This window comes from Hippoglossus stenolepis, chromosome 10 (genome assembly GCF_022539355.2).
Source record: "Hippoglossus stenolepis isolate QCI-W04-F060 chromosome 10, HSTE1.2, whole genome shotgun sequence".
NCBI classification, from domain to species: Eukaryota; Metazoa; Chordata; class Actinopteri; order Pleuronectiformes; family Pleuronectidae; genus Hippoglossus; species Hippoglossus stenolepis.
Window position 1 is genome coordinate 11334821 of NC_061492.1, and position 144179 is coordinate 11478999.

Sequence of the window (144179 nt, forward strand, 5' to 3'; positions counted from 1 at the left end):
GTTCAGGCAACTCACACAAACTGAAGCAAAGCAATGGTAAAGTGAAGTTAAGGTATATAAGCCATGGTGAGCCACGTTATTTGTTGAAATAAATACAGCAATAAATGATATACAGGCCTATGGAAATTATTCTCTTCAAATGTTTGTAATATCTTTCCGTTCCCTGTCTAAAGATCTGATAGACTTTGCAGTTCAGTCAGTGTATTTATCAGACCCCTCCACCGTCAATCACTCAACGGTTTTCCCAGCCAATTATCTGTGGAGCCCCAGCTGCTTTGGACTTTATCTGTGAACTGTTTATCCCACACATTCTGTGCTGCCTGCGGAGGAACATGAAATGTTTCTGTGTGTCCACCACTGTTCAAGGCTCCTGCAAGTCTGTGCACGCTGAGAATACGTTTCTCCTTCTGTCTGGGAGGTTCCTCTACAGGTAGGATGTCCACATTTTCTAATTCAGTTCAGTTTAGTCCTTTTTATTCTGTTTAGTTACTTCTTCTGCCAATATTATCAAAATGAAGCTGAACAGGTCTTTGGTCGGGGTAAATATGACTGGATGTGGCTTTCATGTCGCTCGTGAACAGATGTTTATATCAAGCATGAATTCATCTAGTATGACAAGTATGATTTGATGTATCTTCCTTATAACAAAAAGTCTGTAGCTCCAAACGTGTGGTAGATGTTTATGTATTTTTTGGGGGTAATTATGAAATTAATGCTGAATGTAATGGACAACAGGTTTATTTAATAATATTATGGGATTAATTACAGTTTTGTGACTCAAACAAGTGATTCCACTATATCAGTCCTAAATTCTGCATTTACTGGGTGATATTTAAAGTCAAACTTCCGCTATTTTATGAATAAGTCTTAACCTTAATTCTAATCCGTATTTTCTTAATTTCTTCAATTTCTCCAGTCTAGCCTGTTGACCAGTCCATGTAGAAGAATGAGAGGAGAGAAGCGGTTTCTACATATGATACTAATGTCTGTCATGATGAGTTTCTTACCGATACAGACGACTCACGGACAGCAGCACTATACGGAGGATCCTTGCACTGTTCAGATCCTCGTCCCTGGACTCAAAGGTTCTTCAAATAAACACAATACAACGTGAACACAAACAAAGTATGTCTTCATATTTTTCTGATTGTTTTTTTCTGTATTTTCATACAAAAGGAGAACCAGGAGAGAAAGGACTAAAAGGAGCACCGGGCAGACCGGGGAGAGTCGGACCTCTTGGAGAAATCGGTATATTCTCTGCTCTTTCAAAAAGGGGAAGATGACGACAGAATCTTTTGTTTCTCAGGGCAGAGGAAAACATTTACCATGAATCCAAGCTTATACATCTCCTCGTTTCTTCAACACAACAAAAAAAAAAAAACTAGAGTAAAGTTCACATTGCTCAGGCCTGATAATGTGCTGATACGCTAACAGGCCACCCGGAGATGGTCGAGTGTTTACGTTTGGGTGAGAGGTTGGTGGGGAAAGGATTTGCAGAATCCAAGTGTTTACTGAAGACCTTAATGAGGAGGGGAGGGTGCGCTCACACTTTTAAAAGAGATTCCACAGACTCATCCTTTTCATTTACGTAACTAAGTGGAAGTAAATAGTGGGTTGAGAATTTCGGTTATTTATTTTCATTAACTTTAATGGATTTTTCCATCTTTCTTTCAGGCAGACCTGGGCTTAATGGACAGAAAGGAGTTATGGGACGTTACGGAAAAGTGGGCCCCAGTGGAATGAAAGGTCATTACAAAATGTGTTAATGCACAGCAGATGTCGCTGTTGGAATTAAATGTACAAGTATTATAGTATTGTACTGTTGTTTTGAGATGAGATCAACTTTATTGATCCCCCGCCAAGAAAATTCACTTGTTACAGCAGCAGCTACTCAAAACAAGGTCGACAAGAGAGCAAGTGAAAGTACACAATAGAATAAAAATAGGAATATATATGAATATATGTATACCTTATCTATACACATTGTAGTCAGCAAATATAAGGAATAATATAATTGGCATGTCTATACAGTGTATAAAGTCTATTTCATGTTTTATAAATAATGATATTTTTCAGGGGTGAAAGGAGACCTGGGGGATCCAGGTCCAATGGGCCCTAATGGAGATCCAGGTGAGATATTATCTTATTCAGTTTGTCAAACAGACTGTAGCTGGATTAAACAGACACGTGTGTTGAAATTTGAGAGCGAGTTACGTAGTAAATCCCTACATCTCTTTCTTGTCAGGTGTTCCATGTGAGTGCACACCAATGAGGAACATGATTGGAGAAATGGACATTCTTGTGGCCCAGCTATCGTCTGAACTGAAATTCATTAAAAATGGTAAGATCTTAGCACAAGTGATTGTTTGCTTAGATAAGATTTGTGACTCTTCTTATCTGACTTCCTTCCTTTGCTTTACTTGTTATCTTTAAAGAAAACTGCAAATGCTGGGCATGTCAATGTGAAATTTATAGAAATACAAGTGCTCATTTTTCAGCACTGCCCTCCCCTGCAGCTGTTGCTGGCATAAAAGAGACAGACAGTAAAGTCTATCTGTTGGTGAAGGAGGAGAAACGCTACTCCGACGCCGAGGTCTACTGTCAGACGAGGGGAGGGCACCTGGTCATGCCCAAGGATGAGGGAGCCAACGCGGCCGTCGCGGGGTACATTTCTGAGGCGGGCCTGAGCAGGGTCTACATTGGTATTCATGACCGGGACCAAGAGGGCGTTTTCACCTACGTGGATCGCTCTCCCATGACCACTTTCACCAAATGGAGGAAAGGAGAGCCCAACAACGCCTACGACGATGAAGACTGTGCTGAGATGGTGGCCTCTGGAGAGTGGACTGACGTGGCGTGCCAGCCCACCATGTATTTTGTCTGTGAATTTGACAAGGACAGTGTCTGACGGATGATAAATATAATGCAACAAAAGTTAAGAATATATATATCTGTATGATGTATCTATGTGTAAATATGACAAAATGACGTGCAAGTCGTGCAAACTTGTATTTTTCCATTTTTATTTCCCATAGTCTAATTAGCTATTTATTTTTATTAACTCACATAACATGAGTTTTTGTTCTCTTTTACTTTTTAGCACAGCCATAAACTCATACACTGTGAACCCCCACTGTTCCCAGCAGCATGCAGGGTAATAACCTCAGTGTAATAGTGTTATGCAAACTATACACTAAACAATATTTGCTACAGTCATAAACAAACCAGGCAAATGAGAAAATGCAGAGGGCTGTGGAATTTGCAGGAAATTGGAAACCATTGCTTTTAATCAGAGAAATTGAAAACAAATGTAATGTTCACTTTTATATAACAAGTGAGACGGTGGTTGTTGCGCAATAAACATTCACTACTAATTTTAAAAAGAGAGTGTCTGTACATTATTTTCTGCCCCTGAGATAATAACTGTGTTGTACTGAAACTCTCTGAGAAAGGGATGTGTGCTTTGTGGAATTGGCTGCTTCTCACATCAGACATTTCTGACTTGACAGAGTGGCACAACTGTTACTAATAACACTAAACACTGTTCTGTTGAAAAGAAAGCGGCTAAATGAAATCCTTTTGAGTCTTTATGACAACTGAAGGCTACCACAGGTTCTCTTACATGTTTGGAAGGGGAGGGTTATTCAGCTGCAAACATGCAACTTCACCACTAGATGTCACTAAATTCTACACACTGAACCTTTAAGTAGCCTAGCACAAAAAACTAATTTATTATCTGGGCAGCAGTGTGACTACATCCAAGTGACCTCACATCCTAAAACATCCAGATTCCAGTTTCTAGCTTTAACCTGATCACAAGTGTTGACTAGATGACCCTGGAGCAGCAGTGATTACAGACTTTAAAATGGGTGACACTGACCTTTAGGAGTATTAACCACCGTTACTCCCTGGTCCTCCATGTGACAAGACCCAGAAATCATCTCTTTGGGTGACCACACCCCGCACTTCAGATGCACTGGAGAAAGATGAATAATGCACTCACTCTAAAACTATGAGATTTAACTGATAGTGTTTTTAACTACATTTAATTGTCGGACATTTTTTGGATATTAATGTTGCTTCTAAGGAATTGTTAAATTGATCTAAGGCAGAGACATCCCAGAAACAGAGAAACAGACACTGAGATGCGTGGATTTTTATAGGAAGTTAAATTAGTACAGACATGACTGTTATTAAAAAAATAATGTCTCATCTTAACACAAGAGGGTTGACAATAATAATGAATTAATTACACTCGGTAATTGTTCGACGGTGCAATGTTTGCTGAATGAGAAAAACAAGACATTACACACCGCAGGTTGGTAGGACATTATCTTCTTTGAAAATCCTCCATGGTTCATTTGTGTGATTAATAGAAGTTGTCTTACAACCCTGGCTGCTATTGTTTTTGGGGATGGGAATCCCCAGCAGAGATAATATTGCGTCCCTCTAAGACGAGGAATTTGAATATTCACGATGCAGTTCTCCTCATAAAACCCTGAACTGGTCCCTAAAGAAATGAATAATTAATGCAGAGATGAATTATGCATTTAATTGACCAGGAGTTGTCTGGCCTAAACCAATTAGGTGCCATTGTTGGTGCAATCTCTGGTTACCTTTGTGGTAAACAATTTGGACAGCGCTGTCTAACAGTGGACCGGCAGATAATCTGTGGTGAGAGGAGCGGCCTGGGAGTGGGAGATATGGAGACAGAGCAGGAAAATAAGAAAAGAAAAAAATCACAACCTGGATTTGACGTCTGGACCCCTAGACTCCTATATCCACCGTGGAATTATCAAAATTGTGCTGCAGCAGTGGTGTTTAAGCCTGTGCTCGTATAAAATTGCTTGCATTAAACTATAAAGTAAAATGAAAGTAATAATTTGTAAAGTCTAGTTTTTGATGAATGGAAAAAGTTATAACGGTGCAGGTACTTAAAATATATGCAAGAAATTTGATAGAAACACAAATATTACAACATATTTTAAGATATTTGGGATATAAAAAAAATGCTTATTTGTCTCTCTCTGCAGTATTTCACATCATATCCCATATATTTTGATAGAACTGGTAGAAGGCAGTTGGGTAATGTTTGTGCTGAGGATAAAGTAGGCTTACTTCAACCCTGCTCGGATACAAGCAAATTGAATTTGCGTGTGTGTATCAACGGCTTGAAACATCTTTATTGACAGCCTCCACATATACAGCACAAAGTTGCTTGCACACAATTTAAATAAATAGTGAAGAGAGTTAAATTCCAATAAGATTAAACCAGGTTGGTAGAGTTGTTTATGCCATATGTTGTAGGATATATACCCGATCTGGTGGCTGCATATTTACACTCAAATCTTTCTGTTCCCAAAATTACAAAATTAAACAATTTCAGCTTTAAAACAATAATGAGGTTGTGTTAAAATATAAAAACTCACCTCCAGCCCATGGTGCAAAAGTCAGTCTTAGACATACACATCATCTCTGAATGATGAATCTGGTTCATTGAATGGAAGTCCCGGAGTTAAAAAGATATGGGCCACTGACCAAGTCCCCAAATAACCAGCATGTAGCAAAGAAAGAGAGGAAATTAGACATTTCATTTAAAAAGCAGCATCACATCACCCTGATCCTTGCTTGTCATTGGCTCCCTGTCCAGTTTAGAATTGATTTTAAGATTTGACTTATCACATTTGAAGCACGCTGGGGTCTGGCCCCAAGCTACATCACAGAATGGTTGACCCCCTTATCTGCCTGCACGCAGCCTTAGATCCTCAGGTGGAGGCTGCTGGCTGTTCCAAAGTCCAGGTTGAAAACTAAAGGTGACCGTGCTTCTGCCATCAGGGCCCCTGGGCTTTGGAACGACCTACCTGAGGAGATAAGGTTCGCAGAGTCAGTGACTTCTATTAAATCACTTCTTAAAACCCATTTTTATAGACTTGCTTTCGTGTGATGTCCTGTTTGTTATCATTTTCTTTTCACCAGTAATTTTACTTATTTATTGGTATCGTCATATCACTGCTTTTATGTTTTCCTGTGACATAGCTCTGTATTTGTTAATTGACCACCTAAACGTAGTTGTCCGGCCTCCTTGTCACATCCTGCTGATTGTTATTTCTCTCATATTTACTTGTCTTGCTTTGCTGTAAAGGCACTTTGTTAACAAATTTGTTTAAGATGCTATGAGTTAAAGTTCATTATGATCATTTCAACACAACTAAATACGTAATCAAATACACAACTTTACCCTTTTTATACTTTAATCAAATGAACACAAGCTACGATGTGATGTGGGCCTACGTGTCGAATCTGCTGCAGTTAAAGTCACTGATAAGTAAATTCATTATTTCCTGCTGGCTCGTTGCCTTGGAAACGCTTACGTTATGGAACCAAGCCCCAAATTAAAGTTAGCATCAAACAAAGAGAAGGTGCTAACTAGCTCACAGTTAGGTTGGGTTTCTTAATGCTGCTCCTGTCGTGTGGAGGAACTGGTTTCCATGTCACCTGCTATCTCCTGTTACGTCTCCGGACACAAACCTGACATATATACAGTTGACAGCGGGCATCGCCATCATTGTTTGTTGTTGTTTAGACATCTCCTGTTAGCCAGGTCCCAGTATGTCGGGCACACCGGGCAGAAGCGGTGGCGCACCTCCAACCAGAACAGTACGAGTCTACCGGAACGGGGACGCCTTCTTTCCCGGAAGGAAAATAGCGGTGAACCCGCGGCAGGTGTCGACCTTTGACGGCTTCCTGACCTCCGTGACCCGCGGGGTGGAGGCTCCGTTCGGCGCCGTCCGGAGGCTCTACACGCCGGCGCTGGGCCACAACGTTCGGCGCCTGGACGAGCTGAAGCACGGGAGTGTGTACGTCGCCGCCGGGAACGAGCAGTTTAAAATGCTGGAGTAGGTACCAGGCTGATGTGAGGTGTGTGTTTGTGTGTGTGTGTGGGTCTTTTAACAGGTCTTTACCGAGGATGAGCTCCAATCTGGGCCCTGAACTCGTGCCTTCGTTTAGCAAGTGAGCTCCAGTCTTGAGACTTCACTGTCCCTAACATATGTCTCCCTTCATTCTCTTTACTTCCAGCTACAGCGAGATCACAACCAAGAAGCCGGAGAATAAGAAAAGACAACAGGTAAAACCCCCTTTTTAAATGTTTTGGTTTATCTTTCTACTGAAATTAACTAAACTAACTTCGAACTTTACTTTTTTTTGATAAATGTATGATAAGGAGTTTTTCCTCAGTGGGGTGTAACTGGGACCAAACACTCAAACACCACAGTGCTGATGTTACATAGAAGATCAGTTGGAGTTGAACATTTAAAGTGACTCAAGCAATTCCCTATGCATATATGAATCAGGTCGGGGGATTAGAACAATATCAGTAATTCTAGATATTCATCAGTAGCAATGTAACAAATGTTCAATCTATATCGATATATTTCTTATGCGTTGTGGAAGAACAGTGAGGAGCTATAACACAATTGATCAACATCAGATTTGTCAAATGTTTTGCTCTTTATCAAGTGTTTGCCATTTTGTGCCAAAAAAGTTTCAAGTTTATTTATGTCATTCCAGCCGAATCTGTAAAACAAACAGTGGAGCCAAATTGCATTTTCCGGGACCTGTGTGCACACACAAACAGTTAAAAGACATAAAATACAAAATAAAGTTTAAAGTTAAAATGATTTGAAGTAATACAAAACATATTGCTAGGCATAATAAGTACGTGTTTTAAAATAAAAGAGAAGCGAAGTTTTGTGAAAGCAGATTTATTCGGCTGATGTATGTCAATGAGGTTTTGGAATAAAGGAAGAGTTTTTAGTTGAACTGTTGATGGAATGCTGCAACTTAACATGAGTGCTGGGTACTTCTGTGTACCTGACACGAAAAAAAAGAAACTATAGACATACAGTATATACATATTTTGAAAAAAGTATGCTGGAGCCACTCTCCCAGTTTGGGGGTAACAGCCCTTAATGGTCCTACTGTCATGGGGATCACTGTCCCAGTAAAAGGTGATATACGAGTATATTCCCTCATTTTATTTATGTATTTTTTTTAGATCCAACCTGTTGTTCACAGCAGAATAGTAGTTTCTGCTCGCTGGAAGAGAACTGCGGATGAGTCTTGCACAATAAAGTGAGTATGGATTTTCAGCTGGATCTAAAGTTGTTAAGTTATTAAAGATGTTCTGTGTTGTGGAATGTAATTTATATATATTGAATTCACTCTGTGTCTCATACATTGCTGTGCTTCTTAGTGTCTTTACAAACGGGGACGTCTTGGGGCCTCCAGCTCGGATACGGATCCCGAAGTACACTCTCAGAAGCTGGGAGAATGTTTTAGCCATGGTGACGGAGAAAGTGCATCTTCGCACCGGTGCTGTGTACAGGTGATGTCTACCGCACTATATTGTTTTAAGGTAGTCATTTAACAGGGACTCTAAAGAATACATATTTTTAAGTATTTTAAAACATTTTTCCATGACAAAAATGATGCTCTTCATTATGCTTTTCAAATAACGGCAGTTTATTGAAAATCATGCACAGTCATATATCGTGGCTCTAGAGACTCAGCTTCTCTAATACGGATGAAGGAATGATTAGTGGAGGCTTTCCTGTCAGTTTAAATGCATTAGCAGAGTGGAAAGATTTCTCTAATTAATAAGTGATCGGGAGGGTTGTGATGTGCTCACTGTAATTCATCTAAAGCTGCTTGATAGGTGAACACTGCTTTAATGGGTATTTTAAAATATGCCTGCATTAAATGCAACCAGTAAGACACTGATATTTATAAAGCATAGTTGAAACAATTAGAAGATGTTGTGCAATTTCTTTATTTGCGTTCACAGGCTTTGCACATTAGATGGACAGCCTGTCTGCGCTTCCACTCAACTGGAGAACCAGCAGCACTACGTTGCAGTTGGTGCAGAAAGGTTTAAAGCTCTCCCATATGACCGGTGCGTCCCCAGGGCTTATATCAGGGAAAACAACTCAATTGAAAGGTATGAGACCGATGAGGAGAATGAGTTTCCACTTCAGCAAATCAAATAAGCATTAGATTCCTGTATTGATGTAGAAAGGAAAGAGAAAATGTATTTTTTCACATTTGGTTTCCCCTCTCTCTTCTCTGCAGTCAAGACGTCCTGCCTCCTATTAGAAAGACAACACATGCAAAGGATGTGGTGAGGAGAGTCTTTCTTGCGTCATGCTAACTTGTCATATTTTCTCCTCAGTTTATTGTTGTAACACTTGGTTGTATCACAGTGGAAAAATGTATCCTTGCGCACACAGCATTTCAATTAACATTTCCCACGTGCGAGACTTGTCGTGGGGGTGTAATTCGTTATGAAACAGTGCTATCATCAATCACTGTCTGCGGGAGGCATTGAGTTACCGTTGCTTTTCACTTTGATGGGTAATCCCCACAGAGACGGGCTGGCCCACTTGATCAAGTGCAGTGAGCCTCATAGACAGATCATATGCACCAGGGGGACTTTACTGACTGAAAAAAACACACACACAAAAAAAAATCTCTTATTCAAACCAGAACCGGGACAATTTGTATTGTGATTAAGTAGACGGTGAAATGCTTTGAATCCAAGTGAGGATTGCGCTGCTGCGGGTCTGAGATGAACACCAAATCACACGCTGAAGATGAGAACATGCCCACTCAGCAGGTTGCGGTAGAGATGGCGGGGGCCTGTGAGAGATGGGTCTGACATCTGATTTTCCTAACCATGAAAGATGACAATGCTTTGGCAGATGCCATTTTTTTTTTTTTCAGACACAGAAAAATACCCCTAACATTGTCTCCAGCTGTGTATGTGGTTGACTTTCATTATATTCAGAAGTATTATAAATATCTTTAATAATATTATGGAATCATTTCTTCTGCATATTCAAATGTATCCAGGCATAAAACAGTAAATAAAACCACATTGTTATCAAACTTTGCTTTGCTGAGGTTCAGTCCTAACACTAAAGATGAGAAAATCTGAATCAATACTCGTAAGACCAGAGCTTGTGCCATTTCACCCAGTACCATGAGGTGGAGACAGAGACAGGGCTATGGCTGTGTTTTGCATCCAGCAGCTCATTGTATTATTAGTCATTCACTAGACATGATGCTGCTGCATTTCACTCCCCATGCCTCTTCGCCTGATCCCTCATGAATTTGTAAACATGATTTGACCAGTTAATAAGGAGCTTTCAGAGGGGGAAAGATACGTGTGACAAATACAGCCCACAGTGTCCTGATCCGTCAGTTGTTGAGCTTACTGATTATACATACATTTATGGGGTCATGCCTGTCATTAATTTCAGTTTGACCTCACAAAACAACAGCAGTCTGGTCTGAAACGCCCCGTAAAAATATCTTTTTAAACATGCACAGCCAGGCAGTGTAAAATGTAACCTTGCGCTCGCGACCTCGTCGTGCGGGAACGGCGTCTGCTCCGTCCTGTCTGCACCAGCAGCGGAGCATTTCGACTCCGCTGAATGGGACATCTGGTCTGGAGCAGCCACTGATGTCTAAAGTGACGGCTCTGCAGAGTGCAGCATTGAAACCCTCCAGTATAACGTGTTCCCGTTGGAAGCAAGCACATATGCTGAGCTAGGTGTTCCCACACATGATGAGGTGGAAAGTTCCGAGGTAGACGCAGCATAAAGAGAAGATTAATAGGGGAGAGGGGAATGCAAAGAGACAGAGATAAAAAAGAATAATGGTGTGCATCAAAGCAATGCTTTCATATTACAGTAATCGTAATGAGCGGTGCAATTGTGCCGCAAATGTACTTCACACTAAGCATCCTGTGAAAACAGCACAGAGAGTCTGATTAGAGCCTTTAATAGCCGCGCTTCTCTGACATCAGCAGTGACTTGCCACTGCTCCTCATTGCTCTGCTTCCCTGTGGATGATGTCATTGGTTTGGGGAAGCAGCGATGCCCCGTGGAAAACTACACCACCCCACCCCACTGCTGCCAGCATGTCTGCTCGCTGAGGACCCGGGCCATGGGAGTGGCTCCTACTGATACCGCAGCCAGTGTGGCTGGGAGCTGGCCGGTCCAGTTGGTTGGGACCCCCTGTTTTCCCCTGGCTATCATATCACAGTGTCCTCTTGCTGACTCCTGTTCTCTGCCACTTGAGAGGGGCTCCAGATTACTTGCTGCTCGGTCCCCCTGAGCCCCCTTCACACTAACTCACTTGCTTCTCTCTCGGTCCCCCTCTCCCTCTCTCTCTCTCTCGGGCCTCCTGATACACACAGTTGTCGGCTCCCGCAGGACGTGGTACTGTAGATATGTAATGCAGAATGAGAGGGGGGAGATGACCTCAGCTTTTCCACTGCCGTGTTTCCACTTGTATTGCTGCTTGTACTGTACTCTCCTGGCTCTGCAGCACCCGTCGTCCTCTGCTTTCTCCTCCCAGAGTGAGACGCTCTTGATTTAACTGTGTTGATTTAAATAAAATCTATTTACATCTCACCACCAGGCTGTAAACATTGGAAAACAAGCTGCTCAATTTTTGGGCTGCTCGGATACATTTTGATCGTGACCTTTTACCGTGAAGTTGCCTCGCATCACTCGCAGGCGAATCAAGGTTACGAAACTGAATCAACAGCTCACCACTGCGACGGTGCCACTGCTCCTCCTGTCTTTGATCTAGCGTAGTTGTGGACACTACCGCGCTGGAGTGTGAACTCTATTTCAACCCATCCTTCGCTGAACATACCAGACAAACTTCACTCTGCTTTTGTTGTTTTATTTCTCTCCCTCGGCCCACCAACGGCTGTGGAAATTCAAACGAATATCAGCAGACTTTGCCTCTGCATTAAAGAAAGCAAACAAGTGAAGAAACAATGCGGTTATTCCCCAGACTCCATGTTAGTGAGCTTGCAAACACCATTGCCAGAAGTGTATTCTGGTGGAAGCCTGAGATCACTACACTATCCCCCGAGCCAGCCCAGGGATCCAGCCAGGCAGCTGCAGTAAAGAGCACTGTAGCTGAAAAGAAACATTAAGTCTGCTCTCTCCCACTCTGTGTATCTGTGTGTCTCTCATTCTCTGTGAGGGAGACATACCTCACCTTGCTACCTACAGAGGGGATGAGGAGCCTGTGAGAAGAAAATTGCCTTTTGTGGAAGCATTAATTCAGATGTGTACCTTGCTGTCTGAACATCACTCTGAACTCTCTCTCTCTCTCTTCCCTTCTCTCTTTTCCTCTCTTGCTCCTTCACTCTCCCACAATGCTACTAAGTCCCCAGCCCGTTTTTTCCCCTCCCCTCTCCATCAATAACCTTCTACCGTCTACTGCCGAAGAATAAGTTATTCCCTACGACTCCCTCCCTTTCCCTTTAAGCTTGTTTTGATTTTCATTGTTTGATCTGGCTTGATAAATAAGACAAATGCAGTTAGAAATTCATGGCTGCCCCATTTCATCAATAAATGATTAGTTTGCCACGCTCCCTAGTGATTGATAGGTTGTGCACGGGATGTATTGGAACCAGATGAATTCAATACAGTAGGAATCACGGGGGAGCTACAAAGCATATCAGCTCAAGAAAAAATTGAGGTCAATGGAAAATGTAAAAAAGGGGTTGAAAAGAAGAGAAACAAGTTTCGCCTCATCGTGTTTTGTCTGTTTTTTTTCTTCTTCCTCTTTAGAGAACAACAGCAAAAAAAGTCAATAATGAATCACAAAGAAACCTAAGGAAATACGCCTTAATCTGTGGCCCTGTTTTCTCCTTCTACTTTGTCTGTCCATGTAGTTTCCTCACACAGGCTTTAGTGCGGACCCTGAGCACACAGCCAGGGGCCAGATGAAGAAACACACGGCCAAGCCAGACGGAACCAAACAACAGAGGCGGGCGTCCAGAAACACAGTTCCCTTCTCAACAGGGGGTAAGCAGAGCAATTCTATAGAAATATCTCTCCTGCCCTCTCCTCTGTATCATAGACACATGTATAACGATGGATGACACGTCTCCACTTCGCCCCCACTATCCAGAAATCTAGCCAAAATATACCATATAGGAATGCTGCCATCTTGTGATAAAAACACAATTGGGCGCTAGAGTCTGCGCAGTAGCAATGTGGAGATGGAGCGAGGTCCCGCTGATACACACGCTTGACCAATCACGAGTCAGTCTGAGCTGTCAATCATTACCCTTCACTCTGTTTTTAAAAAGCATCAAATAACAATTTAAAACTGAACTTACTTGAAAAACGAAGACTGCCTAATATTTAGACTTTTTTAGTTTGGGCCATCTGCTAACATGGAGGAGGCAGGGTTCATGACCTGTACAGCAGCCAGCCACCAGGGGGCGATGGAGACAGTTTGGCTTCACTTTTTGGGAGCTGTCATTTAATCCAGCTTCAAATACAGTTAATGGCGTGTGTACATGTGTAGGGGGGGGTGGGGGGGAGTGTGCACGTGTGGGAGTGTGCAAGATGAAAGTGTGGTGTGTGTTGGGAGCAAAGAGAAAGTCTACTGTTCTGTTTGTCCTGGAGCTTCCTTTGAATGATCAACCTGTTCCTTTTAAAGTCCAAACAGAGCACAGCTCCCAGTAAGAAACACGACTCTTTTCTGTGAATATTAAACAGAACAAGACTTCAAACACCGTCAAGGGGGCTTAAATCATAGATGAATTCAATCAGGCCATTTTGTTGAGTATGAATCCAGAAAGCCCCGCTAACTATGTGGGGGGAAACAAATCGCTCCAATTTTCTCCTGATGTGGGAATCAAAATGGTAATAAGTTATTAATCACAAATATCGCTGACAGAAGATCATAAAAGTGACAAAACACTGCTTTGGATTGATGGTTTGGAACATTTCAGCAGTTGGCTGTTTAAAAGCGATACTCTGTTAATAATAAAGAGACGCCGTGTCTTTACTTCTCCTGTTTAGTTATTCAGTAGGTGTTGTTTCATGGCTGTTTGTTTTACCATCTGTTCTCAGTAATACACTGACTCGACTTGAAAGACTCATCCTGTGCCGCAAACAACGTTATGCGGTGGAATAGATTGGATAATTGCCACAGTTTGAAACCTGCCATGTTTTTCATACTGAAAGAGAATTTTTTTTTTTCTTTCTCGTGTTGAGCTCGTGTCAGGATAATGTTGTCGTTTGTAGCCAGACCAGAGTGGAGTTTCTTGGCCTCACTTTTTTGCACCTGACCATGCTTGTATAGTGTGGTTTCCTCTCACAGAAGTCTTTACCAAAGGCCGGTCTGTTAGATAAAAGTCATGACTCTTCTCCAGAATGAAATCCCCTCTTAGAACACTTAATAAAGGCAGGTTGCGTTCACAAGCGTCATCAGGTACCGGATCAAAGCTTTTGGCATCAGATTTTTTTTTCCATCATTTTATCCTTTTTCTAAACACAGCGAGTCTAGTAGGAGATCCAAAAATAATACCTGACTGAAATATATAATCACGTCTACATGGTTTTGCAGTTGTGTAATTTCCTCTTTGAGCTACGAACCAAATTTATTTTCCTGCACATTTTTCCCTCCGCCTTATCACTGATTAATCTGCATGCTCGGTTATTTACTATTTAAATGAAAATACTTAAGGCCATCGAGGTAGATTCAAGCTCAATCGTGTGTTTCATTACTCACATTCCTCCCTGTATCAGATCCAGCAGCGGCAGAAAAAAAGGGAGTTTGTTTTTCATGGAGAGAAAACCGCTGTGACATTGCCATATAAGCTATTCCCCACATGCATCAGGAGCAACCTGTCACTGTCAAGAGCTAACCCCCGGTCCGAAAGTTCACTCTGACTGACCATATTTGTGGCGTGGCAGCTGTGGCTCTCTGTGGCGCTTTTGTCTGTAAGACCGTTTCCAAACAAATAAATGGATGGACAGCGACATTGATCTCATGTGAAGTTGAACAGGGGAAAAAAGGGGAGAGGACAGGAGGGCAGTGAGGGATGGAGGGAGAGGAAGGGGGAGAGTGGATGAGAGTGCAGAAGAATGAGAAGGCGACTGCCAGCAGATGAGGTAATTGTGATTAATCACTTTTCACAGAGGGCAGTGTGTTCAATGCGCAAAACAAAAGAAGTGAGACGGCGGGAGCGGCAGAGGTGCAGGAGGACCGCCAGTTGAAGGTGGACCTGCCGATTGATCAGGTAAAACACCAACCGCACGCAGAACCGCAGCCTGTTGATGTGTTAAACATTTAATCTTTGAACAGCTCGGGCCTTTTTTTTTTTATCTTACGGGAGTCATCCCCAAAGATAAACACTGATTCCAACTTTTACAACATGCCTCGAAGACAAGCAGAAGCAGAGTGTAAATGTCGATTACGCAACACAACAAGCTATTTAAAGCTGCTTTGATGTGAGATGAATGGATTGGATGGAAACGTGTCGGCTGCTACATCAGGGTTGTAGTCAAACAAAGAAAATCTAGGTCGACTGAAATCTTACCGACTCTCAACCAATCAATTGGTCGCAGGAGAGAAAACATCTGCACATGATAGATGAACTAAATCAGCCGCAGTGCATCGAGTGCAATCTACTTGATAGCCCAATTAGCCTTAAATAAATAAAGTTAGGATTGGTAAGTTGTTTCTGAAACTCTTTATAACTTACTTATTGAAATCCTCTTCATGTCCCGATAGCCATAAATGAATAGTTGTCTGAAAATAAAAAAGCTGGTGTTTGTGGACCTGGCAGGACTGTAATAAACAAAACCCATTGGAATGGACTGAATGAAATGATTGGCTGGCGCACGCGTCTGTCGCTCACCAATGTGCCTGCCTGTGTCCACCCTGCCGATGCTCTCACTGCGCACACAGTCTGTAGCCTGAAGCAGAGACGATGGCCAGAAGTGAGCGAGAAAGAAAAAAGTTGTCTTCCAGCAGTTTTCAGGCACTTGCACCTTCATGTGTTTTTGGGCGTAGCAAATTACAGTAAGCTATGCCGTTTCTGATACGTTCACCCCGAAGGCCTCGACTTTTTGGTTTCAACAAAATGCAGTCTTTGACATGGTGTCATTTAGTTTAGAGCCGACAACAGTAAATGCTAAACCGAGCCGTCTCTATTTAGTTGTGCAAGTTTGAATTTGTGAAAACAGGATTTCAGGATTTATGCATAGTTTTTGGTGTTCGTCTATGAAAATGAAAAGGGGAGGGGGGTTAATAACACACCTTTGTTTTAAAAGGTAGTAGTTCTTTATTGGCTGATGTTGTCCTTAAGGCGATTAATGTAGAGTTTTTTTCTTCTTATGAAAGTAACACCGCCGATTGATCGACCAATGAGAATTTGTTGAGCCACCAGTCTATCAAGAGGCCACTGCCCTTTTTACTACAGTAGCATCATCTCCTCCTGCCGATGTTGACCTTTCTGTGTTTTTCAACTTCAAACAGAATTAAAAAATACACTTCTATCATTTTCTTTTTACTCTTTCAGTTGTTAACTTGTGATTCCTTACAGAAGTTATTTCTCAGTTATTTCTGCCATCGCACAAGCTCAGTAAGTTTAAAACCCCAAAAAAAGGATTCTTTTCTGAGCGGAATAAGGATTCTAAATGCTCATGCGAACAAGTTGCATTAATATATAAATATTTTGTAAAAATCAATACAGCAGTACAGTACAGTGTAAGCCAAGGGGGATCTTTGTTTCCCTTCCTGCAGGTTGAGGCCAAGATAGTTGAAGAGGAGTACGGAGATGGGAGCTGTTCTGCGAGTCCTTCCAAGGCCCCCCTGCATGATTCAGACGGCTTGTGTCTGCAGAGGTCTCCGTCTGCAGGTTCCCGGAATGATGTAAGTACCCTTATTATAAGCTTTATACAGTGAGTATTTCACTTTTAGTTCATTTTTACTTTATTATTACGTCCAATTTTTTCATTTGCTTTTTGATTAGGTCACATAAAAATGGTCTAACCAGCAATTATGGTAATCACTGTGCCCGTAATTGCATGAGCAACACACAGACCTGCTCCCGGCAACTATACTTTCACCTAATGTGTGTGTAACCTGTTTTTCTGTAGCCATGGTTTTCTCTGTATATTATGTACTGTGTATTTTACCAGTGCAGCCTTTCTTCAGGGCACGGAGAGTCAGTAAAGAGCATCAGGCCACAGCGCTGCTACTGGAGACTCAGGATTAAAGACGCCTGAGCCTCAGGTTCAACTTTTCATGTAGCATGAGTTTTTATTTTTTTAAAGCTTATAGCTGCAGCCAAAGGTACTGTATGTATCACAGAGAAGAAATACATAAAGTGTCGAGCTCCACAAAAGCATGCGGCTGTATTTGATGTCTGTCCTTACTCTGGTTATTGTGTAATGTTCTCGGTGATGGAGTAGGGCTGAGCTGTGCATGCAGATGTTTTTGCATGGATCTGTGGTTCCTAGAAATTACACTCATTTAAATACACTTATTTTGCTCTAATAATCCTCGAGGGACGACAATATGAAGCAGTGTAACTGTGATGAATGCACACAATAGTTGGGTGATATTACTATTCCAAGCAATTTCATTCGGCATTGAAATGAGAAGATATTGAGTCTTATTTAAGCAATCAATAACCTTGAACATTTTGTTTTAATGAAAACTATAATTTCAGGCAGTGGCAATTACACCATAGGGGAATGTTTTGGTGTGGTGATGATTTTGCTGCCGTATGCACTTTTGCAATAAAGATATTCTTATCAGGATAATTATTGACTTCTGGGGGCCAGTTATGACCTGGGCTAAAGACCTCATCAATAGCTTAATTCATTACTTATTGCTTTTAGTCATACATGAATGTTGCTGATTCAGATTGGCTATGGATTTGACCATCAGATAGTGGAAAGTAATATTAACGATAAAAACGATCCCTGCAAGGACTCAGCTACTTTTTGCAATAATTATGTTGTAAAGCAGTTTTTGATTTGTCAGCCAGTGAACACTGACATAAGGAGAAGGAAGTGTTTTTAGTTGCAAGCTCTCCATTTGAAAACATCATGCCAGAACACATCCTCATCAGGACTAAGCACAGTTTACACTACAGTTGTCAAAGCTGTGTCAGGTCTAAGGACATTAACTGAGCCTGACATGTAGAAAATTAAAGTAGACATCAGAAAAGGGGAAGCAACGTTTTGAGCCTCACCAAAATCGTTCCCTGCAGCGTTTCTGTTTTATCTTTTATCCATGTTTTAACAAGACCCGCATCATATTTTTAAACGTTGTTGTCAGACTGGAAATAATGATGCTGCAGGTGAGACCTCCTTACTTAAAGTCGAACCATCATTCACGCGTGCTCTCCTCTTTTCCCTTTGAGGCCAAACAGACTGTCGCTGTCTCGTTGTCGGCAACCTCATCATTTAGAGGGCTGTGAATAATAATGAGGGATAACTGCGCCGCTATGACTCATACTTTGAGCTGAGTTCGGACAGATTTCCTCCCACTCCGGCGCTCATACGTGCTTGTGAAATGCCCCGCGTCCCCCGTATAGGTGCATGTATATAGTAGATATTGATGACCAAATTCAATTACATGATTACATTTTCAGCCGAAGCTTTAAATGATTTATTGGCGTGGAATTTAAATAGTGAATACATTTGCAGACAGTACACCGGCGAGGCAGCTGTGCACGTGTGATATTGACCTGTGTGGTCCGGGCCAAATAAAGAATAACGAGATTCAGCATCTCTGCCAAGTGGAGATGTCCGCTGGGAGTGAAGTCAGGCTATCTGGGTGGAAGAGAGCGAAGGATGGCGAGCGCGAGTCTGATGCACATTTATCAAAGCTTTTCTTATAATCACTTGACTGACTTTTGTTGGGCTTTTCCGAAGGTTGGCTTTTCCTTTAGAGTGCACTTTGTTAAAAAGCTGATTGATTTCATGCCGGGGGAAGAATCTGTCTATGTTGTGGATGTTATACACTTTGAGGTAATGTGGACAAGGGTAGATTTGCGCTCAGCGGTGTCGTATCATGTTTACAACTATCATTTGTTTTGATTTAACAATATTGGCTGATTTATCAACCAGTCAGCTAAGCATTTTTTCTTAATTAATATTGTTAGAAATGCCAATACGACGAGGGATGTTTGATCAATCGTCTTCCTCTTCGTAGGAATTTTGTGATAAAAAATCGAATCGTTATCGAGCGCCCCATTGATCCATTCTTTCCTTTCCCAATACAAGTCCATTTCAATTGTCTTTCAGCTGGTTTTCCGTGATCCTATTCCCTGAAGTTTAGGTTAGCCATTTCAAAGGCCTTATTCACCCCACGCAAGGTCAACTATAATCAACTCTAGACAATGTCACCGCCTTGCTTCTCCAGCGAGCCAGGCGGAGGAAGACAATTCCTCTGGGCTTTTAAGGACTTGCTGCATTATACCATTCAATTACTGTTCATTAGACAGTGTACAGCCATTAATCAGACTGAGATGTTCTGCTAGTTCTCAGCAGGGACGATGAACTGGGGGGAAATTTATTCCGGCTTCCTGTCTGGGCCACTGTTTAGTAGTAAGGGGAGAGATGACACTTTGGAATGCACCGAAGCTCTCAGTACAGAGACATCCTAAACTGAACTGCTACTCCACTCTGCTTTCTAGTCAAGTTCTCCACTTCATGCAGCCCTGTCTTGGAATTTTTAAAAAACACAGGCTTTGTCAGAGATTTACTGCATATGTGGGAGAGTATTACGAATCTGATATATCACCAAAAGGGGGGCAAGCTGACAGATTTACTGATTAGAGCTTCATATGCATTGAATATGACTAGATGATGATATGAGAAACTGATTTATGTTTTCCAGGAGGCTAAAGAGAGGGAGGTGTCTTCCAGGCTCAGCAGAATACGGTCACGGATGTCCCGCTTTTTCAAGGGTAGGTTCATCAAAGCATAAAGCCTGGTAGCAGCGGCGGCGGCGGCGGCCCCCGCATTCCCCTCCGCAGCACCTAATGCACCCATAAAGAGACCACTAATACACTCCGCATTACCAGTTCCTCCCTCACATCGCATGTCACCAGATCCGCAACCACCTCTCAACATCTGGGAGAGCTTTACGCCATGCTTTATGGAGACCATCTGGTTGAGTGGGTTTTTTTTGCCTCTCCTATCTCAGATGACTTATTCCAGTATTAAAGGCACCTGCACATCAAGGTGTGCCATGCTGAGAGCCTGGGAGTATTCACCACTTTTTTTATATCCCGTGTCCTTTGTAATTTGGAACCACTCAGACAGAATGAGAGGGATATGCACCTTGTTACTATGAAAATCCTTGTTTTTCTCCACAACTTCTTATTCTATGTAGAATTACATGGTCTGGCTTTTATTTGATCAATCTAGAGAAGAACACATCTGCAACAAAAACAACAAAATAGGTGCTGTACACATTTGATTATTGGGCGCAGAGAAGATAACATAGGGTTTTAAAACACAAACCAAAGCAGTGATGTAAACTTGACATTCTCCTTTGTTGGGGGGGGGGAATATGCCTTTCAGTTTGCTCAGGCAATTTCATTCTAATTGCCTACAAAACACAGGCTTTAGTAGCGAGGCCCATTCAGTGGTTTCCCAGCATCTTCTATTGTCCCTTGTGAAAATTCCAAAGGTGACTAATGGAACAGGATGTGAATCCCTGCAGGTGGTTATCACTGTTTGCCCTTCAATCTGAGGTTCACTCTGTCAGTGTGACACCAGGAAAATCACTGCATCCTGTGCTAACAGCAGGCTCCCTGCCTCACGCACATGTCAGCCGTGCTATAATAAAGGTACACAAATACACATCCACGTGCATTCACAAAGGCACATTATTGAGGAGGAACAGCAGTCCGCATCGAACGTTTCTGCCATAGACGTGTGCATGATTTTTACGTACAAATATGTATTTGCTCTTGATTATCCTCATATTGAGAGTACTAGAGGTCGAGATGCAGCCTCATGCTCTCTAGCACTGCCTATGATTTCCCTGCAGAATGCCAATGGGCACTGTAGGGGGCATTCGAAATATATCACAGCACATCATTGCTTGCCTACTACAGACTGACGTACTCATTTTTCTGTCCCTATCGCGTTATATATTGTTGTTGCTGTTTATGAATGGTTTTGGCATCGTTCATGCCTCATAGTCCCTCGCTGTCACTGTGGATCTGCAGATGACACAAATGCAAAGCATAACTGGAGACTCCAGCCACAGAGGCGAGAAGCGGGGAGTGAAAGGAAATTGGAGTGATCTGTAACAAAATCAAACTTGCCTGCCACTTGTCTCGCCTCAGAATGTCTATAGCTGGGGAACAGTTTTTATCCTTGAAAGGAATTTTTCGGCTGAGTGAAAATAGTTGACCTTTTTCTTAAAAGCAAATCTACCATTAAAGCACTTACTGCACCCGGTCTCCTTCATACACTGTACTTTACAAGGAGTATGCCATCTTGACTCCCATGTATAAAAACAGGGGATACTACTTTGTTCAGTTTGGCTGAGATTCTCCTTCAAAAGTTATTGGCACCATGTACAATGGCCTTGTAATTTATGGGAACTGTTAGGGCCTCTGACAGAAGTTGTAAAGCATCTTGACTGATTGGTTAGATGGGAGATGTGTGCACTCATGGCATATTGTCGCCTGTATGTGCGCACGACATGCAGGGAGTTGCATGGCTTGCTCTGTCACAGATAAATTACTCCACACAGTCAAATTAAGTTGTTGTAAATCACCCCGCGGACCCGAGACTAGTCCTGAGTGACGACCTTTACGCCTATTTGACTTTAACTCTTATTTATGTTAATCACATCTGTATTATATCGACAGTAAAACTGTGTCATATTCTAAAAGGTCATTGTTTTGCAGCACAGCATCTGACAGGAGCAGAAAAACACACTTGTTTTGTTGATTATGAAGTGTAAGAAGTGTGGACATGCTGGTACAAATACATTTTCCAATTTTTTTTCTGAAAAAAAATGAAACATCAACATTCCCTATTGTTATATGCATGACTGTCATTCAAATGTGTGTAACATACAAATAATTAGGGACTGATTTAACTTAACATACCCCCTGATTTCAAATCCATAGAATGTAGTAGAGCTACAGAGCAAAGCAGTGCTCATCAACCATATGGGGATACAGCATGTCCCATGTTATTGTATCGCATTATAAGAACATGCGGGCATTACAGATGCTTGGTGTGGATATTACAAACTTATGAAATCCCATTACAAAGAGCTCCGGATTCATTATATTTACGGCGCTTAAGTAAAGCCCGTGTTCTGTGGATGTTAGTCTGCTACACTGCATCTTATCCTATTTTGCCTCTGCTTCATTCATCCCATGTAAAGTTTTTATTCAGGCAAAGAGCAGCCGTATCCTTGGGGATGGCTTCGCCGAGGGAGTATTAGAGCCGTTGTTAACTATACTGTAAAGTTGGAATAAAATGTATGCTTTTTTCTTCTCATTCATCATATAGATGTCATGAAATGCCTTCAAGAGACGGCAGCTCCCAATAGCGTCTTTCTTTTTATTACATGTACATGGTGAAAAATAATAAGTTCTAAAGGCCGTGTTTTGAAAATCAGCCATTGTGATGTGAGGGACGCTTCTGCGTGTGATCTTAGCTGCACTCGAGACGACAGGCTCTGTGAAGTGCACCACTGCCCAGTTACACATTAGCTTTGATTGCCAGTTTGTTCTGTGCGCAGCCTGTAGCTTTGAACTGCGTCTCGAGATGAAAGCCAACCTTGTCCACTGTGTGTCCACTGTAGGCCGCTGCTGTTGCTTATGCCGGGATGAGCATTATGTATAATTTATTATACAATCCATCCTGAGACGGCACCCCATCTCTGCTCCATTTTAATCTAATGCCTCTTCTTTCTTTCTGCATCCTGTGATGACTGTGGTCAATACATGATACCACTAAGGTATGCCTTTGTTGTGTCCAACAGAGAGACTTTGATATCTGCAGTTCCCGTGGCGAGGGGATCGTCATTCAGTTCTCATTCTCTCTCTTTCTCTCGTTCTCGCTTTCTCTTCCTTTAACTACCAGAGTCAGAGAAGAGTGTCAAACTGCTGAGGACCAGACGTCCGCGTTCACTTCTGTCTCCAGAAGCCAGCTGCTCGTGTATGAGATGAAACAGTGTTATAAAGCAAATAAAAATGTCTTGCCTCTTGACAGCCCCACCGTGAATATATAGCCTCTTATTTCAGTGAATATATTGCATAATTATGTATGGTTATGAATATTACATGGAGCCTCACACTGAGCGCATGGTAAGATGCCTAATTGCAGAGTTTAATTATTAAGAAGCAAAGGTCCTGAGCGGATTTTGTGAGAAGCACTTTTGATAAATTATTTTTTGCAGTTTTCTGATGAATTATTTTGGGGGCTTGTGTCTAATCAGCCGGCATAGTGGACGGCGAAACTGCTCTTGAGAGAGACTTATCTTCCCATGGAGAGGAATTACTATGCTGATTAAATCCACTGAAATCAACTAATAACTTAATGATATTGGAGTGGATCAAAAAACAGAATCATTGCCTCTCACAGTTGTGGCTACGGCGAACGCAAGGGCACAGCGACGGTATGAGGGCTGTTGCCGTCGACCTCGGGGCACAGCTTTAATATTTCTGTGTAGAATGATGGAGAGAAACGGGCCGAGTGTGTGATGGTATGTGCTAAAGCAAACCTCATTAAGCACTGTGTAGTACTGTAGTACTTTTATACTTCGTATGAAGCACTTCAAGGAAAAAGTCCAGAGAGGCTGACTAAACAAGGAATAATAAACTAGATCTCCCTCAAGAACTGCCAAAGCCACTAAACACAGCTGCTTGCATAACTGCAGTACTATTGCTACTGCCACTTCTTCCCTCAGCATGTACTTTAACCGAGGCGCCCACACAAAAATATTCCTCTGTAGTTATGTATTCAGTTCAAGTGCACTTAGTATGCAGAAAAGTTTAAGGCTTGACCTCGGCTTTTGTATCGAAAGCTATTTGAAAATGAATAAAACAGGCTGCTCTGCATGTTACTTCAAATATAGAACTAGTACAACTGATGTATTCTTCCATAAAAGCTAATGGCTGTAATGCAGACAATAAGAGTCATTGACCCACTTAAACGCAGTTGTGTGTCGCGCTGTGACAGTGCGAAAAGTTGTTCCACCGCAGCCATCGGATCAAACGCAGGGTAATAGCTGGATCCCCTCCAATCCCCTCCTAAAAGATGCATGGCGGTCTAGCACTTGTGAGAAGCAGTCAAGCAGGTTTTTGCGAGCCAGCACAAATATGTGAATAATTGATTGATATTGATGTGAGGATCACCTCGGTGTATCCAGGAGTTGTTTGGTTTGGAAGTCTCCTGTGGAGGGCAGGTGCGTGGGCCATCTGTCAATAACATGTCAGCGGTCTCACATGGCGAGGCACTCTGACCGGCTCAGACGCTTCAGTGAGCAGCTGAGCAAATGTTCTCAATGTGACAGGATGGAAATAATGGGCACATGCTAAATCTGTGTGGTGATGTGATGTGATGTAATTGCAGTGATTATAAATGATTGATCGGACAAAATAATAGTCGATGCATTTAGTGTAAACCAGTTACTGCTTTTAATGTTGTGGCTGATGGGTTTAGATAGGACAGAGTTTTCTTGTTAACCTTTAGAAAACTTGCCTTTATCAGTCATTGTAAGTTAAGGAATACATGTAAAGTATTTAGAAACATTAGTCCACTTAACTTGAAAGGGCAACTAGAATGACACTAGACTGGATTCCTCTGCCTATAGGTCCAAGAGTCCCTGTATGAAACCCCATTTGAATTCACTGGATCCAGATTTGTATTTAGATCTGCATCAAATAGATTTTTTTTCAACCAGATCCATGATATATTCTTTTTATTTATGTTGAAAAACAATGTCAATGAAAGTGAAAGAAATAAAGTAATTCTGGATCTGCCCACTGGTCTGAATCTGCACTGCATCCTTCCACCAATGTCGTGGAAATTCGTTGTTTTATTTTTGGGGTAATCCTGCTAACTAACTAACAAACATACAAACACACCCAACAAAAGCAGACGGAAACATAACCTCGTTGGCGAAGGTAATTACCTCCTTAGTGGGGGTTGTTAGTATGACTATAATTGAGGTTATCTTAATTTGAAATCATGAGTTGAGATACTGTTGAAGTGAATATGTTTGACAAGATAAAGCAAGAAAAAAACAATTATTTAAACAGCAAAAAATCAATAGTTAAACAACTGAACTTTCTGAGTTTATACAAAGCTAATCTTCATGTTGAGTTCACTCATGTTTTTAGGCAGCAGTTGAACTTTAGTTCCTAAGTTTACCCAACTTGAAGTTTATTACAGTGCAGGTAAATTAACTATAACACTTGTTTACTGTGAACAATACAATGATGTAGATGTAGAATGTGGGAGAAGTGCCACCATTACAATAATCCTGCATCACAAATTTAAACCGTTTCATGTTCAAGTCCTTGCTCAATGGAACATTGTCATCGCTATGGCAATTTTATAGCAGGCTCAATCGGACAAAAGTCTCTATGAACTTTTTGTGTCCTGTGTGATTGAAATGAAAATTGTCGAAGGTCATTTCATACAGAGGCTCCACATGCCTAGAGCCCCGCACTGAGCCTGCCCGCACACAGGATGGTCATGTGGTGTTATAAAAAGACCTGTGCCGCCACTTATATCATCCAGAGCCACCAGGAGGCCACTTTCCCTCCCTCTCTCTCTCTCTCCTTCTCTGTGTGTTCCAGCCTGGTAGCCACCGACTGTCTGAAGCTAATGGCTGGAAGCATGGCTAAAAGCTCTCAGTGTGATAAGGTAATGTAGAGAGAGAGAGAGAGGGCGAAAGAGTGCTATATCAGTGAGGCCATATATACTGATTATACAGCGATGAGGAAATGGTCTAAAAATAAAAACAAATGGAGAATGCTACATGATATCACTGCACCCAGATTGCTGACTGCGGTGTTCGGACTCGCATCCAGATGGTTACGAAGCAGCGATGATGCTGGGAGCGGAGACTCAGTGCTGTCCTCTCCACTGACCTTCCTGATGTCACGCTTAATAAAATAAAAGAGAGCAACATTCTGTTTCGCAGATGCATGAATGGATTATGAACATTACTCTCAAAACATTGCATTATTCAGCAGTGTTATTCTCGCAGGGCTCCTCGAGTGCCTCTGTGGTATAGTTGCATCAGGCTGTTATCTGTTGTAGTTGGTCAAATTAAGCTTTTAAAAGAAAAGTGGGCCCATACGTTTAGTAACAAGACTTTATCCGACTACCTATTATCATTCCGTACCGCAGATGTTACCAACGTCAAGCTTTTAAAAGTCTGTAAGTGATCACAGCAATATGAGAAAAAAAAAAAAAACGACACTCTGTGCTTGTGTAATTTCAGCGTCTGCAGATGATGCCCCCGCAGTATAGATTTCTGTTATACCAGCCTCTCTCTTGCTTCTTCTCTCACCTTGTCTTCACTCATTTGCTCCTCTGCAGCTTCACCACACACATGCAAGCGTGGGTTCACATTAGCTTTTTACATTTCCATTTTGGGGATTTTTGTTTCTTCCTTTCTGCCTCCTTTTTCTGTTCCTCTCAGGCTTCCTCTCTCCCTTGCTTTCTCTCTCTCTGTCTTTTCCCCTGTTGTTTTCCTTTATCTGTTCCCAGACTGCTTGTCCTTAGTAAGATGGATGTGTGCATTCCTAGGGCAGATGGCCCTGTTGTTACTCCGTTGTACCCTGCTCACACTTTAACACCCGGCCTGCTTGTCTGGTCTGATGGGCCGTTGCCTGGGGAAAGGACTCGAGTTCTACACTGTGCAGCAAACGTGGGGCTGTGCAGCTGACCGCATGGGTGCTCACATCCTCTTTTTATGGGAGTAGACTCGAGCAGACTGTGTGCCAAATACACCGATGGGCTTTTTTTCTGTAAGGATCAGAGGTTTTGTTATAGGAAAGCTTCAGTAGTGCATAGTGAGCTATTTATTTTGGTGTCATTTACTCAAATGTAAATCAGAATATTTTAAAATTGCCTAAAGGTAACACAGATAGTTATTCATGCTGAGAAAAGATGGGGCACCTACTGTAAAAATGGAAAATGGAATCTAGTAATTACGATAGATGGTTTTGCTTATTGCAGCCTTTTTGTTTGATTTCTTGCTGTAAGGGGACTTTTCAAAACGGATAAATCTCGGCCCAGTCAGTATTTTAATGCTGGGTTCAGGTTCAGAGACTTGATCCTCTAAAGTCTTTTTAAATAACTTTTTGACTGAATAAATTGTAATACTCCAACCACTTTGGTCACATTTCAAAGATTCCTCAAAGTTCTGGATACAAAAAATGCACTTCTTTTTCCTTAGTTTTAAGGACACAAAAAGTGAGCATTCTTTTGTCGGTAACCTTAAGTAAATATGCAGTTTTCTGTCATTTGTTTAACTCAAGTATTCAACATATTCCTTTCTATTCCTAAAGACATAAGATATTACACTGAAATTGAAGTTAAATGGAAAGATTCACCAAGTCCCTACAGTATTTATATAACTGTTCCTCCTCGTGTTGTATGTATAGTTTTACGTTTCAGTCAGGTATGTCAGCAGCAGCTGGTCTCTGATGTTTGGTGTTGAGCTGACCGGACAGCTGTGTGTGGACATTTTTGATGTCAGTACATGTACGTTAAAAAGAAACATCTGCACATCTGCTTCTTTGACTATTGCTACTGTCTGAATCTTGCAGTTTTACCTACCATTATACTGCAACTGAAATATTCAGTTATATAGAGAATTCTGATTGATTTTAAACGGGAAAAAAACAACAACAAATGTTTCCGCATGCATATTCTGCACATGTCCAATCATTGTGACCCCCTCCTACCTAATAACTACCTCTGATTGGGCACCATTTTGCATGACGGTAACCTGGGCCTTTTTGATTGATTCATTCCATTTCATTGCCATGATAAACTTTTATAACAGCTATCATTTACTGGCAGCATGTGTAGAACCTCTTTGGGAGATCTGTGCTTGATTTCTACATGGTGATCTGAGGATGATAAATCACTGGCTGCACATAAATTACATCAGTGGAATCACATGCGGTATTGGCTTTTTGTGGGTACATATGTAAATCCAGCCCGGGATTTTCAGCTCTGTGAAATTGCAGCCTTTGTCTCCCCTCTAACCATACACTTTCTTTCATTTCAATCTCAGCATGCGATTGGAATATTGTCCCTTAGCTGCTCCTATCATATGTAATGAATGTGCTGCCCCAAAGGTGAGAGCGGTAATTGATTAAAAACCATAATGTTTTCCATGCCTCAGTGTAGTCTGATAAGGATATCTGTGGTGTGTGTGTGTGTGTGTGTGTGTGTGTGTGTGTGTGTGTGTGTGTGTGTGTGTGTGTGTGTGTGTGTGTGTGTGTGTGTGTGTGTGTGTGTGTGTGTGTGTGTGTGTGTGTGTTCTGTTTGCTGGCCTGCGTGGAGTGGACATCAAAGTTGCATGCGCCGTGGCTCTTGTTTAATCCTGGCTAATGAAGAAGCTGCGCGTGTGCTTGTGGGTCACTGTGGGAACGTGCACAGCGAGGTCACTTCAAAGGCGGGATAATGACGGATTAAGCCTAAATCATGGCCGCGCTTTCGCCGCTGTCTCACATCTAGCCTGTCGCTTTGCATTTTATGAACAAATCATCGCAACATGATGTGGTAAAATGTGCCCGCCCTAATTTCCCTTGTCCATTTTTCCCAACGCAAATCCTCGACATCCAGATTAATGGCTGCTGGTGGGCAGAGTGGTGGGCCTTTTCATAAACCCTTGATGGTGATGAAATATTCTTTCATTAGTGTCCATATATATCCCCATGTCCGCATGTTTTAATGCTCTGCTGTCTCTGCAGTTCCTTATTGCTTTGTGTTGTGTGCGTGACAGTGATACAGCTTTTCATTTATGGTAGCCCTATCTCTTGCAACCGAGATATTCTATCCTTGGCTAGTTCTGCTCCGCGTTCAGAATTAACTAACACACCCACAGGCCTTAGCGCTCACTCGCCGAATAGATACAACAGAGGAATTTCTGGTTCGTAAAGCAATATCATTGCTCTAACCCTTAGAAAGGTATGTGAACAGGAGATGGTTTGGAAGAAGGCGACACTCTGGGATTACTGTGCTCTTAGCACTTATGTGTAAGAGGATGGCACATGAATATACTGTTTTACTGCCATTCATCTTGTTTCGGTGTTAACCCTCACAATCTTTGACCTCGGGCCTGCTGTGCTTGTGGAGTTACAGGTATGTAGGAAGTACTCAGGGAAGTGTAATTGCTGCTGGAGTGATTGATCCCCCTGTAGCCCCTCCAAGAGCACTCAAACACTCAGATACGCTGGTCAACAACGCACCCCAGCAGTTATAATCAAGGGGCCTCGCCGTGGTTTCAGTCACCAACGGGCTTGTTTGTGATAACGAGGTCAGGTCAGGAAAAATTTAATAAATTTCGTCAGTCATTTGAGTGAAGCAGCTTTGGTGTTGTTCAAGGTTCAAGGTTCAAGTCACCCTCCTCCTGGATATTACTGCCGAAAATTCGAGGATTAATTAAATGATAAACATTTTTGGATTTCAAATAAAATGTTGCTTTTTTAAAGGACCCCAAAAAAGTTGGTTTCAAATCATGGAACTATATACCGTATTCTAAAAGGTGGAAGAAATATGTCCGAAGCCTCTGCTGGTAGGTTATGTTTTCATTTGAATGACCCACACGGAAGAACAGATTACATTTTGGAGCAGATCTGGATGAATGGGTGGATCCAATATTTTTTCACTTTCTTTGACATGGCAAAATAGGGTAGTAGCTTTGGTGGAGGTGGCCTTTCTAGTTTAATAATATTTGAAAATAAATAAACTTAATAATCAGGACTATGTGGGTTTAGTTTAATTAGACTGACTGCCTATTGGAGACAAATTATAAGGATCTACTTTTTGAGTCAGGTACTGTATTAGTTGATACTGATTGGTGCATTGAAGTAAAGGACATACATTTATCCCAACAGATTCCTTCTCACTTAAAGAGGACACACAAAAACACAAGTACAGTCATTTATTAAAAATAAGTGCTTGTGTTTTTTTCAACTTGGAAATATGAGAATTTCTTAGTTCTTATAAAAATATATATTATTGTTTTATATTATTGAAATCATATTGAATATAGTTGCGTTTTTTGACAAAGAGACATCACTTGTATTGGTCACTGTGTACTGTTTACTGTTATACAGCAACATATTTTATAGACTAAGTGAGATATCTTTACTGAAACAATCGACAAACACACACAGATAATTGAAATGCTCCCGTGTTGCAGCGTTAATGCAGTCTACTACTGTTTATGTTAATGTACACATTTCTGCTCAAATTAATTCACCCAATACAGGCACTTAATCTGGTACTGTACATACATTAACAAGATACATATAGATCGTAAAGTGAATACATAGTAGAGGGTTACTGGAGCTGGCTCTGCGTTGTCCAGCTTCAGTCCGGAGAGGGAATCGGCCGAGCTGCGGCGCCTCATCTGTTGGAGGCTCTGTGGCAGCTCCCGTTTCACCTGGGTTCTACCATGTTTAATTGGCCTCATTATGTGATTAACTTAGCAAATTTACCTCTTACCCTCAAGGCACAGCTTTGAACACTCGCAGACCACAAACCCTCCCAAAGTCACTCCATCACTGAAACCACAATGTCAGCGTTTAGGCTGGCCATCACATTCCACTGGGAAGTTTTCATTTTCCTGCAGAGATGCCTGTTTGCCTATATTAACCTCTACACCTTTGACTCGACGCACCGCTTTTTAAAAATGCAATAATTCATTCTGGGATGATTAGCAATATATCATTGTTTCCTTAGAAATGCTCAGTATGCATATTATGTTGCTTATCATGCTTTATATGCTCAGCATGATTTCTGCAAGGTCTGTAAATTGTTGTATTATGCATGACCTGTGTTGTATCGTGTGGGTAGTGTTCAGATATCAGGCCCACACTTAAAAAATGTGAGAAGTTTAATGCATTGTATATAAATCAGTTTTATTTCAGGGTACAACCAGCACATATTGTAATGCAGCCGTCTGTCAATCCTCAGGGAATTACAACGATTTAGGTTTTGCCTTCGGCTTTCAAATCAAGCCCGGCCATGGAGCGAGTGGAAAGAAAAACGGTGAATTGTCCAATCCAAATTCAAAAATCTAATATTTGGAAAGCTCTAGTTGTTTGTTTGTGGGTTCATAGATATTGGTTTCAGTCCGTTGATGTCCTTGGAGCATAGTATGGAAAATGAAAGGAAGATGAAAAAACAAAAGTCCATGATGTTAATGCATCCTGTCACCACAGGAAATCTCATAGGTCCTCCGCGGGGCCTCTGACAGTCAGATGAAACAACCAGTAAAGTGCCAATTTTACCACACCACTTGCTTTTTGCCAACAAAGTCATGGATTTGCTACCTTGTTTAGTAACCAACGGCGGAGAAGGTGATGAAGTGTGTGTGTGTGTGTGTGTGTGTGCGCGTGTGTCTGTGAGCTGGTGTAGAGGAAGAGAAACGAAGAGAAGTTTCCAAATGGGATCCATCATTTTTCATGCACTGGGGTGACATCCCTCCGTCAGCCAATTTCGCTCCGATAGCCCAGTCCCTTGGTTCATTGATATCTGCATTAGGGACCTTTTGTTAGAGGTCTCATCTAAATGCATTGAAAAACGCCTTGCTCCCTCTGTGTACCTCCCTACTGTTAAAAGTGTGTGCACGCATGCATGTTGCTTGTGCGAAGACTTGCCGACTTAGCTTTGTCTACATTAAGGTTGGTCTTTGTGGCAGAGCAATGTGGTGTCACTGGACCTGGAAGGGGGGAAAAAAAACAGCCGGTGAGAAAACCATCAACAATGCCACAACAAAAGCCAACAGCTCAGAGTGCTCTCAGCCCAGGAGCTGAGTGTTTTCTCTCTCTGTTGCTACTGAGCAAGTCTTTAGTGCCTGTTCATGTTCGTACTGTAATGAATTTAATAAATCTATCCAAATTAAAAGGGGGAAAAAAATGGAGCATGGCCTTGAAACTTGTTTTCGAGAACAGGGCAGAAGGCATTGTGAAGGAGCTCATTTCAAATTTGTATAAAGATGACAGTGGCTTCTGTACGACGTTGGCTTGAGTACGACCATTAACCAAAACACTTCACAGCCACTTGATTTTATCCCACTAAAAGCAGCGCCCTTGATATCCTGCACTCATACAGTCCCGCAGTTCAAACCAACCTGACTGTACATCCCTTGCTACTATTAAGACAATTTAATTTGCTATTCCTGTCCATCTATTTTACAGAACCATACTGCGATACGGCAGAGGTGCCGGGGGGGGGGGGGCTAATGTCGCTGTCAATCCACCATCCCCTCAGCTACCATCTCGTGGCTTAATTTCCACACCGATCCAAGTACCCTCGAGCTTCAAGAGATCTCATTCACACTCTTGAATCAAAATTGCCCCAAACTCAACACTTTGGTTATAAGCAATGTTGCTCTTTGAACAGTTTTAGCAGGTGTGCCACCATTTTGGTTCACGGACTTTCGAGTAAATGGCGAACTACACACCCACCCAACCTCATATTTCATTAATATGTTTAATATAAATGTATGTCGAGCATTTCATTTGCAGCTTTTAGGTAGTTAGGCTATATCTCCTGGCACTCTCATAAGATATATTAAGAATAGTAATTAATAAACTTGATCATCTTAAATTGACTAATAATTTGGTGCTTGAGGACATCCCCACCGTGTGGTCCCATAGGGATCCCATTAAAAGTCCTACTAACTATAATCTATAGTTGCACAGATGTGCTATATGAGTCAACTATGTTGCCCTTGCAACATTATTGAAATCCACTTTGAAATGACTTTGGAGTTAATAATTTACATTAAGTTTATAGACCTTGTGGTACATCACAATAAGTGGTCTTACATGAATGATAGTGCATCTCTGAATGTTTACAAAGAGAATTGCACTGGGAGCATCTGTCACCGCCTGTCGCTGGGTTGAAGAGGAAATGTGAGTGTTTGACACATGCTATTACTGTTTTGTTGTTGTCCCATTTCCAGATATGGTCCAGGAAAGGACAGGTTCGTGTTAACGTTCTTCAGTCAGAGTCCTTAAATTCATCGGACTTATACTTAAATATAGTGAATCAAATCAAATAGGGAATCAAAGGGAGCGCTCTCCATTCTTGAAGCTCATGCTGATCTGCTCTCTTTTAAATAAACTTATTGCTGCCGCACTCTTTTATCATGTGAGGCAGAAATGTCAGCACCAATCCAAACAGGCCCAGGCAAACCGCCCCAACATGGCGAGATTGGATGTGAAATCAGTGCAAGGGTCACTGACAAAAGAAATTGGGTATTATGCAGCACGTGCCTCGATACACAACACTTCCAAACCAAAGGTAAAAGCAAAGCCCTTACCGGCTATTTTCGACCCATCATTATTTCTCATAAATCCCAAACTAGCCAAGACCAGTGCCTTTGACAGCATGACTGATGAGTTTGCCGTCGTGAATGTCAAGAGAAATGGTCTCCCGCACCTTATCTCCCCTATTTCTCTTTGTGAGTGAGACTTGGGCTTTTTATGGAGAAAAGCCACGGCCGTTGTGATGAGCATTACCCGGTGATAATGAAGGGCACGCTGCTGTACTGTCAGCCTCTACAGACGGACAGGCAGGCAAGCGAAGCAGGCAGGGACCTGCTGGCTGCTGAGAGACGTTTTCCATTCAAGCCTTCATGTGCCCTTATGTCTTTATCTGGAGACCAGGATAGATGAACATATTTATATATTTACACTATGTCAGTGCTGTGATTGCCTTATCTACCGCTGCCTTCATTCATGGAGGGAAATGTCAAGAGGTAATCAAGTCAGATGTGCCTTTTGTCCGCGCTATTCATGGATCTCAAATTGTATACTGAAAACATTTGGGTTGATGGGTCTGAAAAGTCCTCCTCTCTGACGTATTTGCTTTAACCGGAGATGTTTCCGTACTGTTTGATTATTCATATCATCCACCTTTAAGCCACATATAGATCCATACATAATGGAAAAAAATAGAAACCATACATACTTAATGTTTGGGTTTCCACTCAGAAAGTCTTACTCCTCATTGAACAATTACCGCCTCAGAGCATTTGAAATTTAACCAACCTTCACCACTTCAGTTTTTTTTTTTTTTCCAGCACTGCTGACTGTATATTATTAAAAAGGTGGAAAAAAGAATCTTAATTTGATGAGCCTGGTTTCTAGTTCCCGGAAGTAAGCCACATATCCCACTGAGCCCAACATTAAATGGTATTTCTTTTTTTCTGTGATCCCGCCTGTAGCTTGGCATGCAAACCTGCCAGTACAGACGAAGGATAATGTGGTCGGACTTTGGTCTGAGCAGTGACTGTAAGGCAGGAAGCTGCATATTTATGACAGCTTTAAGATGCATTTATTGCCTTGTTTCCATCAGAACATTGTCTGCTCAGACCTGACAGCTTTCTTTACAGATTACCTCCTGTTAGGTGGCAGTCTGCCCTCCCTGCTGATCTGCTCTCGTCCTCCTTTTCGTTCTTTTTATTTTTCTTCTTCTTCTCCTCCTCCTCACGACTTTTCTCTCTCGTCGCTTGCTTCCCCCGATCTATCCCAGTATTGTCTCTTCCCTCTCTCCGTCTCTTTCTCAGAAGCTTTCAACACGTTGTGTCACTTTGTGTCCTCTGGTGACACTGATACAAATCAGGGTTAAAACACTTGTTTACTTTCAAGAAGGAAACGGCAGAGAGAAGCAGCGCTGTGCTAAATGTCAAGGATGATGAGGTGGGTCAGGCCGGCAGTGCAGGCGCGATTATGGCTGTCTTTGCACGGCATCATCACAAACTCTGACAGCTGTGAATCGACTGCACAATTTATGCGAGGGCCAAGTCTCCCAGTTCCGCCGTTTCCCCAAGAAATTAAATTCACATGGTATCTTTGAACACATCATTCCCCTTTTCCATCCCATACCAGTGTCAGGAGTAAAGTGTCGTCTCAAACTGAGCAGTTCAAACTGAAGAATAATGGATTCTGGCAATCTGTCTTCCTGGCCAAACCACATCCACAAACCTACTCTTATCTGCCTGCTGCTGATGTCTGCTTGCTTCAATAGTTAACCAGATGTATAGGTGCTAACAGCCATTCAAAAATACATAATAAAAGTTTGATATCATTTTTTAATAACTTTAAACCACAGAATACCGAGCAGGTTGTCAACTGTTTTGCCTGCAACATGACGAGTTTGAATGTGCTCACGCCTCCACGCCTGTATGTTTGCTGAGTGCCTTGTGTATGAGCTGTATGATTCTTTCATGAGCTGTGTGGTGGCTGGCCTTTCATAGGCGTGTTCTCATTGAGCACTTAATCAATACCTGTCATCTTGAACTCATCCTCTGAAGCGGGCTGCTGTTCTTTGTCTGCCCCATAATCCATCTCCATACAGCTATTTGAATTTGTATTACACACTAAGAGGCCCCTTTTCATTCTCAAAAGACTTAACAGATTGTTTAAGGACAATCAGTACGCATTTTCATAAGCACAAGACCCGGTTTATAAAAATCTATACACGTGGCTGAGGACCTGAGGCATTGTGGCAAGCAGGGTAAGTCAGGAACGTGCGGAGAATTTCAGATTCAGAGGTTGGCAATTTCAAATGTCTTGGTTTTTCACATTATTTAGTTTGAGCTGGTTTTCATTGAGTTCCCTCCTGATTTCACCTTCAGATTTTGTATTGCTCTTCCTCAAACCCCTTCGCCTCGCTCTCAGATAGCACCTGCTTGCATGGAAAGTTTCTATTGAAACAATAACCACCCATAAGGGACGCCGTAAAGCTGCGCCTCTGCTCGCCGCTCCTGTCCTTGTGTATGAATTTACGCTTTAGCAGAAGCAATGTCAATTCCGTCATCCTTTCGGCTGGTCGCACACCTACCAACTTTCTTACTCACATTGAATCGAGCACTACATGGACTGAGCTTGAGGCGAGAGTCTGCGAACAGGTCCGTCTCTAAGGACATTTTTATGATTAATAAGGAAGCATAGAGTTTCCCAGATGGCTCCTGGAAGGGGATTGCAGAGACTGTTGGTAAAGATGAGGCATTCTGCAGGAAACTATGGAAAGTATACTGCTAGAGGAAATAGGCCAGTACCAAAACTGTTCTGTTTGTGTTTCATTTTCTTTGTCTTGGTCTTTTTATAGCCGGGTAATAGTATGTTTCTCAGTGGCGACACCTTGTGTGTTGAGTTTATATGTTGGGATGCAATGGACATTTCGTCAAGCAAAACCTCGGCTTACGAAGTAAAGTAAACGTGCCGGCAATGAGGCGTGACTATGGCGTTCATTTTGGTGTTAACGTTTTGAGAGCACACAGACAGAAGCAGCCTGGGAGCAAAGGGAGGAGTCAAACTGAAGCACAGGACATTTGTGCAACAGTTTATGTCTGAGTGGAACAGTTTTGGACAGGAGCAGAGCAGATTTCCATGCAAGCAGGTTCTGTACGAGAGAGAAAGAGAGAGGACAGGGTTTCTGAGGGGAAAGCATTTCAAAATCTGAACGTGAAATGAAGAAATAATGCTCTCAAAATGAAAGACCATGCTCTTGAATGAAGATAGGAGAGAAACTCCATAGGTTTTATTGCTGTTGCTGGGCTCCTCTGTCTGTCTGTTTGCTTTGGGTTTAAGGAGTCACCAAAGGTAATTTATAGACCCCCAGGAGAGTATTAGATAAGGCACCTCTAAAGCTGCTAGACTACTGGCTCGAAAAAAGGGAAGACTTTGGATTCCACATGAGTACGGTTTATAAAACACTGGCAGCCTCTTGTGATTGTTCTTATGTGGGTCTATCTGTGGTAAAGACTTATGGTACTCTGGGTGCAAGGCTGGAGTGATTGTAGTTTGCAAGTTTATCTGAAGTAAACATTGATAGTATTGGAAGAACAAAGACACTACTTCTGTGTTCCAGTCTCCCAAGCTGAGCCTCCACAAATGTGCACTGATCCATGCTCTTAACACTGTTAAGAAAATAGTTTTTGAAAATTGGCCCTTGAAGAATTCAGAGCTGGTTAAGTAATTGGAGGTCAATAGAAAGCAATGCTCCACGACAGAGCTGAACCCGCAGAGAGCGCGAGTGAGAAATAGAGAGACAGAGGGAGGAAGGAGAGAGAAGAAAGAGAACAAGAGGGAGAGAGAGAGAGAGAGAGAGAGAGAGAGAGAGAGAGAGAGAGAGAGAGAGAGAGAGAGAGAGAGAGAGAGAGAGAGAGAGGAGCCAGCAGAGTGTCAATCAGCCAGCGTTTTGCCCGCATTGCCCCTTAATTTAATCACTGTTTAATTACTGCTGTCCCCTGAGGGGTGCTCTGCTAGGTTCAGTTACTGAGCTGTTCCTCTCCCTCTGCCTCCGTCTCTGGGTGCATATTTAGCCCTTGGACACTCTCTCTAAAGCAGGCCACTCTCTCAGAAGCCTCAGCAGTATTTCAACCTTACCTCTGGGCCCCTAGCACAAATCTGCTGATGATAATGTCAAGGGCAAGCACATATGCATATGTGTGATGAAAGCTGCCTGCAGGAGGAGAGACACCACAAACACATAACTTTACCCAGCAGAGCAAGGGCAGGAGGAGCAACTACCCACCCACTGTTCACTCCTCCCGGACCGCCCCCTTCCCCATGTAAGTGTCTGCACCCAGGGTTGGATGCAATGTGAGATCCAAGAGCTGTGCAACTCATCATTAAAAATCACTGCTGGAAGCGGTGGTCAGGTTTACAAAATAAGCTCCCTGGCACTGCATAATGTGCACCGCCATATCTGTGGCCAAACACCGAGCACATGTTGTGGTTTCTCTGGATTACCAGGAGCCCACTACCACAGATCCTACACAGCAACCGCGTTGGGGGAATAACTCACATTTAGCTCTTAAGCTGCAGCAATCAATATAAATTTAGCATGGTAATGATCAGGTGCAGGGGATATAGGTCTCCTGTGCCTCTCTCTCTATCTCTCTCTCTCTTTTCCCGGTACTCGCGATGGCGCCCGAGCTCCCAGAGGCCTTGAGGTAACACAGCTAAGGCTCTGCAGTGCACGTCAAACCTTAGCTGAGGATTACAGCAGGGGAAACAAACAAACAAGGCTGTCTCAGGGTCTTAGCGACAGGCATAAGCAATAGCCTATGCTAGTAATGAATCCACTGACGGCACGCAATTCGGCACACACACACACACACACACACACACACACACACTTACACACACTTGTACCCACCTCATCAGCCCTCAACCCTCCACACTTCCTTTCCTGCAGCAGCAGAGGTATTTTAGACTGTGTTAAGGATATAATGGGACAAATAGAGATGATGTGATGAGGGGTGGGTTTGTGTGTGTATGTGTGTGTGTGTGTGTGTCTAGCTGACTGATAGATGAGATGCTGTCTCTCAGGAGAGTGTCCGTGATGATGACTATCGCCATGGGAGGAGAGTTGGGACAGTTGTGGCTCCTGGGTATTCAGATTGGAGTGTTGACAGGTTTATTATTGAAGTTTGTTTTCCCCCCCCCCATTCTGTCTTTCACTGGACGAGTCGTGTCAGGGTGTGATAGTCACTGTCTTCTTCTGTAGTTTCGACTCTTCATACACAACGAGTCTGCCGTTTCTACACCAGCTGGTCTCTTGCCACTCTGGCAGCCATTTCAACATATCAGGAGGGAGGCTTACCGAGACACCAATAACGTAGATTAATTAAACGGCATAACACTTAATGTTTTGCAGTCTATTTTTACACCAGAAGTTGTAAAGAATTTAACGCTTTCAGAGGCAGTATCGATGCCAAAGAGCAAATCGAAATTGGCTAGAGGATCGTGCCTAATTTAATCCCTTTTACCGGGCTCCTTGGCCTTGTTTGTGTCAAGCAGGATGCCTCACCAGACTACCAAGGCCTGTAATGCAATTGGCGACCTGCTGCCTGTGACATTAATAAAGACGGAACATGTACAGGAAATTAAACTCTCACTTTCCTACTGTAATGAGATCTTATCCATCATGATACTGTTTACCTCACAATCAGATAAAATCATCAAATTGAAGCTCAGTCAGGGCCTCATGCAATGCCATCACTGCAACCTACTGGCATTACTCTTGTAAATGGATGGACAAGTGAATGGGATTTAAATAAAGACTCTATATGTTAATGGGAAGGGTTTAGATCCCCTGGTGATCCACTTCCTACAGAGACACTGGAGAAGAGGTGCGGGAGCACAGAGTCTGCACTGAAGATGAATGTCAGTGGAGTGTTGTTGTGTTATACACTTTTCTAATCTGCCTCTCCTTGCAAGAAGGAGGAAAGTGAACACGTTGACCTCAGCATGTGTCTCAGGGATCTCCGTGTCCTGGTTGTCCACAAGAGGGAAGTAGCTAGCTGCCGAGACGAAAGACGGGCCACAGGCTCGTAATCACCCTGGAGAGATGTGAGATGTATTAGCTAAAAGCTATTGTCATTTGCTTTACTTTTATACATCACTGAATTTTTTTTTCTTCCTCCTCTTCATTACATGAGCTTATGATCTTTGATATAGAAGAGGGAGAAAGTGCTGCGGACTAGGAGGTGAGGCAATGCAAATTTGATGGCATTGGCTTTTATAGGTAATATGGGGGCACTGATCAAAGGTTCACAATACTCCAAAGCAGCTAGGTTGCACTCAGGAGGGTGAACAAGTGCTCTCCAGCCAGGCTGAGCAAATTGCCAGATCAGCTAATCAGAATTCAACTGGAAGATGTAAGTTAGTGGAGACTAATTGAAGACAGATTTAAGGGGCATCCATCTGGATATGGCGAGGCTCTCTCCTGCTCTCCTTAGTAATTTCTCGGTGAATATTAATAATGTTTTTTATATAATAGTGTATGTGAGGAGGGGGTTGAGGGTTCTCTAAATGAAGCCCCTAAAAACCCCCCCTCAAACGTACAGGGTGAAATTACTCTGAGGATATCTCAAGCAGACCATCCATTTACTTGCCCTCTTTGCCTCTCTTGTGCACAGGGAGGGCGACGGCACACTTGTGAAAAAGCCGTGCATGTGGGATGTTATCAGCACCTGCTCAACATGGCTATATGAGCCAATTAAACAAGTATGGGTGTATGTTGTCCTCCCCTGCATGATTAGAATCACAATCCCTGGCTGTGTGGTCCTGCTTGACCTGGCTCATGTTAAGATCGAGTATTCCCTGAAAAATAGGTTCAGTTAATGAAGAGTGTTGAGCCACAGCCTGATCAAGAAGTAGGCCAGAAAGGATGCAACTACAGATTAATGAAGTCGTGGAGATGAGAGCAGGTTGAATTTGCATAAGACACTCAATAAGAATTAATGATATTACATATGTAGTATGGGTAGTGTAAATTAAGTCCTACCTGACTGTCATATATGTATGTATGTATATATATGTAAATACATACAGAAAGTAATCAAAAAAATGCACTTCAAGTTGGTTACATCAAGAGTAAGTAAAAAGAAGCCTTTTTTTTCATTGAATTCTTATTGTTCAAGCCCGAGAAAGCTGTTTTTCTTCACATTGTCTTGGTGTGATCCATGTTTTCAGTTTCCATGGATTCACGTCTGTGACCCTACGACATCATTTCTTCCCTGTGCTTTACGGCGGATCCCGATCTGTCAGTGAAAACACCGGGGCAAAGAACATCGTCAATATGGCATTCACAACTGCTGTTATTTCCCCCAGGACCTGGAATCACACATTCGAAACAATCCTCTGGGGACGTATTTAGACAACAGACCAATCCACACTGCTGGTAACTCAAACCTCACTGTCACAGCGCTGCTTTTAACAGGCTTTAAAAGGGAAAATGATAAAGAGAGGGGTATAGTAAGATGGTTATACAGTCCCTATCACTTGCCACTATCCGCGACTTTAAAAAGAAAAAAAATAATGAGATATAATATACAGCAGGCCCCAAGCCTGTTATTGAGAGATGCATATTCCTTTTGTACTATTCCACTGAAATGATCCTCTGGTCCGTATGGCACACTGACAGAATAATATAGAAGTATTTAGCGAAAGAGAAAAATCCCCAAAAGCTGTCACCATGGTGATTCCATTGAAGGTATGATTACTGTCCCAGATGTCAGTGATGATGGAGGCAACAAGAAGTGTTATATTAGTCCCCAATGCCTGACAACAATAATACCTTTCTTCTATTCAATCTAACTTTCTCTTACGCCACTGCTTTCATATGCCTGGCTGCTTGGTAGCTGTTGTAGAAATGAAAAAAAAATTCCAGTCGCGCCGACAGGTGTCTGATTTATATTCCCACGGCGCAGATAGATGCAGATTGCCTGTGGAGATCACCATTTGTGCAAAATAATAGTGTATCTAAAAAATACTGGACCAGGGTCAGAATATGGGCATTCAGATGAGATGTGTGTTTGAGAAGAAATGAAACAACAGTGAGGAAGTGATTGCTATAATGATAGACCCCTAACCAGACATCTTTCATAAATGGAAAACTTGGATTTAGGCCTAAAAGGGACAGAGAATTGGGAGAGCAACTTGCAAGACAATTTAGAGAAAAACGTATTTGGGGTAAATTGCTGCTTCATCCATGCTTAAGATGGGTTCAGGTAATAGAGTTCACGTCAGTCAATCCATTAAAGTTTGAAAAGAGTTTTGCGAATAGTCGAGAAAAAGGTTCAGCAAGTTTTTCTGGATTGTCTTTAATAACTTTTGACTGATGGTTTTACATTTGACATACTTCACTTGATGAATAAAACAAGAGTTTTTACATACTAAACACGTATAGCAAGGCTTTTCTTTCAGTGCCATTTTCGTCTATGTAAAATGGAAGGTCTAACCTGAGGGTATATGTACAATATGATTAGAATGGGAAGTCATTCCCCCTCCTTCCTCACGGCCACTGTGATAAAAATATTACAGAGTGATTAGGGGGGGCAGAAAAAGCTTTGGTTCATTTATATTTTATACCATATGAAAAAGTAATCTGACCTATAGACACTGTGGCTCATGCTGGATATGGAAGTAAGGAAGCCTACGTCTTCATTTCAATGGAATTATTGTATTATTTACGTCATTAAGAACCAAGGCCACTGCATAACCCAGATTCAGGGGACCAATGCACTAATACAAGGTTGGAGATGAAAATAAGGTGACAGCACGAGTACTTCCATCTTAAATCAGTCTGATCAGTCTTGCATAATGCGATGGTTATTACATTTAGGCTGTATATACGGATATCTGTGAGGGAAGGTGGCATGCTGTTAGTGTGGGATCACATTAAATATAGCCTGAGAGTTTGACATCAGGAAGACGTTGGTTGAACTCCATACATTATTAGTGTTGGGATGTGTCAGTTTCAGTTTTCACTAAGCTGCCCGTGTGGTTGATGGATGTTATGCAAACGCGTAATACAGTCAATTATCAGTCAATATCTAGACTCAACAAATATCATGTCAGTAAAGATTTCACAATTATATTTTTAATTATTAATCCTGCGGTAACTGATCATTTTCTGGAAATGTGGGAGCAATAATATTATCATCACTTACTCCATTCACGTGTTATGAATTTCATCCAGGATAGATGTTTAGCTCTGCATTTAAAATAATTTCTGTACATTTTAACACCCCTGAAAACACATATCACCTGACGATTCACGTGAAACTGGGAACGCACATGCTGGTGTAAACAGGAAGCAGATTGTGTAGCTGCTTGGTTGAAGTATATATTACGAACGAGAAATAACATTGGTGAAAATTAAGAGCAGGGATTTCTTGTCTTGGACCGATGATAAGGTGTAACTGCTACTGACACTTTGTATTTTCAGGTGATAGTTGACTAATGAATGATAATGATCAGGAAGTGAATGCATGTGACTGCGTCATGTTACCCAAAGTAATATGACGCCAAAAGTGAAATTGGCTCAACAGCGTCACTACAGCTGCTTCCAGACATGCACTGAACTCCATAGTTCTTCCGTATTTTCTCAACGGGAGGTGTATGTGTGAATACAAATGTCCTAGTGAGACGCTCAGCAATTTCTGCAGACTTCCTCTGCCTGACCTTCCAGCATAATGTCCTTAGAAATCCAGGAGAAGTGGATATGTGAACACAGCAGGGAAACCCCCCGCTGGATTCACAGCGATCAAATGAGGGGTAGATGATGGTGCTAATGCACGACAGGCACGAAAATGAAAGAAACCAGATATCTCCTGGTGAAAAAGCGGTGACACACACATAGAAGACACTGACGAATCCTTCTGGAGAGTTTGTGATGATTAGAGATGACCCGGTGTCTGTGTGTCGTAAAGAAGATCACGTAATCTACGTAGCAGAATCACTTCCTGCCTCTGTCTGCTGCACTGGATTTGTTGCTTGTGTGAAGGTGTCTGTGTCGTGCATGTGTTAAAGGCAACCTGCAGGTAAACTCTGTAGCCAATTCTCCGGATTCTACCATGTCTGAAAACACCTTATGTTAGGGATTTGAAACCCAGTTTTAGTCCAAGTGTTGTTGTGGATGTAGCCACTGTTAAGGTTTGACATGGTGAGCAGTTGCCCATGTGCACGCCCAGCAGATACGAAGCATTAGCATTCATATGGAGTCATGTTTTTGGCAATCTGGTGAATCTAAATCCAATATTCTCTCCCCCTTTTATCTACATTTTTGGTCTCCACCATCTCTTCGGGGAAATATCTGTCTCTTTAGCTGCTGAGCTTCCACGTTAACCAGCAAGGGGCTCACTTTCCTATGAGGAGCTGGGTAGGTTCTCTACAGTGGGTTTTTCATTTGAAACATCTGCCTGCTCTGCCGGAATAATAACTTGCTATCAACCACACAATAAAATTGCCAGCAAGAAAGCAGCAAAATTACCTATAAAATTATATAATAATAATAAAATCTAAGAATAACAGACGCATCTCAGCTGCTTTAACTTTTTATTGTTTTATAGTCACCCTCCTCTATCAGGTGGTACGACCACTACAAACACCCTTGATAAAAATTAAGTCTCATAATATCACATTGAAAGACATTATGTGAATTAATATGAAAATATTAACTATAGCAGCTTTCAGGCATTTATGTGATATTTTTCATCCCATAGCATTTACGAATGTGCAAATGTATCACTTGTTACTGCAAATTAATTCAGCTGTAACACACAGTATGGTGCTGCTTTTATACAACACACTCTCCCAGTGTTCAGTGTTGTGTTTTAGCGTTGCTACCCCCATACACGTTCTGCTTTGCATCACCCAGCCAAGGTGAAGCAGGATACTGAAATGCATTAACTTTGACCCTGCCCAAACATTTACATACACAAAACACAAACTGCGTCGGTTGATGCCCCCATAAACATGACACAATTGTGATGTGCCTGTCACACACGGGCCGTGTCACTGTGACTGTGTGCCATTGTGACAGGACTTGTGTGCCTCTGTGCAGTTTGTGTACATGTGTGACACGGGAGCGTGGGGGGGGTTTGCATTTTTGGGTTCTTTGATGAGTGTGATTGCGTGGCCGCATTTATGCCGCCTCACTTTGACAGCGCTTGTCCGGCTCCATCCTGTAGGTCGGCCGGGGTTTAATTGCCAGCCTTAAATATTCATGGGCACATTGAGTAGATAAATGAAGGTATAAGCAGACTGTAAAATTTTCAATAGGTCAGGTGTCACTGACTTCACCGGATACAATTTACTGTATGAGCCGACATGCGCTGTAATGCCAATTAATATGTTAAGAGCATGAAAAGAAACCCTAATGGCATTTTCCATTTATGCATTATGAAGTAATCTACAATGAGATGGATACGCTTAAGACTAAAGGTGCACTGGAATAAAATGGTGTGCTTTATGAGGGGGTTTTATATAGGTATGAATCTATATAATTCTAACATAGACGCTCACCTTTGATGCTTGCAGTCATTACTTTTTACCTGGGCACATGTTCCCTCTTGATAACCTGAACACAGTGGTCAAATTATCCTGCAATTTATCATTATACAAAAAAAAGCCACTGTACTGCAGGCGGCCAGGAGTCGGTTGTATACTCTTTATAAGTTCAGGTTTAAGTGTTTATTCGGTGTAGATTTACACATTATTAGACCAAAAGCAGTTGAAGCACACAAATCATTTCATATGAGATTAGTTCTCACTTAATAGTTTTACCCAATAACTGCCATTTTTATAAGGTTGCCATATTTTCAAACCTCTGGAACAAGCAACATTAAAGCTAGGGTTGGTAATCGTGGAAAAGCTAGCAAGAGCATGCTATGGCCCTCGTCAAACCGCAAACCGCCTCACAGCTACAAGAAGCCGACTATTCTATCACTCGCATTTCTTCAGTTTCAATGGAGCAACCCAGTTTAGTAAACAACTGACCTGGAATTAACTTAAGGACTTTACACATACACTTAGAAGAATTGTTGGTCCAACTCGATGCTTTTACTTTGAGCTGTTTAATACCCAGCCTCACTTACAAACTGGAACAACCACTGCACCCTGGTTGTAGCATCTACAATGTAAATGTGATGTTTACACAAACATGACCAACTTTGTTAGCAGAGTCAGTATCCTAGCAACACGACCAAAGCCAACCTAACCTAACTCTGCCACCCAGCTGTCCCTCTATTGCCAAGGTTAGCACCCCTCATCTTCTGCGCTTCAATCCTTCTCCTTAATGGCTTATTTGACGATAATTAACCCTGAATCCTACAGAGACAGGCCAGTGAGAGATTGATGGCCTCGTCGGCCTGCAACACCTGTTCTGCTACAAGGCTCACAGTTACCAAACCATGGCCAAATATGACTGCCCCGGAGCCCCGCATGTTAATGTCAAAGACAAACACGGGTCCTCCCCAGTGGCCTGGGTCTTCTGTATAGGGCAACATTGTGACCACAACCTCTGATTACACTCATTATTCCATTCAAGCCTGGCTGCTCCGAGGGGCCATCCTGTGGTCCCTTTTGTCCCAATTAGCTACACTGTACCTCAAAATGTCTGTTCATCTGCTGCTACACATCTTCGTGCACACAGAAGCTCTGGCTTACCAGAAAGCATATTTCATGCGGCCAGTCCTTTCGTTAGTGAATCCATTTAGGGAGGGAAACAAGTGCACACTTGGGAATTTTGCAGCACATGGGGACTGTATAATTGACAGCTGCAGTGAAGAGGTGGCGAAAGTTCTTTTACTTTTACATTGGTTGCTGTTCTGCAGACCTCTTCTATATTAAATTATTTTCCTTTTGCCTGCAGCTTAGCGAAACGCACATGTAGCTTGATCAATTGATTTTGTTGTCACTGTTTATCAAACTGTTTTTGCTGTGGTAGTTTGATGCTGGGAAAGCACATCATCGTGGCACTTCCAGGCTTCGCTCAAGTGCTCATTATTGCCATGAACAGATGTGGATTTCTTCTCTTTTTTTCACTTTACTTGACATGCTCCTCACTACCGTAGGTGGGAATCCTGGTTGTCTTCTTAGCATGTCGGGGTGAAGCACGGGCTTCTGTCTTGTTTGCTGCAGAGGGGCTTCGGGAGTAGGGGAATAATCGACTGCAGAAAAAGTGTTTAATTTTTCATAAACAGAGGAACCACCAAATGCACACAACTAACAATGTACCCCAAAGCAGATGTAGAGCGTTTTTAATTTATGGAGAACTGAGCGAAATGGGCAGATGGAGCAAGAGGAGGTGGAGGCATGCTGAGGGACTCCACTTTTCTCTCTTCTCACCTCACAAACAAGAGAAGCCTGTGAGCGTGTGCCACAACACACGCAAACACACTCCCACACACCGCTCAAAGACACAAGCACATGCACAAATGCAGACATGTTCCACCCCCACCATTTACACGCATACACCCATCGCTGCCATCACTTCCACCGCAGACGCACCCCCCCCACACACACACACACACACATTTCCAACACAACAAAACACACATGGATGCATCCCCCTCCCACACACGTGCAATAGAACCAAAAACTATCCCGACGCCATCAGTGCCTCTCTCTCCCTCTGTCTCTCACACACACACACACACACACACACACACACACACACACACACACACACACACACACACACACACACACACACACACACACACACACCGGCAAATCCTTAGGGTTCGACTGGACCCAATTGAGAACACCCAGTAATGAATTGCCTCATGCGCTCTGCAGCAAGCAGACAGGCTTCATTCTGACGGGCCATATGTAGGTATGAATATGCATGGGAATCTGTCATACAGGCAACAAGCACTACATATATATGATGCCAAAGGTCACCAGTGTGAGGAGTGAAATTAGCTCTCTGTTGGGCATTTGGAGACATGTAAGACTGTGTTTGGAAGGCGTGGGTGGACTGCGAATCATGCTAATGTGTGAATGCAGTCCTTGGCTCACTTTTAGAGGACAACATTGATTGAGAAGTTTGGCCACTTACTATTATCTGTTTTCATTAGAGGTAGAGGAAAAATGGTGAAGTCACTGGGTGCATGCTGCTCATACGCCAAGGCCGCGCTAGAGAGGCAATAGCCCATTAATGTGTATATATATATTGACTCCCTGCTACGATCGTAAGTGAAGTTGCTTTTTAAAGCCAAGGTGATACTGTATGTAGAGCAAGTATTCTATCCTGCAGTTGCTCATCTAACAAAGAAATGAAATGTGTATGTTACATTAGTATCAGCATATACATATAAGTAGGCTACATAATAAGAAATTACAGTAGACAAATGTCATTATGGTAATATCTCTTAAATAATCTCTTCTAATTTAGCAACGGTGTCCCTAACATAGGTACAGTGAGAGTAGGGGCAGGTTTATTTTTCAACATTAAAACAAGCCACCATAAGCAGCACTGGCATGCGAGCAGATTATGTTTATGTAAAACTAAAATTAAAGAAAAAGGGCGCCTGCTACCTCATAGCAGCGCGGGCACTCTGCATTTGGAGGCTTGAGTCCCGACCCGGCCCCTTTGATTCTTCCCCATTCTCTCAAGAACTCTTAATAATTTTCATCTCAGTGATATCCGAGGACTCTGCATCTGCTCTGTTGGCATGAAAACAAAGATTTAGCTTAAGCAACCACGAGCATCATCCGAGAACCTGCTGCTTACTGTTCTTCCGACATTAAACGGTTAAATGTGCTGCCCCTAAATTTGAGGCATGTACATCAGAAGTATGCTTTTATTTTGTGTTAAATAGCTAAAATGAATCCATGTATAATTATCTGGTATTGCTGAACTATCGGTTACAGACTCAAAGTATCCAGTATTGGTCAGGCTGTATTGTAAAGTGGTGTTATTCTTTATGAAGGGTACATGGCCCTGATCTCACTCCCCTGACATACCTGGTTTTCATCCCTTTTCTTTTTAAAGGAATATGCATTGCACTGCAGTAACGTGTGTTCATGAGCCTGAGTAGTTTTGCTTGATCAGCATAGTCTTTGGGTTTCTATTTTGGTATTTTTCATTGCACAACTTGACATAGTTTTGTACGAGTAAGTTTCTGCTTTGCTGTACATATGTTTCATGTTTCCCAACTGACTTGTCACTTCATCTCTAAACCCAAATTCTTCTAGTAAAAATATAACGGGAGAAGATGTTTTTGTGAGCCAGGCTGCACTTCCAACGAGCACAACTATCTGAGGCTTGTTAACTATTTATTTGCAGTGACATTAGACCAGCATTATGCTTCACCAAAACACATGTGTCCCGAGGCATGGCCCAGACGGCCTCACTGTCCCGCAGTCTTTCTGCTGTAAATTCCCCACTTAAAATTTCATGATCTCCGCTCGGCAGGATACCACTTCCATCATGAAAGAGTTCTCAAACCTAATAACCGTTACTACTCTGGCGGAGCCATCAAAAACCTATTTGTTTCAACAAAAGCCCTCTCCCCCATGCAATGCTGCTGGGTAATAATGCCAGATAGGTTTTAAGGGCAATGAATTGTGGAATTACCATTTTCTCCTCTCTCTGTCTCTGTCTCTCTCTTACTTCCTCTTCTCTCTCTCTCTCTCTCTCTCTCCCTCTCTCTCTCTCTTCCTCTCTCAAGATCATTATATTAAACACTTAATTATTCATTGGTAATGCCTGTCATGGTGAAATATTGTCCTCCGCCAATCTGAATGCATCATACTGCCTAGGCCTGCCTCTCTTCCCGAGGTTAATGGCACAGCCGTCACTTGCATTAGCTTGGCTAAATGCAGTGCACCTCATAAGTCAAAGTTCCCTAAGTGAGTGGAGAAGTCATCACCTCGAGTGCTCTCTTTCTCTTTCTCCTTCAGCATGTGGGTCAGTGAGATCATCTTCACACGGGAACTGACTCTGGACACACACACACACACACACACATAGGTGTTCACGTTGGGTCTTTATTGTTTTATCTGAAGGGTGGTTTGGTCTTGACAGAGCAGGCGCGTCAGGATGGAGCTCGCCATCAGGGCTTTTTAAAGGTGAAGGGTGAATGGATCACTATTCATGCTGTGCACTCATGGACTGAACATCCATAGATGGCCCCTATAGGGTACAGAGTGTTATGACTAAATTATGAGACTGACATTAGTCATTCCATACCACATGTTCAATTTGGACGGACATAAACAGTATTAAACAGATTACAGGAGATAGTGGTGACAAGGATCTCTCAGGTCTGAGGCTAAGATTCATGGCATCCTCCTTGTGTTAATACTCCCTGGCATGCAATATTTCTTCGGCAAATATGCAGTGCTAACAAAAAGGATAGTTTTGTGCACTTAAGCAAATTGCACGTTGATTACATCTTCCTGATAACGCTGAAATGAAATTCATTTTATCATTGGTTAACAGGGTATTACACGTAATAAGAAATCCTTCCGGAATAGAAAGAAAATGCAAACATTCACTCGTGTGCCAATAACAGGAAATGCTGACATACGAGTAAACACTTTACCGCCACTGCAGCTTTTCTCTGTGGCAAATAATACCAAAAACAATTAATTTTATTTGAAGGGAGGTCAATCTGTTTTAACCCTTGCTGAATGAAGTGCCAGAAAAATGGGGTAAAAGGATGTCGGAGATTAATACTTTGTCTTAAAAGCCAATATGGATCATTATTTTAGAGCCTTCTACTTACCTGGTTAAACATGTATGACTTTATGTCAGCACATTATTAAAAGGTGCCAGTGGAAATGCTCCTTTGCTGCCCTGATGCTTACATCAGTGCTCAGGCATCTGGAGAAAAACTGCACATTGAAGAAAAAAAAAAAGTTACTGGAAAAGCTTGCAGTCCCTCTCTGCAGATTAAGAATAATGAGTGTGCTTACACACATTATATGCCATTTGATCTGATTCTTAAAAGCACATAAATTACTCGTGCTGTGTTAATTTCCAGTTACCATTTAACTTCAGAGGAATTGTTTAATACATACGTTACGAAAAGCATGTGAAATCAGACTGGACAGGTCCTCTGAAATCAATTAAATTCATGAGGTGGAACTTTTTCTTCTACTTTCATACTTCAGATGCTCATTAAAACAGAAAGGGGAGAGAAGGTCTCAGGGGACCAACAACCAAAAAACCATAGCCGGTTCCCTTTAAATCATTTGTTTGTTATTAGTTAATGACTCCTGAAGTCCAACAGCACATTTGAGCGATGAAATTTCTGACCTTCACTTCACAGTTGACTCTCCTCACTGTAGAGCTCATTAGTGGATCATCTAATCTCATTAGACGACACTGGGCTAAGATGGCACCGCGACAAAGTAACCGGTCTCCCTCTCTCTGTCTTTGGTTTGGACCAGGAGCAGGAACAGGTGTGGACGCGGGCGTGCGAGTCTGGGACAGGCGGAGTCCTCGCTAACCCTTCTCCTCTAATTGCTGCGGATGCCAGTATGCTCGCTATACGCTGCCTTTCATAACAGTTGGTGTTTGGCAAGGGGCTTTTATGTTGATTTTAGCTGATGCTTTGCTACTTATTGTGTCTCTGTCAAAAGAATATTTTTGCATCCTTAGTCGAGCTGAAAATGCGCTCGTCCCTTGTGGACGCCAACTGCTCCGAGACACATTACTGCGAAACAGCCACTCTGCAAACTTCCAGCAACAATCTGATGTTGATTTAGTGTTTTTTGCTGTTGCTATTTACAAGAAACTTCTGCACATGGAGAAGGAGATGGAGGCACTGAGGATGGAGGGCAGCTGTGGGGATTAACGCTGTATGAGCAGCCTTGCTGGTTTCAACAGCTCCTTAGCCCGTAGGCATATACGGCTAGTTATTTCCATGTTGACAACAAAGATAATCAAACTTTTGCCTGCTGTAACACGTTAAGATCTACAATCAGCCCTATCACTCACTTCCTGTCATATTATACTTGAGCTTTGTTCTGCAGCCCAGTCTCTGTACAACAATGAGCTGCTTCACATCACTGACATTTGTTACTCTCGACCCTGATAACCTCGGCTCCGAACTTAGAATTTCACTCCTCTCCGTTACGTTTCCTCTGTGAGGCTCATGTTCCAGATCATGTGGAGCCATATTTATTGTCGCAGCTTATTTAAATAATCACCGGCGTGTCAACACACATTATGGCCCTCTGTCAAGGTAATAACACATTGCCATTGCTGTTGGGAAGCAAATATTAAACCATAGATCAACATTTAACAATGCATAATGGACTGGATCTACATGTTCCCCCGTTTCCATTTCAGTTGCCCTTCGGCTATATTAGAATAATTTAATGCTCGGAATAATATGAAAAAAAGCCGCTGTTATTATTGCCTTTTTTGATAAATAGTTAAGGGAATCGGTGTTACACGTATTATGGAATATGAGGTAGTTTGCATGTGACAGTCGTTTGACTATGATGTTATTGAGCCAGTTCCTTTGCCTTTTTTAGAAATAGTAGAGCAGCAAACCGTGTAAACCAAAAACACACGTATCAAGTACATATAAATCATTCTCTTTGATTTATATGTCTATGGTTGTGGTTTGTGGTAATGTGACATTCAGGGCATTCTGGCACATGCTTCACCAAATGTTGTTATTTCATATGAAACATTTGCACACGTACTGTATGAAAGATTTAAAGCTGCAGTAACAGTTTTTTTTCCGTCATTGGGGGCAGAGGAAATGAGCTGAAAACACCATACTGACATGTTATCACCCTTTAAGTTGATATGGCAGAGCTGTTAGCGAGCAGGTGCCTATGTGCACATCCTGTAGTTATTTAGCAGAGTTATCATTCATTCGGAGCTGAGCTCGAGCTTCTGAGCACCTGGCAAATGTGAGCCTGTTAAGTGTGCATGTCCGTGCCCACGGTTCGTTCAGTTCTGCTAAATGCTCCATTATGTTCACTAAGTTTGTATTATCACCTGTTTGATGGTGGGCAGGTAGCATACAGATCCTGTATCAGATCTTCTCTGCTGTGAGAGTGGCAAGAGTTAAGAAAATGCTTTAATTTCTGAGAGCTAAAAGAAGCTAATTATGTCCCATAATCTTCTTGGGTCACTTGGTCCCCTGTGTGTTTGGGCTTTACTGTAAAAGCTTCAGCGACATTAGCAGAAGGCAGGGCCACAGATATAGCCACAGATAAAGTTCATATTACACAATTTAAAGGCGACCAAAATAAAACGTCCCGTTGGGTTTGAACATCGCTTGAGCCATTTGGGTATTGTAGGTACATGTCAACAAAATAAATAACTTCTCGTCTAGTCATTTTTTAGACATTTTAATAAAATATTGTTGCATATTATATCTTTAAATTTGCTTGCAGTCACTTGGAGAACCCTGAAAATTTAAGAAGTCTAAAAAGTCTGAAATAAAATGTTCTGAACTTCAGGCCTTAAAACGTTTTAAATATGCTAAAATATTAGTGGTAGGTCATTTAGGTCGGTCTCAGTTATGCTGATGTCCATTTAACACTCCTTTCCTCTTGCTTTTGTCAAAAGAAATGTTTAGGATGCTTGGTTTGGAATGTCTCTGTGTGATGTTGTTCTTTCTTAACTATACAAATTTTAACACACTGAAATAAAACTACAAACAAAATCAAAGTGGAACTGATCAACCGCCTTATTCAGAATTTATCTAAGTACACTTGGCTTGGCTGTGGGAAAAGTCCATGATACCTACTGTCTGTACTTTGTGAGATACAGCGTTTCAAGGGTTATTCTCTACTTGACTACTTCAACTTATCTTGAATTAAGGGGAAGTGTAGGTAATTCTAGGACTCTGATATTCCTTCATATCTGTCGTGCTTGACATAGGTCTTAAATTTAATTTATTATCGTCTTTAAAAGGTCTTATAAAGTCTTAAATTTAACTTGTTGAAACCTTCAGAAATCCTCGTATTAAAACCTGAGATTTCTTTGCTCTTTACCGTTCAGTCTTTACAAAAGCGATTCATTACCTAAGTTTATATTTATCGTAACATAAAGCGCTGTGTCTTTAAAATGCTAAAAGTACAAAAAGTACACCGTTTTTCCAGGTGCATGTGTACACACACACACACACACTCACTCCTTCCTCATCATGGATATGTGGTGACTCCGCTGAAGGTTTAATGAACCATCAGTTGGAAAATCTCCCCGACTCATCCTGTGTCGGTGTGTGTTGGGTGCCAGGCCCACAGAGTTGGCCCCGGGGACTCCTTGCTCGGATCAGCTGTTGCGAGCTGAGCCAGCATCTGACAGAGCGCTGGGGAGCTCCAGGTGGGTCTGATTAGCTCTCCACGGAAGAGACGGGTCAAGGGAAGGCGTCTCGGGTTACCTTCGCACAGGAGGAAAGGAGGAAAGGAGGAGAGAAAGGGGAGGGGAAAGAGGGAGGCGGTGTGTGGCGGACAGGCAAATGAGTAGTTGCAGGGCAGCGAGTGGGAAATTAGACACATGTCGGCCGAGGTCTCAATTTTCCCGCTATCAGCACGACACCTGGCCTCGTCTTAATTGGTCAGGATACCTCACCTAATCCATCGCCTGTCCTCCTCAGTGTCTGGAGCCCTCTAAGCTCCGTTGGGCGCTGTGGCGAATGGACAAAAGCTCTGGAAGAAAGAGGGGCCTCTCTTTGAGGCCTAATCCAATTAGGTAACTGTTAGAAAACCGTGAGTAGAGTTTCACGTCCCTTTAAAAGTAGACACGAACTCCGGCAACCTCTGCGACCTCAGAGAATGCCATCTTGTTAAGAGTCGCAGCGGGGACCCCGATCCCCCTCTCCTCATCCCTCTGACCAGAGGGTGGGTGTGTGAGCGTGCGTGTGTGTGTGTTTAAGCAAGAAACAGAGAGAGGGGAATAAATGGTCCCAGCTCATATAGCAGCTAGTCTACATCCCATCCAAGTCTAAAATAGATCGGTATCTGAGGGCTCTCTCCTGATAGTTGTGTAATGGAGCTTGTGTTTGCTTTCAGTTTAAACTTAATTAACTCTTTAATACTCTTATGTAAACACAACAGCACAAAATAAAACAAAACAACTCAAGAGCCACTGTAGCATACAAAAGTACAGAAACTGCACTACGGGGAGCGATCTGATTTATTCATATTTACAGAATCCTGATTGCCTTAGGTGATATCTGTGCCCGTAAATACATGAATATGTATCACTGCTTTTTGAGACATGCTACGACTTACATATTTCTCACACACCTCCCAATTTAATTTGTGCTAAAAAGCGTTTCAGGCGCCGCGTTAAAAAGCCACTGTTTTCCATTTGTGAAACGCATCTAAGTATCGTAAACCTGTGATGTGCCCTGTCCAGGTGGCACGGCCTCAGAGACTGCCCCTAAATGTTTGCTAAAGGGGGGGGGGATGCAGGCCGGCCCGCCCAATACCCCATAATGCCCCTGCATAGTGATCAAACAATGAAATTTAATCAGTGGCCTCCGGTCTGCTTCCCATAAAAATGTGTTCTCTAATATAAAGTTCATTTCTATGAATATTAGAGCAGCATATCATCTGTTGAATATTTCATTTGATCTGCACCTTTAATAATGCAGAATAAGGAATTGAACATTTGCCCCTTTTCCTATAGATGATGACTTTGTCCACTATTGTATATATATATCACATATTGCATTACACCGCGCTGTGCGTAGTTAAGTGGCATCTTCTGCCATGGAAATTATGACACAGCTTAGGGGCTCATTTGGAGTCATTGATATGTAGTGAGTCCGAATGATGAAGATTTACGCAAATGAAGGTCAGCGACGCGTTGCTTGGTAACTGCTCGCCCTGAATGTTTATTTGAGTTAACTTTAAGATTCACTTGTTGGCCTGAGACATGAAGTGAAAGACCAGCAGCAGGAGATATAAGAGGTGGTGTCAGAGATGAAAATACTTCAATGTTTGTGTAAGGGCTGCGCAATCTCTTCACAGCGTTGCTTATCGGCTGTAATTGTTTGAGATTATAAGGATGCAAATGAAGTGTGTAGACATGGCAACCCTGTTGGAAAAAGCCTTGAGGCGGTCTCCTCTTTGTTTCCTTCCCCTCTCAGCCATGTTCTAATTGTATTATCCCCATCATTTTAGTTATTTGCTTCTCGCTCGTTTTCTGTCTCCCTCCCCTGAATGTCTTTGTAAGGCACAGTCATCAAGGTGATAATTGCATTGCCAGTCCCCAGTAAGAGACATTCTTAATTATTTCAGCATTAGGCGGTAGTTATACAGGCAATTAATGCTTGACTTCACGATTATATACTTTGTTTGATTGCCTTTTATCAGCAGGACACAATGGGCTTATTTGCAGCTGACAGGAGGAACGCCGCAGTTTCCTACAAAAGATAAGTGATGTGACATTCGCTGTATGGCTTCCATTCACATGCAAACATCACATGTTGCGCTGAAGTGCTTTTAATCTCGAAAAAAAATACAGCGCACATGAGAATACTTGCATGGAAAAGTGTGGAGGCTGAATGAGCTGTCAAGACATGAAAAAGCCATTTAGGTCAGTCTGCGCTTTTGAAGACTTGGTGCCTGCTGCACAAATCTCCTCCCCTTAAATATCTCCCGGTCATTAACCAGTGGCGCTTGGTCCGAATTGTTTTCACCTTTCTTGGAACACGTGTTTCTCGCTCGTACATGCCCCGGCTTTTTATCTCCAGACGAGCAGTTTCACCCTTTGTACTCTGTGGCTAGTTGTTGAGGGTTTTTTTTTTTTCCCTCTGTATCATTCCTCGAGTGTCTCCGATCTTAGTAAAAGTAACACACTTAGAATATGTTGCTAATAAGTGGAATTATATTTTACATGCTGCTTTATAATTCGATTCAGTCCTAATTACACTGTGGTGTACACCTGGCACTAGCCCCCACTACCACATTCCTCTGTCTTTAAAGTCTTGGCCTGGGCATCAAAGCCGTCTGGTTTTGATGATATTTTGGCACTCATCTGTGTTGGCTGCAACTTAAATAGGATTAGAGTGTTGCATGTTAAAAAGGCCTCTGCTCTTCATCTCGGCATAACAGGATATTATAAGTATTTTTCAATGTCAAAACTTATAGGGGGAAAAAACGGGAACATAGTAAAGGAAATTGCCAACAGGAAAGACCTCTAAATATGCAGTATATTATCGTGTAGAAGTCTTTTCGAAATCCCTTCATTCTGAGCTATTGCACTCCCTTGATATTGTAGACAGATGCAGTGGACTGGATTCAGCACACAACCCTTCAACAGACCAGTACACCGACGGTCCGGTCAAGTGCACCTCTGGGCAGAAACTTAACCGAACGCTGTTTGCCTGCCAACATTATTACAAGCTAAATTGGGTTCAGATATTGCTAGGCAGCACACCAGATGTCGGATTTAATAAGAACTCTTTTCGTGGCACACGATGGTATATTCAGAAGAGACGAGTAATGGGTAAAAGCTAATATTCAAATGAAAGGAAATTCAGGACACAGTGTTTGCAGATGTGCATTCACATTGTTTGCTAACTCCCAGTTCATTGCTTATTCTGGTGTTAATTATGGTCTGTAACTGCCATGTCTGGCTAATTTCTGCGGTAATATTGATGAAGGTAGAAGTGCGCCATTGATGTAGCATGGATCACTCGATCTTAGTGAGGAAAATTGAAATTAATATTATTCAATGTTGATTGTAGTATATAATAGCTGATATATAATTATCTATAAGGCTCACCTTTACTGTGCAACACTTGGCCTGAATTTTCCCAACAGGATAAAGGCTTGATTTACGACATAAAGGAAGTGTATCTGTTAGCCAAAACAGAAGGAAGATAACATTTTAGTTTTACTCAAGAGTTCTGGACCATTCCCTCTGTGAAGTGATGCTGCTCTCCTCAAATCACAGGCTCACAGAGAGGGCCGGTAAAGAGACTGACAGGGAAGGTAAAAACTTTATGGATTATATTTTGATGCGGATGATTTGTGGCTATAATCTGAATATGGAGAGAGCTCTGGGACTTTAAGTTGGTCGTGTTTCCACTAGATCTGTAAACAATAAAACTTGCCTGCACTTAATTCAACCAAGTGTTTTACACCGGGTGTTTATTTCATTGTACTGAGATCAAGGTTCCTAGTTGAAGGTGTGATCATTACAGTTGTTTGACAGTTGCACGGCTGGAAGCAAAAACCATGTTGCTGATACTAATAGAACTTTATTTTGGTAGTGATGACTGCAGGGTGGAAAGCGGACAAACGTGACGGAACAACAACTAACTTGTTGTGCCCCTGGAGGAACAGAGGAATATTAGAATCCTAATGAACAAACATCAGTTCGTTGTTTACCCTTTTGTTCTGAAATGGTCCAGAACTCTTGAGTAAAATATCTACAACTGTAGCTGCCATTTTAGTAGATTATAATACCATTATTGGTATTGTTACTTTATTATTGCTACTGTTCTGATGTTATACTTGGCCTACAGTGAGTGACTTGAGGAACAAAACTGAAAAAAACAAAAACAAAAAGAAACTAGAGAGAAGATAACATGAATAAATGAATAAAAAGGATCTAACAGAGACTTTTAGAATAAGTGCAACTTGTGTGATTTATTATTTAACATTACACAGTGTGTGTTCTGTTGATGATATAAACGGCTAAAATGCTTGTGCTTTTTATTGACAATCATCATTTAGTCTGTTAAAAGATTTTCTTCGCCTGAGCTGCTGTGAAGGATTAACGGTGCAGATAGTCGACACTGAACCAATCAAGACTGAAATGATTTAATCCTCATTAACATGCAATACATAGTATCTGCAACAATTAAGTTGATTCATTATTGATAAACTAGTTCAAGTAGCTTCCCGCTGTTTTTGTTTTGCATTAAAGTCAGGGTGGATGAATGGCTGCAACAAACAGTTATTTCTGATAAAATGAACATAGAGAGCAAAGTGATTCTACTGATCTGTAAACATGTCGCCCAGACTGCATTAATACTTGACATGTACTTGAAAATACAGTACTTTTGTCTATGCCAAGCTGTAGTATCATGAATTCATTTTCTAGAGGTTTTTCTGGATGAACTGACCTGAACTTGTCTTGGCAAGTACAGCCCCAAAGAAATTCAATTGTCAAGAGACAAATCCGTCCAGCAGCCGAGAAGAGCAAAGGAGGAAGCGGGATGATGTTATAGTGGCTGTCGGGATGACGTGGGGGAGGATGAATGGACTTTAATCTGTCTTTAATGTGCTCTTTATTTCCTGTTTCCAACTGAACGTTAATACACTTTCCTCTAAAGCATGATCACATCATTCCCTATCTCTAACTGTTTGTGTATGAAGTAACTGTAACCACAACACTGCTCTCCCAACCTTACGTTAACCCAAACCATGATTATTCTCTAAACCTCAACATGCCTCTTCTGTGCCTAAACTTTTCTTTCCTTCGATGTGCGTTATGAAAAATGTGCATAAGAAATGGTGGATGGAAAATCTCCCTATACATGTCACTCTAGGCAACATAAACAAACTATATTGTTGTTGCTTCCTTGTCCTAAAGATAGATTATTGCACATCAAAGATAATTGTGGAGAGGAAAGAGTGGAAAAGTTTGCTCCCAGCATAAAAGCCCGAGTTAAGCCCAAAAACTGGTTGGCTAAGGAGTTATCTTAAAATCATCATATCCAACAATATGTCTGTACTTTGCACACATCTTCAAGTTCAGGTTCGTGTAGAGATTATAATTGCAGTTTTTCCTCAGTCAGTAACATATATATATAGATTTTATGTCACTGAAAGCAATAACTGCTGACAAAGAAGAAGCGGTCGTCTCCTGTGGTTTAACAACAGAAGTTCACCTATTTTTTTCCTTTTCCTGCTGCTCACCGGGTTCCTCACTAGTATTTTATAATGAGAGTGGGATTATTCTTTTCACTATTTACTCATTCTGGTCTTGAGGGGCACTTCACTCTAAAAGAGCAGTGGCTTGAGTCACAATAGCCACTATTATATCAGCACCCCCCCTGCCTGATATCTACCCACAGACAAACTCCATTCACACTGGCACACACACACACACACACACACACACACACACACACACACACACACACACACACACACACACACACACACGTAACAAACACATGCAACAAACACATGCACAGCAGTCATTGCCCATGCAGCAGGACATACATCAAGACCACCGTGTGGACATCAAAGATCAAATTACACCTCCCAGTATGAGACGCATTGATAACCTCGATGTCAGTAGGAATCCAATCAAAATCTAAATTGTGCCCCACTAAAACGGCCCCCTTGATTAGTTCTCCAATAAAATCCATTTCCTGCCCTCATGCCTATTTTAGGCAGTTTATTTCCCCTGTGGTATCAAGCAATAGGCCCTACCCAGGACTCCCATCTCACAAGGCCCGGTGTGAATGTTTGTCTGTCTGGAGTGCTTTAGCCGTACAGTTAGCTTTTCCAATATTCACCGCCGGCTCTACCTTTTGTGTCCGCCTTGTGCAGAACTAAATGGGCAGGGCTTTCTGACCATTGTGGGACTTTTTGTACCCTTTTTTCCCTTTAAATCTCACAGTGCTGAGCTGCAGAGCTATTATCTTGCAGACAGGCAGAGAGGAATAGCACAGATGTAATACAGAGCCGTGGTCTCTCTATCACAGGAATGCTGCCATGAATCACTCACGTACAGAAAGCCTTATCTGCTGATAAGTGGTCTTATATTTCAAAAAGATTCAGCACACAGTCTGTTTCTGTAATATCATTATTACACGCTGCAAGTTTTATGTAAATTCAACTGTGGCACTTGTAATATTTCTCTTTGGCGTGTTTTCATTTTTATTACACTTACCTCTTTGTCAGTCCTCTGGTGCCTGTATCCGTGCCCTGGAGTGTGTGTTTGCAGGTCTTTGCCACTGATGCTTCTCTTATTTCTGACACTATAAATTGCCTTTAAGCACAAAGTATGTACTGGAAATGACCTCAGAGCACAGGAGTGATGGTTCAATTGTCTGAAACGAAGAGTCTGGGCCTTTAAATAGAAGGAACTGATTGCTGATTGCAGTTACATGTGTAAGCACTTCTATAGTCGGGCACATATAAGCATTATACTTATTATAATTATGGACATTGGCTTGCCTTGTGGTTAAAGGGGCAATTTTACATGTGAAATTTATCTTAGGAAATATGTGCGAGTCTGTCACAGTACACTGTCCTCTGGCTGTAGAGGGAATGTCAAGCTTGGATTACAAACTGGAAGTGAGGAAAAGAAAATGTGCATTTAGGAGGCTAATGAAAGATGCTAATGAGTTGCACTATGGAAACTGAAAGATCATCTTTGGAACTTATGTTATGGGAGAGTAGAAGTTTGGACATGTTAACCACAGCTGCTTCATTTTTTACTGTTGTCGGTCACATGTTCCCCTATAAATCCATTACACAACTGGGATACATCTTTTATGTGATTCAACTTGTATGACAGTTTGTTCATGAGCGAGGTTTTAAAGTGGTAAACATCTCTCTGGGTTCTAATCGACCCCATGCTGTGCACATCAGAACTGTCACCTGCATGGAGGTGACACGTCTTAGTCTGTAAATAATCCTCGGCAACAGTGTTTGTTCATGCATAACCAATATAAATACTAACCACAAATTAAACACAAAAGGTTTGTCAGACCCATTTTAACAAGGAACAGAAATAAACATGTATAGTGTCCTATTGACCTTTAACTCTGCAGAGGCAAGGTAATAAAGGGTTAAATGACCCTAATCCTCCATCTTTTGTAGAGGAGTGATTTACCATTGGACTTGACAAAAGGTGATTTGTTTACTCATAGATCCGCCCCTTGAGATATACATCCTGCCGCCTGGTCCAGATTCAATCTCTCTGTCCGGTGCAAGTGTGTGACAACTTGACAACTTGACATGTGGACGTAATTGTGTGTCACGCATATAAAGTTGACTAAAATGGAAATTGACCATCCCGGGATGTTTTACAGCAGAATTACCTAATTTACTGTATCGACATTATTGACCCCTCTACAGGCCGCAGAAGGGATTCTGGTGACCTCAGCCAGTAAACAAATGGGGGAGGGATCAATACGACAAAGTCAGAGTTCACTCGGCTCCCCTGGCTGCGTTTATTGCAGAATGAACTCCATTAAAAGTTTCCAAGGCCCAGAAGTCAAACATCATTTGGCTCCGGTGTCAGAAAGCGTCTGCAGGACAAGTCGAAGACAAGTCGGCGGTAATGGAGTTTGCTTTGGGGGCTTTAATTGCAGGTGCACCCATGCCAATAACTCAAAGAGGCCTACATGGGACAGGGACATTTGTTAAAGGGAGCAACTGTGTCTGAGATTAAAGTACAAGGCCTGTCCACACCCCAGATTTCTGGCCCAGTGACTTGTGCGTCTCCATTGACAGCTGTCCTCTTAGATCTGTGGCCGTGTCGCTGCAGCAGGACACGGAGCTCTGAGTCAGTCACTTCTCGGCAACTCAGTGGTTCTTCTGTTTTTTTGTTTTGTTACAGCCATGGCACTTGGAGAGGATTTTTTTTTTGTAACACCTCCTCATGTGGTGACACCTGTCATAGTCATTACTCTTAATTGTCCATTTTATCTTGTGAATGAAGGGCATACAGAATGAAATTAGGCACTTTGGTTGCCACCACAGTGTTGATTCGATTCAGTAGTCAGACTTGGGAGGTCTACAGTAATTGCGTTCACGAATTGAGCAAACCCCCATCTCCTCCTGATGAAGGCAGCATTTCTGGACCTATTCCCCCTCCTCTGCCACTTTGTGTATTCTTCCCCTTTTTCTCCACCAGCCACAGCTCCGCACTCTCCTCATCAGTCACCTCACCCACTTCCTCCCCTTCCCTCTCTCCACTCTCTCCTCTGTCATCCCTTCATTCCTCCGTCTGCAGCCAAGACTCACTTTCCCCTCTATTTACAAAGATAAAGCCATAATGGCTCTCTTTGTGCTACTGACGGCCACTCAGCCGTGGCAGCCCCCGTCAACAGATAAATATTTCTTCTCTTTTTATCGCGAGCTGGCTTCAATTATCACAAGTTACAGTCGTTTAATGAATGTCCTCGGTGACCTTTGCTCCGCTCGCCTCCTTTCAGGGATTTGACTAATTTAACTTTGTGTGAACGCTGTGGATGTGTGTGTGTGGCGTGAGCTGGTGGGATTCAGAATGAAGGGGGGGGGGGGCCTCGACATGTTTTGTTTGGTGACTGATAAATGGATGTATAATGCAAGTAGATAAAGGTTTGCAAAGGGGATGGGCCCGGGGTTGGGATGGGAAGTACATCTATACCCCCTCCCCTGCATCTCCCCCAAGCTGTCCAAAGCTGTGACATGTGGGCCGACACTCTGTCCCTCGCTCCGTTTCCCTCTCTCTGTCTCCTCTCTCCCTCCCCCTCTCTCTGTAGATAGATATTTTTATTCCTTGGCACCTCACCGTAGATAGGCCATTGGGCTCCTGTCTGCTGGGGCAGCTGGCTGGGGGTTGGAAGGGATGAAGGATAAGTAGATTCAATCAGGCGTTGCAAATCAACTTTTCCACCAGCATCCTGGGAAGACCTGATAATACAGGTTTCTAATATCTGACCTGTCTGGCAGGGAAGAGAGAGAGAGCCAGCGAGAGGGAGGGACAGGCTGCGGAAATAAAGAGGAAAGCAATAGAGGCAAGAGAGAGCAATGAACACATTGATTTGATGTGGCTAATAGTTCTGCAGTTGATAAGCGCAGTGGCGCCAGTCACATAAATGAAAGGTTTGCAACAGGGTGAAATAAATTGGGTCCAGTTTTTTTTGTCTCAGTCCCATCAGAGGTTGGACATGTATCAGAGGACTTTGGCAGACGTGGCATCAGCAAGGTTTCCTGTTTGTGTCTCTCAGCTTTCATCCACTCCTCAATAAGAATACTGTTTTCAATGCTGTTTCAAAAACCACATTTTACGGCTGCTGGTGTGAGTCAAACTGCCGCTGTGGGCATTGTGGCATCACTGTGTGTGTGTGTGTGTGTGTGTGTGTGTGTGTGTGTGTGTGTGTGTGTGTGTGTGTGTGTGTGTGTGTGTGTGTGTGTGTGTGTGTGTGTGTGTATGTGTATATGAGAAACGCTCTTTAAAATTGTGCAGATTAGCAGTTTAATTGACAAACTGTGATACAGCAATGCATGAGCCCAAACAAGATGTTCGAATATAATGTCAAAGCCTTTCTGGTTGTATATCACCTCCTGTGAAAAAAAACTCATGAGAAATTCATGTTTATGTTTGCGGAGAAAACTGTAACACGTGTCTAAATAAAATGTTTAAAGAATTGAAGTTAATGATGAGGTTAAGCAAAGACACTGATAATTTGCCACACTGTTTTTGACGTGCACACTTACGGTGTTTTCTCGCCTGAAAGTCAAGATCATGGTTCATGTTTTTGTTACATTGATCACCAATGTGAATGGCAATTAGAAATTCTGGGCTCAGATTTTCTCAAAAGAAGCTCTTTCTTTGTGTATCTAAAGTCGTAGTTGCTGCCTCATTGTTTCTTTTGACATCAGTGAACTTCAATTTTTTAAAGCATGTTTCTGTAACAAACACACAATCTCAGATTTACTACCACCGGCTTTGACATTACACCCGAACTTCCACCATTACACGAGCTGAAAATCGTATTGACCCTTACTTGAGACCACACAATTGCCCTATTAAAAAAATGACAGTCTCGTTATATTGCGTTTAGAGCTGACAAGTTGTAACCAAACAGAGCTGCTCCTCTCTGAAGTGTTGGTGTAGAAAACTCAGCCTCCCTGGATCAGGCTTGCCCAGACCGACAGGGAAGAACCTGATTTGTCTGTCCAGCCTGCGCTCGGTGTGACAGTGCAGACACTGCCACTCTGACCTTTCCCGATTTACCAGCTACGACGGAGCCAATACCACCACTAACGAGACACTGACATGGCTCGACAGCCAGGGGTGGCACGCAATTATTCTACTGAGGAAAACTGCACGTTGATCTGCTTGTGTGTGTGTGTGTGTGTGTGTGAGTGTGTTTGTGTGAAGCCTGGGAGAAAGACTCAAGAGTGCATGCCTGTGTCGCCATCCCCTGCCGTCACTGCGAAGCCGACAGAGCTGTATTCTTCCTTATTGATGGTTGATGTGTCCAAATCTCAGTAGAACTTCCCTGTCAGATGCCAACGCAGGTGAGTTTCATCAACATGAACCCAGTCACCTGGAATGGCTCGCGTTTGGTGAGGGGTCCTGATCTCAGAACAGCCTGGCCTTGTCTGCTCCCCGCGACTGCCTGATGTGACCCATTTATTGACTTTGTTGTCAGCTGTGCTGTTTGAAGTCAGGGTTTTGGCTATAAGCAATTTATTTTTCTCCATCCCTGCTATTGAAAACAATCCCCAACCTTGGGAAGAATAATTTGTGGCTTCACTGAATCCATGTCGATGCTCAGATACGATAGGGTATTAATAAGAGAGCTGGTTATTGCGTCATATCGCATCTCTGCACTACAGACAAACAGAGTCATCAGAACTGCTGTTTTGTTGTGCTTTGCTTTATATCAACATTTTTGTCAGAGGATTACCTCATAAATAGATGATTAGTTTCATCTTCATCTGATTAACATTGGTTAATTAGCAGGATAAGCCACTCGAGCGCGGCGGCAGTGGTGTCGTTCGTCTGGAACATTTCAGATGAGGTGACTTTGAGAACAGTGTCAGCAAATCAATTAAGTCCTCAGTCAATGAATTAAACTGGCAGACAATAATAAGACGTACTGTATATACACTGCTGCCACCACCTACTCTTGAATTTGACTTTGACAAATTGATTGAATGATTAAATCCATACCTTTTAAACAGATTGGCTATATGCAAGGCCGTAATGTTTATTTGTATTGTTCACTTAGAAGTTGCTTCTTACTCAGTGCTGCGTATTCAAGGTCATTAATTCCTGCCATGGACAAACTGGGCTGTTTGAAACACAATGTGATTCCCGTGTAAACCTGTTATGTGACGTACACCAAACCTCAGCACCTTTTGTCCAAAAATACAACTACAAAAACAAATTCTAATCCATGTAACAAAAAGCGCTGTGTTTCCTCAAAACCCCTCCAAAGAATGGATGCTAGTCCGACACGCGCTCTCTCATCTGTCAGGTCATTGCTCCATCAAATTCCGCACCAACTGCAAGTTGCACATGGTTATTACATCAAGGCAAGTTCATAGAGTATTACAATAATCCAAGAGGGGGGTGGGCGGGCATCAAACATGGAGGAAACTGCAATAGGGAAGTGAGGTCAGGACCTTCCGCTGCCGCCTGGATAATAAAAGAAGGATTTGTGCTCGGAACAAAGGGGGAGAGGTGGAGGACTTTGGAGTGACAGTGTCTGAACAACATCCAGCAGTCAGTCAGCTGGAGATAACAAAAAATACACTGAGGAGCATTAACTGGTTTTAAGAGGACAATACAGTTCAATTTGTTAACGTCGAGTCTACATAGGAATATAATACAGAGGCATAAACACGGTGTCTGCCCATCACTGCCTGCTAAGCATCGAAAATTAGCTTTATCATTTTGAAAGAATTAAAATCAAATGCATCCTAATCTATTCACTAAAGCCCGTCTCATCACATACTTTGATCTCTAACTCTATGTGAATTAAGGATAACAATTTTGCTTAACATCAAGCACTTCAATCAGATAGTTAGACGGTCCTTGGTGGGAATATGTGCCAACTTCCAAGGGCATAAATCAAAGGAATAAGAGGGAGCTGCTATTCTTTTGTTGCAAAGGCCACTTGGCTCAGCTCATAAGTGGCTGAGCTTACAGCAATACCTTAGAGGTCTCAGTGCTCGGCGTTCTTATTGATCTGTCTGTGTAAAGTTTCTCCAGAGTGATTCTGTGTGTAAAGCATCTATGCATTTTAAAGGCAAGCTGGAGTCCAGACTGGTCACGTAACATTTATCTATACCCTAAACCCCGTTTATACCAATTCCACACTTGACAAATTGTCAGGGTTCTTTAAAGCTCAGTTTATCACTGTTTTCAGATGTCCTCTCCTAAATGCCCTTAATTAGGAGTCATGCATTTGCGATTGATGGAAATTTCAGCTTGCGGAATGGGAATGGGTTGCAGGACTGACGGGAAGCAGTCCGCGAATTGCTATTTCAGAAATAGCTCGCCATGATCTTAACATTCCCCTCCTCTCCTCTCTCTGTAAGTGCTGTATATTCTTAACAGTGATCCATTGTGGGGCCTATGACAAGAAAATAATGTATTTCTACCAGAGTCTATCAGAGAAATGACTTTGGAGGTAGAGGGAAGAGGAGCTAGATCAATATGTTTCAGGCAGCTGTGAGTGTTTTTGAAACTGAATTTCCACCTTCCTTTGAGTTGTTTTGACCTTGATCTCCAGAGAAGATATGTCTCTGCTGCTCCCCAGCTTTCACCACTCCGTGATTATCCTGTACAGCATGAAAGATAACCTGCGTGGTGAGCTCCACTTTTCCTGGCCCCCCTCGCGGCAGCCTTCGCCATTATCTTGCCAATCCGAAAAAGCAGAACAAAAGATGTCGCCATGTGGCCATCGCACACCTTCATCCTGTGCACACCCCTCATTATTATTATTATTCCCTCGCTGTCTAACTGTTCTCACTGATAATTGAATTTAAATACAGAAAAGGCAAAGGAGAATGTTCTTTTTGTGCTGCGTTAACACGCTGTCATTAAAAGCGCTGCTTGCTTTAATGGCCAGGTCTTAAACTATCAAGACTGTTGAGAACTGGAGAGAGAGAGGTAGAAAATAGCAAGGGGAGTGAGCGAGAGATTAGAAAATTTGATTATAATTAGTTTACTGCTGTAGCAGTTAAAAGCTTGTGGGGATCTTCAAACCCTCCTGTCTGTGCACGGCTCCGGCTTCCCGTATGGGCATATTAAATTTTCAGTCTACTTTACCATGACATGCAGGGCCACCACTCGGACCAAAAGGAAATGGGCATGAATGCATGATGGGATTTCTGCCAAAATAAACATCCAGCGTTAGTCCCCAGATGATTGCTCAAAGAGAGGTGCTCATCGAGGCGTCAGCAGACAGAAACACATGTTGTGACAGTTCACACAGAGCGATTCGATGCATGCAAAAATCAAATGATGTGCCACAGCCAGGGAGCCCTCCCGATGAAAACAAAATCAGGGCATTAGCATGTTTCAGCTGTGCCTCAATCAAGGTTGTCTTGTGGTCTCCGGTTTTCATGTCCCTCGGTGGGATTGAAGACGGCCAGAGCAAGAAGAAGAAAAAAGGAAAAGCAACCTGTGTGGATATTAGATGGTTTTTTAGAAGAATTCTCTCCCTGTGCGACTCGCTCCCTTCAACCTGACTGGTTAGCCAAGCAAAAGCAAACAAATGCAGTTCCATATGGTCATGCTGTGCCAAGATACAGGGAAGAGCATTAGGCTGACACAGGCGCTGATAGATGACTGCCTCATATTGACTGCTTGGGTTGACGGACATTTGGAAAGTTTTTTTTCTATCTGCGGCTCCAAAAATCAAGTCACTCGCAAAAACAAAACAATGTGCAGGAGAAATATGTCGCTATGATGGGACCACGAAGCTCACAAATAGGTTGAATTGAATTTTAAAACAGAGACACCTGGAGAGTAAGTTCATACATACCAAATATTGAAACGTCTCTTTTGTATGGGCGTCATTTCTAGGCACAAATTGGGCAAGTTATACAAGTAATATCAACTGTATCGCTTGTGTCGAGTGCGGCAGCGATGGCAGCTGGAACCCAAAATGCATTACATTTTCATTATGACCAGAGCTACGTGGCACATAGTAAGGTGCACTCTCGGTGCACCCCATTTATTCTCAATGAAGAGGTGGCTGCTGCAGTTCAATGACCTCTTATCTGATGGTGTGCCGCTGTCATTGAAGCCATCAGAGTGAAAGGATTAAGCCTGGCTCATATCGATATAAGTCCCGAATGGAGCTAAACATACACACATACAGTGGACACAAGCACACACACACACACTCTCGCACACATACACACGCATGCAATATACCATGTCCTTTTGAAGAACATTAGAAAGGCATATTAGGTCAGTGCTTCTGGGTAGGGAGATATGTTTTCATCTTGTGAGCAGATGAGGAAAAAAGGAAAGTCAATAGAGTTCTCTCAACTAGATATTAAACAAATCAGCCTCGGCTGCCGGTCCATCGCTGGATGTCAATAGTACAATGACATCACATTAAATTTGCACCGCAGAGCATTTACATCACTTGCCGGGGGGAGAGTTAAGGCAGTCCCCTGCTTTGCTGCACTGATGGAGAGGTTAGAGTACTGCTAGGGTGCATTGATCACTGCAAGGATGCAAATAACTATTATCCTTCTACGAGTGAGGACACACATGTGCATACACACCCATTAGATATTATATGTGGTGGCATGTTTGGATTCTATTGGCATTTCTTACAGTACTTGACCTATATGCCCTCGTTTGTGCTTTATTTTCAGTAAAGGTGAAAATGTGCTGATGACACACTACATATATCGGGTTTCCTACGAGCTTTGTGGGGATTTGTTGCAGCACCGAAGACTCGGTCCATATGACAATTAGATCTGATGACCTTCAGGAAGTGTGCTTCTCGAGCGAAACGTGGCCCACGTGCATCGCTCCGGCAGCATATCAAACATTTATGTGCCCTGAAATCCTGAAACCCTTTGAAAGCAGTTACTCAAATAATGAGATGAAGGGGTTTTAATATTCAGTTCCAGAACCTGCTCTAATGTTGCACCATTGTCACCTCGTGGTGCAGTAACACAAACAGTGTAATGGTTAGAAACACACAATGGAATGCCATGCGAAGGAGCCGGGAGCCCGTGCCTCCTAGTTGATCTTTCTGTTTCAGCATGCGTGGTCATAGTTGCGTGAAGACCTGCCTTTGAACCTACCTGCTTTAATGTCGGCTAATGCCGAATTTCATCAGATAGGACTAAATTACTTCTCCAACATGCATAATGTATTGTTACGTCTTTACACATCTGGCTCAAGATCAAGAGAATGTACTTATGTAAAAGAAAAAGGGTCAGCCCTTCCCGCTGGTTTCCCACTGAGTGTAACCTATTGTGTTTCCATCTGGAATTTATTTGTCATAATGAAATCACTTCCAATTTTACTACTGGGGTTAATCGTGCATTATTCTGAATTTGAACTTTTTACAACTACTGGCTTTTAGCACCATTCTGTGATTTACATACATAACGATTATACTCACAGCACTGCAGCTATAACTGCAGAGTTGGAAGGTTATTTTTCTGCGCCTGGTTCCTGAAGTTAAAGTCCCACTCATGTTTCCCATTCTGCTGCTTCTATCGACATCTTCAATCATCAGTCTAAAAGATTTATAATATCTGGTTCTTGTATACAAATTATTGTACAAAGAATTCACAAGGGAGTTAAATAAAGCTACTTTCAGACATGCACTGAAGTCGGGAGTTTTGAATGAGAAGGGCGGACCTCGGTGTCGATGTGCTCTCAACAAACGTGTGATTCCCGCAGCGGAATTTATACATCACCTGCATTTTCTACCCTTGCCTGAATGTTGCGGACATTTCCCTGTCGTCGTTACCGCGTCTGACCTGAACAATCCCCCACTGAGTTTGTAATATGTAAAAGGCAGATACAGGAAAATGTCCAAACCCAATATTTTCTGGATTTAACCTCCAATCACAGAGCTTGACATCCTGTCACATGTGCCTCTAACAGTGAGATTATGTTGGTGAGAAACCTGAATTTAATATCTTAAATGAGTTTAATTCCAAAATGACTGACACGAAGATTTCTCTGACACTAATTTGAAATAATTGGTCACAACAAACTCCCTCGGGGATTAATACGCTGTCTGTGAATGTCCTTTTATTTGTGTTTTTGAGGATATCGCTCTTAATTAGGTTATAATGTTTGCTGTCATGTCATCAATCTCAGCTTTGAAGTGGGTTAGAAATAGTCAATTAAAGCATAAAGTATGTGCACAATGCCCTAGAACACAATTTAATGTTTAGGTGCTTAAATGGAAACCTAGGGCTAAATTAATTTAATTAAACAGTAAAAGATTTTGACAGTTAAAAATATTGAATGCTTTTTTTTTTCTTCTTCTTCTTTCAGTCTGCTTAGCCCTGGGCTATGTTTGTTCTCACAGATGAGTCCCACCGAGAGAGTTATTGGGCGCCGGCCTTGTGCCAAAAGAGAAGGTGATTTTTCAAAAGAACTCTCTTGGTGCCGGGAAGCCCGAAGTCCATCTGTATGTCTAATGTAATCTAAGAAATTCGGATATGACCTTCCTCGTGGCGAAAGAAATCTCTGCAGCCGTGGTTAGCAGTTGGCACTATCATAATATTTTTTTTTTCTCCTTTGCTTCGCTTCGAAATCACTCTGTTACATCGGTTTACAAAAAAAAACAGACATTGGTTCCACTGGGTTCTCGGCGTGATCCCTGTTTTTTCTTGTAATATTCCGCTGTGGATCACGCCGCCTGTAGATGAGGTGTAAAGTTGTGTTCCTCAAATCAGGATTGCTCATCTGTTTGCCAGCTCAACACGTTCCCATTAAATGATACCAATCTCAAAGAGAGACATATTGACGAAGACAGAACCTTATGGTGTCATAACTAATAACTCAGCATCTTGATTTACCATCCATAATTCACTCCAGCAGGGCACTTACCGTCTTGGAATAAATTGGAATATTTAAACAAACAGATATATGCCTTGTGGCGTTTAAATAAGTAATACGCCTCCCTCCCAAGTGTTCTCAATTCTGAAAAAGAGTGCAATCTGGTATACAAGTTTGATGCAGCCGCTCACCAGAATGAGTGTTTTATTTTTCATGCTCTTGCCATCCATTAGCTGTGTGTTTGAACCAAGTTGACACACTTTGAAATACAGATATTCAAAATGTTGAGTCAAAATTTGCTATGCTGAGACATGCAATGATGCGTATATGTGGATGCATGCATTCACGGGCATCTGCGTTCGTCTCTGCAGAGCAAGGACGCTCATGGACAGATAGTGAGAGTGTGTGGTTGCGACAGCCTCTTGGAAAACCATATGGTAGCATCGTGAAAGTCTCAAAAGCCTCACTTATTATTGTGTTTTCTCCGAGAATGCAAATTCTTGAAAATAATTAAGGAGCACCAGTTATACCGGAAAATGCAGGCGTTTCGTCCCCCAACTGTTGCTCAATCTATAATCATAAGCAACACTTAAGATCTTTGCAAACCAAGTCCTTATGTTTTGTCCCAAATTATTGCACGTTTGAAAATAATTACAACCTCATGTTGTGTCAAAAACAGTACGTTCACACACGGACTCCGAAATGTTCCTCCGTCAATTCGATTTTCGGGGCAGGTTCGATTCCAAGGCCTCACAGAGAGTTGTGTGAGCTGTTTGGGATAAATCACAGAAATGTCTTTTCAAACATGCGTTCTCAGAGCTGCCATATCAAACTGCACCATTGACATCCTGAAATAGACTTGGAAGCGATTGCGATAATTTCGCCGCTCCTTTTAAGGAAGATGAACTTCTCCTGGTTCCTGACGGCTTCTCAGGATTGGATGGTTCCAACGTTTTCGTTTGTGTTGCCGAACCACAAAATCGTCCTCACTGGTTGACTGCAAATCTTTGTAACAAATACAATAATAAAACGCATCGGACCATTTTTGTTGGATGTTGGATTAAAAGAAATGCTTCAGACTGGGTGTGCAAAGACCTTAATTCAGATATGACTCCACAACATGTCCCATTCAACAGATCTCTGCCTGAAAGGTGCTTAAGGCATGTGGCTGAGGGGGGGGGCTTCCAACTCCTCCAAGCTCTTAAGTCACTCTCTTGCTCCAACCCATGAGTTACTCACTGAGTGAACTCCTGCCTCGCTTTTTCAAATGCTAATGACGAGTAGTGCTGAAAGCCTCAAATTGGGCCGTGCAATTCAGCCTGTGGTGTCTGGTGAGGCCCCGCTCATGTTGGGGACCGTGGTCTTTTCCCCCTACAACCCCCTCCAGTCTTTTGTGTGCTGCGGTAATAGGCACAGATGTTCCTCTTGCCTCACACAGGGCCACTTTCCCTCTAATCGCCACCTTGTATGCGGACGGCTTGCACCTGCCCCAGCAGCTCTTTCTCCTTTTTTTTCTCTCTCTCTCTCTCTCTCTCTCTCTCTCTCACTCCCTCTCAAAATTCTGTTCCTTTCAACCCCCTTTCTCACTCTCCTTTCTGTGTTATTTTCCCTCTCCATCTCTCTGCGGACCGCTGTAAGGAAGGCCCTCCCTACTACAATGCCCCCGCCCCCAAAAAAATTTCAGACGCTACTTCTCGGCCAGCTGATTGTTTAAACATTGAACTGTAGAGATGGAGAAAGGGAAGACAAGAATAGTGGGGATGGAAGGTACAAAAAGAAGCCGGGTTTTCCTTTTTATGCGATTTGGGAATGGGTTAAAAAAAATACGGGAGATGGGCGAACCTCTCCTCACTCCAGCTGGAGAGAATTTGGAACATAATACCCTTGTGGCAGCTCAGCCAAACCTCAATGCTGATGGTGCATTTAGGCTGCCTCCCTCCATTGGGCTAGTGTATTGAGGTGCGATGGGGTTTTTTGGGGGGAGGGGGGTGGAGTTGTAGCCACGCTTAAAATTAAGGATTGGACCGGAGTGCAGTTGGCTTTGTGGCCCCTGTGGTGAAGTGTGATTTACCGTCGTCTTCAAACGGTGCTTTCCAACAGAGTGTGGAAATGTGTCAAAATTTGGTCTCTGTAGGGACGTGGAGGGGAAGAAAAAAAAAACGAATCTCATTCCTCTTGCTGGTGTTTTTTTTCCAGCAAAATAAATGCGATAAGTATCTTAATCACCTTGAAATGAAACCACGGCAGGTGCCGGTGAAGTCTAATGGCACATTCGCTGCAAGCCGTGTTGGAATTCAAAGTAGGGGATCGAGACTCTTGTGGTAACATTTAATAAATAGCGACGAGAAAACACAATCACTTCAGAATATCACGTTACATCATATTTTCTTACATTTCCCCTTCACTCTCTGTGTGTCTCGTTCTCTCCAATAAGGCCTCACAGACGTTAAATGTACATTTACTTCACTTTTCACCAGCGCGTGGGCTTATTTCCATGTCCTGTATATCTAAAAAAATCCTCCGTCTCCAGAAAGGACCTGACTTTCCCCCAGTTTGGTGGATGATTGCAGAATTAATGCACAGATAAAGAAGAGCTGCAGTTGGAGAGCCTAGGATTAAATCAATGGATTCTCTTTGGTGGCTTACTTTAGTGAGTATGGGCCTCGTTGTGCGTTCCTGTGTGGGGAGAGGAGACTTCCAAGAAACACCAGTCGGAGGCAAAATAATTGATCATTACTGTTCGTGGCACTACAGCAGAACCGAGGGATTTCAAAATCAATGTAGTTTTTCTCTCCTCCAACACATATTCATTTAATGCAATATTCAGCCTGTATCAAGTTGAGCGAGTGATGATTGCTTCGAGAGGGGAGAGGGAGAGTAAGTCTTTTTTGTTGTTGTTGCGTGGTGCATCTGACACTTTGTGATGTATTTTGACAGTTTTATGGTTCAGCAGAGACCTCTTTATTGCGTGTCTTCACCGAGCGCATCATACTGTAATCATAACTTAACCACGACCTTGGCCTAGCCCGGGGGGTGGGGGGGTCGGTGGGAAAAGGCGGCTGTAACGTTGCTTATGATGCAACACAAAACAAGCTAAGAGCTCATGGATGTCATTGATTTGGTTTCTCACACAGACGCTCTGCCTCTTTGCCTTCCTCTGGTCTAAATCCCCAACACGACAAAACATGAAATGAAAAGAAACTTTACTCGCTTGCATCGTAGCATCAGTTTTTATAAACAAACTTAATCTAACCAAGGAAGAAGGCTCTGACGTTATCCCAGCTCCAAGTCATCTAACACATAACGGGAGCTTTACTGATGTTGATCCACTATTCAGTCGCTCCTGCATCCACACAAACAGCCTCACAAACACACTGGCACATGTGCTAGGCCCAGCACATTCAGCGCACAGTGTTTATTCAGCCTCTCGTCAGCTGTTTGATTGCTCCCCTCAAAGGGCAAAGCCCCGCAGTCGCTCGCACGCAGGATAATTAGTGTTGTGATTGTACTCAATAACCACGGGTACCTGTCTGCAAGAACCCACAGGCCACTCTGGTCAGTTTGACTTGATGCTCACCAAAGGAACTGGCACTCGCTGAGCCAATCAAGCGAATTATTGCAGGTTACAAGGGTTTTGATAATATATTTATGCAGCATATGTATGACAAGACTGCTGATTCGGTTACAGCAACAACAGCCGCACCTTCCATCTGCTGAATAGTCTACTTCGCGTTCTCGCCGAGGCCTCGAACTTCCAGGGTTGCAGTACAGCACGTTGTCATCTGATCACTTTGAACGGTTAATTGGATTTACATCTCTCTCGTACAGCGTTTTGAGTTTAATTGCAGCTCCTTATTCAGGATTTCATTTCATAAACCGGGTTGTTCAAGAATGAACTAAAGATGCATTTCATAAGCTTTTTCTGTGTGCATTTACTGTAAGCGTCCTTCCTCTGTCACGTGCGACTTTAAGTACTTATTGACAGCTTTGCTATACACACAAGATGTGTATCAATATTTCACCATGTTGTGGGGTTATATATTGTTTAATGGTGATATATATAGTGTTACAGTGGATGTCAGATCACGGAATATAGTGATTTTTCAGAGCACATCTTATCCTTTGCATGTTTAATATCAAAATTGTGTTTTTTAAAAAAAGATCTCGCTCAGAATCAGAACAGGAATAAGAGAAAGATCAATGATACGACCTGTAACATAATGTTGATATGAATCTTCTTCACTGCAAAGAAACATTGGTAAAAAAATACGTACAGGTTGGATTTGTGAGTGTACCCTGACCACTTTGGTTCACAGGGACAAATTTGCATTGCGTGATTAGGTGATCGACATATTTCTCTGACATCCTTGTGTCAGACAGCACATTTGCAAAGTCTTTGCAGGCCTTAATGAATATTGAGTGTTCTATCTCTTTTGCCTTCCAATTAATGAATAGATGTTGGTAATTATTTGACCAATGCCTCTCTCTCATGACATGTCCCATATCCATCACTAAGTTAAAAATAAATTAAAATCAATAACACCGGGAGACTCTTAGGACAGTGTCGGTGCTTCCTATGGAGAGACCCATGCAGGTCTGAATAACAACTATTGATCCTCCTTGAGGAATATTCTCTTTTATCACCTCCCCTCCTCAACATGCACACACACGCACACGGGCACACACAACGCACACAAGATAAGTGTTTCTTTTCCCTCTTTTCTCGCAGTTACATACAATCGGCAGCACCTGACGAAACCTCATCTTGTTTGTTCTTATCACCCTATCGCACGATAAAGAATGCAAAAAGATCGGAAAGTGGAAAACGAAAAAAAAAAAAGTGCTGCCGATAAAAGCGGGCACGCTCGTGATTTATATTTCAGATGACTCCCTTCTCTGCACCTTTCCTCCTGTCCCCTGTGTGGTAGGTAGCCATTGTGTAAACTGCTCCTTGAAAAACAAATGGCTCCCTAAATCGTTGTAAAGAGCTGTGGCAGCTCGATCCGAGCGGAGGCCCAGGGAGAGAAGGGACGGGAGATAACGTGTGTCAGCAAACATTGACTGGGCTTTATCACAATGAGGTTTCTGTGTTGGAGGAGCTAAGAGGCTGGCCAGCTAATCGTCCTCCACAGAGAGCACACATTCCTACAGGTCAGGGCTCAGGGTTATATACGTGTGTGTGTGTGTGTGTGTGTGTGTGTGTTTGTGTGTGCATATGTGTGCAGAAGGACTTTAAGTGTGTTTATGCTAAGGCTACTCAGTGGAAAAGCTGCAATTTTGTATTTTTTTCCCCGTTCTCTCTCCCTGCTCCATGCTCCCCTCCTACCGTTGGCTAACTTTCTACGCTGTGACCTGCGATAAGCCCGACGGAAAAGCAGTGTTTGCAGTTATAACTGCGATGACTATTTGTTTACCCTTATCTAAACTGCGCGATAAATCATAGACGAAAAGTAACATCTGGCGTGGTAGGAGTCGAAGAGGAGAGAGCTGTGTGTGCGTGTGTGTAAACGGAGGGGTCACTCTCAGCTGCCGGGGAGAGGGTGAGAGTTTACTGCTCAAGGACAGACCGGGGAATTAAGTTTCACACAGGCATGAAGGGGTTTACTCTCTTAACAAATGACATCTAAGGAGAAAGGCACACTAAAAGCACTCAGGGTGATTCCGCTTCAGCTGCGAGGTTAGCCTGAAGGCATCTTTTCATCTCGGCTCGTGACTCGGGAGTTCTGCCCCTTGTGTGTCTTTAAGTGTTTGCTGCTCTGTTCTTCTAGGGCACCAGTTCTGAAACCGTTTCATACCTCAGTGCTTTAAGATTGCGTCTGCCTGTCGTCTCCCCTGCCGGCTCACTGGGAGCCAATCCTCGGCTGCAGTTGCAAACTTGGGCCAACAGAGGTCAGCCTTCCCAGCTGGTTTCCTTTTTCAATATTGGTTAGGGGGGGGGGAAAGCAGCTGCTGTCAGTGCATTGAAACCCACACAGCCTCAAAACGCAGCACTGGGACTCGGTATTAGCGATGCAGAGGACACCCTGGTCCGAGATTTACTTTGATATACATCATGTATGTTAATGTGATTCTTTATTGATCCCTCAAGGGAAAGGTTGTTTTTGCTTCGTCCCCCTCTGGGGAGGCAGGAGCGCCGGGTCACAGACAGCATAACCCCCCCCACCCCCCATCACCACCACCACCTCACCCGGAGCTTGTGGGGACCCACTGTCTTGTTCAATGACACTTCGTCAGTGTGAATGTGTCCTGACACGGGGGTTTGAACCCTGGTCACGTGACTGAAAATAGCCTATGGATTATTATTCAACCTTGCCGTCACAGCTGCATAGGAAAATGAGGAAAATCTGTGATTGTTAGTGTCAGTGTTCACTCTGTTTCCTTCCAGTGGGTCAACTCTGTCCTATCCTTAAAAAAACCCCATCACTTTACTCTTTACATTGCATAATGCCAGCCGTTTAATCCTGTTTAGCCGTCAGGCCTGTGATAACTCCTGGGGAATCGCTGCCATCCTTATCGTATTTATCCAGTGATGACAGATTAGTGTGGTGCACTTCACATACAGTAGACATCGCCCCGGATTGGTACAGCGTGTTTCAGGGAGGGAGGGCTCAGAGTATTTTGGTTGTCAAAAAAAAAAAATAAAAAAGATGAATGAAAATCCACTCACTGAGTCGGCTGCATACTGGAACAAGATAATTCTTGGCAGAGATTCTCAAAGTGAACACTGTAATAATTTAGCAGCAAAGCAAACACACACACACACACAGAGAGATGCATGCAGTGCAGTCTGAGGCTGCTCCATCTGAACCGGCTGCTTAAAAAACTAATATAGTTTGCAGTATTACCTTTTTTCATACAGAAATATATAATGCATTTAACATGCACATATTTCAGCCCTTTGCACAGCAGCTGTTGGTTTTTGCTTGCCATGAGGGTTTCACTAACTTCTGCTTAGCATTCAATTATTTTTTATATAAAAAAAATGTCTGCGATGCTGAGTGTGCAGGGTGAGTGTGTTCCTTCCAGGCAAGGACGTGTCGAGTTGGAGACCTCTTCAGATCTGGCTGCTATTAACACTCTTGTGATCTGCTCATGTTTACCTACTCTCACAACACTGGGACTCGGGGCTGTGTGGAGCATGGGACGCGGGGCCCGGCCTCTTTGAAGTGAAGTTGATCCCTCAGACTACGCTCTTGGTAATTGCACCTTCTCTCTTTCTCTCTCTTTGCGTTGCAGATGAGAGCTTTTGTGTGATTGTTGGTGAAAAGGGTTAGGTTCATTTAAAACATGTATGCATTACTTTCAAATCTTCCTCTGTGTTCCTCTGCAGCTTTAGTAGAATATGTCCTGTAAGTGGATTCACCTGAGGCGGCTCTGCATTGTGCTCGCTCTCCCTCTCTTCTCTCTACTATAAAGCCTAAAATAATCATGTCTTTCCTCTATAATTCACTCGACCAGATTCAGATTATCATAATTGAAAAGTGGAAGCAAAGCAACACGAACAGACGGAGCATAAAATGTCCACGTTAAGCAGCAGATGATGAAAAATGCCATTTGTTTGTGCACTTACTGCCTGTCGATAAAGTAGCCGTAATGACACTTGATTTGAGTTAGTTTCATTTTTTTTTTTTTTCTGTTCTCTTTCTTTTCCGGTGTTGTTTACTCCATCCACTGACATGTGCTGTGTGCAGTGGCGTGCAGCGTGGAACACCTGTGTGTTGTTGTAATTACTTTGATTATACCTACTATGCGGCGTTACAGCAGTCGGGAGAGAGAGGGTCCAATTTAACCTGCAGTGAATTTCAATTGTGACTGAAAACAAGAGGAAAAAAAATTGCTTTCTGCAATATTTGATCAGCAGAGGGATGTTCATATGGTTACATGCTGTGTGTGCATGTGCGTGCGCGTGCGTGTGCGCGTAATAAGCAACAGGGATGCATATTGGACTGTGAAGTTCAAGGTCCGTACTTTCCTTTGCTTTTGATCAGTTTGCCGTGATGGGTATTGGTCTGCATCCAGACATATGACAGTCCAGGGGGCCTCATTGGTGAAGCCTGCTCTCCCAAAAGATGCCAGGTGCCTGATTCGGAACAAATGCTCACAAACAGAAACACAAACACACCAGAGGGACCCCCGCGTGTGCATGTGTCTGTGTTTTCCTTTCTTTGACTAGGAGAAGGGGATGAGGCTGGCAGGTATTGAACTGCGTTGAGGTAGAACGAGCAGCCATGGGCATCTCCCGGTTCATGACGCTAGTCAGAAAATTGACAAGCCAAAGCTGCTTTTTATTCCGCAGCTACAATGTAAATGAATCTAGCTCCCCTGTCCCTCATGCAAACACTCCAGACCCACCAACTGTACAGACTCCTTTTCTTACCGTTTCCTGCAGCCTTTATACATCTCAGTCTTTCTGTCTCTCTCTCTCTATACTGCTCCCCCTTGTCTAGTTAAAGGGCAGATATACCTTTCTTGCCAGACAGGAGAAACCTATACTTTATCACTGCCACATATGGGGAGAGGTATTTTCTCCCAAAGGGAGAACTGGCATGCAATTATAATGTACTAGCAGCCCCAAACATCCTTCACAAAATATACAGCATCCTGTTTTTGACTTACATGAGTTTATGATCTCTTACATGGCACCACAGTGTTGCACGTCTACTGTGGGTGTTTCCCTTTATGCCCCCTTATGGTTGATTTACTCACTCTAGCGAGGTACTGAGGCTATTTAGGTTGACCTGCAAGTTTTTCCCACCAGCTGTTAAAGAAAGTTGTCATTTTATGACAGAAAACAGCACCTCATAACGACAGCCAGAATAAATGCAACTCCAGCCCAGGACGGGTGGATAACATATTTCACTTCTAAACATCGTTTGCCTTCAGTTTCATGCGCGTTTTCATCCATATAAATATTCTCACAGAGATACTGCAAACACACCTGTGATTAGTTGGAGTAAATTGCAGACAAATAAATTGAATGAGTAAATGCACAAAATTGCAGATGACAGCACTCGAGAGATGTCTGGAAGCAGTTTCTGAAACCTGCACAGGGCTGCAGTGTGCCCGTCATACTAGCCGGCGCTCTACCATCAGAGTGGTAAAGTGGGACAGATGTTGAGGGTTAGAGAGGCCCCAGTGGGATATTGAGAATGATGGTTTGGCAGCGAGTGTGGAACAATAAAGGGAAGAGATGGAGAGGCCAGGGCTCTCCTTTCACCTGATCTGATCCTGCCCTGGAACCTGTTCAGCTGCATCTGAAATGAAAGAAAGGTGCCCTTCTGTCGTGCCCGCCCCGCCCCGCCCCGCCCCGCCCTGCCCCGCTTAATTTGTATTTACCTTTGTAACAAGGATTCCCGATATTCCTCGCGAGAATGAAGACGGACAAGTCTCGCAGATGCTGTGGAAACCAAGGAGGAGTGTGGGTTTTCAAACATTAAAGAGGCGCTTGTGTGGAATAACATCCCCTGGAAAGATGGGAGTGGAGAGCTTCAAAGTGAAAAGACATAAAAGTGCATTCTGAAGGGTTCAGTTATCAATTCCCGAATTCATCGAGGGATTGGATCAATACCTGTCCTCTTGAATTTCAGGACAAGTCTTTGAAGTGAGCAGTGGGGCTGCAGGAGGGGTATATTACTGTATATTTTGTTTTTCTCGGAATTGGTGCTCCACAGATTTTTATAAACAACGTATCAAACTTCACAGCTTTTCATATTCCCAACAGCCCTCCAAACATATCCAGCAAATGCATCATCAGTTAACTTCACTTCGAATGTGTCGCTTTGAGCTTGAGTTTTAAATCCCCCCCCCAAAAAAAAAATCATGATGATAGAAGTGGATGCTTTAGGTTTCACTGATGTGTCGTTTAAGTTTTTTCAATTTTTTCCCCCTCTGTCTTTGAAAGAAAAAGCGCTGTTTTGTCAGATTGGAATTCAAGCTATCGCCAGATACTGCATAATTGTAGGCTGCAGCTGCCAGAGCACGGCAGACCTTCCATTGGTTTTACATTTCATGGGAGTTTACATACGCTATGTTTCTTCAAGTGGAAAATTGTTTTCTGCATGATGCCAACAGGTGGACTCATTAGAGAGTCAGCATAATCATGGCAATCATTTCCTTCTCTGCAATTAGAAGTATTGATCATTTACATATTATCCCAAGCCACGGTTGACTTTATTGTTTTTACTCACTTGTGCTTTTAAAGACAAACATCTGTAGCAAAGAGTCGTCAGGACTGGCATTACAAACTTGGACTGTGCTTAGTCTTTGTATACGAGTGTTTGGCCTGATTTATGTGATGCCTCTTAAAAGTTTAAAGTCGAGAGGCTGAATGTATCATTTACATGTACAGTTGGGTTTGACCATATTTTCCAGTGGTTTGAGCATAACGAACTAACTTCAACTTTATCCCTCATCATGATGGAGTAGAAGCAACATCTCAGAGCCAGATATCTCAGTTGATGCTTCACTATTGAATGGGAGAATGTTGTCTTGTCATTACAAAGCTTGAGAATAGGAATCAGAATGTTAACTTGAAATACTAAATACGTTTGCCATAACCACAATCAAATTATCCGGCATATGAACGCTGCCATTTTTTCACAGATGATGCCATTTGAAGCCAGAGTATCCAAAGTAGCGATCAGGTGATAGAGTCCCGCTTGTACACATGCTTGACCAATCGTGAGTCAGTCTCAGCTGTCAATCATGACGTTTCACCCCTTTTTTTTTTTGCATCAAACAACTAATTTATATCAAACTTACCAGACAAATTAGCATTCGGACAAACGTCAGTGTGGTAAGAACTACCGAAAATTACAGAGACCATCTTTGAAATGTATTTAACGTTAAAAAAAATTGTTCGGCCCATGTCCCATCCACTAACTTGGAGGATGTGGGGTTTATGACCTTCTGTAGCCTGCCACCAGGGGTGATGGAGACACGTTGAATCTACCTCAAGTGGTCCATCTTTATATACAATCTAAAGTTGAACGCAATCGTTTTTTTAAATGTCGACATTGGACTTAAAATTGTTTTGTGGCATCTTCCAGGATTGACATTCTTATTTATTTATTTTTGCTCAAAAACACATCTAGCATGATTGGCCCTGTTTAGTATTATTGTTGTTGTCTGGTTAGCCAAGGGTCGAGTTTCTATGTCCACTTGCACCATTTCTCCCTGCCAACCCCAATGGCTTGCAGATGTCGTTCGAGGCTAAAGGTTAGCTCGGGGCATTTTAGTTCTCTGCACCTTGTCGTCTATATACCTCTCACACTGTGAACAAAACCTCTCCGGTCTGGCCTCGCGGGTCAACCACAACACTGACTGACTCCCGGCTTGTCAACGTGTCAGGGTGCATACAGGCGTGCTGGAAAGGCTGAGCCAAGGAGAGACAGACACATGAAAGGTTTGCGTGTCGTGAAGATGGTGGTTGAAGATGACCCTCTGAAACATTGTTCACATTATGCTCCGCCTTGAGAAAGAAGGCAGTCCAGTGGAAATGACCCCTCCGGACCTGCCGTCATGTGACATCTCTGTTTTGCCGAGCCCCCGTGATCCAATCCATAGGTGTAGCTCAAACACAGTCCAGAGGTATTCATCAGATTTCCACCCTTCATCTATTTTCGGTGATTGCTTGACAGCGTTGGATCAACACGTCAGTAACTACGTGAACCGTCCATTTTACTGCAACTCCAGTATAATCTCCTCATGTCTCCGGCAGACACCACTAAAAACGGTTCTCACATCAAGTCCTGTCGCCCTGCTTCACCAGAAAACATTTTCAGCGTCACATCGCATTAGATCACAGAGAATAACAGACAGCACACATTAAAAACATTCCTTTTTTTAAACACTTCTTTTCTTGTGGGCTTAAGCAGGGATTTAAAACATGTAACATTTAAAGAGGATTTTCACCACAGGGAAACAAACAGGTCTATTTTGTTTTTTTGGAGAGGTTCATTTAGAACTCGTGCTATAATAAGTTCTGGCCTCTAATTTACGCCACAGTCGCACGCAGCACAAAACAGATGTTGTCCTGGCCAGTAGGGACAGATGCACTGGTGGACATAACCACTGTGTCCCCTCTTTCCATACAGTTTAAGTCACTGTCCAAACAGGATTAGTGCCAGCTTGGAAGTGTCAAAGCAATTACAACAATGACATCAGTGTGGTTTGGGGGTTATGGCTGATGGAGTGTAAATGTCTGCGGAGATGAACGCCTACCAGCTCTCTGCCGTCACCGCCCACCTCTCTCCACTTCCATCTGCTGCTCTTTCTCATTCATCAGATTTTGTATTTTTTGGACAAAAGATGCGCCGGTCCATCAGAGTCATGGCACTTTGAGCTGCTGGGTAGATTAAAGATGGCTGTTGGTCCGCAGCGAACCCGTTTTGCATTTGTGTGTATTCACAGTTTTATCCAATGCGGGAGAAAAATGCTCATAGTAAAGAAAGTTTGATGAAATTAGATGTTAGCAGAAGTGGTGAAGGTAATAAAATGGCCAGGAATTAATTGTTTATTCTGCATCTTTAGTTGTAAAGATCAATTAACATCTTAAACATTTGGCCTAAACGTTTCCCTATCTCCACCACTTGTGCACATACATTATCTACAGTACATACTATCAGAGAGTCACAGACTATGCCTTTCTTCACTCCATGCTAATCTAACATACTTCAACATTTGTGCAGCGTACTGAAGAAGTGAGGCATTCCTTGATATATTCTGCGGGGGAAGTAAGTTCATCAGTTGATGAAAAATGAATTGATGAAAAAAATGTACCTTGAGTGTCCCGGACAAATACATCCATAAGCCACTTACGTAGATAAGCTAAGTGGCAAACCTTACTCACTCCTTTTAATATGCCTCGCTGGTGCTCAAAGAAAGAGGGAAAGCAGTACAGATATGACGTACCCTCTTGCTCCCCCTCATTAATCTTAATAAAACAATTGACCCCTGAATAGCTTATTCCTGCCCTGGACCATTAGGCTGCATGACCGAGGCTTTAAATATTAAGCAGGCTTTGTAAAATTTGATAAAATGTTTAGTAAATGGCACAAGGCACTGTACACTCCTGGGCTCTTACCCTTGTGTTGTAAATGATAGATATGTTTTTATTAGACAGAATGCTGTTTTAAGCAGCATTGCGGTATTGATATTTGCCTTCAGCTTGCATGATTTAAGATGGCAGATACATGCAAAGCCATCAGGCTTTTACCTCCCCTACCTTTCACAACTAACCACTCAGACATAATCTTGCAGTGACTGCTCATGATTTAAAAAAAGGAAAAAAAATACACACTGACCGTGTGAGCTTCACTCTTCCCCTGTGAGGATACTACGCCATTTCTCGTCCGTGTAATGCTGCGCTATTTTTTGCCCCTTTGCCCCTTCAGACTGAGCGATGGAGCACAGTATTCCACACAATATACAGTAATTTGTCTCTGATTAAAATTTCTGCTGAGCTTTGAAGCCCATGCTGGTGTTCAGTGCTGAAGTGGTCTTCCTTGTCTGGTAAAAATTGAAAGCCTTTTCATCTCAGAGGGCTTAAGGGGTCAAAGGAACACCAAATAACCCTCCCTGTTGTGTTTCTTTTTTTTCCCCTCAGAAGCTTGTAACAAACTGCACCTTTGTCGGACGCGGCCTCTGTCAGGCCGGGGCTGGGGGGACTGCCCTTGGGTTCAGGCTTTGGAGACCCTGTCAGCTTCAAAATGGGGTCTGCTTTATTTCACCCCCTGACCCTAGGCCCGAAAAGAGCCACGCAGGAAAAACAGAGAGATATATGATACATCAAGGCCCAGTGAAACTCCACTGCTGGGAAATGAGGAAGCTGCAAACTGCAGAGTGAGCAGAAAATGAAGGAGCTTATTGGAGGGGGGTTTTTAACGCTACAATTCCTATTTGGGGGCGAATCAAGGTTGCGACATCGTGAGATTGAAGCCAAGAAGTTTTTCCTTTTTGATAGTTAATCCATTGTTGCACAGTGTAAAGCAATATATCATTGCAATTTATCTACTCTGTAAATATCCTGAAAGTGAGCTCGTCTGCCACTAGCTTTGCATACAATTTGCACCTTCCTTACTTCAATCATTTACAAATAAATATATAGATGACACTGAAACAGAAATGAGGTAAAATTCATTAATCATCTGGGGGAGCTGAGAGGTGTCCAATTCCATTTGAGTGTGAATTTAAAGATAATGAAGTGCAGCATTTAATAAGAGCTACGTAAAAAAGGGAATATATTTGTTCGCACCTGAATTGAGATTGACAAAACTATTACATGGATGATTTTTTTTTTTTTTCGAGGAGAAATTGAAATCCATGGATACATTTTCAAGTTTGGCGCATCTGCATTAAATGAATGAAATTGATTGACTTGGATATGTTGCTGCATAGCCAATCAATCCAAAGAAGGACAACCCAGGGGGCGTCCATGGGGATGTGGAGAGGAAGGGCCTCCTATTGTTTTGGGGCCCGATGTCAGTCAGTCCTTGACCTTGGAGGGGGGGGGTTTGGAACCAGGCCTCTGTACTCAGGCCTGCATGGGTGAGAATACTGGGACAGGGGTTTGGATGGGACAGGGAGAGCTAGGCTTTCAAGCTCAGGGTCACGGGGTCAGCATTTATGCTCAGGAGTATTAATGAGTGACCTTCGGAAAATGGTGGAGGAGGACAGCGGGATGGAAAGAGGAGGTGGGAGAAAACACGAAGGAAGGGGTGGGCGGGGTGAGTGGCAGAGAGAGAACTGTAAAGCCCTGAGAGAATGGAGGCTGAGACCTGTTTCTCCAAGATAACAGAGATTGGCCTATGAAAATGCATCCATCACAAGGCCACTAAGCCGGAGCCTTCTTTTGTGCGTCTGTGTCGGCTGAGAGCGAGGGCTGAGGGGGGAGGCGGCGGGGAGGGACGGGATGGGATGGGGAGGAGGGAGGGTCCATCTGTGGAGATGGAAACAGGGGTTAGGGAGGGGACAACTGGGGGAGAGGGAGGTCGCTCAGGCCAGCCTGGCATGGACAAGTGAAGTGGGAACGCTCCATTGCTTATTCAACAGGGAGCAGATCTCTAAGAAGATAGAGGCCCACCAATCTTTTGAATTGGGGGGGAGTGGGGTGGGGGGTGGGGGGCAGCAGCCAATGCACGGGAGATTTCTAATTTTGCCAGCGAGGTCTTGGCCGACGGGTTTGTGACGGAGCGGTCTGGATGAGCGGAGAACGGGGCGAGCTGGAGAGCAAGAGCTGTTGCTCTAATGGTCTTGGCGGTTAAAGGCCTGGGTGCTCCTCTTTCAATAAGGTTTTCAGAGCGTGTTCTGAGATAAAAAAAAAATTAGCATCAAGAGCATGTATTAATTAACCTGCTTTTTTATTTCTCATTTAATTTTATGGGGCAACTAAACTAAAACATTGGTTTTCTTTTTCTTTTCTTTTTCCTCCAATGTATTTCCTTGCCTCGGTTTCGTCAAACTTTGAAATGCGTACCTTCCTCTGCTCTTGTCATGTTTTGTCTTTAAAGTGCACTGTTTGAGTCTTTTTAACAAATTTCCGTTACAGTGATGAGCTTGACATCCAGAGTACAGTGCATTTTCATCTCCTTTTACATCGCACATCAATGCCATCTGCAGGAGTGCGGGGACGGAATCGTCTGCTTTATACTGACTTTTGTTTTTACTCCCCATCACCTGCTGTGCTCCCCCGAATTTCCAAGAAAACATTCCCCTTTCCCTCCCATGTAACTGCATGATCAGTTCCTGATGTAAGGAGCAGGTTGACACAGATGAGCAACAGACGAGAGAGAGAATGGGGGGGTGTTCAGGGGGTGGGGTTTGCAAGCTCCGTGCTCGTGCTGATGATTTCTATCCTGCATTGGAAGTGGCACATTGATGCAGTCAAATTAATGTGACTGCCTTCAACTTTTCCCTTTTTTCCATCCCTCTCCTCCTTTACCCTCAGGCTTTTTAATTTTCGCTGGTTCTTCCCATGGCTTCCGTCCATCCTGGAGACAGATGCACCATAGGCACTTTAAAGCGCCGTAGTGTATACATTATTCATATCACTCCACAAAAGGTGCTCATTAAACTTTACATGGCCAATGGAGTCGGCAGCCATAGGTTGAAAGTGTTGCCCATATCACAAATGTCACAGTGGATTGACAGAGAAAGGAGCGAGAGCGTAGCTGGGGTTTGATTTGAAGATGGCTTTGATTTAACTCCGGGCTTATTTGCATCCAGCTTTATCCATCCTCCATTTCCAGTTCACCATCTATTCTCTCTTGGGCCCATGACTTGTATATCTGAGTTGCACACAGAAGTATACTGGAATATGAATTCAGTTTTTTATGTAAAAAATCAAATTTAAATAATTAAAAAAAGACAGTTTTTATTTAAGATTATGACATATAAATTTGAACGTTTTGCCAAGCATGATGCATACAGAACAATATGATAAAGCAGGAAGCAGCAGGTCTATAAAGTGCAGGAGGTTTGATGTGTGTATGCGCGTATGCATAAACTCCACATACAGTAATTCAAAATCAAATGCATCTTTAAATCGAAACCCCAGCAGTGTCTCTCACAACACAAACAAGCTGCCATGGAGGGCCCTTTGGGTAAGACCTACACGCTTTGCTTTTCCTTAGCCCAGGTCTCTATAGAGCGTTCATCCCTTAATAATACAACACTTAACCCTCCCTTATTGTCCATAAAAGGCTTGGCTGGCAGGTACAGTAAGCTGGTGGGACTAACAAAAGCCTGGTGCCGAGCTGAGAAAAACATCCACACAGGGAAATGAGCTGTCATTACAGTAGCAAGGCAGCACTCAGGCACTTCTCTGTATGTGCTCATCTCTTCTGCTCGCTACCCCCAAGGTCCTCTACTGCTCATAAATACATAATTACGCCCACCGCCCGCCATGATGATTTCTGTTTTCATCAGCTGTCAGAAATGACCTGAATTACCCATCACTGTTTGACCCAAATGCAGCCGTCAGATATGTTAATCACAGCTTACATAACCACTCAGCCCTCTTTCCACCGACTTAAACCGCGAGTATGTGTGCGCTCGACAAACCCCTTTAAATAGCACCTGTCACCGACGCGACAAAACACATAAAATAAAATAAAAAAAACAAATAAAAGACGTTTAAAAGTCAAGGTGAGGTATTTTGCGTCCGTGAATTAACCTTGACTTTGACGTCTCTCAGCGGGAGGCGTGCTGAGCTGTGCGTTCTTAATGTTCAACATGACGGAGAAGACAGAAAAGGCTGATGTCCCTGAAAGCTCTGACCCGAACCCATCCAATATGCAGAACGAGGAGGGAGAAAACAAGAGTAATGTTTTGTTGACTACTGTTTTCTTTTTATTTTTCTGCCTTTCTAGAAACATTTTGACAGTGGTAATTAAATATGTATTTATGTAGAAATTGTCAAGATAGTTTAAATGAAGTAAACAGTTCTGTTATAATAGCTCCAACAACGAATACTACACATATTCCACTGGAGCCGTTCGAATACTGACTTTATTCATGACTGTGGTATAAAAAAAAAAGAAATAATAAATCTGCCATGCAGTGTACTAGACAGACCCCTTCGGACATCTTTAGTCGAGCAGTCTTCTCCTGATGTTTCATGTTGTGTCTCACGCCGCACCATAACCTGACTTGAGTGTTTTAAAGTCAAGTGTGTTTGACATTTCCGAGTTTGAACCCATGTACCCACGTCCAAGAAGACGGTTATCCTCACTCAAAACATGACTGAGGTCACCGTGGGATTTGTAGGTACAATGCTGCAGACCGGTGGCATTAATATTTCGCTATAGCACGGCTATAGAACAAATCCTGAATAAGAATTTACATCAATATATTATGACAAAATTATGTTCCTTTTTCAAGTCCACATAAATTCATAGCCGGCGGTTATTTGCATTATGGGTAAGATGTTTGCATAGTGTAACTAACTGATCATTTTGTAAAAATACCAGTCGCTCAAGTACATTACATTATCTTACACTTATATCTGATGTGTGTGCTCGTGATTAAGCGGGACTTAATCGGCTCATCAGGAGTAATATACATGTACGAATGTTTGCTGTCAGGGCAAAAGCGTCACGGCAACAAGTTACAGTAAAAAAGGCTTCTTGCGGTGTTATCTCATTAGCGGTAATTATAACAGATATCATCCTGAATTATTGTGCGAGCCAACATATCCCCGAGCAAAAGTCCTTCCCCCAGCCCAACGCCTGTTTCCACATAACACTGGGTAGATTTCGCCCTGCCATCTTTTCTTTGCATAAACAGTGCCTGCAGTCAGAGTCTGCTCTGATCAAAGGGACAAATCTATCCAGGAGCAATCAGGTTGCTGCGCTAGCCCGGGCTGCTGACAACTCCAGGCTCTTTGATCAGAAATACATCATCTTCAGCAGGCTGCCTGCCTGGGTGCCTTTGTCTGGGGCCAGGAAATAGGGGAAGTGATAGCTCCCTCTTGGTGCTCCTCTTCGTTGCGCGCCTTTTGGCAGGCAAGATGAAAGCTACCCCAATTATAAGTGAAAATACCCCCAGTGAACTCAGCTGAGCTTCTAGGGTGTAGCTAGAGCCACCGCCCCCCCTTCATATCATCACTAAATCTCTATACGCCGTCTATGCATGATGGTACAAAAGATATTGTCAATTTCTCTTTTCTCTTCCCCTGTCTTTCTCGGTGAAATGAGACTTTGGTTGAGATAGTGCGCCAGTGCAATTGAGGTCACATCCAAAAGCATCGGTCTCCCTCCTCCCAATTTAGTAACTGCAGTTCTAATAACATGGGCTTGTCGGCAAGGAAAAAGAAAAGTGAATGTCTGGGCCTCTCAGCACACCACCTCGCTCCCCTCCCCTCCCCTCCCCTGCTTTCAACCCCTCCACTGTGAGCTAAAGCACATTTTTTCCCTCCAACTCATCTTCAAGAGGTGGAACAGGAGATGTTGAATGATGGACAGGTGTGCAGGCATTGTGCTGTTCTGCTCTGCACTGAAGGAGATCATTGATTTGCATTACAGTCCCACACATAAAACACAACCCCACACACACACACACAAAACCCCATCCACATCTTACTGTTTCACCCCTATGACTGCACCGCCTCCCACATGGCGGCCCACACCACTGCTCCTAATCAACGGGAGAATGTTTATCTCACTTCCTGTCTTTTATAGGGGTGGAGTGTTATCTCCGGCTTCTGGTACCACCTCACCTGGGCTGACCTGAGAGGGAAAGCTATCATGCCTCAGTGCAGACTTTACAAGCCCGGCGCAGATGATTTCAAAACCATACATTACCTCGCGGAGAATATACATCTCCATGTAGTAAATGAGGGTTATTGCGGGGGGGACTTAACCTTTTCTCGCTGTCACGCTCGGCTCATATCTCGGCTCAAACAATTCAAACCAATTTCACTTTGAATATATTACCCAAACTGTTTTTTTATTGTTTTTTCTTCTTCTTACTTGAAACACATAGGGAGGAAAAAAACAAAAACACTCAGGGGAGCCGATGCCGCTTAAAGGTGTAATCCCCCTGCGTCAACAGTCTCAGGGGCATATCAGGTGTCTTTAAGCTCATCCACCTGTCAGGGAGCTCTCCCAGCAATTACACATCTGTCAAGTGTCACCTATCACAGCTCTCACTGACAAGGGTTATGTCAAGCAGTCAGCCATTACGTCGGCCCAAATGGAGTCTGCATTGTTTAGAGCCAGCAGGAAGTGGCCATGGCATGGAAGAGCGAGCAGGGTCTCCACAGTGTGACTGGGAAGCCGGGCTAACTTTTAGTTTGGGAGATGGAGGAGAGGGGAGGGGGGTTGGTTCTGTCCAGATCTCTGTTCTTGCGTCTCCTCGTATTTCTCAGAGCTCAAATGGCAGCAAGTGTGTTTTCTTTTTTCTTTTTTTCTTTTTTGTTCGTTAACGCCGAGCCTCGAGACCCATCCGGGCTGGTTAAATCTTTTCCCAGGGCAATGGCTTTTATATGCATGAGCTTGATTTGACCTGTCTCCAGGCTGTGAGGAGGGTTATGCTAAAGAGAAAATCAGGCAGAATATTAAATATGATATCGGGTTGAGCCTTATCACATGCTTTAATATTGTCAGTCCTGTTGCCACAAGATGTGTGTGTGTGTGTGTGTGTGTGTGTGTGTGTGTGTGTGTGTGTGTGTGTGTGTGTGTGTGTGTGTGTGTGTGTGTGTGTGTGTGTGTGTGTGTGTGTGTGTGTGTGTGTGTGTGTGTGTGTGTGTTTGTGGTTTTAATTTCCCTCTACGAAGTTAATTTTGTCCTGTGGTGGATGAAACACACTTTAAACACATAAATACAACAGGCTCTCATTAGCTAGTTTTATGATGAACTTAAAGCAATAGATTGTCAATTTGTGAAATGTGTTTATTTGTTTTCTGATCAACATTTAGATGAAAGATTGACACCAGTCCAGTGAATATGAGGCTACAGCCAGCAACCAGTTAGCTTAGCTTAGCATAAGGACTGGAAGCAGAGGGACTGGAAGCATGGCTCTGTTCAGAAATGAGAGAATCCTTCACAAGCACTTTAAACTCTTATCAATTGACAAATGATGATTTCTTTGTTGTTTTATATGTACGGAACAACACCAGAACATTTTTTGCAATTTTACTTGGGTTATGTTCCAGATCTATTTCTTATTTACCAGCTGTGACTTAGAAAGCCAGTGAATTTGCGTATTTCCCAAAATGTTGACCTCTGAAAAAGCTCCAAACTGGTCATGGGAGATTGCTGTTTGCAGGATCCTGATCAAATCGATCTAAGATAAAAATAAATATATATATAATAATAATTAGAGCAATCCTTCTTTTTGCAGCAGAAAGCCACAGCTCAACACTTTGTACCTTAGTTTGACTTCATTACGTTTTGTTACATGTAGCGGAAAATGGGCATATCTCAAAAACCATAAAATGTACATAGTTAATTTAACTTATGGAGTCTGATTAAATACATTTTTCATGTTTCTATATTCAGAAAACGTATAGATCTGTATGTTGTATTTGTTTACTTCGCAAAATCTGATGAAAAACCATGTCTAATTTATTACAAACTTTAATGCTTTTATCATTTATTATGGTTTATATAAACCTTTAGCTGAGTTTGTACAGAGTTTAGTGATTTAAAGTATTTGAAGGTACTCCAAGAAATGAGATCACAGCAGGATTAAAATACCAGAGACACTGGAGGACCATCTCACTTGCAGAGTTCAAACAGTTAAATACTAACACACTTCACTCCTCCTCTGCATAATATCTGAATAGACATCTTTTTAACACTGCTGACCATGGACTTAGAATCCTATAAGGTTTTTAAGCAGTTTTTAAGGTCTTAAAAAAAAAAAGCTCCTTCTGAACACGTCTCAGCCCTCTTCAATATTTGAGTGTATTTCTAGTGTGAGATGCTCATCAGATCGTGTCTCGTATGTGTGGCCGGTTGTAATGGCCGTTAACACCCCGGCCCTTTGTTGCTCTCTCAACTGAATTTTGTATCACAGGTGCTATGCTCGGTGTTAAAAGCTTGCAAGTAGAGGAAAGAAAGATTGAATCTGGGTCACTTTAATGCTCTCGTCCGTCACACCACTACATCTCCTCAGGCCTGAGACGTAAGGCACATTGTCAAGTATTAATGAAGAAAACGTCCCTGTAGGGCTTGTGTTTGTCAAACCAAATTACATACATTCACTTGGAAAGGTGAGGATTAATCTTTCAAATCCCTTCTGGATGTGTAGGATGCACCATACAGTCCCACACTGAAAATAACCCCCCTGACGCTGACGCGAATTGGCTGAGCAGAAGCATTGTGCTGTTGTAGTATACATACTGCAGGACGTGATGCCAGTAAACTAGTGAATATGCTGACAGCAATACACGGACCTCTGTAGCTGCAGCAGCTGGTAAATATGCACACACTTAAACAACAAAATAACTGGGACAGAATGTATTCAAGCAGTACGCCACTGTTTGGCGTTTTCATTATTGGGCTTTCCAGTTTTGGGCCTTTTCATTGAATGAATAATTCTGACTGGGGATTTAAAAAAAATTGCGAGAATAAACATAACAGAGGGGAAATAGTCAATTTAAAATAATAAGACGAAAAATGAGCGAACCTGCTTGACAATAGTGTCTTGCTCAGGTGTTCATCCAGCAGCAGTTCTTTTATTTGGGCTTTTAACGCAAGGAAATGTTTCTTTTATATTTATTATGATCATATGAGCAAAGAGTGCATGAAAAACCATCAGACCCGCTCATGTAAAACAACCAAACAAACAAATTGTTGCACAGCCGACGATGTGTCAATCGCTCTGTGTTTTTCTGGCAAAAATGGACTGTTTCATAAACCACTTCATATCGATGGTTGAAGCATTTGTCACTTGTGTTTCTTTCGTTTTTTGTTTTTTGGGATTTGGGCAAAATTCGAAAATAATCCTCCGTCAATTAAATGCCATTGATAGTACAGACACAGACCTGCTGTGAGAACAGCAAAGCAATCCACATCCTCGCTCATTTATGGGGGGGATTTGGTCTACCATGGGAAAGAAGCACTGAAGGTGGATCTGCAGAATCCGCACCCCCCCCCCTTCCGCCCCTTCTCTCGCTCGTGCTAGTGTCTTGCTGAGATTTAAATAAGCCTAAAGATTACTTGAGGGCCTTTAAATGCAAATTTGGGTGAGTGTGCAAAGCCCCTCCTGTAAACCTCAGCCTTATCATTTGCCTCCCAGATTAGGGCCTGTCTGAGATGGGAAGCTGCCTCCAGGCCCCCCAATAAGCTGCAGGCCAGGGGCCACTCCTCAGAGAGAGGGATGGATGGAGAGGGAAGGAGCCTGCTATGGATATGTGTGCCAAGGTCAGTGGTGGCTGCACTCACAATAATCAGCAAGTATCAAGAGATTTACATCTGCAGGTTTTCTTATCTCACTGTGTGTGTGTGTGTGTGTGTGTGTGTGTGTGTGTGTGTGTGTGTGTGTGTGTGTGTGTGTGTGTGTGTGTTGTTACTTCCTCCAAACACAACCACAGTACATCCAGTCATAAGGGCTCTGAGCCAGGATCTCTGACAGATTAGGCAATAATCAATTAACAAATTAAGAAAAAGTCAGCATAACTACCTTGTATCCCATGTATTATAAAGCACTTTGATGTGTAGCTACAGTGACTGGCCCACTTTTTCGGGGGGGAGTAACAGATGTTGGAAATGGCTTTGAGAGGTATATTGGCTCTGAGGAAATTTCAAGAGTATTTATGGTCGGAGACATGAAAGGGTCCTGGCTTGTGGATGCATTTATATTTGAATGGCACCCACTTCATTACTTAATGATTTGAAAAGGCTGTTAGGGAGCTGAGCCCGAGCCAACGAACCCATGACCCTGCTGAGTCAATGTGCTAAACAGACACAGGCTCTGCTTCAGGCGCTTCAGCACTTCTCGCACCATGGAAATATGACATGTGCCTACAGCTCTTCATTACACCAGATTAAAAAACACTGATTCGTGCAATAACCACAGATCAAATCAATTGCCTGTGCAGTTAAAGGGACAACTTTGGTGACAGATTCCCAGGGAACTCACTGCAGTTCTCCTCAGCTGAGTTTTATAGCACCGTTTGGGTTTTCCACCCTCAACTTTCTGCTGCTCTTGTAGAGCTGTTGACATTAGCATTCAGCTCAAAGCGCTGTTGTACCAAAGAAGTGTCTTGTACTGATTTATTTGACATAACAACTTGTATATTATAGCCAGAAACCGAACCCGTGAAACTGAAAATGTTGAGTGAGTGAAAAACACCCAACAATTGTATTGGTGCTCTGAGGGTTTGAAACTGTTCCTGTCACAGCTGTCTTCACCTCACATTAAAGGAATATAAAATAACCTTTGAGGCTGTAACTTTGAAATCCTAATTTACTTACTTTATATTTCAAGAGTTTTCCTGTTTCAATACGGAGTTGTCTTGGAGCCAGCTTCTACCAGCCGTTACTGGAACTGCTCCTTAAGGCAATTCTGCACTGGCTTCTGTGGCGAGCTGTAATGGTTACTGTTGCTGCTAAGCAGTATGACTCAAGCAGTTATGTTGCTCAAGGGCACTACCCATAGTAGTTATTTGGGAGTGTGCATTTATTTCCCTGCTCTGATGTTTCTAGGTTGGATTTCCATGCCCCTAATTCTCTAACCACCAGCTTGCAAAGGTCTCGCAGAGCTATCCCTCTTCCTACTTATCAGAGTATCTCGAGCGCAGAGGTCGGCGAGTTGCACCCCTGTTTTTGCGTGTGCATGTACAGTACAGCACATTATGTCACGCTACCCTTTGATTCCTCAACCTCAGTGTTGCCACATTCTGTACATCTGGCACAGTGTGCAAGCGCAGCTGCTGTCAACAAGGACCTGCGCTGTCAAAAAGCACCAAACTCAGGTCAAGGTCATGGAGGGGAAAGTTAGTGATGGTGGGAGGAAGGGTGGTGGCAGTCTTGACTGATGTCATGGTTGACTGCTCTCTCTTTATAACCCCACCTACTGCCACCTAGCAAACACACACACACACGCGCGATCCCCCTTTCATCCCCTTTTTCTCTGCTATGTACCCTTGTCATACAGCCCCCACCCCCTCCTCCTCCCTCCCAGGTGTTCAGAAACGATGTGGATGAGGTCGAGGACATGAGGAGCCCACCGGAGAGAGAACAGATGTCACATGCCTCTTGCACCACGCGCAGGGATGGGTGTGTGTGTGTGTGTGTTCTGTGCTGTGACAGGTAGCGTGTCGTGGTTGAAAGGTAAAGCCGGGGCCCTACTCCCAGAAGGAAGTGGGGGGCCAATATGGGGGAAGGGGGATGAGAAGAAATGTACGAAAATAGGTCCTGTATGTCAACACCTTGTTTTCTGGTTTTCGGCGTGAACTTTACATCAGTCGGTAACAGGGCTGTAAAATGTCAGGTTGCGTGTGGGATGTTTTCAAACAGAGCTTTGGGGGGGAGGATTCCCCAATAATCAATAAGTAGACGATAAAATGTGTATTTGATTTAAATCAATAAGGGAGACAACCTGCCATCGGAGCAGAAAGTCCCTGTTACAGCGGACAAGGCAAGGAGATCTTGTGTCATGGCAGCATGCATGCATTCATCCATCGGCACATTAATGGCCAAATCATATGCACATACACATTGAATAGAGGGCATCTTATTTAAAAAAAAGTGAGTAGTGGAATTGAAAGCATTGTTAGTGATTCATTCCAAAAGAACTGCAAATGCTTGATGAGGATATCGTGTCCTAATGGCACGCGTGTGGCCCGCTAAATGTACACTCACCTGTGAATTAACTGATTAGAAATCACGCTGATAACAGACATGTCATGTCCACCTACCACATGGAAAGTGATCCGCTGCGTCCCCTGTGATACCTCCCTCTGTGATAATGTACATATTCATTATTCAACACGGCCTGTCAGATTAACAGAGTATTCGGCAGATTAGCTGGTTAGCTGTCTGGTGGTCTTGTCTTTTATCCGGTGACTAGAGTGCCCTGACTAAGCACATCATAATGGCAGCAATCCCAGGTGGTGTGTAGTGCAGGGGGAGACTCACTTTTGATCTGGCCTGAGGTTCTGAGAAGGTTTGGATGGATTAGGCCGTCTCTAACTGTTTGCATTGAAGGCTGACTGATCATAACTACACTCATGTATGTGTATGAATATTTACATGCCACGTTTGGCCACAAGGGAAAAGGATTTACCCTTCAATTGGAGTCAGAGGTATCTGTGAGCCAACATCTCCTATACCTTCCAGGTGCGGAAGCCTATGCACGTCCTGTAGAGCTTAAGTGTTCAAAGCCACCTTCATACTGTGGCCCCTGAGTCCTGCATGATAAGCAGGCATCTTCCTCCCGCAGCACCGTCCCTGCTGGATGATGAAGACATCAGAACCGAGAGATGACTTCTGAGCAGAGGACTGTTTCCCAGAAATGCACACTGTGTACACACTGGGGTAAATACATGCATGTGTGTTTGTGAATGTGTTTATCCAGTGTGTTTGTGTGTGCTAACCAAACTGTTTAATCTGAACCAATCATTGCGTTTCACATGGTTTTGGCAGCTTTTAGTCTTTCATTTTGAAGGTGACATCACTCTGAGGATTCCTCCACATGAGTCTGCTTTCTGTGTGTGTGTGTGTGTGTGTGTGTGTTACGTGAGCAAAGCTACAGAATGTGCATGTGCTGCACATGTGCTGACAATTATACGTCAGTTTCCACAGGGAAAACCAGTGGGCAGGATGGAAAGTGTATTTGAACCCTACGTCGACAATCAGCGGGTATGGTAGTGATTCAAACTATGGTAAACATGTTGGCAAAAACTAATCAGTGAATCTTTCATCTTCTACTGTTGCAGGCAATTTATTCATCATTCTGGCAGAGCACTGTACACTGTAATGTTAAAGTCCAGAGGGGGACTGTTGGAGTATATAACCTGTGTGTGTGTGTGTGTGTAAGTATGTAAGTGTGAGGGAGGGAGGGTGAAAGAGTTTGAAGGTGCACAAACATGTCTATCCCCATAAATAATTAACATCACCCATTTTACAGCAGCATTACAGGCTACATCACTTTTTTTTTTCAGAACAGATGAGACCAGCTCCTCATCAAACCGCTTATTCCAAGAAACACTAAGGTTAAAATCATTAATTGTTGGTGCGGATTTCATTGGACAGCCCGGTATTAATGTTTTACAAGCGGATTGCCTCATTCTCAAATTACCATCTGGCCTGGACGTATCGCTGATTTAGCCTTTGGTCTGGGACCAGTGCAACACTCCTCTCAGTTCCATTCGTCGGGCCCCCTGAGTGTTTACAATTGCCTTCCGTTGTAAAAAATCGGACTAGTCTGACTCTCCCTGCGGTTGACTTTTGGCTCACTGAGAGGTGCCATGTACTCGGCCTGTATATTGGGGAGATGTGGCCAAAAAAGATCTGCGGGGGCATCGTAAAAGAGCCTCACAGGATACAGAAATAATGGCCGTTGTTTGCAAAAAAACAGGATAGCCCAACTGGAATCACTTCCTCGTGTATTTGTCCTGGGAGATCATAAAATCTTCCCGAGAACACTAAAAGTTGTCTGCGGTCTGCTAATCCAATATGGATTGGAGCACATGGAAAGGAAACAGTGCCTCTAACAACAAAGTTATCTGCCCAGGTCTGCCAAGCAGCCGGAATCGGCTCCGAATTCTGTCCTATCAGTCTGGAGAGCGAGGGCACAGGCAGTGAATTAATGGTCAGGAGATTTATTTGTTTGGTGTAATAAGGACTGTAAAACAGTAAGAGCTCTGTGCAGCCTTGCAGGCCCCCTGCCCCGTGGGTACAATCAAATGTTGCCAGTAAATCAATAGAGCTGGAAGAGGTTTTTATAACCTGAGTTTAACACCAGGCTCTAAGTGCTCCAGGTGGCAGGTCATTTGTTCATTATCCCAACTTATCACAATAAACAATGGCAACTCTGATTGGACTCCTCTGCTGCTGCGAGGGGGGAAAAATTGGAGAGGAAGAAGACAAAAATCTCAGGTGGGCAGAGGAGGGCTAATAAGGAAGGCAGCGAGTGGGCAGGAGACAGGGGAGAAGCAGAAGATTAACCACTGTAATTACATACAGGAGCACAGAGGCGGACTGGGACAGTATGAGGAACAGATAGCGTGAGAGCTCTACAAGCTGTCAGCCTGTACCGATGACTCCTCTGATGCCTGCCTGATAACCATGCCTCTCTTATCGGCTCCATCCTAAAAGTCTGAGCTTTTTTAATATCATAAAAAACGAAACAGTGTCGCCTGGTTCTTCTTTTGAGAGCGAGGTTGCAAATGTACGTCTCAATGCAGAAAGAAAAATTTGAGGGGCTTGGAATGCCCGGCTGGGCTGTGAGCAGAAACAAGATGAATTGCTTCAATAATTCCGTGGCCGCTTTAAAGTATCGCAGGCTGGTCCTGAATGATATTGCTAAGGTGAGTGAGAAGGATGTTATGGCGAGATATGACAGCAGGTCATTAAAAGCTGCCGCGGAGATAACAGCCCAGGTACCGGCGTCGTTTCGTGCTGTTAAAAATAAAGAGATGTAAACACCTTGCTCGTGCAGTAGGTAAACCAGTAAAATAGGCCGACATGCTGTTTGCAGATGGCTTTACCCAAAGGTACTTACAGTAATGTGAGTGCGTTTGTGACCCCGCTGGGAGTTTAACTTCTAACCTATGACAACCACATGCTTTATCGACTAAACTACGCTGGACAACATGGTTCGGCACCTTGTAAAGGTGAAGCAGCGTGTTGGCAAGAACCGCCGCAGCTTATAGGGACCACATGGAACTCCATCGCCATAAGGTACAGTGTGCAATTGCTCCGATCTTAGTTATTCAAATTTTGTGTGCTTAATTTATGACTCCTGCACAGGAGCGTGGCAGCTGGAGTTTGTAATTATACAACACACTCCACTCCTTTTTTTCTCCTTCTCTGCTGCCGACACACTACTGCATAATTTACGTGTCTGTTAGCTCATCAATTACAGTGTAATTAGTTAGATGCACAACTAGCTTTTTACCATATTATAAAGCAAGTCATCAAATAAATAAGTGAACAAACAAACAAACAAGCGAGCAACTAAGGCGGTAAAGACGGAGCAAACAGAGACATAAATTCACACACTGATTGAAATTTCAGTGTGTGACATGAAGTCGCTGCGGTTCCTCCAGCATTGTTTCCCTTCTTTGTGTTTAGTCTGCGAGGGGCCTTGTCCTCTGCTTATCGTCTGCATTTGTTTACCCCCGATTCCACTGTTCTGCAAACCGTCTGATGATTCATTACTGTGATTAATAAGCCTATCATGTGAAACAAAAATACTGTAGCGTTTGCATCTCAAGACTCATTGTCTCTCCCATAAGCTTTATTCAGGGATGCATAATCTAGCAGCATGCATCTCTCTCTCTTCCTTTTGCTTTCCTTCACCGTCCCTCTGTCTTTCACTTTTTGATGAATTAATGACAGAGTGATTTTTTTAGGAATGCATAATGCATGATAAGAATTGCTTCGTAATGGAAACAAACAGAGACCATGGTGTAGGTCGTGGTGGCAAATCTATTGACCATCAGCGGCACCTCATCTAGTATGCATTACTTATAGAGGATAGATTTGTTTCTGTGCTGTGAATACTAAAACCAGAGCCAACACAAGACTCGAAAAGTGCTGATGAGCCCTTTGCGATATGGCAGTATGGTTTGAGTCCCTATCATTTCAATCACCTGACTGTGATGTGCCTGACAAACACAAAGCTCTCCTCAAACTCCGATGGGTTTGTGTTTGGGGTTACACTGGGAACCTATTGCCTTTCCTTTTGTGATTGGTGTCAGTTTCAAACGGTGTTGGGCTCTTACATGTAGATGGAAATACCCATGGATGGAGTTAAAAGAAGTAAATGGCAGTGATCCCATCATGCACTCACTTGGAGCGCAGTCTCAATCAGAGACATCTTCGCTGCAGCTCCTCGACGCTGCGCACTTATTCTTCCTTCTGCACTGCACACATGCAACACTGTCTAGACAGCGACAGCTTGCACAGAAGGTATCCGTCAAATACATGTTTTAATATGTAAAAGGCCTGGTTTTCTTTGCAGCATTGGTCTTTAATGGAGCCTGAACTGAGTCACAACAGCCCATTCAGCGCTCAGCGCATTCACACGCTGTTGTTTTGGCTGCTGCAGGTCATAGCGGTGATAAATCTGTGGAAGTTAGCCTTGGTAATGGACTCCAGAAGAGGTCTGGGAGTTAAACAGTGATGAGCAATGGAAACTGTGGTCAGCGAGAGAGCAGCTGTAACCCTCTAACAGGCGTGGACAAGTAGGGAGGAAGGAAACAGCCAAACGTTTGGAGGCCCAGCGATGGGTTTATTTTAGGGAGCAGCAGCACATGTGGGTATGCTATCGCTGACTATGTTGAAGAAGCAGCAGGAGAACAAGAGGGTCGCAGATTAATTGCTTGTACAGTGGCACTGTTTTAAAAAAAAAAAAACTAGTTTGTAATGTTGGGTGTGCCTTGAAAGTTTGTGTAAAGGGTAAATTGAGCTACACGAGTACAGCCCTGGAAAAAAAAAAGAAGATGTGTGGCAAGCCACCATTGCATAATCCTCTAGAGACGTGGTTAGAAACTCGCAAAGGCAAAGAAGCTATAAAGAGACAGAGGGGAAGAGAGAAAGTAACCTGCTGCTTTTTGTCATTAAGTTGTCTTATAAGTGCTCTCTCAGGTTCTGCCCTCTCCTTTTCACCTTCCTCCCTGTGAATGCACAAGAGGAATGGCTCGGGTATTGATATGTATATTAGCCTCCACAGACTCCATCTTCTCTGCAGCCTTATTGACGAGCATTTGCTGCCACTGCAAGTTATTGTCCGAATCATTGACCTGATTGATCAGACTCGATGGAAATCAACAAAATGAGTGGTTTAATAGGTGGAGCTGTTTCTTGGGAATCAATGCGGATTATTACTCCAAAGGACTCGGCTGTTATTGCAGGGTCATCTGCCGGATAGCCTCAACTGTTTACATTTTGATCTGGCTTTTATTTGTGTTTTGAGTTCCAAAGATTCCTGTCATGAGACTAAAATCCCCTCGTCTGGTTTATGTCTTGACAAAGTAAATAAATGATTCGGTACCCTCGCCAGTCAGGCTGAAATGTCAAAGGTCAGGGGGTCAGAGCTGAAAGGAGCCAAATTAGGTTTGAGGACGCCATACGCTCCACTCCCCTCTATTTGATTACCGCCTACCCATGTGCCCTAGAACATGGACAGACAAGCCGAGCAGATTGCCGGTGGCCTTAATGTCGGGAACTTGAAGGTGAACACAAGCGTAATTCAGTCATCTTGAGTGTCCGATCGTGAACTTTTCAGCAGACCAGTTCTGCTTTGATTGAGACGTCATGTGGCCGGATTTAAGGAAAACGCAGCCACGTTGTCTCAACGGGAGAAAAAAGAGCGCTGCGTGACTGTTATTGTTGAAAAGTTCGGACTTCTCCTGTGCAATCTGTCGTTTGTTTTCAGGGCAATAGACAAACCACAGGGACCGGATCTCATTTCAAACATTAAAGAGGCTTCCAAGGCACTTGAAGTAAACAAATTAGACTTGGTGGTTCAGATGGCTCAAATGACAATATTTTTCAATAATTGGAAATGATAAAGGACGCCTTTGATATGTTGGTGGCTTCACCATGTCTGGGAGGCAGTATGAAGAGAAGCCTGCGGTTTAACTACACAATTTCAGTCTCATTATAAATCTTCACAGCGATACTTTTTCATAATGCGCTGTTTGGCTGAATAAACAGTAATGATTTGGCACAAAGCAGACGCGGCGGACTCCCGACTTCATCGAGCTGCCAGCTTCTCTGTGTACTCGTTGGGAAGCAGGGAGCTGAGGAGACTCTCCAGTGGAAATTATGAATATAGTCATGCATTATAGATTTGCAGGTGAATTTATTTATTCCCTCAGAAAAAGTCGGAAACGTAAGCCAGACAAATCAATGCGGGAGAGTTCATCTCTGTCCAGCTAATCATTTGCTAATGGCTACTATCAATTGTCTGCCCACGGCTCCTGCATCCAACACTGTTGCAATTAAAGTCAACAAGCACATACTGTACTGTCGACTAAAGGTGCTTTAGCATGGGATTCCAGGTTAATGTATTGATTATCTTCTACATGGTAAATTGGATTTATTCCACATCATCAGTCTTGTTTATTTATATCCAACCGCACTGTAATTCATCAAAAATGAAAGATTTCCTATCTCGCTGATGGCTGAGAGTGTTTGCTGTCAAGGTAATCAAATGTGTTGTTTTATTTTTAACTATGGCACGCTCCACCCTTTTTGATTTATGCACCAAATTCTGTGAAACGATGAATTAAATCAGAGGAAACATCTTTTAAAAAAAAAAAACAAACACAAAAAACAAAGTGAGTAGTGGAGAAAAAAAAAACAACAGACCTACATTTGCAGCACTGTGGTAATGTAACTCACCGGACACCCCTGGATGTCACACAGACTGAACAACAGCTGCCACTTTTTTCAACACGTTACTTATTTATTTATTTGCTCGCCAGTCAGCCCCGCACCCACACAGTTGTTCTTACGCCAGTGTCGACAAATACAACAGTATACAAAAGAATGCTCGCCTTTGGAGTGTTATTATTAATTCATCATGCCCCGGAGTCTTCCTGTCCATTCCAGACATTATTTTAGTGTTTCTCTCACTGTTTCTCGCACTGTTTCTGTAAAGACAGTGACATCGGTCCTACTACTTCTCCACATCGCATAAAGGGAGGTAGTAGTGTGGGTGGCTTGTGTGTTTCCACCTGCATATGTGGGTCTGCATGCGTCCATACACACTTGTGTAGTGTTTCTATATTCTATATAATTCACATGAACAGCCTTTTTGTTTTTCTTATCCAGGTCAAGGCAAGTGTCCATAATGCATAAGAAACACAACTAACTATTTCTTCAGATTACACAGATCAGCCACAACATTAAAAAAGGTAACTGGTTTAAATGTTGTGAATGACATGACATCGTTAGATTATTAACACCGATGCATCAGTGTGTAATCAGCGATACCGGTTAACCCGGTTAAGGTGGAGTTATTTTATGTAGAGTTTTACATACAGGGACATGTACATCGGGCATGAGTCCTGCATCCAGTGAGTCTTCATCCCCTTTTTGAGATAGTGGCTCATTTGAAAGTTTATTGAAATGAAAACATGTGAGAAGTAAAAGGTAGGGTAGATAATATGTTTCTGAAACATTTATTGTCCTATTTGTTGAAATCCTTGTCATGTCCCAATAGCCATTATTGAATGAAGTTGTCTGAGAAAACAGGACTGCAATAAACACGACCAATCATTCAATTTGGACCGCTGGTTTACCTGGTGTAGGCCAGAATCCCAAAATGTTGGAAAGCACTGGTTTAATCTTTAATGATGTGTTTTATTTATATAATGTATATAGAGGCACACATCCTGAGATAGTTACGAAGTCTGTATTAAGTCTCTGTCTGAGCATCATCAAACCAAAAAGAGCCTAAAGTTAAGAAATAATCAGTCATGACAAAAACTAATGTTCATAAACCTAAAACAATTGTGGAGTAAATTAGACATTAAATTGAACTAATGGAGTTGCCAATAAATTACATTAGAGGAGATTTAACGTTTTTTTATTTTGTTTTGTTTTTTTCTATATATATTTTCATTGTGTGCAAATATGTGTATACCTCCGCCAACCAGTTAGGTTGCAGTTTGTGTCTGTCAAGACTCTTACTATACTCTGTGTAGTGGAGACTTTGTGTAAATTGAAGTTCCTAAGCTTGTCATATGTGTAAAATCTGGATCTTGAAAGTATCTGGTAACTAAGTTGTCAAATAAATGTAGTGCAGTAGAAAAGTGGAGTGGAAGAATAAAGTAGCATCAGTTGGAAATGTGGTGGCCCTGTATGAAGGTGATGCTTCTCTGTTGCTGGAAGTGATCCCAGGCTTCTTCAGTCACTTCTCCTATGTGCACAACACACTGTGTGGTTTTCTACACTGTAATCTCTCCTCCTCTGGTATTGATGCACACTAATGTACTCCACCTCCCCTCGGGTAGATCTGTCCGGATCATCTCATCAGAATCCCATATACCCATCCATCCCATCACATGCAGCCTTACGCCATCGCCATTGTCCGTAATAGAATGGTTTGAGCCGAGAGATGCTGTTTGATTGCCGCTGGCCAGCGAGGCAGCTATTCACCATAATGTAATATTCCCCCTGTAGTCTGCACTTTAAACCTGTCTCACACTGACAAGTGTGCATCACCCTGTGGGGTCAGTGGGGTCTCCCATCACTGTCCAACCAACTAGTCTGACTGACGTAAATCCTATAGATCTGCCTGTTTTGAACTTAAGCGCGTGTCCTCTCTTGACACCTCCAGCACGTCTGCAGATCGCCAGTAACAATATCACCTATAGAATCAATCTCCGGGGCTGCGTTTGAGGCCTATGGAAGCCATTGATCAGCGCGCTGATGTCATGGCCTTTCATAAATTTCGACCTTTTTAATATTGGCATACCCCGTCACTCAGGGAGACAGTCGTGCTCGCGGCTCTCTCGTGTGGGCAGAGGGAGAGACCAAGGCAAACCAGTGCAGTGTCACAGGTGTCAATACAGCTGCTCCTTATTGACAATTAGGCTCCTGCGGACCCCTGAAATGAAATCGGAGATGACAGGACCCGGACTTTCATCCTGACCCTACATCCCATCCCAGATGCACTGGCCCTTCATGGGAATTCAGTTTTTTATTAAGAAATGAAAAAAAACAATGCTTGTGGGGACTCTCGTAAGGGGGGTAGGGGGGTTATGAGAAATGAGACTGTCACTGTTGTGTCACTCAATAATCATTCCCTTATATTTAAAAAAAGACATTTCCAACAGTCAGCGTTATGCGTTTTATGTGCTATCGGGCCTTTCCAATGATACGTGGCCATCTTGTGCTATTCTCTCCTCTTCAATGCTCTGAGCAGAATGAGTTTCCAGGAGAAGGCAGCAGTCAGAAGTGCTTCAGCTTGTTAAAATTGACCATAAACAGCTCACAGTTTTAAGAGGGCCGGACACGGTCATTTGATACCGGCACTAGACTGGTTACTCGCCCCTCAGCTATCCTGATATTTCACTCTAGCAGTGCACGTGGGGCTGTATGGATGAAATATTGTCAGTATAAGGCAGGCTCGCACTCCTTGGGAAAGATGTGCGGAGAGTATTCGCTCACGCCAGGGAAGATGTTAAAAGCCCAGACTGAAGAGTCACGGTGGATAATAACGTTACAGTGCATTACAACAGTTTTATTTTTTCTTTCATTTACAAGGATGTCAGCTCTATCGAGGATACTTTCCCACAGTGCTTCTCCATATTTGTGTTTTTCCTTTGAACATTTTCTGGTCACCCAAAAAAACAACATGCAGCAAAACAACAAAAAAAGCATGATCAAAAAATGACTTAAAAAAAATAACACTAACGTTTATTATTAGAAAAAAAAACAATGTTTGTCTGTGAAGAGAAGAGATGCATCCCCCCCCCCCTTTCCACAGTGTCTCCCCTCCACTGCCTCCCCTCCCTCTAGTTCTCTCTTTCATATTCAGCCCGTCATGGGCGCGCCTGATGGCAGTCTGATGTGTTCTCAGCGTGGCCCTTTACATGCACATGTCAGCGCAGTTGAATGAGTCACCCGAACTGACAGCAGATGGTGCTCTTTGGGTACGAGAGGCCTGATCCATCAGCTCAGCCCACTCTCCATGCAATCTATCATCATTCTCCTTCTCTGTCTTCTCCCCCAAGACCACTGAGGGGACTCTGGACCACCATCCTCTGTGCCATCATTTACCTTTGTGCAGGGGAATGTCAGCCCGCTCAGCCTTGGGCTTTTTATCCAGGGAGCTGGCGGCGGCTTGTCGACGTGCAGTTTAGACAGGGATCCATGGGGCACTTCTTAATGATGTGGTTCAGTGACAAACCTGGGAAGGCTGGCTGACTGAGAATTGTCAAAAAAAAGAGAGCAGAAAAGGAGGCACAGTGTAGAGGAAAGCATATAGGGAGAAGGTAACTGAGGTTCAAGGCTTTAAACTTTCCAACTTGTCTCCAATTGTTTGGATTATCACCTGTTTGAAGGATGGTTTTCCCACAGCAGGGGCATACTTTTAAAAAATACCCTAAAGTGGTGTCAGCTAACTTCAAGAACACTCTAAAATTAGGGAACCTTTCGGATTATCATAGATTAAAACTGAACATGATGACAGTGTCTATAACGTTGTATAAAAGTAATCACGAATCCATTTGGGAGTATGATGTGCAGTGTGTAGAATTCCAGTCGTCCACATGCTCCCATCTCTGCAATGCAAATGTTTTAATATGCTAGAGTGTTGGTTGCAGCCAATCAGGTATATTGCAGTGATTAGATTAAAATCTGATTTTTCCGTCAACTCAGCAAAGCTGTATCGGTAGTCAATTAAGATCTGTCATAATGTGATGGAGGACAGTTTGAAATGATCCCCTGCTCTGCTAAATGTATGACAGGCTACTACTAAAAGGGTCACTGCCGCGACCTTGATTCACCAGAGGCTTTAAATACACAATCTGCTGGTTTCAGCATATGCAATATTTCTCGTCGTCTCCAAGTGAAACGTCAATGAAGTGTGTCTGCAGGCGCCTGTGCCGACGGTTCTTTACACATTTCCCATTTTCCCACACAATAGAAATCAATGCACAAGTAATTCACATATTCATTAAGAAAATATGTCCACCGTTCTAAACCTATTTGTGAATTAGCTGACAAATTATTCCCCTTCACATTAGAGCTTTGACTGAGCGACGGGCAGTGGAATTCAGACTTGGACACTTTTCTTCCTCCCTCGGTTAATAGTCCTACTTAATACTCATCAATCATAGCAGTCAAAAGATATTGATTGCTGGCTAGATTAAATCAGAGTTATTCCACTGCAATGGCTATTACAAAGTACAGCTATTACAGTGAAACAGTCCTTGATTTACTATGAGAGGGGATCTGTGCCCTTTTTGTTGGTTATTGTACTGTGTTTGTGTGTGTGTGGTTGCTTGTGTATGCTTGTGTATAGTTGAATCCAGCTGATTCCATCTTCACACGGTATTTCGACATAAATTTTCTTTTTTCCGCAGCGTGTCTCTGCACTTCCATTCACCTCCCGGAGCTTTATTACAAAATTACTATGCATAAGAATCAAATTCGATTTGTCAGGGCAAGTTTTGTTTGAGGGACCACAGGAGGCGGATGTTTGGACAGGATGACTGCATCTTTGCATAATGCGGATGACCTATAATAAGCTTGTGCGTGCGTGTGTGTGTCAGAAATGATGTCATGGTGGCATTACTAATAGAGTTCTAACACCTGTAACACTGCATGGATCATTTCTGTGTCGTACGAACAAACATATCTGAACAACACTTTTTGCTCAGAAAACAATGACATTTTCCATCCGCTGTAACTTCTCACGCACACTGGCACTACAGAACCCACGGACCACTGTTAGGGATGTACTGTCCGCCCTGTGTGACCTCTGTTGGCTTCATCACCGGCGAGCTATGAGAGCCCTGTGAGTAGCGGGCCTGTTCTGCTCCGCAGTTGTGTCGAGCTGGAACGCCTTCAGACAGGTGCTGCAGAGTGTGCCTCAGTGCACCCAAACAGCTGGGGCCGGTCATCAGCGCTCACTGGAGATGACATCACCTGACAAGTGTTCATCTGACTCATCTCCCGCTCTCTGGCTTCATCTCGAGGCCCCTGACACATGCCCAACCTCCGAGGCGCTTGAACATTAAAAAGGAGGGCCGAACCGGCGGAAGGAATTGGCCGTGGCTGCAGGCGCTAACTTCAGTCATGCCGCCGGGCCATGCCAAGAAAAAATAAAAAAATAAGAGGGGAGGTAAGAGGGCAGAGGCAGGTGATGCAGCCCGACTCATCATCCCACTTTTGACAGGTGCAGTGTTTTTCTTCTGTGAGTCAATAGCCTTTTTAAGATCTCAAAGAAGACTGCTGAGCTCCTCAAATCATATATTAGGGCAGTTAGGAAAGAGATCAGCCGAACACAAAGGGCAATCAAACCAGAGGAGTCAAGAGTAGGAACAAGGCTATTCCACTTTAGTGTGTGGGGTTGTGAATCAGGGAAGGTCCATCCCTGCCTAGGACATAAAACAGTGATCTCTTTAATTACCCGGCATAAAATCCACAGTATAATATTCTCACCCCCGTGTTATACAGGACTGGAGTCGTATGATTCTCTGGAGGTGACTGTCTCGTATTGTGCCAAGCGGGGAGATGAAGGTGGATGGGCTTCTCTGTGGGTTGCTGTAAAAAGCAATCAATTAATCTGGTCATTTATATTTTCCAGTATAGAGGGTGAACTGAATGGAATATGTGATTTGCCGATTAACTGTCCGACACATCACTCTGAACTTTAGATGGCTATGAACGCTCTGAATATCTGGTGAGTCTGCTCTGCATTCTCATATCGTATATATGTAGATGTACGACACATTTGTCTGATCTGTTTCAGACTAGTGCAGTGCAGGGTCTAAATGAGCTGTTTGCTTGGCCTGTGGTGAGGCTGGTTGCCGTTTAACTTGTGAAACTGCAAAAGTGACCTGCAGGACTCAGTCCACAAGACCCTGACACTGCACCAAACCCTGTGTCATAATGAGCCTGTTTATTGAAAGTTCAGTGAATCTTGACTCAGTATGCAGATCCCAGAACTGGAGAAGCAGTTGTCGTTGGGGGGGGTTGTGGAGAATGTGCTGCTGTTGTAATCAGCATTGTCACTCACAATGATGATTCCCAGCCACTGCTGCTACAGAGCACTGCTCGTTTATTTACATTAATATTGAACGTGTCACGTGTCCAAATCGTTCCTTGGCGCTTAACAGTACACAAATGTTAAGTCGACTAGATGAACGGTTCTGAAAATACACAAACTACAGACAAACGACAGATATCTGGAATCATTAGATAGATTATATATAAAGAAAATACGTCCATGATGAAAGGAAGGATGCTCCATAAATTCACATTATAGTTTTATAACATCCTGTTGATTTAAAGCCAAAATGACAACTTCAGCTGTGATTATGTAAACACATATATAGAGTATACTGTTTGTATACGTATATTTATACATGCATATCCAGAGTGTGATGATGATGGTTACAGTAATCACGCTTCCAGTATGTTAAAGATGACGATGCCTCATAAAACCATGATGTAGGTGTTCTTATCGCATTGGTTCCTCTGCCTCCTTCCTCCATAGAGCATCTGATAAGTGCTTTCTGGTGCGGCGCAAACAGCATTACATCATCCTGCTCCTTCCCGGCAAAGTGAGCTGTGGCGCGATGAGATCAGAGTCCCCCATGTTAGCCCAGTAGCAGAGCAGGCTGCTGCAGGACCCTGAAGGATCCTCTCCCACAGTCAGGGAAATGTGTGAGACACTTGTTTGTCTGCAGCCCACACAGCTGCCCCCCCCAAAAAAACAGAGAACAGAAAAGAGCAAGCTCAAGTTCATCTGCAGGTGAAGCCTCTATTTCAGGTGCGGAGCAGAGAAAATCTGTAGAAATCTTTAAATACATGTGCACTCACACACACACACACACACACACATGCAAACAAACAAACTGGCACAAATATACACACACAGACGCTTGGAAAACTTGCAAAGCCCCAAAACACCCCATGGTGTTCGCTGTGTGATCACAGAGCATATAAATCATTTTGCAGATCAAAGAGTCTTTGTAAGTTAGAGCTTATTCAGTAAAAAAGTATTTTTAGATCTCTCTGAATGACTCCCAGTTCATCCAGAGAGAACAGAGTCATTTTATTGGGTATAGATTCACTTTGTTGTGTAACAAAAACAGACTTTAGCCTCACAGCCGGCTCTCAATGAAAATGTAGTCTTATCAGATGCATGTTGGTCTGGGCGCCGCTCTGTGTCCTTCCCCCTCTGGGTAACCAACTGCTCAGGGGTCATTTGGGTTTCAGGCATATGAAGATGAATGGACAGATGATCCGGGGTTTTTTTCGTGGACCCAGGGCGACTCCTGCCCCGGCTCCAGTTACAGTCTCCACCCACTGACTTTCCTCCTCCACACCCCCTTCCTCTCCCGTTCTGGTTATCGTGTCTGTGACACCGTAACGATGACCAAAGACTAACCAGTGAACAGCGGCATCCAGCTCCACCGAGGCCCCTTTTATGGCGCAATGAAAGTGAGGGATGAAGCGCGGTTGTCATCCAGGGGGGAAGCTCCAGCAAATCACAATACACGTCAGCGCACGGTCAGGCAGCGGAAGCAGAGATGACCGCGGCGGCGCTGGCATTGAGTTTGAGCTGTTTGTCAACAATCAATCGATCTGTCAGCGTAATGCAGCGCAACAAATCAGCGGTGCCACCGGTCTCTGCTCGCTGCCAAGTGATGGGGGAGAGGGAAAAGAACTGTGTCACGGCGGCTGGAAGCTGTAAAAGAATCCGCTCACATACTTTACTTTGACTCGGTCGTACTAATGAGGGACAGATCCTACATTAAAGGGGTGTCAGATTTACAGTCTGAGCAAGTTTTCCACCTGGTAGAGCCTCAATAATGCTTTGCTATGATGTCTAAAGCATTATGAATGAATGTTGGCCTTTTCACCCTGATAAGCCGGCGCTTTAGACCTTTAGATTTGTTTTTCAAAACGCAGACTGACAGCTTGTGGATAACCAAATGTCTCTCTTTCATCCCCTTGTTGCCCATGCGCTGGTGCCTACTTTTCCCTTTTGTTGCCCGTCCCATGCCAAGTTTCAGCAGCTGTGACACAGCGAGCGGAGACTTAAAGAGATATATTGTTAAGCACCAACCCGTCACGCATGCTGCCGTTCAAACACCCGCTCTAACTAGATTAACATGTTGCCAGTACTCGAGCACAACTTACATACTTCCCTGTTATGTGCGGAGGGAGCAGGGGACAGTATAATGACCTCATGCAAACTGACTGGCATGTTCACACTGTGCGTAATACTGTGTGCGCACACACTCACAGAAGCCCATGCACATGCACACACACACCAGTCTCCGTGTGCATGAAATCGGTGCTCAGACGCTGTGGCCACGCTTGCAGTTGTCCCTTTTCACTGCCTTTACTATTGTTGACTAAAGGGCCATTGTGAGCCCAAAAAGGATTAGAAAGCGCGGAGTGAGAGCGAGCCGCATACATTTGCAAACTTCTTTTAAGATGCTGCCCACAGTGATACAATACACCATTGCCACAACACAATGTGAGCTGGAGCTTTGGGGGGGAGATGTAATCCCTCAGGTCACCGGTTACACATGGAAAGACATTCTTAAACACACACACACACACACACACACTCAACCTTGTATTTTGGAGTGTGGATGTGTGTGATTAGATCCGTATTGTCAAGTGTGGGGTGGCACATAGTTATCAATATTAATCATCAGCCGAGCATATGGTCCTCAATCACTGCTTGATTAATCAATATATTGACATTATCACACCTGCGCAAGATAAATCACCCATGAACATGAGCTTGTTGTGCAGTTCATTCAATATACATGAGATAATCATTCAAGAGGTAACATCCCTGTGGTACAGCTGAGGACGGCCTGAAGGTGATGCAGCATGTCGGAAGGTGTGTGTGTGTGTGTGTGTGTATTTGTGCGTTTGTCACACACACACACACACACACACACACGCACGCAGCTCAGCAGACAGCGTGAGGAAACGCATGTTCCACTCTGATGACATCACCGCCTTGGCTAGGTAGCTGGGGCATTTTCCATAGGCTGTCCTCTGTTGCTGTGGAGAGGCCTCCGCCAATCCCCTCCCCTCCCTCCTTAATGTATACAACACCGGCTCCATGAATGATCTGTGACATCGCTTCCTTGGGCCGATCCAAAGACAACATTGTGTGACTGTTCAGAACCCCCGCCCCCCCCACCCACCCACCCACACACCACCACCACCACCACCACCACTCCGCCCCTTCTGTCCCCGCCCACTCCTGCAAAACTCCCTTTCAGCTCTCGGATTGCCTGATGCGGGGTGTTTATGGCTATTTGTCGCATGCTGTGTGAGCAGAATACTGAGCGGGCCTCACGAGGGTCTGATATGACATGTGACAGCTCATCATCCGAGGGTATTTATGTTAACTAAGCATTTTCCATTTAACTCAATCTCTTCGTCTTGGCTTGTACATATAATAAAGGTGTTCCGCATGTCAAAATTTGTTTTGGGATCTAAAGCGTGATACATTAAACACTGAATGCAGCAGCCCGGAGAAAAAACAGAATTGACCGGCTTTGTATACAGTCTGTGATTTAACACCGAGCAGTGCTCATAGGAAAAAGCCTTGCAGAGAACTGCTGACAACACTGTCTATTACTCTGGGCTCACCGCAGCCCATGCACAATACATGAAGTGCGCATGCTATAAGTCCTCGGCTGTTTTGCTCGATACCCATACCTGACACCAGCCGAAGATCTATACCTGTCTTGAAATGTCTCTCTACCCCCCTTTGTCTCAATAGCCATGTCCCCTGGTAGACATTTAAAGAGGCGTGGGCAGCTAAAGCATTCTTTCTCTAGGGCATTCGGAGAAGAAGGAGTTCAAGAGGTCAGAGATATGTGTTATTTTCCCACCGGTGCAACACTCAGGATGTGTCAGAGCCATGTGTCAGGGAATGACAGCGAAAAAAGAAAGACGGCAGGAGAGGTAGATCTGGCAGACAAAGGCCAGACTTCACAGAGAACGCTTGAGATCAATGGATCGGCAGGCTGTGCACCCTGCGCTCGCAAACAAGTGCACGCTCACGCACACACTCCACACAAACACATGATGCTGGAGTTTGATGCTGAGATTGACCTATCTGAGCCCGTCAGGAAAAAAAACTTGAGAAAGACGTACACGTGAGTAACCACACTGTAACACACACAAATGAAATGCTTCCACCTCTATATCTCCAAGAGAACATTGAGGGTGCACCTCAACAGTCCCCCTCCCAGAGCTTGTCATCTTGACGAATGGATCGGCGTAACTGTCAATTAAAATGAAAACCCATCTGTGGACTGGAATGAGGAGGACATATTCAATGAAACACACACAAATACAAACCTCAGCTCTGGAGACCAGTCTAAGCTTCTGCCCAGAGACTGGGGTTGATCCACACGCTGGGCTTCAAATGGGTAATACATCAAACAGACAACATTATCACTGACTACACCTCTGAAAACTTCAACATGATTAATTATAATTAATTAGTGAAATGCTACGAGTTAGCTAATTTATCATATTTGCATTATTCAAAATCCATCATCAAAATGTAGCCAGCAGCAGCAGCAGCAGCGGGCCTCCTGCTTCTTCTTTTTTTATTATTATTTTACAGCAAAGTGCTAAATCAGCAAATTGCCATTCGTGCATTTTCACTCGCTCCCTCGAGATGAGTGCAGACAGTCGTTGGTAAACAATTTAGTTTCAGCCTTTGTGGAATTCCAACTTGGACTAAATGAATCTGTTTTCGATGGGTGTGCGGCTGATAATTCACTTTAAAGCACATTTGTCAGTTTTATCGATCGCCGACTGACATTTTTTAACCTTGCTGAATAAGGTGTGCGCGTCAATTTCAGCCGTTTTAATAAAATAAAACATTCAAATCTTAACAAATGACCGGAGAAGACGAGTGAGGATCATTAAACTGTATAAATATTTGCTGAAGTATCATATGAGCTTTATTTCAAAAACTTTATGAAGAACTTCGTATAAGCTTTTGTGTAGGTGCTCATTTTAGTTTAAGCTTGTATAAGCTCAGGTATAAGTGTTTATTTTAAGTGGAACTAAATGACAACCATACATTGCTAATGACCTCAGCCGGGATTTTAGCCAATCCCATTTATGCAAAATCATCACTATATGATTGAGACCAAAAGTGGTGGTGAAAGTCAGCGTGCAAGCCTCATTACCCCAATTAATGGCAATTCCTATTGCATAAGCAAAACTCATCTGAGGGTAGAAGTCAATACCTTTTTCATGGTTATGATAATGGCCTTAAATACTCATCTGTAGTGATGTGCACAGGCAGAACTTTGGAGCCTGCCACTGAAGGACATCAATGCTGCAATATAGGTGATTAAAATGACTGTGTCTCAGCCATTGCAATTAAACCAGGAAAAGTGTGTCAGGGCCTGTGTATGATTTGTTTCATTAATTTTCATTACCAAGTGTTTATTAACCTTTTTATCTTGTGTAGCCCTGATGTTAGTCTGTTCGCTGTATATCCTGACTGTGGGTTTGTGTGTGTGTGTGTGTGTGTAGGTCTCCTGGTGTTTTTCACCTCCTACAGAATGCTCCTATCATGGGAAATTTCACGTGCGGCCCAGGGAACTGTAAATGTTCCTGTTTTTAATACACAGCGCATTCATCAGCAGCAGGGAACTGCACAGCATTAGCAGGCGGTCCAATGAAGGAAATATTATGGCTCGTAATTAAATTTGAAATTAAGTGATATTTCATCTCTTCTCATTAATTAGAAAAGAGGTCTTCTGTGATATAATTATTTATTTCTAGCAACAGAGGAGGACAATCATAGTCCTCTCAGGGGTGTCAGGTGTTATTACATCAGGTGAGGGGTTGGTGCAGATATGTTCAGGGGTTTATTTGTGGATGTATGCCACAGTTTCATCTTGGCATTAACACACCTGAAAATTCATGTCTTTGTTACATTGTTTACGTTGAGTCCTTTAAGTTTTGGTTTAACTTTGCATTTTGCGGAGCGATCAAAAATGTTTGTATGACTTACATACGTCCTGGTGTCATCAGCTATGTGAGCTGCATCTACCTACTTGACATTGATTGGTTTTTAGTGTCGGATGTCAGAGTGGTGGGTGGTAGTCTTTCTATCTGAACCAAATAAGTTAATGACCCAATGGATTTAATTAATTTTGTTGTATCATTATGGTTTCACTACCACCTTCACCAACTTACGGCGTAGTACTCCACAATAGCTCAAATGAGCCAAATCCTCATTGTCTAAACATCATATCCCATAATCCTGTGAGCCTGGTGGGCCACTCTGTGTGTGGAGGGACCAGTAAGGCTTCCGTGTGTTTTTCTTCCTATATTGTTCAATGCTGTCTCAACTTCCTGTAATTGGTCCAAAAGTTCTAACGATCCGGTTTCACACTGCAAATCTGGACAGAGACCCCCCTCTTCTGTCCTTTGGTCCGGACAGTGGTCTGAGGCAACTTTCACACCTGCTAGTTTTGGTTTGGACCAAACTGTGAAGTCTGAAGTTCCGGACCAAACGCGATCGGTGTGAAAGAGACCTTAAACCTCCGAAGTGCCAAAGATTTCCAAAGCTCATTCGTCATTCATACCTGTGTGGTCAGTGAGGTGTACTTGGGAATTAACTATCATCCAGCTGATAACATCAGAGGTGGGATCCTGAATGAGTCGACCAGAGGACAAAAAAAAAGCAATTGAAGGGATCTTTAAGATGGCACTTGTACTGTATTAATCGGGCCACAATGATATCAGTCCACTTCCTTTTTGTGCATCTGTGAGGGAAACGTGTTCTCCGGTGGTGATCGCTATCGGAGCTTAAAGTGGCGGCGCCTGCTAAGGATGCATAGAGGTATGGATAGTGGCTGGTAAGGGATTAAGAACACTCATTTCATTCCAGCACCATACATTCTTGGTAATGTCAAGAGGGGATCTGGAGAATAAATACCTTTGCCCAGATACATGGATACCAATGCCACCCTAGTCACCTGGTCTTAACTTTGATCAGTAATTTTCTAGTAACGAGATTTCTCTGATTTCATTAAATAGTCATTTCGCACCTGGAAGCCCAAGGCTTTGCTGAGAGATCAATGATCTAATCACGTTACCGTTAAGCCAATTGGCTTGAAAGTCCTTTGTGATATCCCTTTACTGTTTTAATGACTTAGTTCAGATTAAACAGGTTTTAGGAGCCAGGGATTAAGGGACACATCCATTGGGGTGGAAAAAGCTTTTTCTGATGCATAATTTATTGCAAAGAAAGGGAACGGATTATCGAGGGCCACGTGCCCACCTCTCGACATCCACTGGTCAGTGATTAGAACAGCGGCCTCAGGACAGGAGAGGCATCACTGGATTTGAAAGATTTAATTCCTCCCTTTTCTCTATTGTACCGAAAAATCAGACACAACATTAACATATGTGCTGGAAGTGTCTCAGAGCCACAGCTTTGCCGATGTCGGTGCCTGACTCTCCACTTCCTCTTCAAAAAGCAGCAGTGTGACGCGTTCAAACCCGCAATGAGTCAACATCATTAACCAATAACCCTTGACAATGATTTACTAACCATATACAGTCGAGTGTGATGATTACCTGACTCAGTGAGAGGTCCACAACATCTAATTTGCACAATTAGTGTTTTATTAGTCACGTACCTATCTCACCTGAAGGCTGCCTAAGGTGCAGCGATTAAAATGAAAATAGATTGCTTAAATAACATTATGATTTTCAAGTGCAAGAGGCAAAAAAAAGAAATCAAGGGGAAGAAAAACATTGTTTCAGAGGTGAACTCGGTTATTCTGTTTCAGGAGAGCTACAACCCATTTAGAATTCATTTATCTAATGACTGTTGTATTTCTCCTGCAGACAAAGTGTACGCTATTTGGCCCCTCTGGCAACATGTGTTCCCTCAGACTGCTCGTGTACGGCTGGCGTTGGGAAAACATGTAAATAAACATAATAAAACACCGCAGAGTCACATCTGCCAGTGAGAACTAATAGCTCTGTTGGCATGAGCCCCGCACCCGTAGCTTTGTGAAGGTTCTAAAAAGTTAATTATGAATTGGAGACATGTGGTTGAACACTTTCCAAACATATTTTGTCTTCTTCCTCCCACCCTCTCCTCCGCGATTTCTCTGGCTGCGGCTCCATCCTCATCCCTAAACCTTTTCTGTCTTTTTTTCTTTCTAGCGCTGTATTTTTTTTCTTTTCTTTTTTCTTTTGCCCTGGCAATCTTCCTCGGGCTCCTCAATTATGTGTCCATGGGCAGGAAGAGCCATTTGCTCCCGCTTGAATACCATGAATAGCAATAACAGTGCTTCAAAAACACATTACCAAACACAATTAGAGCAGACAAGGCTTCTATAACCTGCAAGGTCACTGACTCTGAGCCCTGTAAACATGTTTACTTTCAAATGAAGTTTATTCTCTGTCTCTGGTGTCGGGATCCTTTTTTTTTCTGTCTCCATCATAAAATGCATGTTTTCCTCTTAAGAGTGATTTTTAATGTATGTAATTGGCTGTAGTGGGAGTGCCGGGGAAAAGAGGATGTATGAAAAAGAAAATGAAATACCCCTCTGGTGGGATGTTAAACAGAGTTTTCTCATGCACTTTCTGTTTGTAGATGAATTGCCTTTCTGATGGCCTGGGGATACCAAAGCTGAGGTTTTTTTTTATTGGTTCACCTGGTGCCTATAAAAGCCACTGGTAGGCTGTTACTGTGTTGGTGACAAATGGCTGATTCACCATCCACTGACTAATCCAGGCGAGAGAGAGAGACGGCCTGAGAGCCTCATCTCCTTCAGACGCCCTCTTCTAGTAAAACACTCCACACGCTGCCTCTGGCTGTGCAGGGAAGGAGGATTATGAGTACACACTCTCACACTCGTTCTCACTTTGTCTGAAAGTGTGGGAGAGCCGAAGCAAGGAGTTGGAAGTGAAACGTGATTACAAAATGATAGGTAGCATAATTACTCATGCTTAATGTGTGAGTCATTTGTTATTTTTGACACACAATCAGCAGGTTCATGTATCACAACTAAAAATAACTTATGGTAGTTTGTGAACCTAAGAGGGAGAATTCAGTGTTTTAACCATAGATTGTATATAAAGATGGCTTTTTCACAAATGAAGCCAAAATGTCCTGGATATGAAAGCTGCCATCTTGCGCCCATTACATAATTTGTTATCAGAGTTTGCTAAGTGGCAGTCGGGGGATGGCGCCGCAGTGGTAGTCGTAGTCTCAGCTGTTCATCATGACGTGTCATTTTTATAGCAGCACATAATTAATCAAAAGAAAACTTCCTGGGAAAATGAACACTTAAACAAACCTCAGTGGGATGATTACAACGTAAATACAGAAACCAACTTAATTTTTTTTGACGTGTACTTTGACTATTTAGTTTGGTCCATGTCCCATCCACTAACATGGAGGAAGCAGGGTTTATAATCCATACTGTTGCCAGCCACCAGGGGGCGATCCGGATGCTTTGGCTTCACTTTTGGGAGGCCATCCATCTTTATAAACCGTCCAGATATTAGAAATATGTAATTATTTTACTTAACGCTTGCTCCTCCGTGTTTAAAAAAATAAAATCTTCAGCTTTATGTAACTAGTCAGCTCATATATATTAAATTAATCAATTAACTGGGAAAAGAAATGCAAATTTCATTAAAACAATTTTATTCATATTCAAAATACAGCTTGTTGTGAAGGTATTTTTTTCCGCAGCTGAGAACGTCCTGCATTTAAGTGACGGCCGTGTCTCTTCCCGGGAAAAACATAATTAGTTAAGACCTGACTTAATCCACCTCAGGGAACACAGCCCAGGATGCACCATTAATGGAGGCATTTCTGCTGGAGAGCACACCTGCTAATTTTGTGTTGTCATATTGTTCGGCTGATTGTCAAGCTGCATTATTGCACCCGTCTGAGGAGCGACATACAATAGACGTGCAAGATGCTGCACACCGTCTTCTGTCTAAGCATGCCAGCGTTTCGGCTTATCATGATTAATTATCTCATCCAAACGTCCACATGTCAGGTTTTGACTCTGAGAAACAAACACGAGTGTGTCTTTGTAGTGCAGCCGAGTTTGACTCACGCAGTGAAGTTATTAATCTGTTCTCCCCAACTCATCTCATTGTCCCCTGCATAATGACAGTCTGTGTTAATTGTGACTGTTTATAAAATGGAGCTCGACGCTGGAGCCAAGCTGCGCTAATCTCATCATCCTCGTTTTCTTTCTCTGCACCACTAGGTTTGAAAATCAACTATTGATGTTCCTTATTACATTAGGTGAGCTGCTTGATGGCAACACACAGCTGCAGGCCGTTTGTATGGATATCCTATTGATCTGATTTACATATATAGAGAGTTTGTTGTTTGTTGCTGAGCAGACACTGTGTGTCTCCAAGTGAACTATTGAAAATGTGACATTCTCTGTCACTTTGAAGAAGGTTTTTTTAATCCACCTGGTGACAAAAAGATTTCTCACAATAGCTACTATATTCCTGAAAAGTGTACATGCAGAGTATCTAAGGATCTACGTATGACAGATTTGGTCTAAATGACATGAAACACTAACACTGTCTCTTAAGTTAGAACATAGAGCTGTGATAGTTTCAGACAGATGCAGTCGTTATTTCCCTCCCACACATTGTTCAAAAAGCAAATATACTCTGAGTGCCCATGGACACGTTGGTCTTCAGTGAAGTTTGGTCAGGTGCATTCCAACCTGAAGGAAGCAGAATGCAATGTGCTTTTGACCAACAAAAATCTGGTCTGAAGCCAGTGCCCAAGAATTTTAAGGGAATATTATGAAGGTAGTAATATGCCCCTACAAAACTTGTTACACACGCAGATGATCCCTTATAAAAGGAATCCATCAAGGTGCAAGCACACCTGGCTTTTACAATGAATCAGAAATGACACTCTGAATGGTTTATTGCATGTTACTCCCAAAACAAACCCATAATTATTTAGACTAAGTCCAACCCTTTTGAACCATGAGCCAGGCGCAGCCACCTTTATGGATGTTGACACACCCTAAATGCACATGCGCTATGCACTTTAGACCATGCATCCCAGATCATAACAGTTTAATGGAGAATATTTAATAACATTTCTGAAAAAAAATATTGCAAACCAAACAATTTTAACACCAATGATCATGGAAACATGCTGTGTTATCGCTAAATGCTAACAACATACATTTTTGAAATTATGAGAAAGGGGAGCTGAGGCTGGCCAATGTTAGTGGGTGGAGGTATTTGAAGTATTTGAAGCAGTCCAGACCATAAAGAAGTTAGCTAGCCAGGTCTACTTGTCGCAGTTTTAAAATGCCAAAAGGTCCAACTGGAATTGTTTTGTAAATTTTTCTTGCTTGAGGTAAAATATATTTAACATGGTCCCATCTTCAACTTACTTGCACCACCTCTCAGGGTTTATTTTCTTTAGTCCAAAGACACACCTTTCCTCTCGATTGCGGCTTCAGTCTGTTGGCAAGATGTTGACATTGAACACGAAACTCTTGCCTCGTGTAACTGTCATCTCGGTCATCTGAGCAGTGCCTGGAAAACAAAAAGCGCAGAGACAAATTAGGAAATAAAGACTTTCACTTGAGAAAACTTGTGCAGAGCAGTTACTGACTGTGATAGTAGAACTCGCGGACAGTAAGATACTGCACAATATACTGTCACTGACACTTCTAGGAGCATATTTAAAGTTGCATTAGTTTGCTGCTGTGATGGGGTACCAGTTGTAAATGATGCTGCCCTAATTCCAAGGCTTTCCGGGGCGAAAGGAGGAATCCTGCCTCATTTGTCTCTAATTTGTTCCCAGTGCACATGTGAGAGGGGTTATAAATACATTAGTCCTCTCCATAGCGCAGCGCACTGGGGGGCCGCTGGGCAATCAAGCTGCTTGCTCTACGTGTAGTGCTGCTTTTTACCCAGTCCAACAGTGGCAGCGTGGAGATGGGACAGCATGTACCATCTACCTCATGCAGTGACTGCGAGCAGGTTGTGCCGTCCCAAAGGTGGGCTGCCTGAGCTGTGCATTAAAGCCTCGAGCGTTGGACAGATCGGATGCGAACCGCTGCAGTAAAGGGAACTATGGGCTACACAGACACAAAACTACTCATATCTCGAATCCCCCTGATGTAATCCACCGGTGGTTTGAGTCAGTGGTGCGGAAACATCAATTAAAACATGACGATTATCGCTAAATTTGTCATTAGCCCTGAGGAAGAAGCAGCCGCAGCCAGAATTTCAGTCTTCCCTTACACACAGACATAGACGGTTGCCTGCGGGACTTTACAGAGCGAGAGATAGGTCTGAACTTGTTCTCCAAATCAAATCCTGGTGCATTTTCATCAGCTGTCAGTGTCAGACAGATATTTCTGCCGGGCTGGGCAGGAAATTAGGCTATTAAATTACAGCTCTTCACAAGGCCCTCGTCAGTTTGTCCTGCTTTGCTACAGATGTTCTATCAATGTAAGTCATTGTAACCATCTATCTTTCCCATGGCTAAATACCTTCTTTCAGCAGACCCAAAATGCAGTTCTGTTCTCTCGTCTTTTTTTTGTTTTCCCCTCTGTCCCTCTCTTTCTCCCCGTCTCTCGCTTTCCACTGATATCTTGGCTTAATTTGCGCCTGCTTTGGGTTCAAGCACAAAATCAATTCCGAGGAGGTCAGCAGGGGTCAGTGGCCAGGCCAGATCCAGAGCAAAGTGGATTACTGATTATCATGCAGGCAACATGGCTTCCATAGTGGGACATCCGTGACCTAGATATCACATCTGTACAATGCACTGTCTGAGAACCAGTCACAAGATTTGAAATGTGGAAAAGAAGTGGGAGATAGAAAAAACAACAAAAACCCCCGCATTTTTTCACATTCATTCAAACCTAATTTCAAGCCCAAGAAATGGGTGTTGGAGTGATGCCTTTCATTCCAATAACAAAAAAGGCAGACGTATGAATTTCATTGTTTTGACAATGGTCAAAAGAATATGTGAACAATTCTCCATGAACAAATATAGAATAAGAGCTTCTAGGACTGTGGCTGCAATGCACAAAGAAAACTGTCCCATATTCTCATTCATAACCATTCACTGTGACACCAGAGACAAAGCCAACTAATATTTAGTTATATGCAGTATTTTTTGCAGATTCAGGCTGTTGGACAGTGGTGATGGGATGTGTCAAAGCAGATGTCACTATCTGGAAAGCAGGTTTTCCTTCAGTACTGGATTTTTGAATCCACTTTGCATTGAAGCTTTTTTCTAAAACAAACAAAAAACACTCAGTAAGATGTTTGGAACAATGCTCGGCCTTGTCAGAGTAAAAGAGACAATCATCCACACACTTACTGTGCTGTTATGTCTCATACATTGTTCCCCAACATCAGCAAACAAAGCCCCTTCTCTCAACTGTTACATAATAAAATGTCCAGTAGAAGTTGTAGTACTCTGTACCTTAAACATGTAAATGAAGCCAGCAGCAGGTTAGCATAGCTTAGCACCAGGACTGGAACAAAAGGGGGGAACTACTAAACTTGCATACAAGAATGATAAAATCCATCTATCAACATTGAAAAGGCTCACCAGTCATAGTGATAGATACGGAAACAGACAGAGTCCATAATCTACGTTCATTTCTTTGTGTGTGTACATGTCTTATGAAACATTACGGATACAGACAAAACAGTATCCCAACCTGCTCCACGTCAACATGTTTGTTTTTGTCAGAAACTCTCAACTCTGTGCTGCTTTCTTGTGGATGTATTGCTTAACAACGATACCCATATAAAAGAGGCATGGGCGAATGTGGGCAGGGACATCACCTGAAAGGGACATATCTCTTTTCCTACATAAAGGCATAAATGAGCCTTTATATTGAATGGCCACAGATGAGGGTGGTATTATCTTCTTATCTAACAATATGTATGAAGACGTTAACCCCGTCCAAACTTGTTGACAGTCAGTAAATGTGCAGGGACGCTACTACTACTCCATTTGTACTTAATCTGAATATCACATAGTTTTCTACAAAATATGAACTAAAGAAAATTAGACTTGCCTCATGCAGACAGGTCCTCCCCACTGACAGCCCCCGCTGATTGGAGAGGTTTGATTGGAAGACACAGTGTTTGACATAAAGGAGCCGGAGCATCAACAGCAGATATGTTTGTTTATGTAAATTATGACATTCCGTTGCCTGATTTATGAGTTTATGTGGCGACAAAGCACACATGATGAAATGTCAATTGAAAGATTTACACACAAAATGCGCGGCCATCATTCCTCTATGCCTCAGAAGCTCTGACATGCTTACTTCAGCGTCGTATTTCTTTGGCTCTGTGCCTTCATACAGTCTGTTTTGTAGGCCACAAACTGGATAATTGATTTGCCTCGCATTTTATTTTTAGATTTTGAATGACATTCCAGGGAATTTTTCCAATTGTCATGATCTCATTTGTACTTCCTCCTTTTGCTTTTTTCCGAGATGTCGATGGGGGATCTGGAGGTACCACAGCATTTCGAAAGGGGGGCACATTACGCAGCACTTTTATCCAGGCTGATGGAACAGCTGCTGTTCCTTGGTTTCTTTTTCTCTTTATCTCCTTCTCTTGTCAGAAACCCTCTCAACTAATCTATCATCCCCTCTCACTACTTAAACTTGACTTTACTATTGGAAAGGCATAGGTAGAAAGAAAGGGAAATAGGATCTCATTATTTCAGGCCCACTACCCACTTCGCTCATGATTGATCATTACCGAAAGAAAGTCTATTTGGAAGCAAGTGATTTCTGCTTTAGAGGAGAAAGAATACTTGGGTCAATTAAAAAATGATATTCCAAGGCCTCGCAGGATAAAGGAAACTGTACTTTTCCTCTGCAGGTGCTGTGATGGAAATTATCAATCTTTCACTATGCACATAAAACATGCTGGTTTTGTTTTTAGGAATGTCGAAAAAGCTGCGGTGTGAGCTTTAAGTATGTCAATGTGTTTGGGGTAGGAGATATTGAGAAATTGCATATGTATAAGGATATGTGATATGGTTACGAAAAACAGATTTCTTGTGAATCAATACTTTGAAAATGTAATTAAATGCTTAATTTCACTGAAACGAGGAAAGTAAGTTCTTCACTAGAAGCTCTTTGCTCACAATGGCACGCAGCCCTTTAAAAAGTGTGTAAAATGTATTTCATAGTTGATTTACGTTTATTTGTGTCACAGTGACCAACATCTCAGTATCCCTTGGAATTACATCCACATTGGACAATTCCTCACCTTTATGTGCAATGTCAATATAAAAGTGTGTGCAGGCCCGGGAGCTGCTTGGCCATGTGTTCCTCATGCAGGAGATGAAGGCAGGTTCGCACCCCCATGAAAGACATGCAGTCAATGTTCACCTTTTGCTGACTGCAACCGAGTTTTAGTTGCCCAACACAAACCATGCACTACATTAATTATAGTAAACCATAACAGAAGACCTAGTTTGATGACTTTGTGAAGCAGTGTAGGACCATGGGGGGTTTGTTGTCTTGTTATTGTCCACCATTGTCTCTCTGTTGTCCATCGGTACCGATGAAAATCTACCTGACCCCACTCAGGCGCAAACCATGTTCACGAAAGAGGTAATGTATTAAAGTTTTATTACGCAGCAAACGGCAATGAAACATTTTGATCCATTATGGGTGACCAATACAATTAAAGGAAACAAATGGCCCACTGGTGAACTGGCTGGCAGTGTGTTTTACCTCGGTCATGTCGTTTGACCCTGAAGATATAATTGTGATAAAGCAGAAATGATGGAATTACCTTTAATAAATTTGGGAATTTCTCTGGGTTTGAACATTGAAAACATGTTTTGGTCATGTAAGTACACAAGTCAACACAAAATATGAAGTGGGTCTAGTCGGTTTTAGACATTTTCATGAAGAATTGTTTCATATTATGTCTTTATTCAGAAGCAAGAAATTTTAAAACATTCAGGCTGGATATAAAGATATTTTAACGTATTTTATACTGTATATGCCAAATGGAGCTTTTTTAATTTGTTGTTACTGATGCTTCAACAGTGTTGTGGTTTGAGCTCATAAAGACTTCCTACTCAAACAGAAGGACTGTCTCTATTCTCAGATAATTATTTTGCCAATTCTAGATTTTATTTTATTTGGAAGCTGCTACTTCCTGCAGTGATGCTGCCAAAAGTTAAGTCAGGAAAAACAAGTTGGCTCCAAAGTATAAAGGTCATATTTTTCAGACAGTCTGAACAGAACCATGACCTCGGCTTCTTCCCTAAAGCAAGTGCAGTGAGCACCATCTTTGGTCTGTGGTCCCAAACTGTATGAAAGATCACAGCGAGAAAGACACTGATGACAACACAAGACAAAAGGCCACGTTGAAAGAGCACTTTTATAAACTCTATCTGCTCTCTGACCTGTCATGCAGCGTTCTGGGGGGTCCTGGCCTGTCTGCCAGTAAATATGACAGGCCACCAGGGAGCGCGCCTTTTGGGATCAGTCTCAAAATCCACAGTTAGAGGGTTAGATTTTTACTTTACACACACCACCTGTCAGCTAACACTGACAAACAGTGAGCAGTTACGATGATAACTTGACTTTAGCTGTAACAGTCCTGTCACATCTCCAAGTAACCATCGTGAATACACAATACTTCCACAACTTTAATTGCATGAATCCCAAGTTGTACAGGGATCGCTAGCAGCTGCAATTCATAGCCACAAGTCCCACTGATATCCCCAAAAGTGAATGAGGGAAAGTATTAAATGATCCGTGGAAATGGAGCCCATCAAATCCAGAACATAAGTAGCCTCCGGCACGCCACACACTTGCTGACCTCACATCCCACACCGCACCCCCAGACACCACACACGTATGCTCACTCATGTAAGACGTGTGCCTTTTGCTGCAGCTTAATTTGAGTTCCCTCAGACCGAGCACAGTGGCAGAGTGCGCCGGGGAGGGAGTGACACACCCAGGTGACTGTTCGCCAGTTTCCAAGAAGTTCCAGCCACTCCGGGAGGGCATTTATATGCACTCAGCACATCTTTATCCCACAGGCCAGAATTTACAAATAGATTTCAAATTAGAGCCCCTGCTTTAATTTTCTAATGCAGTGACCCATTCTGAAGCAGTGTAATAGCAGGTCCCAGTGTGACAATTAAAATAAATCACGTCTGGACAGAATTCGCCATATGTATTCATGCCTCATCAGTAACTGAATTGACATAAATGATTTATCCCAGGGAACTTAAATACCAATGCTCACACCACACAGGGCTACCACCCTGCAAGTGCTCAACTTACACACGCTTTTCAACAACCCTGCTGCGAATAATGAAATTGACTTGTCTCAGATAAATGAATAAATGTGAGAGGACAGACGACAATGTTGGTCCTGAATAGACTGAGATCCATGGATCTCCCAAAACATTATATAGAAAGAAAATACTTGCAGACAAAATCTCACTCAAACTTTTCCTATCGAATGAATAAATATAAATATTAAATATAAAAAAAAAATATTTAAAATAAATGTTTTTACAAAGCTGCTGTCAGACATGCTTAGGTTTTTTCCTGAAATTTTCTGTAGATGCTGTTTGTAAGAACACAAATGTTGTTTTAAGTCAGTTGCTCCAGGCATTTTTTTAGAAGGTGACCTGCCAGTCCCCTAGTGACAAATCTGGAAAATGTCTGAGTGAGAATACAGCAAGGAAATATTTACAATTTCCACAGTGAGCCAGTTAGCTTGTTGAAGACATTTATAATACATGATGGACACAAAAGCAAAAAGAACAAACAAACAAGTAGTTAAACATAATAATTCCAAGTTTATTTTTATAGCTCAAAAAATGCTACACACAAAATAAAACACAAAAACAAATAGCAAGTAGAGACTGCACACAAACAGGTTAAACACAGCAACTTACATGAAAGCAAGTTTTTTAAATACTAAATATTACAAATATCTCTATATCTATTAAAAGGGGGATGTCTTGTCCGGACACAATTTACCAGACATTCTCCAGCAGTTCATTTCCAAAATTGTGTTGTTGTTGTTCGGATAGGAAACTCTTCAACAAACTAAATCTCACTCGTAAGACGATGTTTCTTTTTTCTTTCCCACAGAACATAGCTACCATAATGGCTAACCCATATTTGAACCTTACTAGGCTGTAAGAATGAAGGTGGGATACCATGGGATATCTTCCAGTGTTATTAAAATGACAGCCACAGAGTGAAGAAACGTCCCTTTGATTAGAGTGGGGGAAACACTCTCCAAGCCCTAAATATCATTATGCTCCGGTGTGGATCTACTTACACTGTTTTAGTCACAGACCCCCACCAGCTCTTGGAATAATGTGAATATGTTGCCCACTGTGTGTAACTAGTCACCTTCCTCCTGATTTGGATATCCTCATCCTCATGCAGCGCTTCACCCTCATCAGCTTTACTTTCTCTGCTTTTGATTAATCCTGTCTCATTTGAGATTTTGAAACTATCAATGGGAATTATTCAAATCCCCGAGGTATGAAATAGCTATGAGGAGGCTGTGGAAGACACTCATTAACCCCAAATGGAGGGGAGCCCACAGTAAATCTCGATGAATTCTCCCCGTCGTAGAAATCTGATTAGTTACGGTGGCTGTACTTAATCCCTGTTGAAGGTAGAAGTTAATTTTGTCCAGTATATATGTGATAATTCGAAGATGTGGCAAGAAAAACATTATTTTCTCTGCAGTTGCTTTTAAAGTACGTATTACCGGGCAGTTGTGATAACGTGTGCATTTTAATGAAAACAAAGGTGTAAAATAATGGGGAATTGTAATTTATTGTGAAATAAATAAAGGGCAAAAAGGGAAAAGCAACATTAAGTCATCAGCCGACTCTGTGTTTCGACGATTTGGACTAATAACAGGATACACTGGTATGGATCTAATCACTGGAATGTAGTGACTTGTTCAGATTGCATTGTTCTATCGATCACTCCGTTGTCGTTAGTTCTGCACTTCCATCCTCAGAGGCACGTCTTTATCCCTTTCTAAAATAACGGCGTGTTTTTTGCATAAAAGTCGTGAAATGCACCGCGGATGCCAGCTGAACAGATCAGGATCTCACCATATAAACCAGAACCCAGACATTCTTCCCCCCCCGGAGGGACTTGTTTTAGCTGTAGCACCACATCCAAATTGGATCAACAGCTGCCGTATATGATTCCATAATTTGAGGCATAATATGTCCCATTAATGTCGGAGCACTCACAGGCGTCGTGGAGACAGTTGATGCAAACCTCGCATGATGTGCCCTGCTTATTCTCCGCCGTATTTCCCAGAAACATGGCACAGACTGGTGCCGCTGCCATTCTCATACATGCAGATGTCAATTATGGAGGTGGCAGAGAGTGGTGAGCTGTGCACATCTGCCAGCGGATGATGTCTCCCCCAGCACCGGCACAGCCAATGAAGCATAAATTTCAACCATCAGTTAGCAAGCTTCACCTTAACAATAATGTCTGCAAGGCGCTGCCAAACCCAACAGCCGGGCTGGTATATACGCAGCGATTTTCACAATTAAGAGCGGTTGAGAAAAATATTATTTGCAGGATTATTGTTCTTCTTTTTAGAGTCTTTCTTTCTTTCTTTCTTTCTTTCTTTCTTTCTGTCATTCTTTGATGTACAGACACTTGGATTTTTTTTTCATCCTTTGTCCTTCATGGGTCACATGGCCTGTAGGGTATATGGGGCATGTCTGTATGTCTTCTTCGGGGGGTTTGTGATAGGCGGGGGGTTCTCCCTCATCACACCCGGACCTCTGCTGCCTGCTGTGTTATTAGGCAAATACAGTACATTAGGGACAGGCCAGCTCCACCACTGTTGTCATCGAGAACATCTAGTTATCACATCTCGCGCTCAACCACCTGCTGAGTTCACAGAGCTATCAGCATCCCCCATGACCCGCCTGTGTCTCTGTGTGTCTCTGCTGGAGACCTTGGATATGTTAAACACCCCCATACGGCCAAACACCAAGTTTTCTATACGCAACATCACCCTCAGAAAATAGTTTGCGCACAACGCTCATTTACACACAACAAAGAAACTTTTTTTTGATCTGAACATTGTTGTGAGCGTGAGCCTACCTCCAGAGCATTTATTGACTTGTGTACTTGTTTGTGCCGCGCTGCATCGGAAGCTGTTTGTCAGCGACAACATGGCTTTTCCAAAAGCATCAGGCTCTAAGTGTGTGGATTACAGCGGTATACATTTGTATAATGCCTGTGATAATGGGATAAAGCAGCTTCCGTGGGAGAAATCTGTATGGAGAATGGATTATTCCAAAGCTCTGCCTATGGGACGTTGAACCCAGGAGTTATCACAAGCAGTCAGTATCTCAAGTGGGTGCAGTGCCTCAGAAAAGTGTTCTGATGCTGCATTTCATGTCCACGTTTTATTCTCCGGAGAGAACAAACATGAGATGAGGACTCCACAGTTGTGTAGGTTTTAGTCAGTAATTACCATAGGGGCATGAGATATCGTGGTTCGGTTTCAAATTTGCATTTGCTTTACATTAGGACTGCGCGCACGGCCCGGATTTATTTATTGTTCTTTCAGCCATGATACAGGAACCCACTGAACTAGTTTGTATATTTCTCTTGATAGCTATTACAGAGGGAAATTTGCATTTCCATGCATACAAAAGCAATTACCTTCAATTTATACACATTTCATAGAAACATGTCACCAATTAGAGGGCCATTTCAGGGGACTGATAAGACGAGCAGCTCTCACATTGAACATCTGAGGTCTGGACTGACGGTGCGCCCTGCTCTCTCTCTCTCTCTCTCTCTCTCACTCCCTCTCCCTGATCACTATCTCTGTCCACAGCTCCCCCCTCGTTGGGAGTTCAGCACGCGGCTCCCACTCGTTTCAAGCACAGCTAATTTCACCCTAATTAATAAGAGGGCAGTGGTGACAGACAAATGTTGCTTTGCTGATAGTGATGCTTTGATTTCCTCACGGCAGACATGCAAACCAGACGTCTTTATTGTCCACATCCAACCAGTTTTAAATGCCTCATATGTTTACAATAAGGTTGCATGTGGATCTTAACAAGATTTTTTACATCATACCAATAATAAAACTATATATTCTATAATTCTTTTGTTGAATCTAATTGATTTATGTAGGGACACTTGTGTGCCCGTCCTCAAGATGTCCTGTTGACGTTCACGCGAGGGAGAGAAATCTCAGATGACATCTCCGAATCTGCTCATTCATTAGCCCAAACAGGCTTATCTCCTTTAAGTCTGTGTCTAAGACCCCCTTTCACACAGAGGAATGACTCACCTCCATATTGCCTCGTTATTCACTAACAGCAACAATTACGTCACTGTGTTACTGGCTCTTGGAGATTATGGAGTTATTTGTGCAAATCCTCTTTTAACATGATATCAAACGCTCGGCCAGAGGTCTGTGTGTGTGCGAGGCAAGGATAAAAACAATCAGCCTGTCTGGGCTCTTGAAGAACACGCGAGTTCAACGATTGGGAAACATGCTAATCTGAGAGCGATAGGAGAATCAATGGGAAAATATGAGAATACTCAAACCACTCTTTAAATATGGAGCTACTGCTTGGAGAGAGATAGTTTAACTTAGCATAAAAGCTGAAAGCAAAGTGAAACAGCGCTGCAACCACCTCTAAAGCTCATTAATTAACATGTTTTACGTTGTTGGTTTTATTCACTGTAGCCGATGTGTAAAAGCACGGTGTGTGTTTTTACCATCAATTGTATATAAAGATGGGTGACGTGTTTCCACTAACTATTAAGAAATGAAGCCAAAATGTCCCAGTTACAAATATCTTGCACGGAATTTGGAATTTGGAGCCAGTCAGTGATGCACTCGTTCGACCAATCACGAGTCAGTCTCAGCTGTCAATCATGACATATCAATATCAACTAAGCAAATAAAAACAAACAAAAAGACAGATAGATGTACTTTATTGATCCCAAATTAGGAAATTGTTGTGTTACAGCAGCATGTCAAGGGTCTTGCAAAGAACAAGAGACTAAATACAAAAGATGACAAAAAGAGACAAGCGTGGAAAATTGCAGTAGTTGTTTGCAAAGGTGAAGTAGGAACATGACTCAAATAAATAAATATGAGTATAAGGTGTGCAGTAAAATATGAATATAAGATGGTGTGGACAGAAAATGGAAAATGAACACTTAAATGTAAAAAAATACATTATGTTAATATTTATATATTATTTGACTCCGACTTTTTATTTTGATCTTATTCTGTCCCATCCACTAACATGGAGAAGGCATGGTTTATGACCTATACCGCAGCCTGCCAGTAGGGGGCGACCAAGATGCTTTGGCTTCACTTTTAGGAGGCAGTCGTGTTGACTGTTGTTGTAAACAGTATAACATGGTTATTACAGGCAGTTAAGTCTGTGCTTAAGTCTTCCTTGGTCAGGCACAGTATCATCCTGCGTGTTGTTGACTCCATGAAGTGGTAACTTGAGTTTCGCTTTGGATTTTAATGTATTACTTGACATTTTGTTATTTTGTATTGATTGACAAATTACATAATTACAGACTTTGGCAGACAGATTTGTCTTTACCTGTGAACAGGCTGTTGTCACCAGTTTCCAGACTTTCTGCAAATCTTCTGTGTCCAGTAACCAATTAACTGCAGGACCTACCTCATCATTTATAATATAAAACTAGACAAGCTAGATTTATAATTATGCAGATGTATGAGCATTCAAAGTAAAATGAAATAAATCATAGGAAAAAAATCCTTTCACAGATAATCTTATCTGGTATGTGTTGGTGGATGTATCCCGGACTGTTACAGATATACTGTAATGCAGTTGGGATCTCATGATTCCACCATTTATTTATTTTGGAGCCACACATACTTGGGGAGGAATGGCGCAGGATTGTGAACTCAATCACAGCGCGAGGGGATGTCAGTGCACAGGGCGCTCCCCGTGAATCACACACTGAAAGGCTATCACCCAAACCTCCAAGGTCCACTGCCATCTCATCAGTCATCGTGGACCAGACCAGGCCACAGACTGATCAGCCATGCACACACTCCGCTCACTGGGGACATCCACCAACTCAGCCCCTCCCTTCCATCTCCCCCTATAGTCATACCAATATCCATACTCTCTGCCGAAACCATAGCATAACATATTCCAAGGTCTGAGTGTGACTTTGCCTCTCAAAATTCTGTCACTCCGCCTTGATTGTGTGTGAAAGTGAAGGCCACGGGGGCTTGTTTTGTCACACTGTCTGCTCCTCTGAGATGGATTTTCCTACTTTCATTTATTGCTTTAATGTTTGCAGTTAGGCAATATAGTTTGTCATATAGTTAAGCCTTCAATTATACAGTCACACGTGGATTTCACGCAGCGTACAGGTTTAGTGTTTTTATTTTTGCATTCGTTTTCTCTATTTTCATTGCAATGTGGGATTAATCTGTGTGTGCAGCTTTTGAGTGCACTCGTATTTGTTTGTCGGAAATAATTACAAATCTAGGTGCTACATTAGACTGACCAGACTTTAAATAAGTTTTCCCCAAAGAATACCAAAGAAGTACAATGTGAAGTACAATATATACTTGCTGTCATGTTCTTTGCACACACGGAAACAAGATCAACAGGATTTAACATGTTAACTCAAAGTACAGCTTACTGTGATGGAAATGATTATGTTTTCACCCCGGTCCGTTTATATTAGTTGGTTGGTTGATTGCCTTGTGGTTGGTTGGTTCATTCGTTTTTCTCCAAGATTACGTAAAAACTACTCAACGTATGTCCACGAAAATTGGTGGAAGGACCGAGCGTGGGCCAGGACAGAATGAATAAAATTTTGGCATAGATCCAGACAAAGGAGTGACTCCAGGACTTTTTTATAACATTGTTAAGTTATAAAAGTATAGTGCGTTTTTTGACATTTTCACCAATTTTCCACAGAATACTTATTGGATCTTGATGGACAAAAAAAAGTTCTCCTACAATGAAGATTATGATTCCATGATCTGTTGTTTGTTTTGTTGGCTTGGCTATAAGGCTTGATTTAAATTCAAGGGGACTGTTGGGCCTTGGTGGAGGAATATGCACTCTACTGTTAAATGATTTTAACTTGTTGGCGTCAGATGAAGAGTCAGAGGATCACCAAAGTCATTTGCATCCATCTTTTGGGGGCACGGAGAACGTCTTCTTCAAATTTCATATTAATCCATCCAGTTGTCGAGATGTTGGACCAACAGACTGTTATTCCCTTTAGACGCTGTAAACACATTTTGTGTTTTAGCCGGCGCCTGTTCAACAGGATGTGGGCGATGAGGTACGAAGAAAACATGCATAAATGAGTGACAAGAGGTGTGCAGGACATGAGGGATAATACAAATTTGCATGATTACACGGACACATGAGTGATTTACCCGCACTTACGTCTGACAGCCATTTTAGATGAAGGACGTGTGAGTGGCATCTGATCCTGTATTCTTTAACCATTGCTCCTGAACCGAGCTCACATCATACCCTGTAATTGCTGTATGACCATGAGGAGGTGCATGATATATGCAGGGAATGATGTTTATCTAGCAGATTTCACCACTGGGACACAGATATATTATGGGATGTGCCATGCGGTTGATCCAGTGCTTCGCTCGAAAAGCAGAAAGCAAGAAAAGTCCTTTGTGATTCAAAACACTTTGCGAACTGATTTTTCCACTTATGATCACAGAATTATCCCCACATACGGATATCTTAAATCAGACTTAACTTTTTGTGGGTCTCCGTACAGTATTTTTCGTGCATTGGAAAAGGGAGAAACAGTGAAAAAAGCATTTATTCCCTCTGCTCTACATCAAGAAGCACCTTCTAATACTAAGTCCTGAATGCGCACGGTGACAGTCGACCAATATTCTCTGAACCACTGCTTGCCCCTTCTTCTGTGCATTTTTTTTTTCAAGTTTTCCAATTACAGTTTTCAAAGTTTAAAAGTATTATCTGCCTAGTTCACTTGCGCTCTGGCTTATTCAAGCCCACTGGCCCTGTGCACACTATACAGCGCCTTCTCTGCCATGCACGTCCCTCCCATTTGGCACACTCATGCCCGGGCCTAAGCCACATTAGAAAATAGATGATATGACAATTTCACACATATAACGTTATCCTTTTTTCCTCACTCCGATTCACCTGTGGCCAAGCAATCTTCCTCAAGTAAGCACAATAATAAGTAAACAGCATTATTACCATAATGTTTGAATTAAAAAAAATAGAGAAGAAAACTCTGAATGGAAGCAGGAGTCGGTCGGGGGGGGGCGTGGTGGTGGTGGTGGTGCAGGGGAGGAGAGATATTTGATTAATCTTCTTAACACGTTTCATGTGCAGATTCTTTGAGTTAATTTCAAGGACCATGCCTAAAGGAGATTACCTCCCCATGCTCCTGCACATTTGCTCATGAGTGATTTTGTTTATTCATGTTTTATATTATAATGCTCCTCCTGCTGTCTGCAGCCACAGAACCACCGGCAAAAATGCAATTTATTTCCCGCTCTGCACATGATGGAGACAGCTGATAATGTCGCCAGGAAATATGAAGACTGCTGGGATGGGACCAAACAGCGTACTATTTATGTATGGAATATAAATAAAATATTTTGTGTGGGTTCTCCTCTAACAAACAGAGACCCAAACACCCCCCTAACCTCCCAAGAAAAAGTTGCACTGGTTAGTGTTATTGAATTTTTTTTTTACTAACACTTCAGGCACTGCGTGTGTGTGTGTGTTTCTGTTTACTGAAGTTTTTATTTACATATCTGTCATCTGTCAGTAGATCAGCATCTACAATAACATGGATCATTACAGGGAGTCATATAAAAGGTCAAAGATGCGTTCAAGTTCTCAGAGGTTGCAGATGATGCCTCTGCTCAGTCGCCAATCACACTTATCATCAGCAGGTTATGGAAAGCTCATCCCAGCCTGTGTGTGTACCTCCCTCATATGAAAACCCATCTACAGTATGTTGTCATGACATATATGACACAGCCCGCTCATATTTCATTGATGCGACTCAGTTATGACCACGCATCAAAGTCTTTTTCATCACTCTTGCTAATATGGATTTATCTGCACCACTGGCAGTGATGGGATGGCTGACGTAACTGTTTACAGTGACTCCGATGCTTCCCCCCCCCCAGATGACGAGGACGATGATGATGACGACTGGCGCTCTTTGCCCAGCGGACGGCCCGGACGGCGGGATTTATGGCCCGTAGTGCCCATCCTCGGCACAAAATGCATTGTCTCTGGGTAGATCGTTCAGCCTGTCCTTGCTTTATTGATCTCACTCCTCACAAGTTCACAACTTCCGCGTTCCTGGTGCTTCACTTGACAGAAGAGAGATTTAGTGGAGGGATGAGGTCAGATAGAGGAAGAGGGATGGAGGGAAAGTGGAGAGGAACAGTGAGGGTGAGACGCAGGAGGCGGAACGCGAAGCAGAGTGAGTAACAGGAGATGAGAAAAGCGGGAAGGAGGGGGGGAAATAAAAAAGAGGCTGTAAGAGGAAGGGATCGGGGAGGGAGAGGAGGTGTGATGGTGAGAAAGGGAGGAAGAAGGAGAGAGTTACTTCCTCTGGGAGGATGCAGCTCCAGGCCAGGTCAGAGAAGATTGTTACTTGTGAGTCTGTAGAGGCCCACAGAATTAGCCCCCGGTACAGTGGAAATCCAGTGGTAAACCCACCCAGCAGCTCTCAAAAGTGTTCACATTAATCTCTGCACGCTCATTTTGCAATGCACACTGTGCACACACATGTCTCTGTGTGTTTGACTCACTGAAGTGGTCAGTGAATGACTGTACCACTGTACAGTATAGATCCAAACATGGCTGAGTCTGACTTCACCACCCGTTCCATCATCTTTTCACCTGCTGATTTTCCTTTTAGCACTTTTAAAGCCGCAGACATGCATGTGCAAGATGTGTGCACAGGCGTGTGCAAACATGTGTTGACAGGCTCTAAGGTGATATACAGTATGTTTCGAGCGTTCACCACTTTGTGATGTTTTGATCACGGTAGTCCCTGAAATCCCCTTCCAGACATGACTTTGAATGACCTCCTGCGGTCTCCTCTGCCTTTCTTTACTCTTCTTCTTTTTTTTTTTGAGAGCTTTGGCTTTTTTCCCCCCCAGAGTCCACAAGATTATATTAGACAGCGACTCTCTACTGTTGGCAAAGCCCATAGGGAGTGTGAAGAAGGCAAGGGAGGCAACTTGCATAAGACAGGGCCAGACTCATAACCCGCCAGCCCTCGGGGAGGACAAAGCCAAGGCTCAGTAATGTTTATGTCAACCCTTGTACAGACTAATTGGCCTGGAAATCATGGAATATGTATTGTTTGTGTGTGTGTGTGTCTGTGTGTGTCAGCAGATTGGTGGATGGGTCTTCATGCATATGCGGGAGTAATCTCTGTGTATTTATATAATGCACTGTACATTTGTTCTCTGCATGTGTACACTATTCATTGTTAATGACTTGTCTGGCGCCTCATTCACCAATCCACTGTCGGAACATTCATTAGCGGTGCATAAGGCGCCGCTCGGCAGCGTAACCCTTTATCTTTTGAACTCAGACACTTTGATAAGGATTTCAGAATGACTGGAGATCAGAGTGCAACTCCATTCTATTACTTCTCTGCCATTTGAAAAGCAGATAGACTTCCAATTGAAGCCGGAGAACCTCAAATGTGAATCGGCGTGCTGTTCTTTTCAACAGAAAAAAAAAAAAAAGAGAAATAAAGTTGGGGACTCATCGAGGTATAGTGAACAGGAAAATACAGTGAAATGTGCCTGTGCGCTGTGCCGTTAGCACGGAGAGCCTTTGATAATCAGACTTTTTATACTCTTACTGAAGTCAGTGAATGCAGAGTATACGCACGGAGCAGCACACATGGGAGAGGAGCACAGAGATTTGGGGTGTGTGATCCAAAAATAAAATGGGTCGTCAAATTACCCCTGTGATTGCGTGTACCTGCCCAATTATGATTGATCTTTGCAAGAGAAAACAAAGTGGTGTATTTTATTTGCATGTTAAAAGATACTCTCTCTCTCTCGCTCCCTCTCTCCCAGCACTATAATTATCTCAAATGTGGAATGCTATTTAGGTATTCATAATTTATTTCTGTGTGGGGAGGACACAATAGACAAGCGTGCAACGCTCTGCCAAGCCCCAGATTTTTTTTTTAGTTAATTGAAAATCTCATTTGCATGAGGAGAAAATCAAACACTCATTTCCATACATGAGATTATAAAAAGATAACTGCTAGTGTTTGTTGTTCCATATTTGATCTGAGCATTTCCACCTAATTGCTAAATGCTGCAAATAGGGCTAGAGTGTAACCTCCAAACTAATGTTCACAAGGCGGCTGGATGTTATGTTTCGGTTCAGATGCCTCACCGTGTTATCTATCTGTGTTCCGCAAAGTTTGTATGTGCAATCAGGCAAATGTGTGTTTTTGTCAAAGCCCTGGTGATTCCACATCAAAAACACATAAAATGCATAGCTGCATAGCTGGGTATCTGCCAACTTCATAAACAGCGACGGCAGCCCAGCTGGATGTTGTGTTGTGTGTGGGGCTGGATGCATAGAGCGGACTGTAGCCACAGTCAGAGCCAGTGATCCTCTCTGTGATTTGTGTGTCAGAGATCAGAAGTGTCCTGGTTCACACCATACAAACAACCCCATGTATTCCAACTGTTTCTCTCCTCTCTGTCTCTCTCACTAACCCACACACTCACACACAAACACAGCCCTGTCTATTCCAGGCGGACACCATTACCGACCCGGCCTCAGCCTCTGTTCCCTACTTGAAGCTCATTAATGCAGCCTCCAACATGGGCGGACACCAGGAGATTTCCATCCCCTCCCCTCCTCACCCTCCCTACTCTTCCCTTTCTTCCTTTACACCGACCCTCCCAAAAATAAAAACATGATTAATGGGATTTATTTAGCCGTCTGAACCCCAGGTAAAACTGGCCTGAGCGTTGCTGCATGACTTAGTGCAGCGCTGACACATTTCTGTCTCACACATTATGAATCAGTAGGGGGTATTTTCAGATGAGACCGTAAACAGCGGAGTAAGCTGTTGTCCGATGAGGGAGTTCTTCAACTGTGGCCTGTGGGGATTTGCTGTTGATGCAGCATGTTGCACACTCACTCAGAGTCTATATGTGGAAAATTAAGACGGTGGTTAGCCGTCTTCTTATTATCTTATCGGATTCATTCTGCTTGTCTCTACACCTTCACTGCTCTCTTTCTCTTCCCCCGTTGTAAATCTGTTTGTTATTGCCTGGCACGCTCGTTAGCGCCTCCTGGGTGTCTCCCTTGTAAGCCTCAGAAGTCGTGTGTTCCGTGTCATCTACCAGGTGCACTGACTGCGTTGAGAAGTTGCGAGCGTTCAGGTTTTTTCCGCCGCTAATGATCGGGTTACGATCTCCGCGCGCTTCACGGGGAGGACACAGAAATCCAAACTCTGTGGTTTTGATGAGGTCATGTTGTGTTGGGAAAATCTTGTTTATGGGTTTGTACAGTTCCAAATGTAAATTCAAGCACCAGTGATTCACAGCCACTTGTGCATTGATTGCACACATCCACACGCAGCTACGCCACAGCTGTACATGTGGCGACCTCTATTCAATAGCCGGGAAAAGGGAGAGTGTCGAATTAAATGACATAAGCTATATTTTATTTCTCTGTGCGTCTGACCTAAGCGTTTTGCCTCAGAAATATGTGCTATGTATTTTTCTTCTCGGGCTCCATCGCAGGTAATTGAAAAGCATTGCCTAGTGTAGCGTATGCACTCAGACATGCGATGAGGCCACCATTATGCTTCAGCATGGCCTGAAGGGATGAGGGGATAGAGGGATAGAGGGGCTGCGTGCCATGATAGAAATTGTAGATCAACTTGCAGCCTGACACCTCTGTCTATGTCAGTGGGTGAACAGGAAATAACATGTGTGTGCAAATGGCTCCTGGAATCTCAACACCAAAAAATATACAGCATTTTGACAATTTTGTTACAGTGGAAACCGCTTATAGTGATCGCGCTTGTCTTCACCAAAATGATCACTATAAGCAGTTATAGTATACAAAATGTGTAGCTTCTGTATGATAGTCTTGAGAACTTGAGGGGAGGGTAACACACACACACACACACTGACTCTGCTGCTCACTTCTCTCTCTCTCTCCCTCCCTCTCAGACACACACACCTACACCGCCTGAGCTGACGTCTCTGACCCGCAACAGTTTAAAAGTTGATTTGTTTGAAATGATGCCACAATATCAACGCTGATCATCACAAAACGATCCATACTTTTCTTAAATGAGCAAAATCTTTCTTCATTGGTGCGAGTGCATTCATCAGCCTGTCCCGCTGATGTCAATAGACATATGTATAAACTCAGACTGGGTAAAAGCAACAGAATCTCAAAACTTAGATAGAGACACAGAGCGGAGCAGTGAGTTACGGACAGAGCCGGTAAAACTGTAAAGCATAACTTTTCTACTGTCCAAACCTGTATGAAAAGATCCAGAATGGACACTGTAAGCAGATCACTTGATCACTATAACCCAAATTATTTAAACTGAATTTGTAGAGGAAAGATTCTGTCCCAACCTTTTTGATCCATGTAAACGGTTGCTCCCTCTATCCGTGATCACTATAAGCAGATTTCACTGTATTATCATTCGAAATAACAATATTGTAGTAATAACAGTAAATTGATCTATGTCCGGTGGTTCTAATGGAACCTCACACGCAGTACTTAAGACTTTAAATCTTCCACTTAAATGACTCACATGATTTTTCCTCACCTTTTTTTTTTCTTCATGGCCTTCACGGAGAGTGTGCAGTAAATGGGCAGGGAGCGTGAATACTCAGTGCCTCATGTAATAAGCATATAATTAAACTCCTCTGACAATTACATCATGCATTATCAGCCTAAGCCAGATCCATTACTCCTCTCGATCAATGGCTCGGCCACAATAGGCCTCCTACTCTGACCACACCAGGGACCGGCGGCCAGGCAGCTGCAGGCTTCTTTGCTGTATTGCAGCACCAGTAAGTGCTGTTAGTGACATCCAACACCAATGGTTTGAACAGGGAGAGGGAGGAGGGCAGGCTGCTTAATGCTAGGTAAAGGGGAAGAAGGAAATGGGAATTAGCCGCGAGGAGGACGGCGAGGAGGTGCTGCAGCTTCTTGCTGAGGCTCTAGTGTGTAATGATGAGTCATGGTAGAGTGAATTAGAGCGCGGCCCTTTTTTCCTCTGCAGTATTGGAGATTACTATCTCTAATAATGAAATCCTCAAAGATTACCGAGGTCGAGCAAAGGCTAGTCCAGCGCTGAGTTGCATAATGATTATGAATTAAACATCAGAGGAGCTTCCAGCCGAGCATGCGAGCTCACAGATATATCTTTAAACTGTGGGTACATCAACAATTCAGGTATAGAATATTTTAAAGTCGGCCCTTTCATAAGGCTGCGCACGGAATAATTTCAGGATGGAAGAAAGGGAATAATGTTGCGCCTTGGATGGTGTCAAGTCCAGGCCAAATCAAGCACTTTCGTTCAATAGATTATCAACTATTATCACGTATTCAATGGTGCCGTCGGCTCGGCAGAGTGACCACTTGCATGCCATCTGCCAATGTGGTGTGAGAAGAGTATGAGATTATAATTTTGATCAGTGTGCCAAATCCTCTCCTGCCTGTCGGAGTGGTCTGAGAGGAGCGACCAGAGGCCCTGCGAATAGATTAAATCAGCCCAACCTCTTTCTGGCTCCATCTGCTTTCCCCCTCCTTTTTTCCCCCTTTCTCACTCTTTCAATGGCTGCCTCTCACCCTGCCCTCAATTCATCTATCCCCCTACTCATCCATCCATTTCATCTTTTTTTTTTTTTTTCTTCCTCCTAGACTCTCCTTCTCCTTTTCACCAAAATTATTACATTACACATCCAGAGGACATCCATTACCTCGGAACATGTTCTTTCTTCTTCTCCTTCGTCTTTTCCTTTTTCTCCTCCTGCCCTTCCAGGAATTGGCTAAGGCAATGTTATTTCAGATTATACAGTTGTTAAAGCTCATTTTAAGCTAACAACAGGACATCAAAAGTGGCGAACCCTGCACAGAGGGAGAGGAGGAGGTGTTGATGGGGTTTCTGGGCAGGTGAGAAATGGAGAGGGGCTGTGAAGAAAAGACCTGATCAGATGGAAGGGGGAGATTAGAGAGGGAATTATTAATGGGGCCTGGGCCCTTTGGAGCAGGAGATTTGTTTGGAGTAGGATGCAAAACTGCGTGCAAGATAATCGAGGGGGGTGGTAAGAAATGGTTTTCTCACCTTTCACACAGTCTGAAATTGGAAGATATGAGGATCTGGACTGAATATTTCGTTGTTACTCTTTCACCCAAATCATTTCAATCAAAACATACAATGTGGGGGCTCATGAAATTTAAAGAAAGTACACTAAAGTGATAACTTGCATTCTGCAATCTATGCTAGAAAATGGGTTGGAACAAACCTACCCATGCCTGCTGTCCTTCTCTGGCATATATGCTGCTATTTTCCCTCTTTTCTTTTTTCTACTCTATGCTTTTCAGGAGCAAGCAGGTCACCCCAAAGGGAGTTTGAGTGATTGATGTCCTGGTGTCATGCTGATTGACTTCATGGTTGCATACCCCGGAAGAAGGGATGAGGTACATAGTGGTGGGGCAATCACGGTCGCCCAGGACATACTTCATTTCTATAGGCCCCCTTTCCCCAATGGATCAGTCCTCCATCCACCCACACACCTTGCAGGTTGAGCGGCTAAAGGCAGGGTGGTTCTCAGCCTAAACTGTGACTCCTGCGTGAGCGCACTTGTTTTGCTTTCGTGTTTGATGGGGAATTTAGGGGTCAGTTGGTCTTGATCCCCGCTCTCCCTGGAGGTCAACGCGGCCATTGTGTTCTGACATGGAAGGGGTTGCAGACTGGGGAGTTACCTGTGGTGTGCGTCTGTCATTCATTTTGTATGTGGATTTAAGGTCAGCACATATTGTACGAAACCTATACTGCACCGTCCATTGTGATTCCACAGCAGCCTTGGCTTCCTTGTTTCCCTTGATTTGTACTGTAATCTTCCCATGTACTGGGGCTGTATCTTAAACACAAAGTGCCTGGTGCACTACACAGGCCTGGTACTGTATTTATATTGGGGTTTCACGTGATGGGAAGCAGATGGAGTGTGTCAAAGATAAAAGGGAAGGAAGTATGAAGTATGACTAAGGTTATAATGATGGGGAGCCAAGACCCAGGAGACCAAATCCACATTGCTCTCTCTCTCTCTTTCTCTCTCTCCTGCGCTCTGTTTTGCATTTGCTGATTTTCTTCTTTTTTTGTTCACCGACTCGGTCTCGAGATGTTTGCTTATTTAGCCTCAGACCAGATTCACACCAGATCAATCTGTGGTACCGCAGAAAAAGAACTGCCCTCCAGCTGTTATTGGTCTGTGTGGCGGAGATGGGAAAAAGCTGCAGGAAGGGAAATCTTAAGTGGCCAAGAGCTGGCTGGTAGTGAAGCCAGACTAATATCCAGCTCGTTGCTCAGTTCTTCAGCCCGTATTGATCTACCGTAATGTATGTTTAGCTGATCCTGTTCTGTACTCCTCTGTAAACAGGCTACAGTCAATACTGTCACACCACATTTGACTAGCCCCTCCGATGCCACCTCACTGACTTGCACTGCATGTCAAGCGAAGGGAGCGGAGCGCTTGCCTGCAAAACAACCAACCGGCAGCTACTTAAAACACCCGCCTGGTATTAACCTACACCAAAATGGTGCTGGTGGCAGCGGTGGCGATGCTAATGGGCAACAGAGTCCCAAACTGTCATGTAGCAGCGTTGTTTGTGTCATCTCCGAGAGCCAGCCCCCCATGCGCACCTGCTGCTGGTGGGGTTCATTATGGATTTCTCTAATGGCTTTTAGAGTTTTAATAGCAGGGTTTTGCATGGCGCGGGTAATGAATCACTAGATGTCGTCCCTGTGCCTAATGAGAGCGCCCACTGTTTCCCAGAGACACAAGGAGGAGATAAGCGTGGCAGGCGGCTCCTGGAATCCGTCTGTATTTATTCGTTGGTACGTATTTGTTTGCGAGATGGATTATTTGTTAAACTCTCTCGTTTAGGGGGGAAACTTTCACAGGCTCATTGACTTGATCAATCCTTTTTTTATTTTTTCTTCGTTTTTTTTTTCGAGAGATGTTTTTTGAGGGGGAATTGCATTGCTGTTTACCTGCAAGCAGAGGATTCTTAGCTTCCTCTAACACTTAATATTCTTCTCTTACACAAGGAAATAAGCCAGGAAACATCAGGGGGGGGAACAACAGGGGAGGGTGCTGGCATTACACACCTGTGGTCCTAATGACTCTGGCTGCTCTGACATTACTCATATCCACTAACTGGGTTTTCAGCTTCCCATTTCTATTAAATAGGAAAATTAAGTTGGAGAAAAATAAAGTAATCAGTGGCGGGATTTGAATTTATAGCTGTGCAGTGATCCTGTAACCTGTGAGAGGAGCGCACACCTATAGATTAATTGTTTTTGCATTGTGCTGGTGCTCTTATACAACCACATTTTCCACGTATTCTCTGAGT

General features: G+C 42.9%; 2 protein-coding genes across 3 annotated transcripts; both read left to right on the forward strand.

Annotated features, from left to right (window-relative positions):
* Nucleotides 1-305: 305 nt before the first annotated feature.
* On the forward strand, nt 306-3383 carry colec11 (collectin sub-family member 11). Of its 2 annotated transcripts, none has more exons than XM_035168217.2 (7): nt 306-430; nt 917-1085; nt 1177-1248; nt 1675-1746; nt 2077-2130; nt 2246-2341; nt 2499-3383. In XM_035168217.2, exons 2-7 carry the CDS (start codon nt 947-949, stop codon nt 2906-2908), a joined length of 843 nt encoding a protein of 280 aa, XP_035024108.1. In that variant the 5' UTR covers nt 306-430; nt 917-946; the 3' UTR covers nt 2909-3383. The 2 variants fall into 2 exon arrangements, with proteins under 2 accessions (XP_035024108.1, XP_035024110.1); XM_035168219.2 differs by having other exon boundaries at nt 2517-3383.
* A 3059-nt stretch (nt 3384-6442) lies between these two features.
* On the forward strand, nt 6443-94897 carry LOC118116490 (doublecortin domain-containing protein 2). Its single transcript, XM_035168215.2, has 12 exons — nt 6443-6896; nt 7078-7126; nt 8057-8133; nt 8255-8386; nt 8846-8998; nt 9130-9178; nt 12761-12893; nt 15024-15124; nt 16633-16761; nt 19744-19813; nt 93822-93946; nt 94117-94897. The coding sequence occupies exons 1-11, from the start codon at nt 6610-6612 to the stop codon at nt 93824-93826; spliced, it is 1185 nt and encodes a 394-aa protein (XP_035024106.1). The 5' UTR covers nt 6443-6609; the 3' UTR covers nt 93827-93946; nt 94117-94897.
* The last annotated feature ends 49282 nt before the right edge of the window (nt 94898-144179 follow it).

Bases quoted from the DNA above. Each gene is read 5' to 3' on its own strand.
- colec11 (XM_035168217.2), top strand. From the start codon at position 947: ATGAGAGGAGAGAAGCGGTTTCTACATATGATACTAATGTCTGTCATG. The intron at 1,249-1,674 runs GTATATTCTCTG...TCTTTCTTTCAG, and splicing joins CGGACCTCTTGGAGAAATCG to GCAGACCTGGGCTTAATGGA. The intron at 2,342-2,498 runs GTAAGATCTTAG...CTCATTTTTCAG, and splicing joins ACTGAAATTCATTAAAAATG to CACTGCCCTCCCCTGCAGCT.
- LOC118116490 (XM_035168215.2), top strand. From the start codon at position 6,610: ATGTCGGGCACACCGGGCAGAAGCGGTGGCGCACCTCCAACCAGAACA. The intron at 9,179-12,760 runs GTGAGGAGAGTC...CTGTCCATGTAG, and splicing joins CAACACATGCAAAGGATGTG to TTTCCTCACACAGGCTTTAG. The intron at 16,762-19,743 runs GTAAGTACCCTT...TATGTTTTCCAG, and splicing joins CTGCAGGTTCCCGGAATGAT to GAGGCTAAAGAGAGGGAGGT.